The sequence below is a fragment of the Thalassophryne amazonica genome, chromosome 4 (assembly GCF_902500255.1).
Source record: "Thalassophryne amazonica chromosome 4, fThaAma1.1, whole genome shotgun sequence".
Taxonomy (NCBI): Eukaryota; Metazoa; Chordata; class Actinopteri; order Batrachoidiformes; family Batrachoididae; genus Thalassophryne; species Thalassophryne amazonica.
Genome location: NC_047106.1, coordinates 50,199,031 through 50,320,926, shown reverse-complemented (window position 1 = coordinate 50,320,926; position 121,896 = coordinate 50,199,031). Strand labels below are relative to the sequence as shown.

General features: G+C 41.2%; 2 protein-coding genes across 5 annotated transcripts; one reads left to right on the top strand and one right to left on the bottom strand.

The window, feature by feature from the left end:
* The first annotated feature begins 5,263 nt into the window (after nt 1–5,263).
* rinl (Ras and Rab interactor-like) lies at nt 5,264–44,662 on the top strand. Of its 2 annotated transcripts, XM_034167857.1 has the most exons (11): nt 5,264–5,602; nt 5,806–5,971; nt 15,828–15,939; nt 16,864–16,936; nt 20,042–20,130; nt 22,063–22,145; nt 22,251–22,482; nt 25,178–25,885; nt 40,795–41,112; nt 41,190–41,321; nt 43,960–44,662. In XM_034167857.1, the coding sequence occupies exons 1-11, from the start codon at nt 5,589–5,591 to the stop codon at nt 44,394–44,396; spliced, it is 2,364 nt and encodes a 787-aa protein (XP_034023748.1). In that variant the 5' UTR covers nt 5,264–5,588; the 3' UTR covers nt 44,397–44,662. The 2 variants fall into 2 exon arrangements, with proteins under 2 accessions (XP_034023748.1, XP_034023747.1); XM_034167856.1 differs by lacking the exon at nt 5,264–5,602 and having other exon boundaries at nt 5,729–5,971.
* Nucleotides 44,663–54,393: 9,731 nt separating this feature from the next.
* meis3 (myeloid ecotropic viral integration site 3) lies at nt 54,394–81,957 on the bottom strand. 3 transcript variants are annotated; one of them, XR_004560005.1, is made up of 13 exons: nt 81,493–81,957; nt 81,153–81,248; nt 72,470–72,609; nt 71,928–72,102; nt 71,779–71,829; nt 71,640–71,690; nt 70,291–70,657; nt 67,642–67,787; nt 62,478–62,554; nt 61,581–61,639; nt 61,428–61,511; nt 58,415–58,674; nt 54,394–54,413 (listed from the first exon to the last, which is right to left on the bottom strand). XR_004560005.1 is itself a non-coding variant. In XM_034167855.1 (13 exons), the coding sequence occupies exons 2-13, from the start codon at nt 81,162–81,164 to the stop codon at nt 58,475–58,477; spliced, it is 1,254 nt and encodes a 417-aa protein (XP_034023746.1). In that variant the 5' UTR covers nt 81,165–81,248; nt 81,493–81,954; the 3' UTR covers nt 58,106–58,474. The 3 variants fall into 3 exon arrangements, 2 of the variants coding, with proteins under 2 accessions (XP_034023746.1, XP_034023745.1); XM_034167855.1 differs by lacking the exon at nt 54,394–54,413 and having other exon boundaries at nt 58,106–58,674; nt 70,291–70,399; nt 70,508–70,657; nt 81,493–81,954; XM_034167854.1 differs by lacking the exon at nt 54,394–54,413 and having other exon boundaries at nt 58,106–58,674.
* Nucleotides 81,958–121,896: the final 39,939 nt, after the last annotated feature.

Genomic DNA, 121,896 nt, shown 5'->3' with positions numbered 1-121,896 from the left:
AGTGACAAGAATGGACAAGATTAGGAATTAACATATCAGAGGGACAGCTCAGGTGGGACGGTTTGGAGACAAAGTCAGAGAGGCGCGATTGAGATGGTTTGGACATGTGCAGAGGAGGGACCCAGGGTATATAGGGAGAAGGATGCTGAAGATGGAGCCACCAGGGAGGAGGAGAAGAGGGAGACCAAACAGATGTAACTCCTCTCCCTGTGATATGAGTCATGTTTTTTCTTTGCCCCATACTTCAGTCATATTGCACTCCACGTTCTTGGCGTCAGGCTGGAACCTTGTCCACTGATCACTGTTTTTGGAGTTCCTGGGAGACCAAAGAGGAGGTTCATGGATGTGCTGAGAGAGGACATGCAGGTGGTTGGTGTGACAGAGGAAGATACAGAGGACAGGATGAGATGGAAACGATTGATCTGCTGTGGCGACCCCTAACGGGAACAGCCGAAAGACAAAGAAGAAGAAGAAGTGTTCAGAAAAGTAGTAGTGCTATGTGACTAAAAAGATTAATCCAGGTTTTGAGTATATTTCTTATTGTTACATGGGAAACAAGGTACCAGTAGATTCAGTAGAGCAGTGGTCTCCAAAACTATTCCAGAAAGGGCCGAGAGGGTGCAGGTTTTCTTTGCAGCCACTGACTTCAGCAGGTGATTTCACTGATTAACATCACTTGGAGCAGGTGGGATGAGTTCATCAGTGAAATCACCTGCTGGAGTCAGTGGCTGCAAAGAAAACCTGCACCCTCTCGGCCCTTTCTGGAATAGTTTTGGAGACCACTGCTCTACTGAATCTACTGGTACCTTGTTTCCCATGTAACAATAAGAAATATACTCAAAACCTGGTTTTCTTTGCAGCCACTGACTCCAGCAGGTGATTTCACTGATGAACTCATCCCACCTGCTCCAAGTGATGTTAATCAGTGAAATCACCTGCTGAAGTCAGTGGCTGCAAAGAAAACCTGCACCCTCTCGGCCCTTTCTGGAATAGTTTGGAGACCACTGCAGTAGACATGCCCGTATATAGAGGGGGTTCAGGGGGTTCAACCGAACACCCCCACTCCCCCGAGAATTCTGCTGATTTTTTTTCTGATCTGGATATAAACGTTATGTATTTTCTTTTCATTGATAATAAGCAACAAGCACTAACTGTTACACAGCTATTATCACACACCCTCAAGTTTCAATTTCCTCTGCCAGAGTAATCCCTTAAGTGATGAAAGAGGAAACTGCTAGATAAACTTTTCCCATGGGGGTTGAGAATTTTTGCTCCCTGGTCCCTATCCTCCTCTGATATCAAACAGATTAGTAGGCTTGTAAATACCCATGTAGACACACAATTACACTTGTCTGGTTTGTAAAAACATGTTTGTATGTATAAGCTGAGAAATCGAAGGGAGCTTCTCCTTCCTGTTGCAAATACTGTAAAGGTGCAAATATTCGCGTGGGATTTATTATGCGAATTTCGCGAGTTAAACAAGGTCGCCAAATTAAATACCGCTATTTTAATACATAACGTACATATACGTACATACTCATAATGTAAACACGAATATTAATACCGCTAAATACGAGGTCTGTTAGAAAACTATCCGACCTTTTTATTTTTTGCAAAAACTATATGGATTTGAATCATGTGCGCTTGCATCAGCCAAACTTGAACCTTCGTGCGCATGCGTGAGTTTTTTCACGCCTTTCGGTTGCGTCATTCGCAACCGACAGGCAGGTATAAAGTTTGCATTAATGTTATCTTGGTTCTTCCTGGGTGGTTCTTATAGCAACTGATCCAATCCCAAGCAAGGACTATTTGTATATAAAACTGTATTTCCTAAAATGATACATTTTGGGTTTCAAATGAAATTTATGTAGCTTTTTACCCCTCGAAATCCTCAAAAAGCTTCTGCTTCGGGGGGGCTTCGCCCCCCTGAGCTCCCCACGAGGGCATTGCCCCTCGACCCCACCGGGGGCCCTACAGCCCACTGGACCCCCAACTCAAGGATTTGAACCCCCCCTTTCACATTCCTATATACGGTCCTGGTAGAGTCTCACAAATCCAACAAGACCAAGCATTCATGATATGCACACTCTTAAGGCTATGAAATTGGGCTATTAGTAAAAAAAAAAAAGTAGAAAAGGGGGTGTTCACAATAATAGTAGTGTGGCATTCAGTCAGTGAGTTTGTCAATTTTGTGGAACAAACAGGTGTGAATCAGGTGTCCCCTATTTAAGGATGAAGCCAGCACCTGTTGAACATGCTTTTCTCTTTGAAAGCCTGAGGAACATGGGACGTTCAAGACATTGTTCAGAAGAGCAGCGTAGTTTGATTAAAAAGTTGATTAGAGAGGGGAAAACTTATACGCCGGTGCAAAAAATTATAGGCTGTTCATCTACAACAGTGGTCTCCAAACTATTCCAGATAGGGCAGAGAGGGTGCAGGTTTTCTTTGCAGCCACTGACTCCAGCAGGTGATTTCACTGATGAACTCATCCCACCTGCTCCAAGTGATGTTAATCAGTGAAATCACCTGCTGAAGTCAGTGGCTGCAAAGAAAACCTGCACCCTCTCTGCCCTTTCTGGAATAGTTTGGAGACCACTGATCTACAATGATCTCCAATGCTTTAAAATGGACAAAAAAAAACCAGAGATGTGTGGAAGAAAACAGAAAACAACCATCAAAATGGATAGAAGAGAGAAAAAATTAGATTGGACAGATTAGACTGTTTGAAAAATCCATTTATTACCTTACCTATTAAATTATGGAATAAGACAGTACAATGCAATAATTTAAATGATGTGGTGGGAATATTGAAATGGTGTGGATATGATAAAGATTTTGTACCCAGTAGGTTAGATGCACAATTTAAAGAATGGACCTCACAAGGGTTAACTGCTTAGTGTACCTTATTAAATCAAGGGAAAGTGAACAATTTCCACACATTGAAAACGATCTATGGTTTAAACATTAGTGATTTTTTTAGGTTTCTCCAAATTTGAAACTACATTGGAAAAATATTAAAGAATACTAAAGAAAAACTCCAAAATAATCTTTTAATCAAAGTGTTTGTTGATGCCTACACTTCACATAATGATCATAAGACAATTTCAAGGCTCTACAAAGGACTATGTCAATCAAAAGGACTTGAGTGTCATGTGAAACAAAAATGGGAAAAAGAGGGGAATTTATGTATCTCTGATGAGGAATGGACAGAGGGGAATTTATGTATCTCTGATGAGGAATGGACAACAATCTGTGAGGTACAATGGAAAACTACCAACTCAACAATCTGGAGAGAGTTTTGTTGGAAAAACTTGATTAGGTTCTTCAAGACACCGGCACAAGGAAAACACGTCACCAAATCAGCAACCTGTTGGAGGCAATGCGGAGAACAAGAAGCAAATTACTGCCACATCTTCTGGATATGCCCTCTGACTGTTCCATTTTGGACTGATGTTCATAAAATCTTTGAAAAAGTGTTTCACATGGACATAACGTTTCAATTTACATCATTGTACCTAGGTTCCTTGCTAGATGACAATATATCATATAAAAGTAAATACTTATTCCAAATTTTAAGTGCGGCTGCTAGGAAAGCAATTACTAGAAAGTGGTTAAACCCACAAATACCATCAATAAATGAATGGTTTGATATCATATACAACATTTTTAAACTAGAGAGAATAACATTCAATATTAGATTACAACGAGATAAGTTTGAAGAGCGATGGAAGCGGTGGATTGAGTTTATTACAACCACTAGACCAGATTTTATTTAACTTCTCAGAGTTTGTATTTCATTTTTTGTATTTATGGCAAATTTGTGTTTACATCACCGGCACACCCTCTAGGTTACATGTTACTTGGAAAATGTTTATCTTTCTGCAAAAATTGAAAATAAAGAATTAAAAAAAACAAAAACAAAATAGAAGAGTAACCAGAATGGCAAAGGCTCACCCACTGATCAGCTCCAGGATGATCAAAGACAGTCTGGAGTTACCTGTAAGTGCTGTGACAGTTAGAAGACGCCTGTGTGAAGCTAATATATTTGTAAGAATCCCCCGCAAAGTCCCTCTGTTAAATAAAAGACGTGCAGAAGAGGTTACAATTTTCAAAAGAACACATCAACTGGCCTAACTGGGTCCAAGGGCCGCAGACAGTTTGTGAGACGACCCCAAACTCTGAATTCAAGCCACAGTCCACAATGAAGACAGTGAAGCATGGTGGTGCAAGCATCATGATATGGGCATGTTTCTCCTACTGTGGTGTTGGGCCTATATATCGCATACCAGGTATCATGGATCAGTTTGGATATGTCAAAATACTTGAAGAGGTCATGTTGCCTTATGCTGAAGAGGATATGCCCTTGAAATGGGTGTTTCAACAAGATAATGACCCCAAGCACACTAGTAAATGAGCAAAATCTTGGTACCAAACCAACAAAATTAATGCCTTGCAAATGTGAAGAAATCATGTAAAACTGTGGTTATACAACTAAATACTAGTTTAGTGATTCACAGGATTGCTAAAAAAGCAGTTTGAACATAATAGTTTTGAGTTTGTAGCATCAACACCCCCTTTTCTACTTTTTTTAGTAATAGCCCAATTTCATAGCCTTAACAGTGTGCATATCATGAATGCTTGGTCTTGTTGGATTTGTGAGAATCTACTGAATCTACTACCTTGTTTCCCATGTAACAATAAGAAATATACTCAAAACCTGGATTAATCTTTTTGGTCACATAGCACTACTATTATTCTGAACACTACTATATATATATATATATATATATATATATATATATATATATATATATATATATATATATATATATATATATATATATATATATTACATTACCCTCGTCCTGCACCATCACTGCTGATGGTTACCGTGTGATCACACTGCATGCCTGCTTGAAGCATTGACCTATCACACCTTCAGCTGCGGTTCCTGTGAAAGGAAGGACTGATGAGTCTATAGAACAACAGTGAAATCATGAAATCTTGCTTTTGTGTCATTTGTATTTGAAATTTTGGCTCATACACCTTTAACTCTTCTACTCAAAGCCAGAAAATTGCAGTTTTACATACTCATGTTTTTTCTTACATGGCTGCAAGATAAAAATCTGCCTTCATAGTTCAGATTCGCTCAGAAATTGTAGCAAAGTCTTTTTCCTGTCTCCTGCCTGTTGTCAGCTCATGAGAAGGTGCAGCGCTGCAGAGAAACAGGCACTTGTTGCTCTTTCGTGACGGCTGTGTGGGCTACTTTACATTGTTCTTTGTGCTCACGCAGACATCACACAGCCACGTTAACCACACGCAGACATGTGATTTGGGAGATTCACAGAAAGACGCAGTGAAGAAAAATCAGCTGAGGAGTTTCACATAAGAGTGCATCAGAGCCATTATGTGCAGGAGGTTCAACCGGTTAACCTGGTGAGGATGTATTTGTGACTTTCCTGCTTTAGTGTTTGAGCTCTTAAGCAACACTTTGTGCTGTGTGAGGAGGAAGAGTTTGTTGAGAGAGAGTGAGGATTGCAACATGTGGAGAAGTTGTAAGGAAAAAAAGGAGGGTGACAGAAACTGAAATGAACAAGCAGATGTAAGTATCCAACATGTTCATGCTGTTTTATCATTCTAGTCAAATCAGATTTTATTCTATGTGTGTTTTTTGTTTATTGTTTAAGTTAAAACTGCAGACTTCTGTTTTAAAATTTTAACATGTCAGCATGTCATTTGTTGATCCATGTTTTTGTGTGAATTAAAATGGTTATAAAGTATGGGTTTATACACGCTTGTGCCCAGGATGCTTCACAGTCCGGTTAATGGCACCACAGCCATCCCGTGGAGGAGCAGTAAGAGGAGGCTGTCGCTCCTGGATCAGCTGAGGGGTTGTCAGGAGGTCTGGTGCCCCAAGGCTCCCTGGGATACAGAGGAGGCCCACACAGCCATCTGTGGAACACCTCCAGGGGTGAGTTCTCTGTCCTATGTGCAAAAAGACAAGCTGTTCTTCCAGCTTTAAACTTACAGTTAAATATTGTCATTGATTTTCCTTAAAATACATAGATCACTGCACAGATCTCAAGATAAACATGCTTTTTCTCTAAAATGGAAAATATTTCAGTACTGTGTAGAGTTTGAATCTTAAAATCATTTCTGTTGCGCATATGAGTCTCGTAACTCTCCGCTTTAAGAGGGCTACAGCTGGTTAAGATTTATTTTGTTGCATGCACAATAGAGTTGATGCTTTGACTTGTGGTTCAAAATCAAACTCTCTCTGTAAAATGTTGGGCCTCTGCTTTTAAATCAACATACCATTCACGAGAAGAGTATATTACCACAAATATCACACCAAAAATACCCAATAAGGCTGCACACTCTGTGGATATACTACATATGTCAGAGGTTTCCAATCAGGACACTACGACTGGTAACACCAAAGATGAACTTCTGTAATTGGAGAGTGATGTCCTGCTATCAAAGGCACAAAAAAGGAAGTTTATAGTCCTTGTCCGTGTAAACTGTAGACTTAAGGGAGCGACTAAAGGCAGTGAATTGGGTGGTTGGATGACAAGAACTATTAATGCTGTTTCACCCAACAGTCAGACCTCACCACTGAAATGAGGACGTAATGTTGGACATGAAAATAGATTTTAAAAACATCTCGCCCCAACAAGCTTTACTGTCTGCCACAGGAGAATGTCATGGGTAATTCTCAACCACCGAGGTTAAATAAATATTGCATGCCTCTGCAGAGAGATGTTAGTATTAATTTGCAGTTCGATGTGGCTCGCCCAGAGCTGCCCATGTGGAACCTTTCTCCATGCGTCACACATCAAACTGCAACTCATCTACCCCGGGTACCTGTGGGTACACAAAGGTTCATGTGTCCCTTAATCTGACCTGACTTACCTGTGGGGCACACTTGGAGTGAGCTTTGTGATGCTTGCAGATTCCCTCACTGTGTACCTAATAAAGAAATATCTTACTCTATCTTAAATTAATACTATCATTAAGAAATAATTTTGCAAATTGTATGGCTGAACAGCATAAAGTCAACATAATTATGTGTAATTTGTCAGATTTTCAAACTAAGACTGCTTCAGAGTGACAAAATATTCAGTTGATTACTGAAAATGTAGGTTTGGAAAACAGAGTAATTGCACATGACTCCTCCTACACGTCTGAACCATTTGTATATTTTTTTTCCATACATACAGTAAAATGGAAAATTCTTAGAAATTTATTGTACAAACATTTGCAAATGAATCTGTTAGTACGAGGGGTTCTCATCAGACCCAGACTGTTCATTCATTTTCTGATCCTGCTTATTCCAATTATGGGTGATGGAGATTTATTAGATTTTAAAATTTTGAATACTGCTGCTAGACACACGCATCAAGTTGTGCCAGCAGAAGTGATCCTTTGCTGCGAGAATCTGCGTTGGAGTTACTAGAGAAAACCTGACCTCAGTGAGTGAAAGGTCAGAGGGTGCAGTATTATAATTTACTCCCCACTTTCAGACATCACAGTCGACTCTGTTCTACTGTGCCTCTGCTTATTGCATCTATCCATATTATAACTACACCCACATATTGTGCATTTCTCGTTTGTATGAGGGCAACGTGGTGTAATGTTTAGCCGTTTAGGGTTCAGTTTCATACTCAGGCACTTTTGACACCGTGTAGTAATTTAGAATCAAACTTACTGACCTTTCAGAAAATTGTTAAAAATGAGCTACAGTTACCCCGTGTGCAGATAGTAACTAACATTGAATACATACATGCAGATATTTGCTAGATTTCTGAATTGTGAAGCTCTTTTCCCATTTTTTAAAAATTGTATTTATTTTTTTTAAAATATGTATATACCTGGTAGTCAGGGGGATATTTATCATTTTTTCATCAAAAAACAAAACACCTGCACATCATTTACAAAGTGCAAATATAAAGTGCGATCAAAATACATAAATGTGCCAAAACTCGAACCTTCACAAATACCCAACACCAAAATATCAACCATAGGCCCTCCAAAATAATAATAAAAAAAACATGCTCCCATGACAAACATTTCAATCAGGCCCAATACTTTTCAAAGATCTAAGATTAAAAAGTACATGGTTTAAAAAAAAACCCATCAGTCCTCCCTCTAAGACTTAAGTTCATTTAAAAAAGTAAAAAATAAAAATCTTTTTTTTTTTTTTTTTAAAGAAATAGATGGGGAATGTAGAGCTTTCCAGGATAATAATAATCTGTGATGTGCCAGCAATGAGGTAAAGACAATTACATTAATCTATAGGTTAGTAAGGGACACAGTGGGGACTACAGGAACTCCAAAAACAGTGATCAGTGGACAAGGTTCCAGCCTGACGCCAAGAACGTGGAGTGCAATATGACTGAAGTATGGGGCAAAGAAAAAACATGACTCATATCACAGGGAGAGGAGTTACATCTATCACAGATCAGAAACATTGGGATAAATTTTGTATAATTTGGACTTTGATAAGTGCAGCCTGTCGTCTTCTTCTTCTTCTTTTGGCTGCTCCTGTTAGGGGTCGCCACAGCAGATCAATCATTTCCATCTCACTCTGTCCTCTGTATCTTCCTCTGTCACACCAACCACCTGTATGTCCTCCCTCAGCACATCCATAAACTTCCTCTTTGGTCTCCCTCTTCTCCTCCTCCCTGGTGGCTCCATCTTCAGCATCCTTCTCCCTATATACCCTGGGTCCCTCCTCTGCACATGTCCAAACCATCTCAATCGCGCCTCTCTGACTTTGTCTCCAAACCGTCCCACCTGAGCTGTCCCTCTGATATGTTCATTCCTAATCTTGTCCATTCTCATCACTCCCAAAGAGAATCGCAACATCTTGAGCTCTGCCACCTCCAGCTCTGCCTCCTGTCTTTTTGTTAGTGCCACCGTCTCTAAGCCATACAACATAGCTGGTCTCACTACTGTCTTATAAACTTTCCCCTTCAATCTTGCTCATATCACCGTTATCATTACCTTTCTCCACCCACTCCACCCTGCCTACACTCTCTTCTTCACCTCTTTACCACACTCTCCATTACTTTGGACCAGGGGTGGCCAAGTTCGGTCCTCGAGAGCCACATTCCTGACACTCTTAGTTGTCTCCCTGCTCCAACACACCTGAATCCAATGAAAGACTCGTTAGTAGACTTTTAATGAGCCTTTCATTGGATTCAGGTGTGTTGGAGCAGGGAGACAACTAAGAGTGTCAGAAATGTGGCTCTCGAGGACCGAACTTGGCCACCCCTGCTTTGGACAGTTGACCCCAAGTATTTAAACTCATCTACTTTCACCACTTCTACTCCTTGTAACCATGCTATTCCACTGGGCTCCCTCTCATTCACACACATGTACTCAGTCTTGCTCCTACTGACTTTCATTCCCCTTCTCTCCAGAGCATATCTCCACCTCTTCAGGCTACACTCAACCTGCTCTCTACTCTCACTACAGATTACAGTTAGGGCTGCCACAAATGATTATTTTGATAATCGACTCGGCACCAATTATTTTTGCAATTTGTCGATTAATTAGATCGTATGTAAATTGCAGCTTAATGCTCCAGCATGCAGCTGCTCTTATATAACAGTCATTAGCTTCAAGCGTGAAGTGTTTAAGGTATGTGCTAACTAAAAATAAGGACAATTAAGATGACGGGAAGGCAAGTTCTGCCTTGCGGATTTTGCATTGCAAGTTTTTCTGTTTTAATTTGGTTAAAGTGCTCCCAAACTTTTGAGCTTCATTGTCAGCAAGCCAGGATATTGTTTGGGCTTAACTTTTCCAGTGACATCACGGCTAACCCGGACAGTGTATATACATAGGTACCTCTGTTCCAAAAACATCGATGAGGCGTTGGGAGAAAAAAAGCAGAAGGGCACGGACCCTCAATAGCTTCAAGTAAATCCACAATCCGCACATTCTGGCATCTGCTCTGTCCCTCCAGGTTTTCCATCTTGGATTTTAACTACTTGTTGTCTTTTTGGAGTGCAGAGTATTCTGCCTTCAGCTGATCCAAATGTTGATCAAACTCAGTGTGCATGGATTTGAGAGAAATATTAATACAGTAGTGTTCAGAATAATAGTAGTGCTATGTGCTATTCAGTCAGTGAGTTCATCAATTTTGTGGAACAAACAGGTGTGAATCAGGTGTCCCCTGTGTAAGGATGAAGCCAGCACCTGTTGAACATGCTTTTCTCTTTGAAAGCCTGAGGAAAATGGGACGTTCAAGACATTGTTCAGAAGAACAGCGTAGTTTGACAAAAAAAACAGAGACGCGTGGAAGAAAATGGAAAACAACCATCAAAATGGATAGAAGAATAACCAGAATGGCAAAGGCTCACCCACTGATCAGCTCCAGGATGATCAAAGGCAGTCTGGAGTTACCTGTAAGTGCTGTGACAGTTAGAAGACGCCTGTGTGAAGCTAATATATTTGTAAGAATCCCCCGCGAAGTCCCTCTGTTAAATAAAAGACGTGCAGAAGAGGTTACAATTTGCCAAAGAACACATCAACTGGCCTAAAGAGAAATGGAGGAATATTTTGTGGACTGATGAGAGTAAAATTGTTCTTTTTGGGTCCAAGGGCCGCAGTTTGTGAGACGACCCCCAAACTCTGAATTCAAGCCACAGTTCACAGTGAAGACAGTGAAGCATGGTGGTGCAAGCATCATGATATGGGCATGTTTCTCCTACTATGGTGTTGGGCCTATATATCGCATACCAGGTATCAAGGATCAGTTTGGATATGACAAAATACTTGAAGAGGTCATGTTGCCTTATGCTGAAGAGGACATGCCCTTGAAATGGATGTTTCAACAAGACAATGACCCCAAGCACACTAGTAAACAAGCAAAATCTTGGTTCCAAACCAACAAAATGAATGCCTCGCAGATGTGAAGAAATCATGAAAAACTGTGGTTATACAACTAAATACTAGTTTAGTGATTCACAGGATTGCTAAAAAAAGCAGTTTGAACATAATAGTTTTGAGTTTGTAGCGTCAACAGCAGATGCTACTACACACCTTAAGAGTGTGCATATCATGAATGCTTGGCCTTGTTGGATTTGTGAGAATCTACTGAATATACTGGTACCTTGTTTCCAATGTAACAATAAGAAATATACTCAAAACCTGGATTAATCTTTTTAGTCACATAGCACCACTATTATTCTGAACACTACTGTACGTAAACCGTGGTCACGCACTGCCGATTGGACACTGACCAGCTTAAATGACAAACTTTCAAAAGAAAGTCTGCAGACAGCACAGCTCTGTGGTTTTCCAGCAGAAGGCTAATCTCTGCCATAGTTACAGGTGCTGCACGCGGTGAAGTTTCTCTGTTTTGTTTGGACTTACTGTTTGACTCGGACATTCTGCAGGTGGTCAGAAAGCGGTAAATACAAAACATAAAACTTGGATTCCAAACAAAAAGTGCAAGGTTTGCAAGGTAAAAAAACATGAACAGCAGAGCAAGCGGAATAGACATCTACTCACTAAATGCCATACCGGATGCCATGCATTATTGCAATTATTATTTCACTGATTAACATCACTTTAAACTGATGGGATGAGTTCATCAGTGAATTCACCTGAAAGAGCTGGTGGTTACAAAGAAAACCTGCACCCTCTTGGCCCTTTCTGGAAGCAGTTTGACACCTATGCTCTAAGCACTTAATTAGTTTTCTACTCCATCAGGTGTCTTCTCCAGGTTTTGGTTTGAGCCTCAGTGACATTTTAAGCTCTTGTATTTCTGCAAACGTGGTCCTGTGTGGAAATACTGCAGACAGTTTTTTCAGCAACCAAAACTGTTAGCCGGACTGTTAACTGACATACAAAAAAAGTAGTTCCTTTTTTAATAGCAGCGTGATAACAGCGACTACTTGCCCAAGAATGCAGAAGTAGTGCAGAGTAAAAGCTTGTGCACATCTGGGAAATAACATTACAGAAACAACGTGTCTGCTGCAAAGAGAGGGTGAGTTGGAAAGAAAAATATACTGTTCTTTACAGAGAATGTAATATGGATTGTATTTTTTTATTTCAGATACTTAACAAGTGTTACTTTTTGCATGAATGGTTTCCAGTAAGTCTTTATTTGACTGTGAAAAAGACCATAAATGACTCGTTACCGTCATGAATCAGTGGAGAATTATTTATCAGTTTATTCATGTTTAAGGTTTGGTGCGTTCAGTGTACTCCTGTGTATTTCTTGTTTTGTGAGTCTGAAAGCCACTTCCTGCTGGGGCTTGAGTGCACCTCTTATTTCAGTTTCGGTGATATAAGCTGTATTCGCTGTTAGTTCGTAGTATTTCTGATATGTTCTTTCTTTTATAAAAGGTTTTTATTTCTCAACCATCTTGTTAAATTTAGTGTTTGCAAAAAAAAAAAAAAAAAGCACAGCGGTGAGACGTGCTATCTCTGAGAACACTGCATTATTGTAGTCTAAGCAAAGATTTCAGTAACAATGCACACTGGTTATATTTTTATTCATTTTCATGTATTATTCACTCTTTTAAAGGGCTCTTCTTGTGTAAAATATTCATTATCTGCCTGTTACAGTAAAAGTCCCACAGTTAGGCAAATTTGCATGGAGAAAATCTCCTGCTAAAAGTAAAATTTGTGCCTGTAACGGCGGTTAGGCCCATAAATGCACTTAACAAAATATAAGTGAAAACTTTTTGTTTTGGTTTCCATTTTCCATGGATTGAAGTGACAGTTTTAAGATTTGTTTTTTATGCACATAAGTCTTATTTCTCTCAAATTTTGTTGACAATTTAAAAAAAAAAAATTTGTCTTGGTGAGCACTTCATCTTTACCATGATAATCCATCAACCTGGCTGGTGTGACATATAAAGCTGATGACACAGTATGATTAACACCCGCATGCATGAAAAATGGAGTGAAAATGAAAGTGGTTGATTTTTATTTTGGTTGAGTAGAGTTGTTGAGCTAATTTTTCTCTCTCTCTTTTTTGCCTCTGTACACCACCACAGTCACATTTAAAATAAACAAAATGTGCTTGTGTAGACTTTCACCTTTACTTCAAGTTGTTTAACGGCAATATCGTATGAAACATTTAGGAATTAGGGCTCTTTGTATACACAGTACCTCCATTTTCAGAGCCCTTAAGTCATTTGACAAATGCAATATAAGGATTATTGATTTTAATGCAAGAAAACAAATCAAATCTAAGCTTAAGTGTTCCATGTGCTTTATGGTAAACTATAGCTGAAATGTGATTAAAAATCATTTTTTTTAAATGAGACATTTCCTTAAATCATATGTAAATGAAAATAATCTTTACACCGCCGAGTAGCACAGCACGAGTCTGCCACATTAGAGTGGCATTCCCCACATGGAATGACCCTATCACTAACTCCTGTTCCAAATAACTACCTCAATAACGGAGAAATAACAACATAAATATGAGCTGAAATTCACTTCCAAAAAGGTGGTGTGAAAATTAAGACATGAAGTTGTACAGCCTGTCACGGTATTTGGTAAGATTCAGACATAGGGAGCATTGTTTTTGGGCTGCATTTAGATTTGGTAAGACTCGCATATTTTCAGCATTTTCAGAATGACGTGCAGTCCCATCCTGCAGACATTTTTTCTCAGTTTTATAGCTTTCATTTTCACAGTGAGAGGGTTGTTCCTCTCTGCTCTGATATTCTTAGATGTTGATTGCTGACCTGTCATTCTGTTCTTATTGCATCATCTTTGATCACTGGTCTTCCTCAGAGGGAGTTTTTCCTTACCACTGTTGCTCTGGAGGTTGGTAAGGTTAGACCTTACCTGTGTGAAGCGCCTTGAGGCAACTCTCTTGTGATTTGGCGCTATATAAAGGAAAATAAATTGAAATAAAGGAAAATAAATTGTGACATTGGCCATGGTCACTTTGATTGGATAGCTAGCTATTTACGCAACAGGTATCAGTGTGTCCATTTTGGGGAGACAAATTCAGAATTTTTGAGGATTTTTTGCATGGTAGAGTTTTAACTTGCACATGTAGTTGTAGCAACGAACTGTGTTAACTGACAATGGTTTTCTGAAGTGTTCCTGAGCCCACGCGGTAAGATCCTTTATGCAATGATATCGGTTTTTAATGCAGTGCCGCGTGAGGGATCGAAGGTCACGGGCATTCAGTGTTGGTTTTCAGCCTTGCCGCTTACGTGTAGAAAGTTCTCCAGATTCTCTGAATCTGCTGATTATATTATGGACTTTAGATGATGGAATCCCTAAATTCCTTGCAATTGAACATTGAGAAACATTGTTTTTAAACTGTTGGACTATTTTTTCACGCAGTTGTTCACAAAGTGGTGATCCTCACCCCATCTTTGCTTGTGAACGGCTGAGCCTTTTGGGGATGCTTCTTTTATACCCAATCATGACACTCACAGTTAGTGTCCTCAGTTCCCAAATGCTTGGGGTTGTATATGTATATATAGCAACTGGTGAAAGGGGTGGGCGTTTATAAGCTTTTGCTTCAGCCTACATCCTGTAGGACGCACAAAACTGGGAAATTGAGTTTTTGTTTTCTTTTTTGTTTTATGAGAGATTCTTTTGTTGTGTGTGTGCGCGTGTGTGTGTGTGCGTGTGTGTGTGTGTGCGTGTGCATGCCAAATAAAAATTCATTCATTCATTCATTCACTTCAGGCCCTGTTACACCTCGACGATTTAGCCTGCATATGCCAAAAGTATTAAAAACACTGGCTGGCGTACATCTAAATTAAGATCCTGGTCATTGACCCGGAGCTCTGACTTTTGATACTTTTTCCTCATATTTGATCTCTGAGCTTTGATCCTGATTGCTAATTTTTGATCTTTAAACCACACCAAAAAGACTATGCTTTCTGTGTTATCTGTCTGTGTTTTGCTTTTGTCCTGTAATTGGGATCAAACGAATCCAGATCAAAGGCAAATCCACCCCTAGATAACACAGGAGGTGATGGTCTAGTGGTTGAGCATTGGGCTTGAGACCAGAGGATCCTTGGTTCAAATCCCAGCATGACTGGAAAAATCACTAAGGGCCCTTGAGCAAGGTCCTTAATCCCCTAGTTGCTCCAGGTGTGTAGTGGGCACCTTGCATGGCAGCAGCCAGACATCAGGGTGAATGTGAGGCACTTTGAGCGTCTGATGCAGATGGAAAAGCGCTATATAAATGCAGTTCATTTACCATTTTAATTTACCATTTGATTTGGGTTTGTGCCAAATTGTAAGCAAATCTTCTTTTGTTGACATTTTACCATCAAATTTCATGAACTTCCTTCCTTTTGAGATATTTTGCTGATGTACAGTCATGAAAGTATAACCTTCCTGGTGCAGGTAAGTAAAATGTGCTGTAAGGATATTTCCCAGCAGCTGTTTGTGCATTGCCTTCAAAGTATGGAAATAATGAAGAAAAGTTGCTCCTGAACACACAGGAGCACAAACTGACCTCACAATAAATAGTTGAAAATCAAAGAATTATTTAAGGATGAATCTCGGAACTGAGTAAAGAACTGCATTATCTGCCTGAGAGAACATTTCTGCAGCAGTTAAAATATGCTGTGTGGGTGGGTGATGTCATCTTAATTGATTTTGAAGATCAAATGAATCCAGACCAGGTCTACACACCAAATATGTCTCATTAAAATCCACATTTATTTCTTACAGTAAGCATGGTTTCTCAATGAGGCTACAAAGAAACAGAGTTGAGGAACATTGTCATGCTGCCCACCTGTGGGAACATTTATGACGAAACACTTTCCTACTGAGCAAGCTTTCTGTAACACAAGTATTGAAATGAGTTATTTTCTCTTCAGAGCTTCCTGGTTCTGAGGGACTTGAAGACGTCTCTACCCAGGCTTCTGTGCGTGTCCGCAGGAGGAGACAGTGGAGCAGTCTTGGATTACAATATCAAATGTACAGACACAGGTATGAACCGGCCTCATGTGTTTCAGTGAAGTTCCTCATATCTTACTCTTAACTATTATATGATGTTTCACTCTTTGTGTCACAAACTGACTACCCTGATAAATGATTGATATAACACAATAAAGCACAGTTGTTCTCAGTCAGACACATAGACTACAGCTAGAAGTCCAAACATGTCACTTATAGACGGTTCTTCTAGCACGTCCGGATGCATATGCACAGTTGGTTCACTATGACCTCTATTATGTGGCACATTCTAGCTAATGTCTGGCATTGACAAGTCCGTGCTGAAACTGTAGCCATGGTAATACCTGTGATCTGGTATTGGTTGCTAATGGCCAAATCTACAGCAACCAAAATTACAATCAGAGCAACCTTTAAAATGTCACTGTACTTGGTCCACCAACGTTCGATCTCTTCACCAAAGCTGGTCACATCTTAAGCCTCCAGATATGTGTGTTTCCAGGGGAGGTTGAGAACTTTTTGAAGTAATGTCTTAGCTGACCTGGAGTCCTCACAGGTCTGGACTTAGAGACACTTTGCAACACTCCTGTTCACACGTTGTATCAACACAAACAGCAAATTGTGGTTTCTTAAAGTAATTATTCTCTTTCATATCACTTCAGCACAACATCCATGTATTCTACACTTCATATGTGCATATTGTGTGCTAAAAATCTCAACACACCCTCCTGACTGAGGCAGTGTTCCCAGGATTCACAACCACATCATTATAATAAAATAATGACATTATCACCCTTAATTAAGGCTTGTGTGAAAGAGCAACCCATGAGGCAGTCAAACTGGTTTAGAAATTCCTATTTCGGTCTTCCTGGTTCAAGCTGTGTTTTGTTTCCAGGAACGTCTCATTAAGTAGAATATGTCAGAATAAAACTAAATCTGCCCACTCTTTCTCTCTCTCAGTGTTCCAGTTAGCTGAATCTCGTCTTTCTTTCTCTGACTTGACTCAGCTGGTGCTCTTCTACTCACTGAGTAGGTAAGATCCTGCTGAATAAATAATGACTTTCATTTGTACCCATTATCCTCCAAAACTGTAACCGTAATTAGATGCAGTACATATGTGTTAGAGCCCAGAGGTGAGGCTGCAAAAAATGCGAACAAATTCACTGTAAAGCCTCTGTCCCACCGAATAATAAGCCATGCATAATGAGCCACGCACGGGTGTGTCAGCAATTATTTGAAGAATGATCCACGTTTTAAGCCGTCACGTATCCACTACTAAGGCGCCTCTATGTGCCTCTCTGTATCTCGCATGTGCCTCTAGTGAACCACAACCAACCTGTCATTTGAACCCTGTCCAGCCTCGAGTGGCTCGTGTTGCCATATATGATCCACATCAAGCCACATATGATCCATGTCGCGCCATGATAACGCAACATTGGTGCACGTTTAGGCATGGGTTTGGTCCCTCCCACACTTGGTCCCTTTAAAGTGTAGGTTTTCAATTCACAGCATCCTTTGAAGACTTCACATTTTTTTAAACGCAGTCTAAAAATAGACGCTGCACTAAGTGAGTGCACGCTGTTGCTGCAACTATGGATCACTTCTAAAAAAAAAACAACAAAAAAACAAAAGACACCACAATGAGGTGGCTGCTTTAATTATATACACCCGCTGCCGCAACTGTGGATCACTTCCAAAAAAAAAATGATTTCTTTATTTCTTCCACAGCTTACAGTCACCGTGATACAACTTTTAACTTTGCGTTATGTCTGCAAAATCGGTCTTTTTCGCACTCTCGTTCTGTGTTCCTGGACAGCACTGTGGTCCTTCTCACAGCTTCACTGGCGTTATTTCTTCCACGGCTTTAAACACGCAGCCACTTTGACACTGTGATCCAACTTTTAACTTTGTATTCATCCATTATTGACTCCAAAATGACTCTTTTGTGAGCTGACATTCTGCCTAAATGCTTTTTTTGTGCACGAGTCATTGTGTCACACAGTAGAGCTCAATCTGATCCATTAACAAGATATTTAATCTATCATAGACATACTTTTACAGCTAGGAATGAACATGCAACTGTTTTACCAAGCTATAAAAACATTAAAATTTGTTACCTTTAAGTTGTTCCAAAATACGTTCCTCATGGAGCAGGAAAGAGGGGAAAAAAGCATTCAGATGAAATGGGTAATCTGTGATTCCAGGAGCGGTTAGAGGTGTTTTCAAAATCCAAGGTTTGACAGAAAATGATTAATCTGCTACAAAATAATTATTTTACAGTAGTGTTCAGAATAATAGTGGTGCTATGTGACTAAAAAGATTAATCCAGGTTTTGAGTATATTTCTTATTGTTACATGGGAAACAAGGTATCAGTAGACTCAGTAGATTCTCACAAATCCAACAAGACCAAGCATTCATGATATGCACACTCTTAAGGCTATGAAATTGGGCTATTAGTAAAAAAAAAAAAAAAGTAGAAAAGGGGGTGTTCACAATAATAGTAGTGTGGCATTCAGTCAGTGAGTTTGTCAGTTTTGTGGAACAAACAGGTGTGAATCAGGTGTCCCCTATGTAAGGATGAAGCCAGCACCTGTTGAACATGATTTTCTCTTTGAAACCCTGAGGAAATTAGGACGTTCAAGACATTGTTCAGAAGACCAGCGTAGTTTGATTAAAAAGTTGATTGGAGAGGGGAAAACTTATACGCAGGTGCAAAAAATTATAGGCTGTTCATCTACAATGATCTCCAATGCTTTAAAATGGACAAAAAAACAAACAAACAGACATGTGGAAGAAAACGGAAAACAACCAAAAAAATTGATAGAAGAATAGCCAGAATGGCAAAGGCTCACCCATTGATCAGCTCCAGGATGATCAAAGACAGTCTGGAGTTACCTGTAAGTGCTGTGACAGTTAGAAGACGCCTGTGTGAAGCTAATTTATTTGCAAGAATCCCCCACAAATTCCCTCTGTTAAATAAAAGACGTGCAGAAGAGGTTACAATTTGCCAAAGAACACATCAACTGGCCTTAAGAGAAATGGAGGAATATTTTGTGGACTGATGAGAGTAAAATTGTTCGTTTTGGGTCCAAGGGCCGCAGACAGTTTGTGAGACGACCCCCAAACTCTGAATTCAAGCCACAGTTCACAGTGAAGACAGTGAAGCATGGTGGTGCAAGCATCATGATATGGGCATGTTTCTCCTACTATGGTGTTGGGCCTATATATCGCATAGCAGGTATCATGGATCAGTTTGGATATGTCAAAATACTTGAAGAGGTCATGTTGCCTTATGCTGAAGAGGACATGCCCTTGAAATGGGTGTTTCAACAAGACAGTGACCCCAAGCACACTAGTAAACGAGCAAAATCTTGGCTCCAAACTAACAAAATTAATGCCTCGCAGATGTGAAGAAATCATGAAAAACTGTGGTTATACAACTAAATACTAGTTTAGTGATTCACAGGATTGCTAAAGAAGCAGTTTGAACATAATAGTTTTGAGTTTGTAGCGTCAGCAGCAGATGCTACTATTATTGTGAACACCCCCTTTTCTACTTTTTTTTTTACTAATAGCCCAATTTCATAGCCTTAAGAGTGTGCATATCATGAATGCTTGGTCTTGTTGGATTTGTGAGAATCTACTGAATCTACTGGTACCTTGTTTCCCATGTAACAATAAGAAATATACTCAAATCCTGGATTAATCTTTTTTAGTCACATAGCACTACTATTATTCGGAACACTACTGTATATATAGCATCCAGCGCACAGAGCAGGTGGAATTGTGTGTGCAAGAGGGCAGCTGCTCCAAAAATAGCCTGTCATGTCCTGCATAGCTGCCAGGCATTCGGATAATAGGCTTTTAGCAGCCTTGTACGCACCACAAACATGCCTCTATAATCCTCATTAGTCATCGTAGTAACTTGTACACAAGCTGCCACACGTTGGTGGAGCTAAATTTTGGACATCTTGAAATTAGCGCCATGGTCAGAGATGAGCCTCGTTAACTGAAGATAATGCTTCTAAGAGCCTCTCAGAGCCATCATTCTCGCACGATAGTTAAATAAGTCCTCTCATAGCAAAAAAAGAAATGTGTCGATGTGTGTTTAACCCAGAACCTGTTCCTCTTTGTCAGGGATGTGTTGGCCATCTGTCTGTCTTTTCCTCAGTGGGTCTACAGTATAACAGAGCAGAACAAAGAGCGCTTGTCTCAGCTTGAACCCAGTAAGTCCTTGTGTCTTCGCAGTAAGTCCTTGTGTCTTCCTGTCTTACATCCTGTTCCAGAAGCTGTCTTTAAATTATAAAAAAAAAAATTGTATTCCATGGATGTTTAAAGGGGAAATGTACGTATTTATGATAGTATAGTCAACAGTTGTCTTAACTTGAGGATGTACATCTTGCCAGGTCCAGCGGTCCTCTGTTGATGTTTTACTTTGATCTCTTTTTCATTCCATCTAGCTCTTCTCTAACATTTGTTGAACCTCATTGCTGACATTTGAGTCTGTTAGGTCTTCTTTGATACCAGTCTCCAACCCTTATCACCCATCTTTGGTCGTGGCCTTGGTCCTAATTGTTGAATTTGGATATTCATCTCTGAGCTTGGATCTGGATTGTTTTGATCCTGTAATCAGGATGAACGGAATCAGATTTAAGTGTCAAGGATCAAAAGCTAAATTCTCTTCTTGATAAGGATCAAAGAGCTGGGCTTTTACAGATAGAATATGAACCTAAGATGAAGACTAAAAGAGTAAGGTAGGAGTAGGATCAAAAGATTTGTAATCAAAGATGAGCAGAGCCAAAATAATCAGGAACAAAGACCTAATATGAAAGGTGAAAGCCATTTCCTGATTCTGCACCACAGTTTATTGAAGTCTTTTTCCACCTAAGTCCAACCTTTCTATCAAATTTCCTTGAAATCTATTTATGTGCTTTTAAGACATCCTCTTAACAACCAACCACCCAAACAGCAAACTGCGGCAAAGACACACCTTGACAGAGGAATATTAGGCATTGTGGCCAAATATGATGGAGTGACTTTGAGGTGATGCATCCTGTGAGGAAAAAAATCTCGAAGATACAACCTGATTATGTGTGTGTGTTGTTTTAAATGTGAATGAGCCCTTGCTTTTATACCCTCTCTCGCATTCCATTATCTCCCTCATACACACGCTGTGTGGGTGTGTCCAGCAGACTGCATGCTAGCTGTGTGCAGCTCTCACATTTGGGCGAGTTTGGAGCCATGATTTCCTGAGCAGTACCTCCTGTATGTCCCATTTACAGGTTGGCATGCTGCTTGGTAGAGATCAGCATGTCGTGACATGTCTGTTGAACTTGTGACATTTTTTATCGTGCACCAGTTGGCCATCTCTTGCTTGGCTGTAGGCGGCTCATTGCAAATCGGCATCTGGTTTTTGTGCTGAGCACAGGACAAAAAAATAATCACTCCAAGATTTCAAGAGTTGAGGACACAGTGCACAGGAAATTTAACCAGAGTGACACTGAGTCGTGCTGGGCCTGCCACAGGCCAACTTGAGCCAAACACAGGTGTGGCAGACATAGCTGGGGGTCCAGTGAGCTCTGGGGGCAAAGCGTTTTCCCGATGTTAATCGAGTGGTGTGCCTGCTTGGCAGGGGGACTAGTTGCTGCAGATTTGAACCGCTTGGAGTTTTGAGCATTACCCAGAAAAACTATGGAGTGGTCGCCATCATTTGCATTCTGAGAAATCAACATTTCTCAACATTACACCCAGTGAGTCAAAACTTCACACATTCTTGAGAACGGAACATTCGCAACACATTCACAGAACGGAAAAGATGGAGTACCCCGCTCAGCTTTTACTGCATCAGGCTCAAAACTTCTCAGTCACCTCACGTATGCACCAAGTTGTAACTCATTCCGTTATTTTGCAAAACGATGTCAAACTCTGCCAAGTGAGAGCTGTTTAAAGCAGAAAACCACCTGTTAGGCCTGGGTTTGGGCAGTGTATGCACAATCATAGAATTTTGTGACTTTGAGGTTTTTCAAGAACAAATCCAAAATGACCCCTTTAAATGCTGTTGGTCAGGGAACAAATGACTCCTAAAAACATTGTTTGAACAAATATCGTTCTCATCAGTCAGAACTTTTTTTTTTTTTTGTGGCACCTCTCTCCTGCAGAAACATGGTTGTGCATGATGGCTGACGTGCCTATGGATGAAATGACCAGCAGAGAGCTGAAAACTGTCATGTGCTCAATACAGGTACACTGCTGCATGTCTGCACGTCTGCATTTTTGCACATATATTTTCACATCCAGGTTGTATTGCACGGAGTCACACATTGTAATTCTGTGTTTGTTTCACTAGCTGACTTCCACTAGTGGCGCCCTGTGTGTCATCAATCCGCTCTACCTACGGGAACATGGTGATGATTGGCTGGCAGGCCGGTCAGCCGGCCTTCAGTGTGCCACACAGCTTTCCGGTTTCAGAAGAGAGAGACGCCTCAGCAGCACAAGATGTTGGGCAGGGGCGGGGTTACAACCAAAACGAGCCATTTCATTGGACCAGGAAACTGATACAGCCAAATCAGACAGCACAGGTGAAGATTACATTTATGGGTGTTTGGAGAAATTTATTGGTAGTTTCTGTTCAAAATCACACACATCCTTTGGAAGAGTTTTAAAAAACATTCCGGACCGCTGTTAAAAATAATGACAAAAATTTAAAATGCTAAAAAAAAAAAAAAAAAAAAAAAAAGTACATTCTTCTTCAGACTTTTCTCCCTTTTTTCTGAAAATCCTATGTGAGTTTTCTTTCTTTCTTCATTTTAAGAATCACTGTTTTAATTTCTTTTTCTGGCTGCTGAAGTTCTTACTTGAGGTCACCATAGCAGATCCAGTATGGATTGGTATGTGGATTTAACACAATTTTTTTGCAGCTGACATAACTCCAGCTGTAGAATGGGGCACAGGTGCCCTTGAGCTGGGATCCTTCTGTTTGGGAAGCAAGCACGCTAACCAATTGTGCCACCGTGGTATTTTCTTGTGGTGGATATGTCCCCATGGTGCATTACCACCACCAGTTCAAAGTGAAAAGTATTAACTTTGATCATCAACCACAGGAAGGATATGATTGGAGAATTCTTCAATACAATCAAATTGACATTTACCTTGAATTACTTCTAAAATACATGGTATCGTCTGCTAATAGAAAAAAAACAGGTATTATACATTGCACACACAGATTATATATTTTAGAAGGAACTTCAGGAAGATTGAAATGATAATTTTATTAAAGTATACTGTTTTTTGTTATGTTTTGATGTTAAATGATAAAAAGTTTTGGTAGTGAAGTCTGGAAATATTATTTATGGTTTAAACTCTTCAATGCATCTCAACGTGAAATTGGGCCGTACCAAATACCAGTCTGCAAGCATGAGTAAGTTTAGGCAACCAGCTTGAATCAAGCTGTTCTTGTCATGTGTTCCACACAATGGTGTGTGTGTTTGTCATGTGATCTCTGCTAAATTGTATTTATAGTTCCTTCACTGTGATTTGCTGCAAAATTCTAAAAAAAATCTAATTTGTGAGCTCATTATGTAAAGTCTGTCCAATATCGTTTGGCTGAGATGAGGCATTCACAAACACATCGGCAGTGGTGGGCACAGCTAACCAAAAAGTTAGCTTCAATAACTGTTAATCCACTAACTGAAAAGTTAACTTTTATAAAGCTAAACCAATAAACCCCTATAAAATTTAGCAGAAGTTACAGCTAAACTGATAACTTTTAGTATTGACTCTAGTACACTGGTAGCTACTGACACAACAACGAGCCAGTGCTTCTGTCTCAGATCAGCCTTCTCTCAGCAAAAGAGACCTGGTGATCAGAGCAAAAGGAAGGGTAGCAATAAAAAAAAACCCCAAAACATTTATTTTCACAGCCTTACAGACTTGCAGACATATCACAGGAGTCATGCACAGCAAGACAGTTTTGACTTATGGTTAAATTTTTAAACAAGTTATTGAAATTAACATCACCTCTGTCATTTTACAAAGTGAAAATATCAGCTATATGTTTTAGTTTTAAAGTGATGCACTAATTTTGAAGGTTTTAGCATTTTACAGACACACATGCCGAAAAGCATTATGGGAAAATTCATACTGCCACTGTGGTATTCACACTGTCATGAACACTGCCATCTACTGGATGGCAGTGTTCATTGCCACACATTCGCTAAAAGTGCTGAATCACTTAACAAACAAAATTTTCAGTTTTCAAATTGCCTTTTTTTAGAAATAAAAAATGACATATTTACAAACACAGATTTATTTGTAAAAACCAACACACGTTACAGTAACTTGTGTGTTGTTTGTTTTTTGTTTTTTTTTTTACATATGATGACCAGCCACTGATGACAGGAAACTTATTTTACATGATACGTCTTAAAGTCTGTATTGTGTGAAAATAAATGATCTTTTATTTTTTTCCTCCCCCTCTTCCTTTCTCTCTGGTAGTCAGCTCTCCTCTGCTGCCAGAGGATTGAGCTCTGCCTCTCATGGCTGTCTGTCCGCCACAAAAACACATAACAGGGACGCACTAAAATGTATGATTTCAGGCTTTACAAGTGTGTTCAACTGTTAAGCTTTATTCACTATGTCTGCAAAAATATGTTAGCGGTCTAAAAGTAGTCAGAACTAAATTTAGAGGAAGTTAATTGGTCCACCAATGGTTTTCAAAGTTAGCCGAAAAGCTAATCAGCTAACATAAATGTTAGCTTCGCTAATTAGCGGTTAGCGGAACTGTGCCCACCACTGCATATCGGTGTCACCATTTATTTCAGCGTGGGAGTTTTACAGAGACAAGATACAAGTGGTCACTATGCTGCCAGCTAGGTGGGACCAAAATAGACAAGAAAATTGTTTCATGCAAATGCTGAGCAATGTGACACGGAGATTGCCAATCCGACTGAAGGCACTGTGATAGCAGCTCATTTGTTGGTTCTTGATTACATTTAGAGTTATTTATAATAACGCTCATGTTTAAACTTTAAAACATCAAGCCTCAATTACATTACATTGTCATAAGCATTTGATAACAAAACTGCCATTTTTGTATCAACATATATATTGATATCAGTCTCCTAAAAATCCCTGCTTCTGCCTAGTTCCATCGTTTGTTCCTTATGTTCTGCACTGAAGACATCTGTACCGCTGTCTGGTTTTAGAGTTGTTAAAGTGAATTAAGATAAATTAATAGAAGATTTGACATTTATATTCTATATTTGCTTTGTGCAGGTCTAACCAGAGCTCAGTCAGCTGATTCGCCTCATTGTGCCCCACCTCCAACAATATCAGCTTCCCTGGGTGAGTTGTCCCACAGAAGGTCCAGCCAGGATTCTGCCTCCAGCATGCAGAAAACTGTCAGCCAGGAGAGCTTTGCTTCATCCACTTCCTCCATCCTTGGAGGTTCCTCCACTCTAGTGTCTGAGGTGCAGCACCACAGCAGCCCCGTGCCTCATTCTCCACACAGAGTCTCCTGGATTGAAGATGGGTTCTGGCTGCCCCCACCCAGGTTATCTTCTTTACTCCAACCCCCATCAGCGGAGCTTGATTCACTGTCGATTAGCAGCATTGAAGAAGAACAAGAGTCCCAAGTGCCAAGCACTGTCCCTCACCAAATATCATCTCAGCGATTGGCTGATAAGGTCATGTACCGCCTGTCAGCAGTGGGCCAGGCAATTGGTGGGCTGGTCAGTCAGAAGAAAAGACTGCTCAATCGCGTGATGGAGCTGAGCGAGCGGCGAGGCGGGACATTTGCGGAAGCCGTGAAAGGATTTGTGGAGATGACACTGAAGGGAGGAAGTGATCCTGATAGAGTCACGGGGTCAGAGTTCTTGCAGGAAGTGAGGTCATCCCTCACGTTACTGAGGGACGTACTTTTGGACTACCATGAGATCCAGTCGATGTTGGACAGTATGACTGATCTAGATGACTTGGAGATAGGTGAGTGAGCTGCATTTTATTACAGTTTGACAATATTTATTGACAAAATAATTTTGGTTGAATCTTACTGTGGCCATGAGGCACACTTACCTGAGCATGATCCAGCACGCCAGTGCTTCAGTGCTAGGCCACAGGAGAGCAGGCCATCCGAGACAGCACAATACCCTCTCACAGTGCCATGTCCTTCTGACTTCTTAGTTAAAATGTATTTGATATTCCACATTTTCTAGGGTATACATTGTGGTATGTTTTTTGCTTGTTTGTTTTTTACTAGATTGGTGCTGTGACTTACAGGTGCATCTCATATAATTAGAATATCGTATTTTCTATACCTGCTTGCCCCAATTACGGGTCAAGCTTTTTTTTTTTTTTTTTTTTTTTTTTTTTTTGCTCACATTATTTCAGAAAGTCAGATTATTAGATATTCTAGACTCACTACAAATAAACAAAATGTTTCATTTTTTAAATTTTGATAATTATGGCCTACAGCTCAAAAAAAAAAAAAAAAACATATCTCGTAATGTTAAAAAATTTAATTTCAATACACTATTTATGCAGTACACATATCATGCAGCTCTATAAACCAGTGGCAGCTGGTGAAAAACAGTCTTGGTGGGGCTGCTGTGCCAATAGATTCCCTTGCCTTGTCCAGTACAGGCATTCAAGTGAACAGTCGGAAAATTACTACAATTCCACAATAATCATTTCATGTCCTTCTCAAAATCAGCAGTTTTACAGATAAAGTTTACAGCTATATTAGGCCCCATTTCTACTTTGGAAAGGAACAGTATCAAATACAACACTCAAGTTCTTGAGCAAAGAACATTTCACCATTTGACACCAATTACACACATAGTACACCAAACTGTACTGCACTGCCATTATCATCAGACAAACAGATCCTGGGGTTCACAATGACACCGACCTTAACAAAATAGAAAATATCACCAAATTTACACTCTTTCAAAATATGGAAAAATTCTTCAATTGACAAAAGAACATTATGTACATACTACAATGTTCACACCACAGAGAGAGAGAGAGAGAAAGTTTGTGTGTGTGTGTGTGTGTGTGTGTGTGTGTGTGTGTGTGTGTGTGTGTGTGTGTGTGTGTGTGTGTGTGTGTGTGTGTGTGTGTGTGTGTGTGAGAGAGAGAGAGAGAGAGAGAGCGAGAGAAAATTAAGGTAATATTTTGCATGAACATTACTGAATGGAATGGAGGCAAACTAAAGAAGCTTGAAAAACTTAAATCACTTGACTAACTAATAACACCAAAACCTTTAAATTAAACTGGTTAAAATGAATTAACAGTGTAGAGGACAAAGCAAATTAAGTTTACAAAACCACTTAATTAAATGCGTTGCTAAACTTGGGTTTGTCTTACTATAAGTGTGAACTCAGTGGCTGAGTTAGAATTTCTTTAAAAAACATGCAAATTGCTATTTTAGGGTTTTGTTTTGTTTTTAAACTGAGCAAATAATTTGTTTTAGACTGTGGAATACTCCAAAGAATATTTCACTTCTGTGAACTGATCCTCATAACGTGTAAAGTGAAATCAAAATGCCAGCATGGCTGCAGCTTTAAACACTGTTACAAACAGCCCCGACCTCCCCTATTACCATTATAACTGGTCTGCTGTCCCAAAAAAAGATCACAGCTGTGACCCCAAACAAACAAAAAAAACATCACTTATTCGTTTTATCTTAAATTTTCATCCTCGTTTCCACACCAGGAGCAACATTCGGGAATAAATCCGAGCAGCTCGTCAGCTCACCTGAGCTGAAGAGGATCCAGAGGAGTCAGTCCGCAGCTGGCAGAGGTGGATGCGCTCCTTTCCACCCCGCAGTAAAGAGCGCAGATCAGCAGCCTCCGTGACGTGTGCGCGCTGACAGTGTGAATGAAGCCTGACACGGTTTATAACGAGTCAGAAAAACGTCTCTCCTCCAACCGGGATGTGCAACTGGCATTAAACCACGAGAAAGATCTGATGTGCGCACCTCCATGCGCCTCCAAAAGGATCCCCGCCAAACTTTGGTGTCATTGATTTGATTAGTTTGTCCCGTTTTAAACCTCCGAAGAGTTCTTCAACTTACTCCAGCAAAACACACGGAGACAAAATAAAATAAATAAATATAACCCAAACGTCGTCGTCACCATCATCTCTTCCTGACTGACAGCAGCAGCTGCAGCGTCACGTGTATCACTGACTGTAATCTAACGTTCCTGCATTTTTGTAGCAAGGGCTAAAATTCCGGCGCCCCAAAGCCATTAATGTTGGCAATGTTGATTTGCCAAATATTTATTAATTTTCCATAGCAACTACATACAATTGGTTATTTCGCTGCACTTCAAGGGCGCTTTGAATGATCGCCCAAGACGAGGAATGATACGTTCTCTGCTTCTGTCAGTGGAAATGCACTGTTGAATGAGAGTCAGTTGGAGGAAGTGTTGTTTTAATCATTAATATTACATGTAGGCACATACTATTAAGTAAAACTGACATTGATAATACTTTTTAAATATATATATATATATATTATGACTTTTCCCCTCCACATCTAGGAGGGCAGCGCCCTAGCGCCCCCTATGGGCCAGCCGCCACTGCTATAAACACTTTATTTTCCTATTTTCACATTTAACTGAACATATATAACATGCCAACAACAGCAACAACAACCTAAAAAATACAAATGTAAATATCCCAGAAAGGAAAGCACCTCCTTCAGCCACTGTAGAAACGATGGGAGTTTCTTTGCCTTCCAGTTAAGAAGAATCAGTCTACGAGCAAGTAATGAAGCAAATGCCAAAGCATTCGCCTGTAAATTTGTGACCTCACAATTCGGGGAGCTATGCCAAAAATGGCTGTGTGGAAATCTGGAACTATGGTCTTTTTGCACATATGAGAGAATACCTCAAAAATACTGACCCAGTAACTGTTTAGAGAGGGACAAGCCCAAAACATATGTCCCACTGAAGCTGGGCTGTTACCGCATCTCGGGCAGGCAGAGTTTGTAGTGAGAAAAATTCTGGCAAGATTGTCCTTTGAGTAGTGGAGACGATGAAGTACCTTAAATTGAATTAATCCGTGGCGTACACACAATGAAGAGGTGAACTTGAGAAAGGCTGTCCCTCCACGCCTCCTCTGAGAGCACCACCCTCAAATTACTCTCCCATGCAGTATTAGTTTTCTCCCAGGATACCTTATCAAAGTGTATATTGTCGAAACCTGTTTTTTTTCTCAAAGGGCTCGAGCTCCAAGATCCTGTCTAATTGGCTTTTAGGTGGCCAGTTAAGAAAACGAGTAGAACACTTTCTTTGTGAAACTACGTACTTGGAGATATCTAAAGAAATGAGTGTTGCATAAATTGTGGTCTTTCCTGAGTGTCTCAAATGAGGAGAATGTGTCATTTGTAAACAGGTCACTGAGAAATGTCAATCCCTTACCATGCCAATGTTGAAATGCATTGTCCAATACAGACGGGGGAAGAAGGGATTATTTGCTGCTGTAAAAAACCAACTGGCCCGTTTTAATCCGAAATGTCTCCTGAACTGGAGCCAAATTTTTAGTAACTCTTTAACCACTGGATTTCTTATTTCTATCTTATGAATATATGGCAGTGGGGAGGTGAGTATAGGTAGTGGGTTACTTAGTAATTCCATTTCTGCCCATTCTATGCCCTGTTTATTTTTGTATGTAAATACCCAATGTAAAAAATTTACAGTGTTTGCAGACCAATAATAGCAATAATAGAAAATAAAGCTTGGCAGTCCGAGACCACCTGACTCTTTAGGCACCTCTAAATATATTTTCTTCATTCTGGGGTTTGAATTCTTCCAAATAAATTTAATTTAATTTAATTAGCTTATAGTGCACCAAATCACAGCAAAAGCCGTCTCAAGGCGCCTTACATAAAACAAGTCAACATAAAATTGAATAAATAATTAAAAATGAATAAAAAATTCAAATACATAAATAAAAACAGAAGTAAAAGAATAAAACAAATAAAAATAAAAACTATCCATAAGAAAGAGAATAAAAATAGGTTTTGAGTCTTGACTTAAAAATGTCCACAGACTCAGACTGCCTCAGTCGCAGGAAGACTGTTCCACAGGGTGGTGCACGATACGAAAAGGCTCTTTGACCTGCTGACTTCTTCTTCACCCTGGGAACACAGAGAAGTCCCGCATCCTGCGACCGCAAAGCCCGGGCCGGCACGTAGAGTTCCACCAGATCAGCCAGATAAGATGGCGCCAGTCCATGAACAACCTTATAAGTCAATAACAAAACCTTAAAATCTGTTCTCACAGAGACAGGGAGCCAGTGCAAAGATGCCAAAATGGGTGTGATATGTTCAGACCTTCTGCTACATGTCAGAAGTCTGGCGGCAGCGTTCTGAACCAGCTGAAGATCCCTAATGCTGGACTGTGGTAACCCTGAAAATAGAACATTACAAAAATCTAGTCTAGAAGAAGCAAAAGCATGAATCAGGGTCTCAGCATCAACCATGGACAGGATGGGGCGGATCCTCGCTATATTTCTCAGATGGAAAAAAGCAGTCCTAGTAACATCCCTGATGTGGAGGTCAAAAGACAACGTGGGATCAAAAATTACCCCAAGGTTCCTCATTTTGTCCATATGATGTATGACACAGGAACCCAGGCTGAGCGCCAGCTGGTCAAACTGATACCGATGTCTCGCTGGACCAAGAACCATCATTTCAGTCTTATAAAAGTTTAAAAGTAGGAAGTTACTAGACATCCACCTTCTCACTGATAGAAGACAGTCCTCCAGGGATTTTATGGGAATGAGATTTCCTGCAGTTATCGGCATGTACAACTTAGTATCATCAGCATAACAATGAAAGGCAATCCCAAAACTCCACAGTATACGCCCAAGGGGTGCCACATACAGGGAGAAACAGATCCCTGTGGAACCCCAAATCTTATGTCAGAAAGGTCAGAGGTAGTGCCATTATACAAGACACATTGAGAAGGACTGGACAGATATGACGTCAACCAGGCAAGGGCATTTCCAGTAATCCCCAAAAAATTCTCCAACCTATTGAGCAAAATATGATGATCCACAGTATCAAACGCAGCACTGAGATCTAACAACACCAAAACCGTAGTGGTGTCTGAGTCCATTGCTCGCAGAAGATCATTCGCAACTTTAGTGAGCGCTGTCTCTGTGGAGTGATATTTCCTAAAAGCAGACTGCAGCGGCTCTAAAAGATCATTCTCAGTAAGGTGGTCTATGAGCTGCCGTGAAACCACCTTTTCTAAAATTTTGGAACAGAATGATAGATTTGATATCGGCCTGTAATTTTTCAATACACTAGGGTCAAGATTAGATTTCTTAAGTAATGGTTTAATCACTGCTGATTGAAAACATTTCGGAACAGATCCAGAGGTTAATGACAGATTAATAATTTCCAGCACAGTCGGCCCAAGAGTGGGCCACAGGTCCTTAAACAATTTTGTTGGTATGGGATCAAATAAACAGATGGTGCTTTTTGTAGATGCCACAAGTTTCGTCAGCACGCCCAATGAAATACTATTAAATTTTGTCAATCTAGGTAACACCTCAATGGTAGCGCCCACCTCCATTGCAGGTTTTAATGGTTAGGCCAAGGTGTGCTGAGATATGCTCAGCCTAATATCTTTTATTTATTATTTTCTTCTCGAAATAATCCAAGAAATCCTGTGCTGAAAAGGGAGAACGACTAACAGGTGGCTGCCCGTGAATAAGAAATGCGACCGTGTCAAACAAAAACTTTGAGTTATGTTTGTTTTTACTGATCAAATCAGAGTAATAGGTCCGCTTCATGGCCAGTAGTGCATGCTTATAATCTAAAATAGCATGCCGCCACACAAGGCAGAACACCTCTGGGTGATTCTTAGACTACGGGCACTTATTATGTCCTTTGATCATATTGTATGAAAAACAGAAAAAAGGGGACATTTCACACTTTTATAGTTATCTTTACAATGAAAGTGTGTTAAGAAATTTGTTCTAGTAGTCTATGATGACTTTTTCACCTTTTTTCAGCATCATTATATGCAAATATTGCCATTTGTGCTTGTCCCACACCCAGACTTTTGATCTTCAATGATAAAAATGAATGGTAAAGAAATGTTTTTTCTAATGTTTTAAAATATCTCTGAATAAAATATCAGTAAAATAATCAAAACATAATTGGGGTATTCAGTGTCATACAACTGTTGTGATTTTTTTTAAACAAAATGTAGTTGTCCCACACTATTGCCGTAATTTCCACCACAACACTGTAATGTCCCTAAACAGTTTGTATGAAAGATTGTTTGGGTAGTTTCTATGGAGATAAACAGTGACATCAGAGCACATGTATATAGCGCCAAATCACAACAAACAGTTGCCCCAAGGCGCTTTATATTGTAAGGCAATGGTGTGGTGGAAATTACATTTACAAGGCCAATAGTGCCTGTAGTTAAAGAATCACCCCTCTAATTTGGAATAACGCCATTTCCGTTCCAAACCTCTAGCCTTCTGCCTGAGGTCACGCAAATAATCATTGAACCAAGGTGACTGTGCCTTAGGAGGGCGTGACCTTAAAAGAGGAGGCGCAGTCTTATCAAGTGTAGTTTTAAGCGTTAAATTTAGACTATCCGCGAGGCTGTCCACTGATTTAGCATTCTAAAGATTCAAAGCTAAAATATCAGGTAGTCTGGCCTCAAGTTCAGTCATAGTTGAGGGTTTAATACGACGCTGCAGTTGTAGACAAGGTTGTTGTTCCACTAAACGTGGCAGCGTAAATGTAAACCTGATAAGTGAATGGTCAGAGACTATAGATGCGAGAGGCAACATGTCAATATTTGTGACAGCAAACCCACGTGCAAGAACCAGATCCAGGGTATTTCCACTAATGTGTGTTGGGTCCTGAATGCATTGCTGGAATCCTAAAGCATCCACAATTTGCATAAATGATTTGCTAAGGGGATCAGAGGGCTTATTTATATGAATGTTAAAGTCACCAATAATCAAAATATTATCTGCACTAGTTGACAAACTAGAGATGAACGCACCAAATTCATCTAAGAAGTCAGAATATGGGCCAGGGGGCCTATAAACAGTGACAAAATAACATAGCTGAGCTCCAGTTTTATGACCCTGACAGTACTTAGCGTCATGGGCATAACGGAGAGTCAGATGCTCAAACGAATTATATTTGTGACCCCCAACAGCTAATAAAGAAAACCTAGATTTGTAAATAAAAGCCACACCCCTGCCTTGCTTCACACCACGAGACACGTGACTAAATGTGTATGCTGGTGGGCAGGCCTCATTCAAAGGAAGGAGAGTTGTGTAAATAAATGACGCCATTAACCTATCTAGCTGCTGAAATTTTATTTTTAGTATAAATACTGGAATCATCTGAAAGAGATAGAGAAATTGGGGTAGCACTGTCATCTTCACAATGTTGATTCGGCCCACTAAAGAAATTGGCAGTGCTGACCACTTCTTAAAATCTTGAGTCGTCCTGTCTAGTAATGTCTTAAAATTATTATTGTACAGACCTCCTATCGAGCAAGTAATTTTGATCCCTCTGAGTCTGGTTCGGTACACATGACAATCGGGGAGAAGACTCCTGATTTGAAAGTTGCCTAGAAGATGCTCATTGACACCCTCTACAAGGAGAGTAAGCCACAGGAGGTCACTGATAAAACTGATGGCTGTTTACAGAGTGTGATATTAAAGCATATTTGGTTTATTTTCCTACTGTCTTACAACATACAATACACATACAATTGAATACATCACATTTTTATGAGGACAAGATATAAAAAATATTTAAAACTCCACAAAATAAAATTATCTCAATGTTAAATTAAAAGTTTAAAGAGAGTTTAAAATATCACACAAATATTCATGTAATTGACAGCAGTAGACCTTAAAAATACTGCAAACATACCAGTGAATGGGTAGGATTAAACAGGTCCACAGCACCTCTGCAAACTATCAAAGAGTACGTTGTGTGGGCCGCCAGAAGAGGAGGTACTGCTGGCCCACCACCAGAGGGCGCCCTGCCTGTAGTGCGGGCTTCAGGCATGAGAGGGCGCTGCCGTCACGGACACAGCCGGGGGTGACAGCTGTCACTCATTATCACATGACAGCTGTCATCCATCTACACTTCATCATTCCACTCCATAAAAACCGGACGTCATCTCCACCTCGTTGCCGAGATATCATCTACCTGTGAAGGTAATATTCTCAGCCTTAACTGTGTCTTAGTTTGGACTCTTTTTGCAGCCGCTTTCCTGTGGTGTTCCCTATCTGAGAGTTTGGCGTTTGGTGTGATCAGCGACGGCTTCGCTTCACACCCCAACCAGATAAGTGGTTAGACAGGAGCTGCACGAGTGTGTGTTAGAGGTGGAATTCCCACCATTGTTGTTACTGGGTGTGCACACCCACATATGACTGTTTTTGCTCCTCGCCAGCAGTACCAGATCCGACACTCGGAGACGGTGGCCACCTGGGGACTCGGAACTTGGCGGCTCCAGTATTCTCCAGGTTCGGTGGCGGAGGAAATCGTGTGGTTCCGGTTCTTCTCAGGACAGACATCTTCTATCCTCGAGCCTGCCCACACGTCACCTTTGTGGATTGACTGTTTGCTCAAATTCTGTAATCCTCTGTGTTTTTGTTGTGCTCTTTCACAACAGTAAAGTGTTCATATTCGACTCTTTCATTGTCCGATCATTTGCGCCCCCTGTTGTGGGTCCGTGTCACTACACTTTCCCAAAAGTACAAAGCACTTAAAGAAGAAATTATTAATTGAAACTTAAAATTAACTCTGTCTGCAGCTCCAACAGCAACAAAATTATACCAAAGTACAGCAGTTTGATGCATCATATTCAGAGCTGAATTTTGAAAGGGAGAACAATCAAACATCTGTGTCCCAAAAATACCAAAAGATTCTGCCGACCCAGTAGCTAGAGGTAACTGATTCCACATGGATGATATTATTTGAAAATATGATGGATTTATGTGATTCCGTTTTCCCCTGACACCCCCCACCACCACCTCTTTTCAGAGCACAACTGTTTTTTAGTGACATGATTAGTCCGCCATCCTCCACCAATCCCTTTTCAGTGAGAAAGTGCTTATATATGGAGGGGGGCTCACATATAACAAAAATATACAAAATGTGAGACAAATAACACAAAACAAAGTAAGAGACAGACAAGAGACAATAGAGGGTGATATATGGATAGTAAGACAGTGCAGATAAAACAAGACTGACAGGACAGTTTAACAAATATTACCAGGCAAAGTAATGTTACAATAGTGTGGGGTGAACTGTGATTAAGTGCTTACGTTTGGGGATGCTGAGGTTTACCAAACATGCTCTGTGTCTATGTGCATGTGTATGAAGTTGTGGGAACTAGAGATGCGCCATATATGCCGTAGACGGTATACGAGTAAATTATATACATTTGGCCTACAGGCCCACTGACAAATCACGATAACGCTTGTTGATGACGTCATGGGCCGATCCGATCCAGTATCTGTACTGGCTTCCGATACCAATGTTATTCAATGGAGTTTTCCAATCTAGGAAAACTCTTTGAAACGTCTGTGAACCACAGGTGCTGTTTTGCTGCTCTGTTTGCTGCAGAGGGCGGGGGGGGGGTTCTGAACTGAGGTGTGTCTCTCACTGAGACGAGGAGTGTTGTAATGTGAGACACCTCCGTTCGAGCAGTCTCTTCCACAGTTACCAGCCAACTAATAGGTAAGCATTGAGGAGTTCTGTCACTGACATATCCACTGAACACCGCAAAGCCAAGACAGCAACGTACAGTGTTTGCAAAGCCATTGTTTATTTCAGTGGACGCTCCGGGCAGAGGCAGACGTTCTGACACAACCTGAATCAAACATGTGACAAAGCTCCACATTAAATCATGCAAGGATTGTTAACCAGGAGCAGAAAGACAAAATCAGACAGGGAATGATGATTTACCCAGACTGACTTCAAACATAAGTAAATTAAGTACTTTTAATTATTTATTTTGTGGTTTCTTCTTGTGTTTTGGAAATGGCTCCGACCTGACAACGGTTCATGTATTGGGAGCGGGTGTGCCATCTGGTGTTCAAGAGATGAAACTTAAGCCACTGATCCAACAATAAATACATGTATTTAATTCTTTCACGAAAACATCAAATCTAGGTTTGAATCTTAGATGTACCTTCTGGCAAATTGTAGCTGTAGTTTTGAGATCTACACAATAAATGTTCTCAAAATTACACTATATCTGTTTTTTTCTGTTTTTTATTTATTTTTATCAATTTAGCTTTGCTAAGGGGGCAGCACGGTGGATTACTGGTTAGCACTGTTGCCTCACAGCTAGAAGGTCATGGGTTCGATTCCTGGCTGTGGCCTTTCTGTGTGGAGTTTGCATATTCTCCCCGTGTTTGCGTGGGTTCCCTCTGGGTGCCCCGTCTTCCTCCCACATCCAAAGATGCGCAGGTTAGGTGGATTGGAAACTTTAAATTGTTTGTAGGTGTGCGTGCGGGTGTGTCTATATGTGGCCCTGCGGCAGACTTGGGTCCTGTCCAGGGTGTACCTCGCCTTGTGCTCTATGACTGCTGGGATATGCTCCAACCCCCAGCGAACCATAATAGGAAACACTTCCATTATAATTTTTGCACTTAAGTTTATATTGCGATATATACTGTTACCATGAAGGAATTCATTTTATACTGTGGTATAAATTTTTGGTCATATCGCCCGGCTCTAGTGGAACCTGATGTGTTTGACATACACGAAGATAACTTTTGGTAGGATTTACAAATGAAAAAAATGGGCTCCAGTTTTCTTCAAAGGCTGACATATGGTTCTTTTTGTGAGAATTTTTTTCCCCATTAAAATGTATTCTGAAATTAGGTTCGTCCAGTGAGTGATGTGACAAGAATTCCTTGATTTCCAGTTCTGGAAATCAAGGAATTGAAATTAGATGGGATGTGAACTTTGGAAATATTGCCAAAGAGACTGGTATTCTGCAGCTCAGGATGGTAGAGTGTATCAGTGATTGTATTCATAGAGAGTGAACTGTTGACAAAGCTGAATTGTTGGCAAAGCTGGAGATAAGTGTAAATAATTTAGAGATTAGGTTTTTGAGTTGTTGATTTTAATAAGTTCTTGAATTAGCAGAGGTGGTTGTAATGTGTTGTTTAGACTATTTTTTCTTTGATTCTGGATTTCAGTTGTTGATATTGAAGAAATGTCTCTCCCAACCCAATATTTCTGTTGAAGTTTGTTCGATGACATGAATTGATTGCTCTCAAATAAGTGGTGGAGGTGTGTGATTCTGTTTTGTAATGTGAAAGTTGGATTGTGCCAGAGTGGGGGGAATTAGTGATGATTTAGTGATTTGATTTGTTTTCCACCAGGCTGTCGGAGTGGTGGAGATCGTATTAAGTTTACTGTGGGAGAAATATGCAATTGAAATGAAGCTGGGGTCAGTGCATTAAGAGCCACCACACACAGACATGTCCAGGAAATGGGCTACAAGTGTTGTGTTAGTGTCAAGCAATTCCTGAACCAGAGACTATGACAGAAGCATCTTACCTGGGCTAAGAAAAGAAAAAACTGGACTATTGCTCTGTGGTCCAAAGTCCTGTTTTCAGGTGAAAATAATTTTGCATTTCATTTGAAAATCAAAGTACCAGAGTCTGGAGGAAGAGTGGAGAGGCACAGAATCAAAGTTGTTTGGTGTCCAATGTGAAGTTTCCACAGTCATTGATCATTTAAGGTTATCTGCTGGTGTTACCCCACTGTGTTTTATCAAGTCCAAAGTTATCACATCAGTCTACCAGGAGAGGGCAATTCATACTTCCATCTGTTGACAAGCTCTATGAAGATGCTGATTTCCTTTTCCAGCAGGACTTGGCTTCTGCCCAAAGTACCAAAACTACTAGGAACTGCTTTGCTGACCATGGTATTACTGTACTTGATTGGTCCCATAGACAGTACCCCATGGATTTTCTTAGAAAGTGCTTCTGTAACAATTTAGCTAAGGAGTTGCAGGCGCCCACCGCATCAGCCTACCCTGAAATCCAACAGACTGACCTTAAAACATGCCATTCGCAGCTGTGGGCTCAAAACATCTGGTAAAAAGTTGGTATTGACAATCTTGCAGTGCACCTGCAGAAGCTAATATTGTCTTGCTGGTCTACTGACACTGCTTCACAAGAGTTTAAAGATGCTAAGATCACCACCTTATACAAACGGGTGATAGAGGAGACTGCAACAACTATCATGGTATTTTCCTATTAAGTGTCACAGGAAAGGTATTAGTTAAGATTATTCTCAATCGACTGCAACAGCTTACTGAAGAGATTTATACTGAATCTCAATGTGGATTTTGTCCAGGTAGATCTACCACAGATGAGATCTTCTGTGTCTGGCAACTGTTGGAAAAGTCTTGTGAACGACAGCAACCGCTTCATATTCCACTGTTAAAGGAGATTTTTTTAATGAAAGACGTGCGGACGGATTGCAGCGTCGGCTCGCAGCCGCTGTGACGCTCCGCCACAGGAAAAACACCTCTGTTGGAAGCCTTAAGGACAAGTTGGAACATGTCCAGCTGTTAAACAATTTCTCATATACTCACTCCACTGAAAGCCATCAAAAGCCGCCTGGATTTTACAAATGGTTATCAACACAGAGGTGTTTTGCCTGTGCCGCCACACCGCGCTGGCTGTCTTTCATTAAAATAATCTTTAACAGTGGAATATCCGGATAAAATGCTGAAACCGACTTCTTCTGAAACTTCTCTGTTCTCTCACGACGTCCTGGATCAATAGAGCCTGAAATGTGGAGGTTTTCAGCTTGAAACAGGCTGACGACGGCGCCTGGGACCGCTGCACGACATCTCGCTCCGTGGGAAGTCCTTAAAGTGACAGTATCACCTCAAAATCTCTCATCAGCTGTTAAAATTTTCACGGAAAACCAGCTTAATTTTTCGAACCGTGTCCACTTCGATGTGCCTCACAGGTTTAGAAAAAATTTTGATCAAACAAAGCGCCAGTCTCTCAGCAACTTCTCAGACAAAGGAATTCCGACGAGGGGCTGGACGACTCCTCCCACAAGGAGTGCGCACAGGCGAATGACGTCACCGACAGGCGTGGAAAAACTCACGCATGCGCACGAGGGTTCAAGCATGTCTGACGTAAAAACATATGAATGAAATCCATATAGTTTTTGAAAAAAATAAAAAGGACCTATACTTTGACAGCCCTCGTACACGAAATCTACCCCAAAAATAGCACTTTTTTCATCAGTTTTGTGTGACATTGATATTTAGCATTATCATTTAAAGTTGAATGTTAAAGAAATAACTTTGTATTTTGTCAGTTTGTTTGTTTATGCTTCATACTAACACAGTAATACATTTTTGTAAAGGTAGAAATGTCATTGCCTAGAAAAAAACATCATGTTTCTAAAGCAAGGTAAAACTGTCGCAAGCGTAACACTGAGAAGAAGTCCTTGATTTATTTGTGTCAAAACCTTAGCTATATCTGCTACTCTGCTTCAATAGGATAATTATATTATTTGTTCAATAATACCAGGAACTAATGGACAGAATGTCTTTGTTTCAGGCTTCTGCAGACTAAAAAAGATACCTCCAACTGTTGTCGCAAGCGTTACGCTCTACCACATTATAGTATATGTATGCACTGATAATTTCTAGCAATGACTGAACCGAGACCAATAGAAATATTGAAAATCTGATATACAAAAAAGACCACTTTTAAATTTTGATGGTTATGTCACACTTTGGCTTCATTATTTTTGAACTAGGCCCTAGGTTTTCAGAAGAGCGTACCAGAACATTCCTAAACATGTATGTTCTGGTACTCTGCTTACTTGAGATGATGGAAATGTCTTCTTTCTAGCTAAGTTCAACCAATAAACCAAGAATCCAAAGATTCATTGTCCATGTATTTCTCTATGCAGACAATGCTGCTTTGTGTGCATCCTCAGCCCTACAGCTACAAGAGCTTCTGGATGGATTTAGTCCAGCATGCCAGAGGTTTGGTCTAACATTAGTCTGAAGAGGACAGTTGTCCTATCTTTAACTGGTAATCTAACCCTCTCGATCAACAACACAACACCTAATAATGTTAACTCCTTCACATATCCTGGTTCAACTATAACATCTAATCTTTGTCTTGATAAAGAATTGTCTTCGAGACTTGGTAAGGCTACCACTGTGTTTGGGAAAACTTGATAAACATGTTTAGAAATAGGAACCTTACCATCAAGACCAAAGTAAGAGTATAGGAAGCTTGTGATTTGAGCATACTACTCTTCGTGCTGGACAGTTTATCACCATCTGCTGTTGCTGGACTGATTGTCTTATTTTATTTACTTAGTTCTATGTGTGCAAAGGTCTCAACACACAGAATATGCACTGAATTGCATTCCAGGTTCTGACGCTGGCCAGGCTTTCGCGCTCCTGACCTTATTCATTTAAGTACCTACTTCTGTTGACATTTTTTTTCTTTTAATTGCAACATTATGCTAATTGGAGGAGTTTAGTAAATCTGACCCCTAATCTCTTGTCATTCTTAAATAGGACTACATGACTATAGTTTTTAATTAGTTCTGAAGCAGAAGCTTGGAGCACTTTACAAGGATGCCTCACATTCACCCATTCACTCTCTCTCGCTCTCACACACACAATGTCAGTGTGCTGCCAAGCCAAGAGGACCTTTGGTATTAAGGATCGTGCCCTAGATATCTTAGTGATTTTCTAATCAGTCCAGCATTTAAACCGAGGGTCCTCTAGTCTGGAGCTCACCACTTTAAACTCCAGATCAGCACCTCCCCACAACATGTTTTTGTAATCTGTCTTTTTGCCCTCCTCTAGACTCCCTGGTGGAGCTTTCCATCCACAAAATGGCTCTGAAGCCTGTCTCTGCCCACCTCTACTCCTGCATTGACTCCTCCCGGACCCATGACGGCACCATGAAGCGTCTCCAGGGAAACCTGCGTGTGCTGGAAGGTAACGGGCTGGAGGAGCTCGGGGGTTCAGCGGGAGTTGGCATTCCTGATTCTGCCAGTTTGGAGCGCATACAGCAGAGGTGGAGCGCTATGCACGAGGCCTACTCTCCGAACAAGAAGGTCCAGATCCTACTCAAAGTCTGCAAGAGCGTTTACAACAGCATGAGCGCCAACGCTGGCCCAGGTAGACAAGAAGCTACTTTTGTGATTTCTGTCGCTCAGTGTATGTCATCTGTGTTGTCACAGCCTATGTTTTTGCAGGTGTGGTGTTTGGAGCCGATGACTTCCTGCCCTGTCTGACGTGGGTGCTGCTCCGTAGTGATGTAGTTACCATACAGGTGGACACAGACTACATGATGGAGCTGCTGGATCCCACCCAGCTACAGGGAGAGGGTATGAAAATGTGCATGTAAACACATACAAATTACCACTCAAACAGAAAACTAGTCAACAAATATTCTGGTGATTGTTTAAATGTTTATTTTGAGAGAAAGAGTACAGATTTGGATTTTTTTTTTTTTTCTTCATCTCAGCTTTGTTGCTTTTCTGTTTGACTGAGTGACTTTTTAATGAAATGACTTTAAGGTGTTTTATACCAACAGTGATTATTTAAATTAGTTTAAAGCAGGTGTTCTTGTTTTGTTTTTTGTTTTTTTTTCACCTGGCTTCACAAATGGTTCTAAACCAATCTCGCAAAATTTAGCTGGTTTTTAATCAAACTGCCTTTAAGTGATACTATGATACTTTAAATGGATTTTTAAAACGATATTACCTGATTCTTAAACATCTCTAACACAATCTTCTTTAAACTGAGAAAAATGTGAAAAAGCCTCATGGTGACTGGTTTGTTAAAAACTATCTTTGAATTGTGGACTTTATTGGTCAAAACATTGGTTAAGAGAAATTTAGAGATTTTTTTTTCCATTATTTTAAACAGTTAATCAAAAATAATCAGGAAAACAGTTCTTATTTGCAGCCTTAATTTAGTTATGATGGTTAGAATTTAAAAGTTAAAAGTTGATGTCCTCAAAAAGGTGTTTGAAGGCTGCAGTCGGTTACAAAATCATAAATCTAAACATCTGTGAAACTATAGGAGATACGAGGTCTATTAGAAAAGAAACCAACCTTTTTATTTTTTCAAAAACTATATGGATTTGAATCACGTGTGATTGCGTCAGACAAGCTTGAACCCTCGTGCGCATGCGTGAGTTTTTTCACGCCTGTCGGTTGCGTCATTCGCCTGTGGGCAGGCTTTCAGTGAGCACTGGTCCACCCCGCTCATCGGAATTCTTTTGTCTGACTTTTTCCTGAGAGACTGGTGCTTTGCTTGATCAAAATTTTTTCTGAAACTGTGAGGCACATCCAAGTGGACACCATTCGACAAATTCATTGAGCCCTCCAGGAACAGGGTTGGGCACAGCTAGTTTAAAATATTAAAACCATTCGCACACTGAGTAAATATAAAGTCTTAATCTGACCTGTTAAGCCCCGGTCACACGGCACTAACAAAGGACACCGAAACCCAAATAAAACAAGAAATCTGGACTTACGCTGACTTTCGGAGACATCGTTTAACCATCGCCCAGCTTCGTTTCTGTAGCTGGTGTGTCGTCAGAGTTTTCAAACTGTTGAAAAATCCCGACGACAACCTCAATTTGTTTGTATTCCATTTTGCTTTCTGTCTTGATGGTTCCTCGCCGTTTGTGTAGTTCCCGTTCTGGCAGTGTTACGTTTGATTGTCGTCCAACTTCCCAAGTCCGACATCTTGCACGAACATTGACAATATCTGAACAGATCAATAACTAAAGATCCGACGAGCTGAACATGACTCGTGCATGTGTGGGACGAAAAGCAACGTTTTCATATAAAACAATAGCTGCAAGGCTCATTTGTTCACTTTTTCTCGACGATTTGTGACTTTGTGACTTTTTTCCTTCATTCAGCTGTGTGACCGTGCCCTTACATCGTTTCAGTCGGATTCATCATCACAGTCTGATGATAAGACGTTCTTGTTTTGAAAGAGGATGTCTTCCTTATCGGGAAAATACTGAAGAAACACAGTATTTTAAAAAGTCAGTGTTTGTCTGCTCCAGGTGCGTTTCTCAGCCTGAACAAAAGAACTCCAGCGCTTTGTCCCATCAACAAGAAAAATAAGTTATTTTAAAAGTTGAAATATATTCCCCGCAAGCGTTCAGCTATGTCGCATATCTTCAGTGTTCTGCTTGGAACAAAAATAAATCCCATTTGATCCACAAAGACAAAAAAATAAAGAAAAGCATAATAATGACCTGAATAAATCCAGTGCTTTTAAAGAAGTTCCTCGATGTTTGTCTGCTCTGGGTGCAAGTCTCGGCGTAAAACACGGAACGGCAGCACTTTGTCCTGCCAACAGCCAAAATAAACAACAAGCAGAAGTGAACGTCATCAGGTCTTCTGTCAAGTCATCACGAACCAATAGATTGGTTCATGATGGGGTCACGAAAATGGGGCTGCTTTTCATGATGGGAGCACAAAATGTGTGGTGGCAGGGTTATGGTTAGGATTAGGGGAGGGGGACACTTACATAACGTTATGTTATGGTTAGAGTTAGGAGAAGGGGGAGGATTATAAATAGCAAAAGTAAAAAAAAAAAACCTGTCATGAAAATGGGGCATTTTTTCATAATGGGGGGCACGAGATAGCGCTGTCCTTCCTCTGCCAGGCTTCTGCTGTACTTTGTGATTCTCTTTAAATTTCTTGATGATACTTCTCACTCCAGTTCTTGATACTTGGAAATGCTGTGATAACTTTGTATAAACCTCTCCTGCTTTTTGAGCATCAACAGCTCTTTTTCCTCAAGTCTAAACTTCTTTTTTGATGTTTTGTCAAATAGCTTTCTGATGTTTTTATACTGTGTGTACATTGGAAGATAACCCTCAGTTTTAACTTCATTTTATAAGCTTTGATCATTACAAAGTTAAAATTTTGTTTTAGTTCCATGACCTTATGTTAAAGTTACTGATCAGTTAATTTTCTATATTGTCCTGAACAGGTGGCTACTACCTTACCACTCTGTACGCCTCTCTCTACTACATCAGCAGCTTCAGGCCGCGTTTGGCTGCTCGTCAGCTCAGTGTAGAAGCCCAGCAGTCCATTAACCAATGGCATCGCAGACGCACCTTGTACTGCAACCAGTCTCGTCGCAGCAAGCACAGGAGGACCATTCGAAGGCAGTCGAGGAGCTCCAGGGACTGTGAGGAAGAACCAAGTGAGAAAGACAAGGATGTTGATGTCAGCGAGTCACAGAAGGAGGTGGAACTGAAAGCAGAGGTCGTGGAGCCTTTGAGCGTAGACATGGGGGATGAAGAAAGGGGCGGATCCCAGTCACAGGAGTCTAGTCCGACATCAGAAAGCCAACCTCTGAGGCATGGCGAACTAACGCAAAGCAAACAGGAAGATGTAAAATTGGAAGAGAAAGAAGGCGCCTGAAAACCTGAGCGGTCAAAGTGTTGCAGATGGTAACAAGAATTTAAAATTCTCCCTCATGTTGCCACGTGAACTGCCATCCACATCTGTCTTCAACGCATTCAGGAGACTAAAGAAAGCAGTCGGTGTTAGCTCATACTCTGTCGTCTCAGTGTGTGAGAGAAGTTTGTTTATAACCTGTGTCCTTGTTGCCTTTCAGCTAAAACGTTTTGTAAAATAATTGATCACATTGATCAACTGGAAGTGTACTCTGTAAAGCTCATATCTCCTCCAAGGCCCCGCAGTCCTTTTAATTTAAATCAAGCCCCAAACCAAATCCCATTCCTTAATCCACTCTAGTGGACCAACTCTGTCCAAAAATGCATTTTTGTTCTCCAGATCTGGATCAAAGTGTACCTATGATTAAACAATAAATGAATCTTGAATGGTCAGTTTTGAACCCTTGTTTGCATACCTTTTTTTCTGATTATTGATCCTTGATCCTGTTCTTTGATCCTGATGACTTATCTTTGCTCCTGATTGATCATTGTGATCAGTCATTGTCATAGTAAATGGACTGCATTTATATAACGCGTTTCCATCTATATCACAAGCTCAAAGCGCTTTACAGTAATGCCTTGCATTCACACAGGCACAGATGTCAGGGTATTGCCATGAAAGAACCTTGCCCAAGGGCCCTTAGTGATTTTCTGATTACAACGGGAGATTTGAACTGAGAATCCTCTGGTATCATGCCCACTGCTTAACCACTAGACCATTACCTCGCCAGTAGTGTTCTTAGGCTTTGATCCTAATCACTGACCTTAGAGCCTGATTGACTGATCCCAATGAAATTTGATTTTGATTGCTACCCTTTGAATCTGAACAATGATCTTTGATTCCTATTGCTGAAATTTCATCCTGGTGGCTGGCTTTTGATCTTGATCATTAATCATGGTCATGTTCCTAACCTTTGGTCATGATCACTGAACTTGGATCTTGATGGATTGATCCTTAAGACCTATGATCCTGATCGCTGATCTTTGATCATGATCACTCATCCTTGATCCTGACCTTTGATACTGTTCGCTTTTCTTTGATCGTGTTCCAGATGGTAATATTGAGATCTGAATTACTGATTGCTTTGACCCTGATTACAGGGTCTGCATTCAGTCTGCATTCAAAGGTCAACACAAATGATTAAAGCCAGGATTCATCCCCTGATTTTTATCTGCACCAACCCTAACCCTAACCCAACATGTTCTTTCTTAAGCCATGCACTGCCCCTCTTCCCAGTTTCAGTAAATTGGGTCCATTAATTTTGCATAATTCTGATAACAAACAGACATTTCTGATGACATCAGCTTCATATCGGCTGTAAATTTTCATATCATTAGCGTGCACTGTGCATAAGTCATTATAAACTAGCTCAGATGTCACTGTTTAGTTTTAGCAAACACATTTGGATAAATATGCTGGATAATTCATACAGTCACATAAAAAAAATCTAAATATATTCATCTGAAATAAATAATTATCAGTATGAGACAGTGCCATAAATTCCACTGTTGTCGTGCTGCTTGCAGCACTGAGCAGCTGTTTTCTGTTACATAAATTATTTTTTGTCCAGCAAAGTGCATGTCGTAACGTCTAGCAGCTAAAGAGATTTTTCTCATCATTTGGAGAATAAAGGAGAACTTTTTGTGGGAATTCAACATATCAGAAACACAACTCTAAATGTTTGGTCTGTTTGTAGGTTTGTAAGCAGAAAAACTGTCTGAAAACAAATCTGATTTAATAACTATCAGAGTGCTTTATTTCTACAAACAGATGGCAGGAAAAAGAAAGAAATAGAATGAGTGAGTCCAGTCCTATTTTCTTTTCTTTTTTTTAACCTCAAGTGTTCCCTATGAACCAGTAGAGGGCAGTGTCGCACCACATGTTCCAGGTGCATCTTTTACAGTTAACATAGTGCACAGGCCAGACTGAATAAATAAATATCTGAAATACAAATAATGTAAAAATGCATATAACTCCTGCATTTTTCATATTGGGAAACACACTCGCATCTAACAAACATAAAACAACGAAGGTGTTTACACAGGATGAGGATATGTTAATAGTTTTGAGGGCCCGCTTATATAAATTTACACGCAAACACCTTCATGTACACACATATGGAACTGTGTTGTTGCTGCATTTTAAATGGCAGAGTCAATCAAATTTTGCCTAATGAGACATCTGGCATTCTGCCAGCATGTGGGTGTTTGGGCCTACACACACAAACACACACACACCAGAGAGCAGTGGTCAAACCTGTACAGTCCACACACGTCTCACATATGTGAAGTGTACATTATGCATACATGAGTGTGTAACACTCTCCATGGATATAAATGAGAGATGTGGCAGAGCTGAGGGAGGGTGACAGAGGTGTGAGGGGGCACAGATGGCTGTGGCCTGAGGCTGTACCGCAGCTGAACATGCAGAGTGTGTGTGTGTTTTTAATCATTTTAGGGTTTGATTGATTGAGAGTTACCTTAAAATTTAGCAGAGATACAGTTTGCCTGAGCCTCAAATGAACTTTGTCTACTGTACATGTGTGTGTGTGTGTGTGTGTGTGTTTGTATATACAGCCTCCAGAATGCTAAAATGTATTTATATCCACCAGCCACAAAATATATGTGCAACACGGATCTCTCCTCCTTCCCTGACCGTTATTTTGCTCACATTTTAATTTGTTTCACTGGCTACCTCTTATAAGTCCACATCTACAATTGCAAAATATACAAAACAAAACACTATGGTAAATGATAATTCGCTCAAATTGGATCGAAAATGTCAAAATGCAGCTAATCCTCTTTTGCATTTGTAGATTTTTATGATTAGTTTTGAAAATCCTATTTAGTTATTAAATGATTAAACAGTTACATTATTACCCAGTTGGAGTTCAAACCATTAACCCACACGTGCCGAAACATACCAACATGGCCTGACACACACCTTTCTGCTTTGATCATATTTCTAAATCATACTCACAAAAATGAATATTAATATAATAATTCCTGATGGATTCTTTTTTGCTTGTTTGTTTGTTTTGACACATGCACCGCCACTCTCCCGAGAGCCACTGGTTTTTGAGTAATCATGCAAAAACTGAGGGCTGCACTCTGAAGCAAGATTAACATAACCAGGCTTTCTTTGTGTGAGCTGGCTCGACAAACTCTAAAGATAAAATTAGAGATTATTTGACTCTTTTTCTTCAAATAGGTACCAGTCACATATCACATATTTATTTATGAATGTATTTTTTTTTATTTATTGTTTGTTTATTAATTGATCAAAATGACCTTCCTGGGGTCTATTTTTAGAAATACGCAACACTTTTCTTTCTTGAAATTCAAGATACTTGATATTTTGTGCAAAGTTGGGCTTATTTTAATAGAGAATATCATTCTGCACATATTGATATGAAAAATGATTCCAAATATATTGTATAAGTGCTTAATTCATTCATTTTAGTCACTTCCAGTGATGCCGGTAACGCGTTACTCTAATCTGACCACTTTTTTTTAGTAACGAGTAATCTAACGCGTTAATCTTTCCAAATCAGTAATCAGATTAAAGTTACTTCTCCAAGTCACTGTGCGTTACTATTATTTTTCATTGTGGGTCGATAGCAGCATTAAACTTGGTCTGTGGGCAGGAGGTCGGGGTTCGACTGAACTGTCCACTTTCAGTGAGCTGTGAGCTTTTCATCCACGGTTTTTTGCAGCTGCTCGACTCGTCCTCACCTCTTAAAGCGCGGTGATCAGCACACCTGCACTGAGCTTTACAAAGATATTTTTTATACTTTTTTCCTCCTTTATTTAGAATTCTGAGCTGAGCCGCTCCGTATCTGGTCGTTAAAAACAGCTGATCCTCCGCGACGCGTCAACAACTAACACTATTTTCCACTCAAATGCACCTAAACTCTCTTTCTGAGGACCACACGATGTGAAAACGCAATAAAACTTTCTTACCTGTAAATCTGGTCCTGTTTTCTGCATAAATAAATGTTATCCATTCTTTGTGCTCAAACGCCAAAGCAGGGGCGAATCCAGATGGAATGGGGGCGTGGGGCAAGGATGTGCCCCCCACAACACCCCTAGATTAAAGGTCCAGTTTTGAAGCCGTTTTTTACTACAACTACTAATATTGCTTAAAATAATAATAATTTCGACAAGTAAAATGTTTAGAGAGAATTTAAATGTTAGAAACATGTTAGAATTTAATAGTTACATTTATAAACAATGTAGGTTCGAAATTGCAAGTTTTACTGTTACAGTGCTGTCAACAGTTAAATATGAGGTCAAGAAAGAGGTCTTTATTTTACTTTTTATAAAACAAGTATTTATTTTCATTGAAGTCAAGAAAGGGTGACTATAAAGTGAGTTTTGGCAAAACAGGTATCATTGTCATGTTGAGGTGGCAGAGGGTTGTCGGCAGCTGGGGAAAGTAACTAGTAATCTAACTTAGTTACTTTTACAATTGAGCAATCAGTAAAGTAACTAAGTTACTTTTTCAAGGAGTAATCAGTAATCAGTAATTGGATTACTTTTTCAAAGTAACTGTGGCAACACTGCTTACTTCATACAAATATATTGTATGAAGTGACTGAAAATCACTGTATGATGCACTAATAACCTTATCAATGGTTCGCTTCACTTTTTCCACATTTTGTTGACGTAAACACTGCATGTGTCAGAAAATTAAACTATTCAAGAGTTAATTTATTAACACTATGAAAATGGAAGAAAACAACGAAAACTCAGAAATAGTGTTAATTTGTACACTGTGCAAGTTGAATTGTATTTTTCTTTGTGCTGAATATAAGCTCACTGGTAGAGATAACAGTTCAAAGTTTCTATCAATTATGTGAAAACATTTGACAGAAATTGACAAATTTACATAAACTGACATTTGATAAACTGACATTTGATTTTTGAGTGGGGTCATTTATGACCCCAAGCATATATTTTTGTGCACCATTTTTCTAATTTCATTATCACGATATACTTTATTATCCCAAAAAAGGGAAATTCTTCTTGGACTCATATACTGCATACAATGCACGATAAAAACAATAAAACCACACCCAATATAAACACCCCGCATAAATATGAATATAAATGTGACACAACAAACAACAGTATAACAACCACCCCCCATGCACACACCCTATAGCCTTACGCAATCTTATTTAGACGTTTGATAGATGTAAGCACACATGACTTTTTAAAACGGTTCAACTTACTTTGAGGAACTCTATATCGCCTACCAGACAGCAAAAGTTCATATTCTTTATAAAGGATATGTGACAAGTCAGCCATTTTAGTAAAAAAAAAAGAAAAAAAAAGTTGCCTACCATGAATCTGTCAATCTATCTGTCCTGGATTTGTTCCTAGAATTTTGCAAGGATCGGCCGATCTGTGCGGCAATAATCCAAACTTGCGCAGGGTCATTTATGACACCCCGGGGAGATCTGAGATTTTCATTATAGCTTCAGATGGTATTGTAATTTGCCAACTGTAATCATTATATTTTACTATTTAGCAGGGAAGCACGGCCAACAGACCGAGAATAGCAAGATCTACAGCTGCACAAGCATTGAGACTGATTCTTGATGCACAGAGTGAGGATGAAAATAGCTCATGATTGTCACAAAGTATGACTGATGGGTTCATTGAGATTTGTGTTAAATTATTGGCGTATTTGCTCGTCACCGCTTCTTCTATAGTTGATGCTATAATTATCCTACCATATTTGTCACAAAAATAGCTTGGTGGCTTGAGGGTTAAAAACATGATTGACGAAATGTGTCTGATTCCACTGTGGCCTTTCAGCGCCTGTCACCGTCCCACAGCTCGCTGCTGTCGCTCGACCACAATTAAACTTTCTTTCTCTTTGTAACTCTGTTCACTTTCATTCTCTCTGCCTTGCATTCTTCTGTTCCTTTCCCCCCTCCCTTTTTCATCCCTCTCTCTCTGTGTGAACTGACAGGTGTGTAATTGAATGATTAATGACTGCCACAGTAACCCCCCCCCCCCCCCCTTCCACACACACAGGCACACACACATACGGAAATACAATTGTATATTTATGCATGCACACATGTTCCCATTGCACACGTGTATTCATTTTGCTCCAGTAGCCCAAATGGACAAATTCAAACCAGCAGGAGTCAAACTGATGGAGACGTGATGTGAGTATGAAGACCGCAGCCAACCTGCTGTCATTTTGCAAAACTGTATTAGTTTTTATTACTTTTACATTGATTCTTCACCAGGAAAAAAAGTATTCAGCTCACTTTCTGCAAATGTAGCTGACCTCAGATTGAAGTTGTTCAGGCTCAGTTTGATGCTGCACTCTCCTCCGCTGAGTTTCCTCTTAAATCAGGATGTTCTGTCTTTTTCTTCAGCATTTATCTACATGAACACATTTGTTCAGCGTTAATCGTGCCGATGCAGACTCGGCCCCTCTGACTCCGATTAGGTCAGCTGGATCTGTGAGTCAGTATTGCTGAGTTGCTGCCAGCTGCACTCGGATGCAGGAGTAACGTCTAAGCAGGGATGTGAACATATACTGTACTGTAAGCTTGTTCTCATCAAATAGTTAAAATATATATTATTTCTACATCACAATTCAAAAAACAAATACATCAAAAATTCTGAACAAACAAGATTAAATTTATTCATTAAAGCAATTAAAAAGTCAAAATTTTGTGTTTACTGGTGAATAAGGTGTTTCGTCATTATTATTATTATGGAGAGTGGCAAAAGATAACAAATATCAAATTAAATGGTGCTATTGCAATATTTAGGAGGTTACCCCAGTAGAAATAACTTGGAGATCTGTATTGGGAAATTAAAAAAAAAAGTTTGCATTACATTTAATTGCTTTGTAAATTTTTCAACAATATGTTTTTACATAAATAATTTAAATATCCTTACCTCCCCGGTAAGGTCTATTCCAGAGTACTGGAGAGGAGAATTCGACCGATGGTCGAACCTCGGATTCAGGAGGAGCAGTGTGGTTTTCGTCCTGGTCGCAGCACACTGGACCAGCTCTACACGCTCCATCGGGTGCTCGAGGGTTCATGGGAGTTCACCCAACCAGTCCACATGTGTTTTGTGGATCTGGAGAAGGCTTTTGACCGTGTCCCTTGGGGCAAAGCTCTCGATTTACCAATCGATCTACGTTCCACTCCTCACCTATGGTCATGAGATTTGGTTCATGACCGAAAGAACGAGATCGCGGGTACAAGTGGCCGAGATGAGTTTCCTCCGCAGGGTGGCTGGGCGCTCCCTTAGAGATAGGGTGAGGAGCTCGGTCACTCGGGAGGAGCTCGGAGTCGAGCCACTGCTCCTCCACGTTGAAAGGAGTCAGTTGAGGTGGCTCGGGCATCTTTTCCGGATGCCACCTGGACGCCTCGCTGGAGAGGTGTTCCGGGCACGTCCCATTGGGAGGAGGCCCCGGGGAAGACCCAGGACACGCTGGAAGGATTACATCTCTTGGCTGGCTTGGGAACGCCTTGGGGTTCCCCCGGAGGAGCTGGGGGAGGTGTGTGTGGATCGGGAGGTCTGGGCGGCTTTGCGTGAGCTGCTGCCCCCGCGACCCGACTCCGGATAAAGCGGAAGAAAATGGATGGATGGATGGATGGATGGATGGATTTAAATATCAAAAATGGGTCAATGTGAGTTTGTCTATAACAAAGTGGGACAAATTCTGAGTGTGAATTTGAAAACAACATACGCAAGTAAACAAGAGCACTGCTCTAAAAAATAAAGCTTCAATACTTTTTAAATTACGTTGGTTATGTTATGTAATTTCTCAGCACAGTAGCTTTTTCCACGCTGGCACTCGTCCGTGCTTCCTTCCTTCCTTCCTTCTTTCCACCCATTGTCTGTCCATCTATCTGCCTGTTTGTCCTTGAACATTGAATTGTTTTTTGGGGGAAACATTATTAATTTTAGAAATTGTGGTTTATACATTTTATCATATGTAAAATAGCCTACTGTGCATATATACTGTATGAAAATTGAGCTTAAAAAAACTAAAGAAATTGAGTAATTAACATGAATGATGGATTTTGAATTTGTCACAACAGGTATATTGAAACTGAAAATAAATTGCATGCTTTGACTTTTGTCAAACAAAAGTGAGCACATAAACAGTACTGTGAGGAGGCAGAAGACTGATGTGGACCAGGAGAATGTTTGAGGCACAAAACAGAAATGAAAAGTGAAGTGTGCAGAGGTCACGACCTGGGTGTCAGGGAGAACAGCCATTTCCTGTTGACCTCTATCTGAACTCTGCCCCCTGACTCCCCCTCCTGCTTCAGGCCAAAAAGGGCAGAGTGAGGGGCATGTGCATGTTTGGGGTGCAACGGGTGGATGCTGAATGTCAAAAGGTGGAGTTATGAATGGATTTTGATGGCTGAAGAAGAGGGAGGAGAGGTGAAATCATGGAAGCTGTTTAAGTTGGGTGTTCTTGCCAACATTTTAGCCAGTGATCAACCACGGATGATATATATAAATTTCCTGGCTCACTTATATTTAAACAAGACACTGTTGCTTGTGTCAGAATTGTGAAATATTTTGCAGATAAAACTGCATAGAAAGGTATCCAGAGAGCTCAATCCTCTGCCAAGGCTACTCAATCCTATTGAAATTTTTACATAGATTATTGTGTTGTCATTTCGGCTGCTCCTGTCTTGGAACGGGGTTGCCGCAGCGGATACAGCCAGATCCGCATTGGTAACTGGCACAAGTATACCCTTCCTAACGCAACTCCAGTTTCACCTGGAGAAACGCACCCCCAGCCACTGGTGTTCTGAAGAGGTCTCCCATCCAAGTACTGACCAGATGCTGCACTGCTTAGCTTCTGAGATCTGACAGGATCAGGTTGACACAGAGCAAACTGGCTGCTTTTGCATAGATTATTATAAAATTTAATTTGTTAGCATCAATATTATTAACATTGACCTTGTACAAATTTGTATTTTACTCTTATAATATCCGATCTGCACAAAAATTTTCCTTGAAGAATTTTTGTTATGTGATGTATATGAGAGTCAATTTTAATCAAAATCAGAATATTAGTTTTTGAGTTAGATTGAAATGTTGAAAAATGTTACCATTTTGCTATGTAACTTATTATTATTATTTAATCTAGATTGTTATAAACAGAATTCTTCCTCTTGATAATGTAAAAATTGATATGGATCAATCTCTTCATCGGATCAATCATTCCTATCAAGGAATGAAAAAGGTTTGAATTTTTTTTTAATAAGGCTCAGTTTGTGAAGATCAGATAAAAATATTTTGATCAGTGTGGTTACACTGGATTGGCAATACTCCCTACATTTTATGAAAGTTTTTGCAACATCGTGACTTTACTGGGACCCTCCTCAGCTGTGCTAATAAATGCTTACAGCTAATAAATGGGCCATGAATGCTGACAAAGAAGAAATTATTTGAAAAAGTCCCCATATGGTCAACAATCTAGTGCTACCCAGCGATCACATATTATCAGAACATGATACACCAGCAAACAAGTTCAACAGATTCATAGAGTCTCTGGAGTGACTGGGATACGCAAGTTTGCGAGCTAGCATGGTCGCTACGCAGATTATAAAGTAAATTAACAGTTATGTGAAAGAAATGTTTTTTGTTATTATTATCCAGACTTGCCTGTATAATAAATAGAAAGGACTTCAAATTATAATGATCATCAATTAAGAATCGGTTGAAGCAACACTAACACCACTACCATTTTGGATGTTGTTAATTTAGCGATTTCTGAGGAGCAGGATGGCTTGTGTTTGGTTGTTGATGCAAGTTTGCATGGCAGTGAAGCTGAACTTGAGACCAATAATTTGCAGAAATCTCTCAAGTAGATCAACATCGCACGCACACACACACACACACACACACACACACACACACACACACACACACACACACACACACACACACACACACACACACACACACACACCTTCAGCTGCTTACTCCATTTAAGGGTCGCGGGGGGCTGGAGCCTATCCCAGCAGTCATAGAGTGCGAGACTGGGTACAACCTGGACAGGACACCAGTCTGTCACAGGGCCACATACAGACAGACAAACACATTCACACCCTAATATCTATGTGTGGTGCAAATTTGGTGAGAATCCATTAAGTAGTTTTGATATAATCCTTCAAAACCTATTTAACCTCCTAGGGCCTGGCATCCACATATGTGGACATGACATTTTTGGTTGTCTAGTCCATAAACTAAGTTTTGTTTCATGAGAACCTCCAGGTCTTAGGAGGATAATGCTGCATTTACACATAACGACAGCAAGTCACGAATGCCACGAAGTATACATTCTTGGCCGCTGATCACAAATGTGATGATTCAGGGCAGAGGCATCAGGTGTCCTCAGGAACTGCTGCAACCTGTTACCATGCATTACGATTAATGGCACATGTTGCTGAAGAATTATCAGGAACCATTATGCACCATCAAGAATAATGTTCACGATGTTGCGTGCTATGACGCGTAAAAGCGCATTGTTACGTTCTGTCACATTGTGAATGAGGCGAATTGTCTCCACACACACCCATATTCATCTACTGTCAGTTGCTGAACAATTCAGATCGCTCCAGTTTGCGCCTCAAAATCCACAGCAGCAGAACTTTGTGACTGCATGCTTAGATGGGCTCTGTGCCATGGAGTGGTGCAGAGAGGAGGAGGAGACTGAGAGAGCCAGATGTATGGCTTCACGCAGCTCTCGTCTCGCTCATTTTTCCCAAACATCAGGCACAGCAGCAGCAGGTGGAACACCTGCAGGAGCGCGCTGATGAGTATTGGAATGAGACTTTTAGCCGACTTGGCGTCACTGTCCTTCAGCATACTGCAGCAATGAAACTGAATGCAGTGCAGCAGGGTTTAATCGTGCGCACGTCAGAGTAGAACGCTGTCATGCTCTAAGGATCACCACTAATAAAGACGGATCAACACGCTCAGTTTCGACCTCCACGAAATGAGGCGAAATGAGGGTGGTGCGTGACATTTGTGGAAGATTTTTTGACAGCCAAAAACATGCTCCATGAAAATCACGAATATCACGCACCAACATGCACTATTAAGAAACCTATTCAGATGCATTAAGTCACGATAAGAATGTCAGGAATGTGCCAAGAATGACGCAAATATGACATTCGTAATGCATCTTGCCTATGTGTAAACGCACCATAAAGTGAACTCTTGATCCAGAATCCGGATCCGGATCACCTCCAAAATTTAATGGAGTTTTCCATGGCCTAATAGCTATCTGTGGTGAAAATATCGGCAAAATCTGTGCAGTATTTTTGACGTAATCCTCCTAACAGTCAGACAGACAAATAAATAAATAAATAAACACCAATGATTTTATTGCATCCTTGGCGGACGTAATAACATCATATTTTGGAGGCCATTTGGACACCATCTTAAGTATCAGGCATGTGGACAATTTTTATTTTTGGTAACAACATGATTGTGTTTCAGCGTCATCTAAGAAACCCCCAAAAAGTTGGTTTGAGTGTGAAAAGGGGGGTGCTTTAGCATCTCTATAAAAATACAAGCTAACAACCAAGTAGACAGACACTTGTGATACTCTGGAAAAAGACAAACACTGACCAGCTTTACAAAAGAAAAGTTTTAATAGTTGAATCATAACTATATTCCCAATCACTGTTCAGAAATGTTTTTGCAGAGTGGAGAGGGAGCTGAATTTTAAGAAGTCCTTTGGCTGCAGCTCCCCTCACAACCCCATAACAGACAAAAATGTAATAGAAATGCTTACAGAATGTGGTATTTCTGTGTAGAAATGGCTTTCAGTGTCGTGTGTGTTTATATTTTAATGGTAACAGACACCTGTTGGCATCTTAAGGACGTCAGTGGTACAAAGAGCGAGGCAGACTGGAAGTCATTCATAGTGTTTAGCGTCATGCTAAGGAAGAGCGGCATCTTTTAAACTAGCTCACGTGAGGCTGCGTCAGTCTGAAGTGGCACACATAAATATAAAAATAGATTAACAAACAAAAACTCAAATCAGTTTTAAATAAAGTCTGCATGTGTGTATCTTTGACAGTCACATGATCAGGAAGACAGGAAACAGTGAAGAAGGCGTGTTCACAGGATCGCCCCCCCCCCATCCAAACATATCCGACGTGTGCCATGATGGCGTCTGGGTGCAAACCTCCAGTTTTCTCTGTGATCCGCCATTTTCCGGCGATTCAGCAGGCATGATGGGAAATGTATTTTAAAGCATGTGTCTCACCCACAGGACACGGTGGAGGATTTGAAGAAGAGGAAGCACTTCTACTCTGAAAGAGGTATGGCTTAAACCTGTGTGTGTGTGTGTGTCCATCTGCAGTGCCTTGAAAAGGTTGTGCCCCTTCCTGATTTCTATTTTTTGCATATTTGTCAAAACACAGTTGTCACAATAAGGAGTTCCTAATAATTAAAGGCTTGAGTGAACATAATGTACAGTTGGTAAAACCTTATATACTACTATAAGCAACAGGTTCATCAATGTGTCCCACAGTAGCTTGCACTCAAGGTTCTTGAAATGGAGCAATATCTCCATCTGGTGGACATTTACCATAAATGCAGGTACCATAGAATTTAGAGCTCGGTGAAATTCTACTGTGCCTATATATATGGAACCATACCAGTCACTTTAATGTTTCAGTCAACATAGTGACCCGTCACACACGCGTTATGCTCCTGGTATTTATTAATTAAAACACAAAACTGGAAAGTAAAAAAAAAGCACTTCTTCCTAGGTGCCGATTATAACCAGTTAGTTGATACTGTGTTTTCTCTAATAACATACAATGTGACTGTACAGGTTATTTTCAAAAGCACTTTTATTTTCATTACAAAGTGCAAGGAGTTCCATAATGTGCATTGACAGTACAACTGTAAAAATTCAACAGAAAGCTTTTACATAAGGTTGGGCCACTCAACAAGGAAGTAATTAAATTACACTGTTTATTTATTCATTTGGATTTAACTGTATATTCCATGATTGTTGTCTTAAACAATCTTAAACTGTCTTAAACTTCCCAAGAAGATAATAATGCAGCTGTGTGAACCACTTCTGTCAAATTTTTTACTGAACGCATCACTGCTGCTTCACGGATGAAGCACTTTATGGCAGCTCACCAGCACTTTCCACTCCAAACAAAAGTTTAAATATATGACTCGGAACAATCAGTCACATTGTACATTAGAATAGCTTAACCCTCTCGAGACCATTTCAAGTATGAGCAAAAATGATTTTAACATCATTGAATGAAGCTGGAAGCACACGTCACAGTGCTTTAACATCTTTTTGTGTACTAGAAAATATTTGTTTGTAAAGTAACATATATTTCAATCAAACATCAAAATGACGGCTGTGGTCCTTTAACTGGTAGCGCCACCTTCAGGAGAAAGTCAGCCCACACACCATCATCATAGAGGCCCTGGGAGCCAACAAGGTGTTTTTCCATAAATGAAAGTCAAATCTGGTTTAGTCATTGTTACATTTTTCCTTTTTCAGACTGCTATATTTCTGTCTCCTCGCTGTCTTTTGGCCTAGCGGACGGCTTGATGCGATGTTTTAAAGTTTCACACCGCTGAAAAACCTTCTCTTAAAGTGATGATTAGTTCTGTGTCATGTTTATGCAGACGGCCTTTGTCTCATGTTAAATTTTATATAAACAACTCGTGCACTTAAGGATGAGATGTAAGACATGAGACATAAGCAAAAATAATCTGGTAAGGGGCAGAAACCTTTTTCACAGCACATTCTATGTGTGTTACAGTGAGTAGAACAGCTACATTGAGGTCAGCGTCTTCTGGGCGGGAATGTAAACCTTTGGAGTAATGTGTCTTTTCTTTTAAATAGTGGACTGTATGTGTCACTGCACATACAAAGCTATGCATACGGTTTCTCTCTCTCACTCACTCTCTCTCACTCACACACACACAGTAATATAGCCTCTCACACATTCTCACCCCATCTCCCCCTGCAGCTAGTGGCTAGTGTGCATGTATGTCCAGTCCCTGTGCCAGGAGCGGCTCAGCAGGGTGTGTGTGCGGTGATGGGTGGAGCAGCATGGCGGGGTGGGGGTGCGGGCCTGGGTAAGGGTGGATGGAAGGGCCTGGGTGGGGAGGGTAGCCTGGTTGGGACAATAGAGTGCCAGGATAATCCCCTTGTAGAGATGACATCCCCTGTAGACCTGATAAAAAAAGAGCAGGAGACAGAGACAGCTGTTGTTTATTGTACAGTAAAACTTGCCTAATCCATCATCGCATAAACTGGATATTCACACTCACCGGACAAAAGCAAAAGTTCCAATGCTTTTGTATGGTTTTCCATGTAATAAACACCCTATATATATACCGGATTTTGCATAACAGATTTTTGCTCACATCCGATTGCAATGCATTTTCATTAAAAACCCCTCACATGTGCTGGACAGAGCAGTCTGGACGTGCCCAGTAACAGAGGTATGAAGTGAAGTTTAACACTGACACTCGCCCATTTTAGGAAAGTGGGAACCGTATTGATTATAAGCCCGGCTGTTTATTTTTTTCAAACCATGCTCAGACTCTGCACCTAATCGTGGCAGGATGTAATTCAAGGCTGCTGATTATTAACAAAATGCTGCTTGCTGCCTGCACTGTAATATGGTGTTACGTTTCACACATATCCCTGGATGTGACAAACCAAAGACAGCCGCTTTAGATCAGAGCCCTCTGCCTGGCTGTGAACCCTTGCTGGAGCCTGATGTGCACCTGCTAAATAACGGACTCCGCAAGGGCTGTGATTTGTCACTTTTATGTTTTCACTCCTTCCTCTCCCTGCATATTTTAAAAGATTTTCAGTGCACCCGCCAATTACATTTCCATCATGGATCAAATACATTTGGCAGAAAAGTCTGCAAATATGACCAATTCTGCAACAAGGAGTCAAAAAAAGATGCTCAAATGACCAGGAATTCATGGAGGAAAATTGTACATACCGTATCGCTGGTTTGGAGGTTGATGATTGTATAAATAAGTGGAGCTTGATGAGGGACAAATTAAATCCAGAAACAGCCACTGTTCCTGCTGCAAACTGCATAAAGACGCAACGGAGAGCTTTAAAGGGTAACGCGCACGTTGATGTCATTGCATGGCCACAGACTTACGGAGTTGCAGAAACATAAATCAGGCTTTAGGATTTTAAGGTACTGCTCTGCAGCAGACGTAGAAAAAGTGGATTTTGTCTGTTTTATACATATAACAGAGTTTGTCCATTTTATAAACATAACGGATTTCGATTATAATGGACAAAATTCGCTGGTCCACTTGAATCTATTATATGCAAGTTTTACTGTACATGAAAACAGATATGAATGTTTTTAGAATGTAATTCCACCATCAATGATATGAAAACATGCAGTATATAGTCCTAACTGGACAAAATATATCTTAAAATCAGATTGTTAATAGTGGTGGTGGGTATTCATTCATGAATTCGTTCATTCGGTTCAGTCACCCGGATGTTGGGGGGGTGCCGGAGCATATGTGTATATCCTATGATATAAAATTCCTCTTCTTTTGGAGTCAAGATAGCTGACCATCCCTCTCCATCTCATCCTGTCCTAGAAGGAGAGAGCATATCTCACCCATATTGACCTCTCTTCATTGGCTTCCTGTTAATTCTAGAATAGAATTTAAAATTCTTCTTCTTACTTATAAGGTTTTGAATAATCAGGTCCCATCTTATCTTAGGGACCTCGTAGTACCATATCACCCCAATAGAGCGCTTCGCTCTCAGACTGCAGGCTTACTTGTAGTTCCTAGGGTTTGTAAGAGTAGAATGGGAGGCAGAGCCTTCAGCTTTCAGGCTCCTCTCCTGTGGAACCAGCTCCCAATTCAGATCAGGGAGACAGACACCCTCTCTACTTTTAAGATTAGGCTTAAAACTTTCCTTTTTGCTAAAGCTTATAGTTAGGGCTGGATCAGGTGACCCTGAACCATCCCTTAGTTATGCTGCTATAGACGTAGACTGCTGGGGGGTTCCCATGATGCACTGTTTCTTTCTCTTTTTGCTCTGTATGCACCACTCTGCATTTAATCATTAGTGATCGATCTCTGCTCCCCTCCACAGCATGTCTTTTTCCTGGTTCTCTCCCTCAGCCCCAACCAGTCCCAGCAGAAGACTGCCCCTCCCTGAGCCTGGTTCTGCTGGAGGTTTCTTCCTGTTAAAAGGGAGTTTTTCCTTCCCACTGTAGCCAAGTGCTTGCTCACAGGGGGTCGTTTTGACCGTTGGGGTTTTACATAATTATTGTATGGCCTTGCCTTACAATATAAAGCGCCTTGGGGCAACTGTTTGTTGTGATTTGGCGCTATATAAAAAAATTGATTGATTGATCTTTGTCTGTTAGACCAATGGCCTGACTGTACTCCCTCAACACAAAAAAATAATGAGGACAGATTATTAACACGAAACATGTAGCACTGGTGCGTGCTGCTCAACATGATGTTGCTGGAGGCACCATATTATATTCAAAACATTCTTTTGTATCTTTTTCTTTTCATGTGATCCCACCCTTGATATTTGAATAACCGTCCTAATGACATCACAGACATAATGCTGGTGAGACTCTATTCTGATTTTAAGCTCAACCTGCTTTATGATGTCATAAAGACAAAAGTTTACCCTCCATGCTGGATGGAGGTTTGTGCTCTCACAGTGCATGTTCTGTTTCGTTCATGTTGAGCCTATAAAAAGATGAATGAATGAAAGTTGCATATCACGTGCTCAAAGTGATATGTTAGATGTGATATGTGAGATGTGTTGTTTTGTTCAATCAACTGTTCAAAACCAAAAATGTATAAACAAGTTATCAACTCTATAAATGAATTTATATCCATTGACTAATTAATTGATTAACCAATCACTTAAGCAGCCATATACTGTGTGACACATGGTGGTATTTACCTGCTGTCCGAAGGCCGAGATGGCCCTGTCCGTCAAGCCCGTATCCTCCAAGAGCCGCCCCCTCTGGACTGTAGGGACCCTGACCTGAAACACATCACAAATTTACAACACACACAGGCTCATCCAGATGCCAAGGGGAGCACTGACACCAACCTGAGCGATTTGACTGGTCAATCATAGGCTGAACTATTCTCCTCCGGGCGTTGATGAACCTGCAGAGAGGAGAGCAATGTGAAAAGAGTGTGAACAGAAAGAGAGAGAGAGTGATGGAAAAGGCCAACCATTAATGGAGAAAAAGGCTGACCAGGAGACTATTAACCTTTTCCCTTTTACAACCACTTAACCCTTTCAGAGGGCACAGTAAATTAACATTAGCACAGACCAGATATTGATTGCTCTGTAATAATTGATTGATCTGCATCGATTGGGTCACTCTGTATATGTAATTGTGCATGCTGCAGCAATGGTACACACCAAAACCAGAAAATGATCAGATTAGAAAATATAGTGTTGTGCATGTAATTCCCAACATTTACGCATGTTTGACTAAAGTACAGAAAGTTAATTGATGTGAAAGAAACTAATCAGCAACATTAAACATTCTGTGTGCTGCTACGTGATACAGGTACTTTAATCAAATGATTATCAGATATGGATTTGCTATTCTGTTCTATTAATTTGAAAGAAGAGAATTCTGCAGCTCCAGGCAAAACATGCCAAATAAGACATTACTTCTATTAAAACCTACTTTCTTATAAAATGGAATACAATCTCTTAAAAATCTGATATTTTATTTAATTAAAAATTTATTCTCAAGTTTTAGGTGTCAGTGCATTGATAATCAAAACCATACAACTTAAGAGCCATAAAGTGAGATTAATATCGACTCTTGTAAGTTCTGCACCAGAGAGCCACAGCAGTATGTTATTGACACGGTGACAGCCGTGCTGTTAATGTGAAAGCAGATTCTATACATTCATACATGACAGTTTAAGTGATTATTGATGACCGATGGGCTAGATTTAGTGTATTGATTGGGTGCGCACTCACCAGTTGTTGACCTGTAGGATGGTCAGTCCCGTGTCCTGAGACAGCTGCTTCTTCTGCTCTTCTGACGGGTAGGGGTGCTGCGAGGACACAGGCACACTTAAAAAACTTCAGATATACCACTCTGTAACATGACATGCCCCTTGCACCCAAAGAGTGTGGCATTCAGGGATGCATGTACAGTAGCACTCGCCACTATCCGCCACAAACGTGTCACATAAGGCCTCATATGCCAGTCACCTTCTGCACACAGTCATCAGCAACCAGAGGAGCCTCTTCAGCCGCAGACTGCTCCTTCCCAAGTGTAGGACCAACAGACTGAAAAACTCCTTTGTCTGAGGAGTTGTAACAGGAACAGTATTTATATTTATGTTTGCAAATTGTTTTTTTTTTTCACTTTTTGATGCTCTGTGTGCTTCTTATCCTGTGTGCTGCGTTACAATGCTGTTGGAACCTCAATACGGCAGTGCAGTCTCATTTGAACCCTGCGTGATATCATGGGATTTGACCACTTATGAGCACCTGTGCTCTGTTGTACAATATATACACAGCATAACTTCACACGGGAAAATGGTGTACGGTTTTGTTTTCAGCTGCAATCACTAAAGTAGTTGTGAAAAGTGTTTTTTTTTTTTTTTTTGGTTCCCAGTGGAGAAGGGAAGACGAGGCGAATGGGAAACGTTGTGTCGGTAAGCCTACACAGCTAACCAGTGTAGCTGTGTTCTCTCATCTGCAAAACCGCCTCGATACGTTTGAGCACCGGGTCATAAAGAAACCGCAACACATGTCTACTTTCCCAAAGCATCTTCACTTTTCTTTGTATTTTCACTTCATTTATGTGTAATTTGCCCACAAACGCAGAGAAAATGCTGTGTTTTTTACCCCCAGAAGTAGAGAAATGATGTCATATGAGTCATATTTTACCTCTTGAGCACTTGCCCTCAAACAAGACTGCGGTGCCCAATTTCCCTGAGGGATTTTTTCTATGGGATTAATAAAGTTCTATCTAATCTAATCTAATAGTCACCTGCACTCGCCAAGGTGAGGCAAGTGGTTTGGTCATGTCCAAAACGCTTTGCCACCAAATGCCAAAAATGTGCCATCTGCATTAACACACGACGCACACGCCACTAATATGGACAAAGCATGGCATATACCACCACTAACGTGCCACGCACACCCCACTTGTCACAACGGGTCACCGTGCTGTCCAGAGCTATAAGAGTGTTTGTGCTGCGTGCAATGCATGTGTTGTGATTTGTGTATGTTTGTGGCAGATATCAGTGGCACTGGGTGCCACGCACACGTGTCCTGTGTGACAGGAGCTTCTGTTTTTAACAAGCACTAAGTGCTTGTCTGATTGAACTGCAGTCAACAGCATATGGCCTCCTGTCTGAATTCACAGTTCTTCACTCCCTCAGCGCCTCTTGCTGGAATAAAGCCACCATGATGCATTACACTACACTCAGATAGTAATGACTGGCAGCAAAACCTGCACACGTTACCATGTTTGCAGTTTGGATAGTCTGCTCCTTGCAGAAAAAGAAGTGAGCCCAAGAACAGAGCAAGAGTTTGTAGTCCAACAAGACAGTGACCTGGCAGATGATACATCCAGGTACTTGGGGTTCAGTGTTGCCACAGTTACTTTGAAAAAGTAACTTAGTTACTTTACTGATTACTCAATTGTAAAAGTAACTTAGTTACTTTACTGATTACTCAATTGTAAAAGTAACTAAGTTAGATTACTAGTTACTTTTTTAGTTACTTTTCCCAGCTGCCGACAACAACCCTCTGCCACCTCAACATGACAATGATACCTGTTTTGCCAAAACTCACTTTATAGTCACCCTTTCTTGACTTCAATGAAAATAAATACTTGTTTTATAAAAAGTAAAATAAAGACCTCTTTCTTGACCTCATATTTAACTGTTGACAGCACTGTAACAGTAAAACTTGCAATTTCGAGCCTACATTGTTTATAAAGGTAACTATTAAATTCTAACATTTTTCTAACATTTAAATTCTCTCTAAACATTTTACTTGTCGAAATTATTATTATTTTAAGCAATATTAGTTGTAGTAAAAAATGGCTTCAAAATTGCACCTTTAATCTAGGGGTGTTGTGGGGGAGGGGGCACATCCTTGCCCCACGCCCCCATTCCATCTGGATTCGCCCCTGCTTTGGCGTTTGAGCACAAAGAATGGATAACATTTATTTATGCAGAAAACAGGACCAGATTTACAGGTAAGAAAGTTTTATTGCGTTTTCACATCATGTGGTCCTCAGAAAGAGAGTTTAGGTGCATTTGAGTGGAAAATAGTGTTAGTTGTTGACGCGTCGCGGAGGATCAGCTGTTTTTAACGACCACATACAGAGCGGCTCAACTCAGAATTCTAAATAAAGGAGGAAAAAAAGTATAAAAATGTCTTTGTAAAGCTCAGTGCAGGTGTGCTGATCACCGTGCTTTAAGAGGTGAGGACGAGTCGAGCAGCTGCAAAAAACCGCGGATTAAAAGTTCACAGCTCGCTTAAAGTGGGCAGTTCAGTCGAACCCCGACCTCCTGCCCACAGACCAAGTTTAATGCTGTTATCGACCCACAATGAAAAATAATAGTAACGCACAGTGACATGGAGAAGTAACTTTAATCTGATTACTGATTTGGAAAGATTAACGCGTTAGATTACTCGTTACTAAAAAAAGTGGTCAGATTAGAGTAACGCGTACCGGCGTCACTGTTGGGGTTACACAGACGAGTCAGTCAACTTGTCAACTTTACTGCTCTGCAATGACATTTTAAGCTTGACGACAACTCGCCATCTGCCCCACTGAGCCAGCAGCAGTGGTGCCGGGTTGGACTCGCGCCCAGTCTGTGTGACTTCCTCCAACACAGGAGTCAGATGCAACCTCATGTGAGAGGGCAAGGGGAGGAACTGGATGTTGATGACAAACCCCAGCTTATCATCTTGCACTTCCTGTTACTCCACACATGCACACAGTGACGCCTTCTGGTGTTTGACTCAGTGTGGCAGATGGCAACCAACAACACTAACAATGTGGATGCAAACTAACATCAAAAAGTAACAAGGGCATAGTCTGCACTACCTCACAGCGCCCTAGGCAAATGTTGACACACATCACTTATTATTGATAAGTGATGCTTTTCTGCAAAAGGTTTTCACAAAGTACAGTTCAGTGATTTTGATCTTTGACATTTTGACTCCAAAAACAACAGGCTTTTTTGGGTCACCGTACCTAACACACATACCACGGTTGGTGGCTATCAGGCAGTTAGGAAAGATGTTATTTCACTCTCAGTATTTTTATAAAGTACACTCCCATGACCTTGATGTTTTGATCCCAAAGATAACAGGCTTCTTGGGGTCACCACGCCTAACACACAGGCTGGGTTTGGACTGAGGGGTGCATCTGGACTTGTTTGAAGAGTTGCTGATCAAGGTGACCCCTCTCATTAAGATAAAGGACACACTTACAGGAGCACCCGGAGGGAACCCACGCAAACCCCCCACAGAATGGACCAGGTGGGTAGTGAACCCACAGCCTTCTTGCTGTGAGGCAACAGTGCAAAACTATGAAATTTACAATATTTTCAGTAAAAGTATTTACATATTGTTTTCTTTTTTCTTTTTTACATAATTATTCTGACTTCCATTTCACAGGTCTGAGACAGTTAAGTCTGGGGTCCCCTGATGGAGCTCTTGCCTCTGCAACCCGATCCCCAATAGGCGGTTGAAGATGAGTGATGAGGGACATAATTATTCTGGCAACCAGAATAATTATGTCCTGTAAAAACAATTTATATATCTATATCTATATATATTAAAAAATAGGTCAAGTTCAGTTCCCTCTGAACTCATGGAAGAGGATCACTCAAGATTATGTTATATCCCAAATTCCTTGGTTCTGTGATGATTTAGTGGTGTGTAATCTCATGACAAAAAGCCTGTTTACACACATACAAATGGAACCCATTTCTATAGTTCTTGCAACACAGAGGTGCAAACTAATAAATCCTTGTGATACACCATTATGATACAACACAACACACATCGCATCACAAAAATTAACAGAGAGACAACCAGGGCCCGATTAACCATAGGGGCATGGTGGGCAGTTGCCCACGGGCCTCCACAAATAGGGAGCCTCCACAAAAAAATTATTACTATGACAAACCGTCGAATCGGTGTCGTCGACTGTGTCGATGACATTACCAATTCGCAATATTACATCTTACAAGTTACACCAAATGTAACAGTTTCACCGTAATAGCTTCAAAACAGTAATAGCTTCTGGACTTATTCATCGAGTATAATCTCAACCGGAAGTCAGTATTCCCCAATGTTCTATTACTACACCAACTGGTAAACAATTTTGTCCAAATGTAAATTTTTCTAAACGTAAAGCTAGAAGAGTTTTGATTTAGGTTTTGTAAGTGATATGTGTGTTTGTATATAATAAAATGTTTTTAAGCAAAATCTCATTTTCAAGTTCTGTTACTAATGTGTTATGTTAGGTCGCGCGTACTGTAGGGGCCTCCACACCTCACTTTGCCCCTGGGCCTCCACAACTGTAAATCGGGCACTGGAGACGACCCCAGCTGACCAGAATACAGGAGCCTTTACACACCATCTGTGTGATCGCTACATCGAGAAGTGTGCGACTGGCTCATCTGGAGTGACACAACATTTTTCATGCCTCATTTAGAAGCTAATTAACAATTTAACCACCTCACCAACAATTCCTCGCTCCATTTCTATCACTTCTAAAATTATTCATTAGAGAGCATATTCACATAATCACTTAATCCTCTGATTTTTCATTTAATTTAATTGACCTCCATTATCATTTCAGGTCCTCTCGCTCACTCTAAACCTCTTTCTGAAATTACTCTGTCATCAAGTGCTACACACACACACACACACACACACACACACACACACACACACACACACACACACACACACACACACACACACACACACACACACACACACACACACACACACACACACTCTCTCTTCCTTTGCGTGGCTACAGCTCTGCAGGATTGTTTTAGGTATTGTGCAGATTCACTGTTGAGTGTATTTATGAACACTCAACAGTGAATTGAACATAGAACAGCTGTAATTAAAGTGTAGCATCGCTCACCGTCAGGTGCTGGAAGAGCCACGCTCGCATGATGTTGGTGGCCACTTTGGGGAAGATCCCTCTCTTCTTGTTGTTCCTTCTGTCTCTGTCTGTCTCGTCCTCCTCACCTGTACTGGGGGAGGCCACTCCTCCATCCAGACCATCACCTGGAGCAATGGCATGCAAAGTTAGCACCATGCCTGTGTGTGTGTGTGTGTGTGTCTATAATGGTTTTAGAATACTTAAAAGCTTTACATTCTTGTATTGTTAGGTCGCATGTGACATGTAAAAATCTCTTTATTTACTGCTAATTATTAACTCTTCATCTAATAATGATGGGCTCCTTGACATGTTGCGAACGCGTTGTTGTTTCTTATTTAAAGAGATCATATTATACACGTGTTCAGCAAGCTGATATGAGCTGTGAGGTGACTTCAAAACACATACAATATATATGTTCTTACCCAGTGAGCAGAAGATGTAATTTCAATGTTGATTTTTGGTTGGAAACTGTGTGATATCCATCTTTTCACCCACTTTTCACAGCTTTTCACAGGAGGTTGTGTTCCTCCCTTTGCACAGTCCCTGCCGGTACTAGACACCAGAGTACCACCAACGTATGGACCAGACTCACACCATATGTGTCAAAGCTGCGTCTGACACATGGTGCGACTGATTGGTCCACTGCCAGCAAACTTTTAGCAAAGGCGTCCAGTGGCACGTGTATGCGTAGTGTATGTGTGGGGTGCACAGACACGCAGGGCTGGAGTGATCACTCAGCTGTGTGTGTGTATGTGTGTGTGTGTGTGTGTGTGTGTTCATAACAGCTGCATGCATAATAATGTCACAGCCTGACAATACAGTTCCACGTCACACCTCCTACAGAGTTTAGATTGTGATCAAGTAATAATATGTATATTACAGCGGTGAGATCTGTTCAGCTCCGTGCCTGACGTGCGCTATGATGCATTACTGCGCATGAGACCACGGAGAGGCGCAGCGGCACGACAGCACAAATTCATTCTAATTCATTCCGTGATGCCTGCACAAAATTAAAAGTGAAGCGGGGGGATATGGTTAGGGTTGGGGGTTGGAGTAGGGTTAGTAATAGTGAGTTAAAAAAACCCGATCAGGCTTGAGAACAGAGGATCTTTCAGGTTCAAACCCCTGTCTGACTGGAAAATGACTAAAAGCTTTGGGGCAATGTCATTAATCCCCAAGTTACTCCTGGTGTGTTGTGAAGTTTTGCATGGCAGCACCCTGACATCAGTATGGGTGAATGTGAGGCATCATTGTAAAGCACTTTGTGCTTCTGATAAGGATGGAAAAAAGTGCTATATAAATGTAGACCATTTATTGTATAACATTGTTTTTATAATTGATGAGTTATATCTCTGCATTTTGATACCAGGATCTTGGACTGAATGAAAATTAAGACAGAATAATAATGAACAACAGTATGTCCATTTTTCATATATACTGTATCACAATCACTCCATGTAAAAATACAGTTCAGCTCTCCTAATGTTGAACATCTGCCCGGCCAAAGTTTCAAATCAATTTTTCTTAAAACAATACAAAGTGGACATAGCCCCACCTGATTCTCTCAAACGAAATGTTAATTACAACTATAGCAGCACTCAGCAAAGTGCATACATCCATCAATGTCTAAAACAGCCACTTTTGTCCATTTAGAAATAGGTTCCCTGACTCCGTCCTTTCTGCTGGTACAGTTTAACATTTTCTAAAGACCTAACATTATCATCATATTGTACTGTATGAATCTGGTCATTATTAAACCGTCTTATCTCACAAAATGTTTTATCCTTCATCTGGATCTGACCTCAGATGGCCAGATCTAACCGTTTCAGCAAGTTTGTGAAACTAGGCTCCAATGACAATACGACTTATTTCCCAATTTTAGAAGAACATTTTTAAATGTATCACTGGGCTCGATTCCCACTCACGGAACCTGTCTGTCCTTGACAGAACATTTAATCTACACTCAGCTGTAAAATGGGTGCTGATCTTAGCTGGGAAAGTAACCTACATCAGACTGGCGTCCCATCGAGGGGGAGCTGCAGACCCTCAAACACTTCACACCACGGATTCCGAAGATAATCACTGGCACTAACTGAAGGCCTGTATAGGACTTATGTCTTCTTCTGCCTTATAATTACCAACCTTTTTAGCAAATTCCACAATATTTGGTTCTGTCAATAGAGTCAAACTTGCATATAATTTGTACATTGACATTAATCGATCCCGCCCCTTTTTGAAGCTCTGACACTAATTTGAAATGTTCTAGCTTAAGCTGTACCTTCCCACCACATTTTAAATAAGAACTGATTTATTAGTCATCGAGTAGTCCTACAAACATCCAACAAGCATGTCGGTGAAGAGTAATAGTTACATTGGATTCAAATCTGTCATCATCGTTATGATCAATTGTGCAACAAAACAGAGAATCACATCCATCCTACAATAAATGAGGTTCACATGATTAACTGAATGAAATGTGTCAAAGATAAATACAGTCTATGTGTGAATGTTGCACGTGTCTGCACGTGATGTGCATGTCTGTGTCCTTTTGTGCGTCTGCACTGTGCAGTGCCACCTTTTGTCTCTCACATAAAAACACATTCATTGAGTTGTTGTGTGTTTGTGTACCCGTGTCACTGCAGTTGTCTGCTGTGCTGTGTGAAGCCAGGCCGCAGGTCCCCGGTGTTCCCAGAGGAGTCGCTGCACATTCATCAGGCTCCCGTAACCACGACGCATTCTGCAGGTAGAGAGGACGCAAAATATGGAGAGGATGTGGATGAACACAGACCTGGAGTGAGGATCCGGAAGGTTGGTGATCATTGCCTCGTTGGTCTCCACATCTCACCTGCTCTGACAGACTGGTGCAGGATCCAGTGAAATCTTCTATGTCAGACTTGGAGCCGCCTTCCCGCTCATCCAAGACGAGGTCCGTGGGCATTTTGCCCTTCAGACAGGTGATGTAGCGATGGCAGAAGTTATCACACAGGTCATGCACCTAAATGGAAATACTAATACTCATCAGAGAGCGCAGTCTGGGCATCGTTTTCTATTCAATATTTTAATAAATGATACATATGCGGCAAACTCTAAATATCTTTTACAGTTCAACAAACTTTTCCTTCACTGGTTACAATGTTTAAAACACTTGGAAACAGTTCAGGTGGCTCATATAGTGAATTCATTTCAGAATCATTTGTTTGTTTGTTCCCTGCTCCTCCCAGGTCCGCTGATATCCACCAAACCTCATACAGGTGAACCCCGTTAACTCACGTATGCGTTATCTCACATTCTGGCTTAACTCGTTGTTGATTTGTAGAACCCGAAAATTTAGACTACTGTATAAAAGTGAACATTTTTGTCAAATTTGACCGTTTTGGGGAGTATAAATTCCAGCCCAATCTGAGCTGAATCAGAGCATCCTTTCATTGTCATAGTGTCCACATCATCTCCACCAAGATCTACGAAGATTTCCAAGCAAGCAAGCAAGTTCTAGTTGTTAAAGCAAGTAAGTTTTCAAGTGCACAAGTAGCCATCATGTGCAGTCGCGTGAAGGATCTAAAGAGGAAGTTCACATCCAGATCTGTAAATAAAAAACTTGAAATCCTCCGCACTGACCAAGCCCTCATAGCTGAAGAAGAAGAAGATCCCGAACCCACTCCAGATGAAGAAATCATCACCATCCAGGAAGGAATCACGCTTCAAGTGGTTGAAACTATTGTAATATGGCAAGGTAAGCTGATTTTAACTTTTTTTTGGCCAACTTCAATAACTTACATTTTCAGCTAAGTCATAGGTCAGTTTTGTGGACCTCAACTTGCACAAGTTAACAGGGTTTACTTGAATATGAATGATATTCAACCCAGAAAAGTTTGTTTTAGCAAAACTCAAAGTCTTTGAGGTCAAAGGTCAATAGTATACTCCCCCCAACCAAGAACTTTACCAACTTTGGTACAATAAAACAGCACCATCCCACCAACCTTTTCCAACTCCAGTAAATGAAAGCGAAGAACTTGGATAGCCTGGATCATCTGTGGAGATAAAGTTTCAGATTCATTTTTAATCCATCGTCCACATTATATATGCGGGTTGTGTCTCTTGTCAGTCTGTGCATCATACCAAGTTGTCCAGCTCAGGATTGGATGAGAATATGGGCTTCTCCGAACGAATCTGCAACAGAAAAAAAAAATACAAACATCCTAAAACAATCTGAAAAGAGGCGGTGAACAATACCTGCTCTGTGATTGATTCTTTCAGCTGTCACTCGCCTGTTTAGCAAATGCGGCGATGTCGTCATTGAAGGACTCGGAGGAGCATACATCACTGTGGCTGGTCATGCCAGGGAGGTGGGAGGTGGCTGACAAAGAGACGGAGTCTCGGGGGGAGCAGGTGGCGAGCTCGCACTTCTCAAACACTAAGGCCAGCAGTGGGAACAGTGGGTGACTGCGCAGGCCCACACACACACACACATACACACACATGCCCGCATGGTTAACATACATAACATACTATACACAAACAAAGGATGTTGACTATATGTTGACGTCGTGTACACATGATGATACATTGACAGAACGTGACAACAAACCGCAGAATACACATTTTCATACACATCATACAAACACACATGATATGTTGACGTCGTGTACACATGATGATACATTGACAGAACGTGACAACAAACCGCAGAATACACATTTTCATACACATCATACAAACACACATGATCTGCTGAACGTGCACAAGTATGTTAAAACAGACGAGCCACATAAATCATTTGTTCCCGGCTCTCAGTCCCGCACATGCTCACCCGTAGATCTGGTCTTTGTGGTGTTTGAGGGAGTCGGGGATGGAGGTGCCGTACTGTGAGGGAGGAAGTGGTCTTACATCGTCCCCGTACCCCACCACCGACATGCCCTCTGACCTTGAGTAGTGCACCAGCTCTTCATACTGAAACGCAGTTAGACAGAAAACACAAGTCACGTTCAACATCTGTCCGTTAAATCTTATATGTGATGTTTTTGTTATATTATTCGGCAAGGGCACAATTTAGAACTAGAAATTGGGGGGGGGGCAAAGTGCGAGGCCCGCAGGGTGGAAGCCCATAGGTCGGGGGTCTGGGGGCTGCTTTAGGCCCCCAGAAGCCAACGGTTTCTAGATAAGCTCAGATGCATTCTGAGCATCTAGAACAGTAATTTTAATGTTTTGAGAAGACCATAAAGTGGACACCATTTGACTTATGCAATTTGAAACTGTGGATATAAGTACTTTATTCTGAGAATAGCCAGCATTAATTTTATTAAAATCCGGGTGTAAATAAGGTATCACCACATGTGTAGAACTCAAAAAGAATGATAGGTTGAGTTTTCATTAAAAAAACAACTGCAATGTGGTAAAATGTATTCATAAATATGAAAGAACAGGCTGTTAATAATTATTAACTATCGCATACTGTATTTTTTTTCCTCAAGATTTGTTTTTGCATAAGTTTGAAAAAACAACAGATCATAAGTTTTTGATAAATTACTTATCATGAATTTAATTTTCGAAGTGGCACTAATGACAACACTCATACTGAACATAATTTCACTTCCATACACTGATTTTGGAGATCAAGTAATAATTGCAGATGGGCTTTCTGAGGTCCCAGAGAGCTTTTCTGATTTCCTTTTCTAACTTTCAGAATTTAGTAAATTAGTATATGGTCCATTGATACTTATGTGTAGAAACTAATCCCTAGAGGCAACTATTTTTGGTTTCAAATCTGGGCAAATACAGTCCCAGAAAATTCCGAATGTGACAAACAAGAAACGTGTTGTAAACAAGTCAATGCTGCTAAAAATACAAACTTGCAGAAACAAAGATACTATTCTGACATAGTTTGCACATAAGACTGGCATAGCATGTTTCAAGTACACACATAAATGTCAGAAGGTGGGGGAGACATACCATATTCTGTCCCCCCTGGTTGAAGTTTTGACTTGTTTGTTTGTTTTGGGATGGTTTTAAAATGGGTCTCAGGACCTGTATAGGGCTTTGTACTTTTATATTTTATTGAGGTCCATGCATTATTTCATGACAGACTTTAAAAGAGAGGAAAAAAAGGTTTATCTTGCTATGTTGCCAATAAATAAATAAATAAAAATCTGTCCATTGATTGGAGTCTCTTCAAATCTTAATGACTTCTTTCTTCATTTTAAAAAAAGTGGAACTTGGAGCAGCTTTAAGAAAAATTATTGTAATTTGTTATACATAAATATGAATTTTTCTTCAAAATATATTTATAAATTGGTTGAAACCTTCAATTCTAAATATACTTTGACAAAACTAATAAACTGAGATGTAAGTACATAAGGTAGTTTTTTTTAAGTTGGTCCAAGGTTGACTTTTTGCAGGGTTGGCCTGCACCCCACACCTTTACCAACAATAATTAAAATCCACCTATAAGGTTTTAAATAATTCTGGTGACAAACGATGATTGAAAACACAACAAATTCCTATAAAAAAAAATCAACAACAATTTTTTTAGCTCAAGAGTGATTTACTGAGTCACTACACAAAGAAAAAAGAGAATTGTGTGACAAAAAAAAAAACAGCTTCACTTGGTAACACACAAATGAATTTATTTAAGCCAAATTAAATTAACATAATATTTATGTAATGTGTAACTTTAATTTGGACAAATTTAATTCATTTTGAGTGTTACCAGTTGAATTAATTTCTTTAAGTTTTCTCTTTTTTCAGTGCAATACTAATGATTATGAGATTAACAGATCAGTAAGTTGTTATTTCACTATTTAATATTTGTGTTTTGCAATTTTTAATCAAACAAAAAGAAGTGATCACTTTGGGAATCTATAATTTACTTTTATTAGTTTTACACTTTGATATTTTATAGACTAAATGATTATGCTGCATGAAGCCAGTACTCAAAAACAAGACAACGAAAAACAAAAGCAAAAACAGATGAAGCACAAATGTCTACAAATAGGACAAACACACTGTGATGCATTAACATGAATAAAAGTAAATATCTCACCAGGCTGGAACTGCGTACAATCTTGTTTATTTAAGATTTTGGTTTTAGCAGTGTAATTGAACAATCATCAATCACCAGTATAATTAATGCCTAATGACTATGATGGTTGCAGTAATGTGTGCTGCATGCTCAAGTTAAAGCAGTGCAGGTTTATATGCAATCCATGTGTGAGTGCAGGTTACCATGACAAAACATTATTTAATTGTATGTTTTGTTTTGTTGTTTGCTACCTTCATCAGGATCACTAAACTTCAAAAAAAAAAAAAAAAAAAAAAAAAAAAAAATATTTTAGATAGCGTACACATATACCGGCTCAAGCAGCCTGAAACTGACCAGCTCCACCAAGAAGGTAATATTTTCACTGGCGTTTGTCTGTTTGTACGACTGCGTTTTAGGGTCACATTGAATTTTTTTTTTTCACTTCAAGGATAAAGTCGGAATTTTAAGATTTTGAGAATAAAGTCGTAATTTTACGAGAAAAAAGTCATAATTTTACGAAAATAAAGTCATAATATTACAAGAATAAATTTGTAATTTTACGAGAATAAAGTCATATTACAAGAATAAGGTCATAATATAATATTTAGACTTTTTTCTTGTAATATTATGACATTTTTCTCGTAAAATTACGACTTTATTCTTGTAATATTCTGACTTTTTTCTCATAATATTACAACTTTATTCCCATAATATTACAACTTTTTCTCTCGTAATATTACAACTTTATTCTCAAAGTCCCAAAAAAAAAAAAAAAAAAAATTAAATGTGGCCCTAAAACTCCATTGTATGTTTGTTTGTCTGTTAGCAGGATAACTCAAAAAGTAATAAACTGATTTCAATGAAATTTGTTGAGCACATTCTTTCTGTTATACTGGGAGCTGACTTGCAGCCGTGCTCACTAATTGCCATTTTAGGTCCCCAGATCAGTTCCCTTCTTTAACTTCTTTACAAAAAGAAATTATTAGCTTTTCATGTCTACTGGCCAGACGACATATTCTTCTGCTGTGGAAGTCCCCCAACCCTCCCTTTATTTCACAGTGGCTTCCGGATATTGTGTTTTTCCTCAAAAAAAAAAAAAAAAAAAAAAAAAAAAAAAATCAAATACACAATGAGGGGAAATACTGACAAGTTTTAGCATAAATGGCAACCTTTGCTTTTGCTTTGATTTGCAGGTCTTACCTGACTGAGGGCTGGGTCAAGTAGATTTGATTATGTGCATTTTTACTTTGTATACTCATTAAGCCTGGGCAGTTGTGTGTGTGTGTGTGTGTGTTTCCTTTGGGGGGGGGGGGGGGGGGGGGGGGGGGGGGGGGGGGGGGGGGGGGGGGGGGGGGGGGGGGGGGGGGGGGGGGGGGGGGGGGGGGGGGGGGGGAGGGGGGGGGGGGGGGGGGGGGGGGGGGGGGGGGGGGGGGGGGGGGGGGGGGGGTTTGTGGGTTTTTAATTTTGTTGTTCTATATATATATATATATATATATATATATATATATACAGTCATAATTGTACCATTCATTGTGGTTTTCTATCAAATTGTTTAGAAAAAAGAAAGAAATTTGGTGAGCAAATAGATAATGTTGCGGGAAATATGTGATGCAGTTTTGGAGGTAATCTGGAATCTATTCTAGACCTAAGATCCAAAAGAATATTTGGCACATAGCATTATTTAACTCAAAACGTTTTGAGAAGATAATGAAATTTGGTGAGCAGATGGATAATGTCCTAGAAAATTAGGGATTTTATTTTCAATTTCATCAGGAACATTCCAGGATCCAGAAGACATGTTAAGCAATATGTGGCCTTGGCAGAGCTATGCGCTCTCTGAATGCCTTTTAAGATTTTGTTTTTAATTTTCTGCCTAGAATCCATTTCTTTGTCAGGGCTTTTCATCCAAACTGTTCACACAGAAGATATGAATCAGATCTATATGCAAATGAGACAAATCTGATTTGCTGTTCACACTTCTGACAAAGAACTATTAATTAATTTCTTTAGGTTTTCTCATTTTTCAGTGCAATATTATATTATATGAACGCAGGCTCAAAAACAAAACGTTCCTCTGATGATTGAAAGCATTTTATGTCTGTAATATCATCTCCTCTTTCCTAAAGTAACAGGGTGACAGCCTCACTGGGACCTGCACACGCACACAGACACACGGCAGCAGCACCTCCACGTTTCCTAAATGCACGTGTGATTCCTTTATTTCCCCCCATGTCACAGCGGCGACTTGTGCCACTCAGATCAGCAGAAGTGCTTCTGTTTGTCTGCACCTGCTACGTGCACTGACCTAGACCCCCCTTTTTTAATTCACTGTTGTTTAAGACAATCCATAAAAGCTGTGACCTGTAAGGTCTCTCTGGAGTATTGAGTTACTGCAGAAGTGTCGGGACATTACGCCTTATTACACCATGTCAGGTCTAAGAGCACACACACTGGTGCTGCATCCACCAGAACAAGGAATCACCTTGTGTCCTGAATGGCAACTGCCCAGGAAGAAAACCAGTCCTTCCCAACCTTTTGAAAGTCACCATGTATCTGCTGCAGCCAGGTGAAAGGAGGGCACCCCCTTGGCCTTCTCCAGCTGCCAGGACCTGTGTGCAGGTTGACACTCGGAGAAACACATGACATGGCCAAAACATCATAACTGTGACCTTGGTGTTTTCAGAGGTTTCCTGGTGACTACTGGAATAACTTTGAGTCACATGAATGGTTATTGCACCCTCCCCAATCAAAAATATGGAGGGCCTATATAGGAAAACCAAATATGTTGACTCTGAGTCTAGACCAAGATCTTCAAGGGTCAAGCATGAGTCAAAACCAAGACTTTGGGATTCTGGAGTGGTTGAGACCAAGTCAAGACCATGTCTCCGGGGGAGGCAAAACTGGGTCAACACTGGGCTAGACCTACAAAAACAACTTTTTAGACTTAACATCAGCCCTGTCAATGTTCAAAAGTGAAATATTTCTAGGTAAGACAGACTCAACAGCTCAGTTGGGGGCAGCCTGAACATTGTAAGAGGTCTAAAGTAAAAAAAATCAAAAACATTAGTGTGTTAATTATTGTTAATATGATAACAATTATTATCCATCCATCCATTTTCTATACCTGCTTATTCCATTCAAGGGTCACAGGGTGGAGCCTATCCAAGCAGTCATAGGGCATGAGGCAGGGCAATTATTATTAGAATTTTAAATGAATATGTATCCTTATTCTAGTGCAAGACCGAATCAAGCTCAAATAGAACTGCTTTCAATTCCAAGATGAGACAGAGTAACTAAAAAGTTGGTGTTGATACCAAGACCGGTGTCGCTGACCAAACGGTCCTCCTAAAAATCGGTCCCCCCTGATGGTTCACGGATTAACACCTCGTTTCTGCTTCAAACTGCACTCCAGTCATCATCTATCTCAGCGACAGATATCCGAAACTTTTGTACAACAATTATTTCCACCTAAATTCACCATTGTTTCATCATAAAAGGCTGTGGAAGCAATCAGAGTACCGCGGCTAAAAAAGCTGCAAGCTGATGCATTCACTGGGCATCTGACCTTTCAAAGCCTCATAGAATTTCACCTCGTTTCTGCTTAAAATGGCCTCGTTTCTGCTTAAAACTGACTTTAGAATGATTTAAGAAGTTTTACCTTTATCATCTGATGCTTAATAATCCCATTAATCCATTTGATTGCTTTGGGTGAAGAGACTGTCTCAGATGTGCTGCTGTGATCTGAAATGACACATGCGCAGACGCAAAAAGCGGACCGATTTTTAGGGGCGGACTGTTCGGTCTGCGACACCGGACTTGAGAAATACAGCACTACTTCACATAACTTTTTTTTTAGTGCATCCTGTTTGTCAGTTACATTTACAGAGATTGACCAGTTTTGTTAATTCAGGTACTGTATGTCATCAGAAAAGATTTACTACAATGAATATATAATACATGCAAACAACTATTATGACAGATCAGGGGTATCACTTTGTGAGCTCGATCACATATTTTAGTATTTTTAACTCTAACTACCTCACAGGTAAGAGTTTTGTTCATAAATATATAAATTAAAATTACAGTGCAAGAATGTCAAAGCACTGACATATAAGCACTCGTTGATCTTTTTGTGGTAATAGTAAATCAAACATTCCTCAATATGTGCATGCAGCGTTGTGAAAATGCCTCTGCGTGACCTCTAGCAGTCTCCGGACCCCACTTTGGGAACCACAGTCTTAAATGGTTTATCAAATAGTTGTATGTTAGAGACCCATATGGCCACTGGGCTCACAGAAAGCACCTGCTCTGAGGCCCTGCTCCGGGACACCTTCTGCTTTTATGGAGCCTGCAGCTATTAACACAATCACCGATATCGAATTGCACGTCTCTCTTTACGCACGGCCCTATCGGGTTTCTGCACGTCCATCGGATCAAAGCCACAGCTCAAGATGACAAATTCCAGGGATTTTCCATAATATTTTTTTTTTAAGTCATGGAGCTGCTGGAGAGGCTTCAGATGGGAGAACAAGAATTTCACTACAGCTTTTAATTCTGTTTCAAATGAAGAGTAAAAGTGTGTGAGTTGCTGCAAAACAAAAACATGCATGAATCATCATCTGTGTGACATCTTTAAGTTCTATAATACAGAGAACCTGTGATTTTGTTCATAAGAGAAAACATAACTGTGACTCATTTCTTACATTTTTAAGTGAAACGGCAAGAAGTCACTTATTAAAAAACAAAAAAATCGATTTAGCGGTGATCAAAGTTTTCTTTATAAATAAATGGGCCATGTGGAAAATATAACAGAACATGTCAAATTCACAGTGCGACATTTCTCAAAGTGAAAAATAACATTTCATGATTAGTTTAACTCCAGAAGTCGCTTAAATGTAGTAATACGTATACCTTCATTTTACTTTCAAAGTTTTCCTTCACTAAAGTTAACGAAACTTAAATTGTGAAAAAAATGAAATAAAGAAATCAAAGTATGTGTTCATACTGAAAGAAAAAAAAAACACTTTAAAACACAGCACATTTCTATTTGTGCATTTAATAAAGTAAATATAATAAACTGACTACAAATAGTTTGAAGTTATTTAAAGCATCTTAAAAGCAAAGCTCCTGGATTTAGACACAAAAACAAATAAATGTATAATACTGTACCTGTTGCAGATTTCTGTGTTTGTCAAGTTTAGCATTGCAAATAACAAACTTTATAAATATTTTAAAAACCTTTCACCATGAAACGCATATATATATATCAACCATTAATGTTTTTGATTTACCTGAATTTTTCTCCAATAAAGGATTAACTTTAGTTTTTAAGATTTAACATTTTAATAATATGGAACACATCGTGTGAAACATTTGATGAGCTTTTAGACACAAATGGCTGCAATTATATTATATTATATTATATTATATTATAATGGCAAATTTACCCAAAAGCTTTGACTCCCTGGTTTAAGAATAACAAATAATATTGCATTATTCACTGAAAAAATGTATTAGATTTACATGATTTAAATATGTTCCCAGATAACATGTTATTTGGACATATTCGTGTGCAACCGATGTTCACATTTAAGTCATGTTTCCTTTGTTCCGCTGTATTACCACAATGGTTTAGCAGCTTAATCTTTTAATGTATTTGCATGATCAATTTGGTATTGCAAATTAACACAGTTTATTCACCTAAATGCAAATGTGCTCCACAAACAAAGGAGGCTGTCTCCAGTGTTGATAACTGACAGCTGATTAGAAGTTTAAGACACTGAACGGAATTTTTCCACTTTACTGACTGAAATGTCACCATTAAACAGTCACAATTCATAAAATTGTTTTATGTCTGAAAGAACTATAGGTCAGCCTAAGTAAGATGGCAGTATTTTTTCAGGATTTTTCCTTGTGGAAGTGCATTGTTTTTTTTTTTTTTTTTTTCCTTTTTCTTTTTTAAATCAGCACTGTTTTCCTCTGTGATCTGAGTCCTCCTGCTGCCCCTCAGCCTGTTTCTCCTCCACCACCTCCTCCATGCTTCTGAACCACTGTAGTAAAAAAACTGACCTACTTACAGAGTTGAAGAGCTGCATCTCCCCTCTTCTTCATATCACCCACTATCCCCTTTCTCTCACCCTCCGGTAGCCACAACACCTGACATCACACAGCAACAAATCCACAGGCTGACTGACACCTTTGATCAGATTAGTCACGTGCAAAATATTTGAAAAGTTCTATTCGTTTCTTTGTAGCACGGTCAAAGGATTCCTCTGTGCCCTTTTTTTTATTTTTTTGGAGAGGCATATGTGTCCACTCTGCTCCACAAACCATCATGTCCACAGTCCACCCGCGCGTGTCCGCGTCCACTGGGCCTTTACAGACGATCTCATGCACCTCTTCGCTTGTTTTGCGGTTCTTCTTTTGAAACCCCAGCCTACATCCATACTAAGCCACAAAAACAAACTGCACTTACCCTCTTCTCCATGCGGGTCGACAGCGGGTCCCACACCGGAGGTGATGCTGCGCAGTCCGGCTCCTCCAGCGAGTTCCCTCCGCCTCCTCCGGGCTCCTGCAAATAAACGTGTTTATATTGATTATCGATTAAGTTTCAAACATGTTGGCTATTACGCACGGTCAGCCTGTGGGAGAGGGGGAAAAAAAAAGAACAAAACCAGGCTAAAGTGACCATCGCTTTTATTAACATGATGTGCGCGCGCAGATTTGATGACTATCATCCAAAAGCGCTTTGCGCATAAAATCTGGAATAAAGCGCGCAGGTTATGATGGTAATAAAATCAGATTTACTGTCCCACCGAAACGTAAATGTTGGCTGTAAATAGTCGTGTCCGGTAGTCCAGAGATGCGGGAGAAGCGAGCAGCGGCTCCTGCAGCGCCTCCGCCTGGTGCGCCTCCCGCTCCGCCTCGACGCTCGGTGCCAGTGGATCGAAAGCGTCCCTCCTTCTGGGCTCCTTGTGCTCCCTGTCCGCGGAGCATAAAGGCGACAGGCTGGAAAATGTCACAGCTGGGAATGAGCGATGGTGTTTTCAGTCTCGAGAGGAGAAGAAGAGGAGGAGGAGGGAGGAGGAGGAGTGATGGTGGCGGTGTGCGGGGAGGTCAAAACGCGACGGGGTCTCTTGGCCCTCCTCCTTCTCATCCTCCTCCCCTCTTCCTTCTTATCGCACACAAACGCCAAAGACCCCCTCGATCGTTTTGTCTCCTCCGTGCTCCTGCTCTTATCACTCCTCCATCATGCGCTCCTTTCTTCCTCCTGCAGATGCGCCTCTTCCAGGAGGAAAACCATCAAAATTTAACAAATTTAGGTGCGCGATTTCAATATAGGGAAGCGAAATAATACCGAAAATATTCATTTTTACATGGACAATTCAAATATTTGTCTGATGGATTATTAATTATTAGGATGTTTACCAAAAATCTTGGATTTTTCATTTAAAAACCCCACGTAAAAGACATGTAGTTTGGACTGTTATTAAATTATTACATATTTTGGAGTTAAATTCAATATTACTTGATATTTTCCAAGTTCTGAAAAGTCGGAGCCCCTTCAAATAAGAATAAAAAAAAATCACAGTGTACAAATGTGTTTTTACCAGCATTTGCATTTAAATATGGTTGAGTCCAGTGGCGGCTCCATTTTTTTTTCTTTATGGGGGCATAATTATTTAGCAGCCTGTATACTGTGAGTTTATTTTTTATTTCCAACATGGCATTCATTACCAGTGTTTGCAGACAAAGACGCAATTGGCTAGACATACTACCAGTCAGAAGAAAGAGACATGATTTAGAAAAGCTGGTGTAGACCTGTAAGCTTGTTAGCATCTACTTAATCAGTTTAGAAATCCTGACAAGCTGCTACAAACATTAATAACATGTCGTTATGCTGCTTTGTTTGTATTGGCATTGTTAAAACGTAATGCAACTACTTGGTACTTAGTTTCCGAAAATACAACTAGACTAGACTTAGCTTGCTGCAATAAACATATACTTTTTAGCAGCTTTCTTTTAGCATCTCCCAATGTTACTCAAAATCGCCACAACAGATCCGGTATACATCTGCATGTTGTTTTGGCACAGATTTTTGCCAAAAGACCTTCCTGGTGTACAAGGAGGATGGACACAGGTGGCCTTGAGCTTGGGACCTTCTCGTTTTGGATGCAAGCGTGCTAACTGCCTGTGTCACTTCCATGTTCAACACAACCCAGTGAGCCAAGACTAATTTCAGCATTGGTTTTTGGTTGAACTGGGTGATATCCATCTGAACATCTTTTCAGCCACTTTTAAACCAGCAAAAATGTGGCTACATTATCAACATGTCACAAAACGCAAATTTCTTTCATTAAATGGGTGATTCATTCAGTTGAAGCTTTAAACAGGTGATAAGGATTATCGTGGTGAAATTTCTCCAAATTAATTTTTCACTGGTTGGTCAAATCAGGCTTACAAAAAAGCCTTTTCAATGCATTTAATGTTTCACATAAAATACCATAAATAAAGAGCTGTGTCAGCTGTCAAAAAGAAGCCTCCACAACACTATCATGTGATCAGATTTAGGAATTATTTTCAAAATTGAATTTATGTTTACTGTTATAATGCACATGCACACTTGGATTTTTTTCTGGAGTTCATGCTTTGGTCAGTGGTTGCACACAGCTGCTGTAGGATCGTAGCAAAGCGGGTCCAGCTCACGCCAGAGTACCATCGCGTAAAACTCCGGTGTGGAACAGAGGACGATTTTCGTTTGTGAACATTGCACTACATGCACATTGTCACCTTCTTAATACTCTAACACTGCTGCTGCTGCCGACCCTGTGCCTTGTATATATATTCTATGGCCACAGGGGTGTGCATATTTTACATTGCAAAAGTTTATATTGCAAAAGTTGATACAATAGGTTAGGTTAAAAAAAATTGTCCCAGTTAACTACACCGAGACCTGGAGAAACTGCATTTCATTCTGCTTGTAAGGGTTGAGTGAAAATAAAAGTGAGTCTGAGTGTGAGTCTGAGTTTCTTGCCCACAACAAGACAAGAGTCCCTGTTAGTGACTTTAATCAGCACAAACGTGACTCACGATTGACATCTTTAAATGGCTTTGAGGGGGTTTATTGAAAAAATTGTGGATCTGCCGCTTCTGAAAAGCAACGAGTCACAGCACTGCTTCGTTTCTTCAACCTTCAAGCAGAGTAGCTGCAGAAGCAGCGGGTCTGCAATCAACGTATAGAAATGATCATTTTCCCGATAAACACCCTCAAAAACAACATCCGCTCCGGTGTAATGTGAACTGAAGGACCGATAAGGGAATCGTTAAGCAAAAAGGCTATTGATGTCAGTGGATCGAATAATTTCTTAATGATTCTTAAAAGGAACCGGTTTTTGATACCCAACCTTGCTCATTGTACAGGTTTAAAAATACCACTATTCAAAATCACGGTCAAAATGGTCTAAACCTAAATGTTGAATAAGAAACTCCCTTTTGAACCATTTTTTAACGTCTTTTCAACAGTAGGCGTAGATGTTTTTGAACATCTTTTCACTGTAAATATGCTCACTGGGATACACAGACCTTTGGTATGACAATGTTTGCTGGCCAAGTCTTACCACTTGTATGCAAAGTCAACTTACATACAGTGGTGATCCCCAAAAAGTTTTCTTTTTGTTTTAACCCATGGAGGACAACATGTCTTGCCACTTGCAGACAAGACTCATCTGAGATACATTGATTTAGGATGTTCAGTTCAATTTTGGGGGCAGCATGGTGGCTTAGTGGTTAGCACTGTTGCCTCACAGCAAGAAGGTCATGGGATCAATTCCCAACTGTGGCGTTTCTGTGTGGAGTTTGCATGTTCTCCTCGTGTTTGCGTGGGTTCTCTCCGGGTGCTCCGGCTTCCTCCCACATCCAAAGACATGCAGGTTAGGTGGACTGGAAACTTTAAATTGTCTGTAGGTGTGAATGTGTTTGGCTATATGTGGCCCTGCGACTGACTGCCTCTTGGTCAGTTGCTCAATCCCCCACCGCCCTTAATTTTTTTTTAATGTTTTGGGGTTGTAATATAAAAGACTCCAATAAATAGAACTGTCATACATGTCATGACATTACTGGTCATTATTTTCTGAAAGGACATGTTTGAAGCACTTGTACATTTTCTGGGTGACACTGACTTCTGGTGCACCATTAAAATCAACAAACTGAAATTCAAAAGATAATCAATTCATCATAGAAAACAATGAAAGTATCAGTTTTTTTTTTAATTTTATTTCTTTCTCAGCAATGCACTGTAACAATGCTGAGAAGATGAACACAGAACATACAGTAACAAATGATCCAAAATGGGTTCAGGAATTTTGGTTTTAGCCCATGTTGGAGATAAATTTGAGACCCCCCCCCAACACTCAAATGCGCACACACACACACACACACACACACACATATGATAGATAACCTATTCTAATAATGTCTCAAGCATCAATAATGTGATTTTAATGACATAGCAAAATGAACAAAAGAATAACAACTGGGAAATTGTAAAATAATGTGGGCGGTAATCGTTTATTGAACTGAAGTATCAAAATGGTCAGCATGTTCCATTACATTGTTCATATCATATCCGTGGCCCCCCCACCTGGGACCATCCACCAACCCCCTTTTTAATAAAAATTGCTTAAATGGCCAACCTTAAAGAAATTAATTTCATGGCTGCAACAAAAGAAACGTGGTTCTGGTTACACATGCACAGATCAAAATACACATTTGCAAATACTTTTGCTACAATAATGGCCCAATAATGTGCACTGGTTCCGTAAATGTACTGGGTGACCCACAGTAACTTTTGTTTGTAGTATGAGAGGTAGAACAGATCTGGCCATCTGGCACTAAATGGGTGAGTTATTTGCAATGAAATCAAACATTTTATTGAAATATAAGGAGGGGTGCATGTTCCAATGAACATAATAGTCTCCTGCATCCACCCCACACCTTTTTTTAGGCAGAATGTTGCATTGAATGCTTTGGGAAATCTGATGCACAGATATCAGAATCAGAATTTAATTTGTTGCCAAGTAAGTTCTCACATACAAGGAATTTGATCTGGTGTCATTGGTGCATAAACAACAATAAAAGAAAATACTTCTGTTAATAGGTACATAAACAACAATAAAAAGAAAAGGAAAAAAATACTTATGTAAGCAGTAAAGGATTCAAATGGGCAAAGCTAAGTTTAATATCAGATAGATATGATGGAATGGGGCTGTGCAGGCATGCAGATGAACAGTACAAAGATGATCAGTCTGTACTTTGTGGGAGTGGGGGTGGGACAGAAAGAAGCTATTTTTGTCTTGAGGTTTTAGTCGTGATGGACCTCAGCTGTCTGCCAGAGGGGAGGGTGACAAAAAGTTTGTGTCCTGGGTGAGGCCGCTATCTTTCTTGCTCGCCTCAGGGCCCTGGAGGTGTACAGGTCCTGTGTAGTGACCGCCTTGTATGGCAGCACCCTGACATCAGGGTGAATGTGAGGCATTATTGTAAAGCGCTTTGAGCATCTGATGCAGATGGAAAAGCTCTATATAAATGCAGTCCATTTACCATTTACATCTCTCAACCATCTCCCTCACTCTCTTTTTCTTGTGCAGATAAACTCATACAAAATCCTTTCCACAGGGATGTGTAGCAGTATGACAATCAGAAAGTAATGAATTACTTCTCTGTTATAGTGTGTTCCTTTGGTGGAAATGGTTTACGTATCTTTCTTAGCAACAACCACACCTGCTCCTAATCCATCTTCACTCCAGAATCCACTAAACATCCAGCAGGTGTCAGACACATATGGGTTGGTTTTTGAAGTAGATTTTTGAATTGATCTGGTGCATTAAAGTTCACCAGATTTGAATTAATTTGTCATCACTATTCACCCTTTATTTGCCCTTTTAATTTGTTGAGATACAAGATAAAAGCATTGATTATTTTTTATCTATCTATCTATCTATCTATCTATCTATCTATCTATCTATCTATCTATCTATCTATCTATCTATCTATCCCACTCACTGCAACAACGTTGCTTTACAACCCCCCCCCCCCCCCCAAAAAAAAACCAAACAAACAAACAAAAAAAACAACATTCTGGCTACACCCTTGATAAACATGTCTGGTATTCTTGTGATGACAAGAAAATTACAATCTGATTAAAGCTTTAAAGGGATTTTATTGTTTTTGTTGAGGGGTAATGTCACTTAGCCTTTTGACACCACCCAAATGTCACCTTTGACCCTGGTTTTTGTTTATTGTCACTTCTGAGAAGAAGTGTGAAAATGACATCATGAGAAAGTTTAATTTTAACTCCAGAGAGAAAGAGGGAAAAGAAAACTTTCACATGATGGTGGAAAAACTAAACTCTTGCTCTTGTGTTGTAAATTGCACCCTAGTCAGATAATAATTATTCAAAATGCCAGTCCTCCACCCCATCCCGCTGTGACAGCTCAACAGGCAGCCGCACTTCAATCAGCAGCAGCTTGGCGGGTAACAGCGGGCCGGTGCAGGCGTCTCTGTGGGCGGCAGGGAGTTTTACTGTGAGGGCCCGCACCATCCATCCAGCCGGGCCTCTTTTAACTTTGCAGGGAGCTGCTGTCCTACAGGGGTGATGATCACAGAGCTCAACCCTCTGCTACACGGGCACTAATACGGCCATGACAAAGTGTCAATGGGCTGGAAATGGCTTGTTTTCACTTTGGTTGAATGAAATGAAGTAACATTTAAAGGGGTCATCTTTTCAGCACGGCAATATAGGCTCACTTATCAAAAGTTGTACTCAAAACTGCTCCTTAGGTGCTAAGACGATTCATCATAAAAACAAACAAACAACAACAAAAAAATAATTTCCAGCTCCATAAAGAATAACATGCTTCTGTTGCTTTAAATGGAAAGGAGCTGCTCACAGACACCCCCCCCCCCCCCCACCAATCATTTCATCAACCTCCAACAGAACACGTGAATGTGCTGCAGAGAGTGGACGTGCCCCACAAAGCAAACAGCTGTTCATATATGGATATCCGTGACATGCGTCACAGATGTCTGAAACAAGTTGTTTCTGGCCAAAATGTTGCTTATAGCAGAAAAGTGTCTATATTCAAAGGATTATGAGATTTTGAGGAGGTTAAAATTCCAACCCCCAAAAATTTAGGAAGATAAAACTGAGTTTGTTCCATACAACACGTTTACATGTTCGTCACATTATTCATTTATTTTTACAGAGACATTATTTTTAAAAAAAACTGTAGAGTACCCCATCCTCAGTCTCTCCTAACATGGGTGTTACACTCATTTACATCACAAACACTAAATGGATATGTCATTTTTGTCACGTCACTGTCACTTTTCCCACAACATGCATTTTAATGGCAACATATGTTAGTAAGCCTGTGCAGAAAGGAAAAAACAACGGAATGGTCTGAAGACGCAAGATCAAAATATCATTTGGTAGTTAACATTTAATATTTAATTTAATGTGCATCATCTTCATGCAACAGTTGATTATCTAAAAATTAAAAAGACCAAGCAAATAATAATAATAATAATACAAGAAAAGCAGCGCACAGTGGCGCGAAGCTCGCTCATGGTACAGGGAATCCTAAACAGGAAGTGCCAAATTTTGAATCCACAGTAAAACAGGAAATGTTCAAATGTCAAACACTTCTTGGATTGACAGACGAGATCCCATGGAATTTTGCGGGAACTCAGTGGCAAGCTCACACTCAAACAGGAAGTGCTGAATTCTCAGTCACAGAGAAACAGGAAATGTCCAATGTTGAACACTTCTTGGCATGGGTGGAGCTACAGCGGAGACCAGGGTTGCACTGGAGTCCCCTGAAATCTGATTGGACACAGATGATTGACATGTCACGGCACCACACGTGGTTGAAAGAGCTGCATTTTGAAATCTATCTATTTATCTATTTGTTATTATCTATCGTCCACCTGGTCGTTACTGTAAATTTCTCTGTGAATTTTCAGACCTTTTGTCTGACTTAGTGCTTAGCTCAGATAAGATAATTATAGTGGGCGATTTTAACATCCACACAGATGCTGAGAATGACAGCCTCAACACTGCATTTAATCTATTATTAGACTCTACTGGCTTTGCTCAAAAAGTAAATGAGTCCACCCACCACTTTAATCCTATCTTAGATCTTGTTCTGACTTATGGTATGGAAATAGAAGACTTAACAGTATTCCCTGAAAACTCCCTTCTGTCTGATCATTTCTTAATAACATTTACATTTACTCTGATGGACTACCCAGCAGTGGGGGAATAAGTTTCATTACACTAGAAGTCTTTCAGAAAGCGCTGTAACTAGGTTTAAGGATATGATTCCTTCTTTATGTTCTCTAATGCCATATACCAACACAGTGCAGAGTAGCTACCTAAACTCTGTAAGGGAGATAGAGTATCTCGTCAATAGTTTTACATCCTCATTGAAGACAACTTTGGATGCTGTAGCTCCTCTGAAAAAGAGAGCTTTAAATCAGAAGTGTCTGACTCCGTGGTATAAGTCACAAACTCGTAGCTTAAAGCAGATAACCCGTAAGTTGGAGAGGAAATGGCGTCTCACTAATTTAGAAGATCTTCACTTAGCCTGGAAAAAGAGTCTGTTGCTCTATAAAAAAGCCCTCCGTAAAGCTAGGACATCTTCTACTCATCACTAATTGAAGAAAATAAGAACCACCCAGGTTTCTTTTCAGCACTGTAGCCAGGCTGACAAAGAGTCAGAGCTCTATTGAGCTGAGTATTCCATTAACTTTAACTAGTAATGACTTCATGACTTTCTTTGCTAACAAAATTTTAACTATTAGAGAAAAAATTACTCATAAACCATCCCAAAGACGTATCGTTTCTTTGGCTGCTTTCAGGTGATGCCGATATTTGGTAGACTCTTTCTCTCTCGATTGTTCTGTCTGAGTTATTTTCATTAGTTACTTCATCCAAACCATCAACATGTTTATTAGACCCCATTCCTACCAGGGGCTCAAGGAAAGCCCTACCATTATTTAATTGCTTCGATCTTAAATATGATCAATCTATCTTTGTTAGTTGGCTATTGTACCACAGGCTTTAAGGTGGCAGTAAATTAAACCATTACTTAACAAAGCCATCACTTGACCCAGCTATCTTAGCTAATTATAGGCCAATCTCCAACCTTCCTTTCTCTCTCAAAAATTCTTGAAAGGGTAGTTGTAAAACAGCTAACTGATCATCTGCAGAGGAATGGTCTATTTGACGAGGTTCAGTCAGGTTTAGACTTCATCATAGTACAGAAACAGCATTAGTGAAGGTTACAAATGATCTTCTTATGCCTCGGACAGTGGACTCATCTCTGTGCTTGTTCTGTTAGACCTCAGTGCTGCTTTTGATACTGTTGACCATAAAATTTTATTACAGAGATTAGAGCATGCCATAGGTATTAAAGGCACTGCGCTGCGGTGGTTTGAATCATATTTGTCTAATAGATTACAATTTGTTCATGTAAATGGGGAATCTTCTTCACAGACTAAAGTTAATTATGGAGTTCCACAAGGTTCTGTGCTAGGACCAATTTCATTTCACTTTATACATGCTTCCCTTAGGCAGTATTATTAGACGGTATTGCTTAAATTTTCATTGTTACGCAGATGATACCCAGCTTTATCTATCCATGAAGCCAGAGGACACACACCAATTAGCTAAACTGCAGGATTGTCTTACAGACATAAAGACATGGATGACCTCTAATTTCCTGCTTTTAAACTCAGATAAAACTGAAGTTATTGTACTTGGCCCCACAAATCTTAGAAACATGGTGTCTAACCAGATCCTTACTGTGGATGGCATTACCCTGACCTCTAGTAATACTTGAGAAATCTTGGAGTCATTTTTGATCAGGATATGTCATTCAAAGCGCATATTAAACAAATATGTAGCGAGCTTTTTTGCATTTACGCAATATCTCTAAAATCAGAAAGGTCTTGTCTCAGAGTGATGCTGAAAAACTAATTCATGCATTTATTTCCTCTAGGCCTGGACTATTGTAATTCATTATTATCAGGTTGTCCTAAAGTTCCCTAAAAAGCCTTCAGTTAATTCAAAATGCTGCAGCTAGAGTACTGACGGGGACTAGAAGGAGAGAGCATATCTCACCCATATTGGCCTCTCTTCATTGGCTTCCTGTTATTCTAGAATAGAATTTAAAATTCTTCTTCTTACTTATAAGTTTTTGAATAATCATTTCCCATCTTATCTTAGGGGCCCTCGTAGTACCATATCACCCCAATAGAGCGCTTCGCTCTCAGACTGCAGGCTTACTTGTAGTTCCTAGGGTTTGTAAGAGTAGAATGGGAGGCAGAGCCTTCAGCTTTCAGGCTCCTCTCCTGTGGAACCAGCTCCCAATTCAGATCAGGGAGACAGATACCCTCTCTACTTTTAAGATTAGGCTTAAAACTTTCCTTTTTGCTAAAGCTTATAGTTAGGGCTGGATCGGGTGACCCTGAACCATCCCTTAGTTATGCTGCTATAGACTTAGACTGCTGGGGGGTTCCCATGATGCACTGTTTCTTTCTCTTTTTGCTCTGTATGCACCACTCTGCATTTAATCATTAGTGATCGATCTCTGCTCCCCTCCACAGCATGTCTTTTTCCTGTTTCTCTCCCTCAGCCCCAACCAGTTCCCAGCAGAAGGACTGCCCCTCCCTGAGCCTGGTTCCGCTGGAGGTTTCTTCCTGTTAAAAGGGAGTTTTTCCTTCCCACTGTAGCCAAGTGCTTGCTCACAGGGGGTCGTTTTGACCGTTGGGGTTTTACATAATTATTGTATGGCCTTGCCTTACAATATAAAGCACCTTGGGGCAACTGTTTGTTGTGATTTGGCGCTATATAAAAAAATTGATTGATTGATTGATTGATTGATTGAAATTAGTGAGCCACATTGACTTCTAGGTTCCTCCTGTCCAGTAGTTGGTGCTGTGTACCACAAAAAGTTCTAATCCACCTTAGCAGAAGAAGAAAAATGTTTGCCTCAGATTTGAACTGAACATGTCATTTGAACTATGGACTTCTAATCACACCAAACTTATATTGGTGAGTAAAACGACATTTTTATGTCAGAAATGAGGTCCAGGTTGTTAAAAGCAGCATTTCTCCTTTAATTCGGGTTGCCTTATATACACGTTTAAGCTAACAGACAGCAGCTGGTTCATGCTCTGTTGGCTTATTAGTGCAGCAGATAACTGAAACAATCCTTCAAATGGTGATACAAGCATCAAATTCAGCACAAATACACCTTAGACACCACACTTTAAAAAAAAAATTGATTGGCCACATGAATTTTCAATACATGGCCAGGTAGGGGTCAAGTGAAGAATTACACAGGGGTCAAAATAAAAAAAAAAAATGCTCCAATCAAATTGAAAACTGCATCATGTTACTTGTCTGATTATAAAGATTTCAAAAAGGTATAGTTTGGGCTATCTTACTGAATATTATGGAGTAGTTTGGTGTAAAAAAACGGCAAGAATGCTGACAAAGGTCAATTTCAGTTTGTACAGGGGTCAAAAGGTAAAGAGTTGCTCTAATTTTGGCAAAAAGTGATGCTAATTATTGATGGTTGAGTTAATAGGATTAATAAATGGAATAGTTTTGAGAGGGCTGAATGCTGTCTCCAAGTAAAGGTCAAACAAAACAAGGTCAATGTCCATTGGATTCTGTGAAATGTGACATATGTAACACTGTAACATGAACTAAGCATGACACATGATGCAAACTGTTACATTTAAAACTCGATTAACTCAACTAATAATTTGCATCTTTTGTTTGTTTTTTTTTTGTTTTTTTTACCAAAATTGGAGCAACTTTAACTTTTGAGCCCTGTACAAACTGAAACTGACCTTTGTCACCATTCTGGCTTGCTTTTACCTCATAACTCCATAACACCCAGTCACAGATTGTCCAAACTATACCTTTTAGAAATCTTATGATCAGGCAAATAATGTGGTGTAGTTTTCTATATGATTGGGGCATTTTTAAATTTTGACCCCTCTGGGTTGTTTTGTTAATTCTTCAATAGTAAGTCCCTTCGGCTGCTCCCTTGTTTGCACTCGGGGTCACCACAGCAAATCCAAGGTGGATCTGCATGTTGAATTGGCACAAGTTTTACGCCGGATGCCCTTCCTGACGCAACTCCACATTACATGGAGGCAATGTGGCAGGGGTGGATTTGAACCCGGAACCTTCTGAACTGAAACCAAGCGCATTAACCACTTGGCCACCATAGCAAAGGCTATTTGCCCAACTGTTGGGCAGATAAATAGAATGTCTTACCTTATTCACCCAACCATGATCGTGTATTTGACATGTTTTGTGCATCTAAACTAGGTTTTTTACAAACACTTTTTAAGGCTCTATTGCGTTGTATGTTGACCACATTTAAACAGCCCTGTTTTAATTACTGCGAAAGAAACACAGCAATGGATGAAAGCAGACAAACTTCACAAGCGTTTTGAACAGAAGCCTGTTAACGACGATGAAACATTTTTTATGAACAAACTGCTGCTTGTTGCTTGTAGATGGCGTTAGTTTGACACAGTTTCCCTGGGTGTGATAAGCCAAACAGAACTGCATTAGATCACAGCCCCTCCACAGGCTGTGAACCCTCCCGCAACCGGCGAGAAAATATCTGCCCTTTTTCTCCCCACGTTGAAACCGGAAGTGAACTTACAAGTGCGTTCATTGGTTGTTGTGGTTGGGCATATATGCTCGCGTATTTACTTTATTGAACCAAAGGTTGGACGTATAGCCACTCTATGCTTCAATTGACCCCTACCTGGCTGCCTACTTGAAAATTCAAGTGGGCCAATCAGTTTTTTCAAAAGAGTTCATGTCTATAGATTATTTGTATTGAATTTGATGGCTTGTATCTCCATTTGCAGGATTCCACTCTAAATATTCTCTTAATCTGCTGCACTATATATGAAATGTAAGATGCTGCTCCTCAGTGTTTCTCAATTGCCCTCAAAACTATTGGAACACTTGGTATTTCACACTATTTTAATTTGTTTATTCCATTTCAAATCCATTTTTTTTCTAAAAATTATCTTCCTTAACTCAACTGAAAGCAATTCTCTACAACTTGATATAAAATAATTAAAATCTAAATCCAGCTTCCTGATGAAGTGGTGTAGAGGAGGATTTTCTTAAAAAAGAAGACCTGAAAGTTCAGCTACAATTTGACAGAAAAGTACATTGAGATGAAAGCCTAGATTTGATGTTTGGTGAAAGAAACTTTTGTATTTCTTCATGATTGATGTAAATAAAGTCTAAGAAATATTCCAGTGACTTGGCCGTGTTTCATGTTTCCATCCCCTGACTTGTCTGAAGAAAACTGGCAATAAAACTGATTATTATTTACAGGTTTTATCAGGTTTTAGAGATTTGCTTTCAGTTTGCATTTGAGGAAGATAATTTTAGAATTTTTTATTCTTTATTTTTTGTATTTCTTGTATTTAAAATGGCATAAACAAATTAAAATGTGTGAAATTCCAAGTGTTCCAATAGTTTTGGAGGGAACAGTATCCTAACATTATGATGAGTGCAGAATGAGTGTGGTATTATTACGGTTTTCTTTAAGAATGTTTAATTTTCACTGTTACTGCACTTTGTGTGAAATCATAGTCATATTGTATATCATATTGATATGATAACATTGAGATACGACCATATTGTACAACCCTACTGTCAACTAGATGAAAACTTTGAATATTAATTTACATCTATATTAAACAAATGCTTAAAGTGGCAGGGGGTTAAGAGGTCTGTAATTGGGTGTGGTTGGGGGGGGGGGGGGGGGGGGGGGTCAGCTGAAATGGAAAAAAGGAAAAATGCTTAAAAAGGTGAGGGGTATGGGGGAGCAGAGCCCCTCCAGAAGCTGAAAGGCAAAATAAGGAAAATTCTTAAAAAGTTGGCAAGTCTGGGGGCGGAGCTGACAAGGTTTTAGTCATGCTCATAATCCCAAGAACCATTTTACTGATAAAAGTCTGATGGACCTAAAGGACACAGTGTAGATGGTGAGGAGTTTTTCCAGGCATGTGTGAGGCAAATAAATAAAGATTGCCCGCGGAGGGGCTGTGATCTAAAGCGGTTCTGTTTGACTCATCACACCCAGGGAACTGTGTTCAAACTAACACCATCTTAACAGGCAACAAGCAGCATTTTGTTCATAAAAACTGTTTCGTCGTCATTAACAGGCTTCCATTCAAAATGCTTATGAAGTTTGTCTACTTTCATCCATTGCTGTGTTTTGTTTTTTTTTTTTTTTGTTTTTTTTTTTTTGCAGGTAATTAAAGATGGCGCCGTTAAGCAATTTACTCAAAATAAAAGTCTGAAGGACTTAAATGACATGGTGAGATGCTGACGAGCTTCACTCATTCATGCCCGCGACATATGTATATTAATAATAATAATAATAATTCTGCGATTTTTTTTTGTTAAATCAATGCAAGTCAAATTTCGTTTGGGCTGTTCCCTTGTTTTCACTTGGAGTCGCCACAGCAAATTGAGGTGGATATGCATTTTGATATTCACAAGTTTTATGCCAGATGCCCTTCCTGATGCAACTGCACGTTACATGGAGAAATGGGCAGGAACTTGAATTGAAAACTTCCACACTGATGTCAAGTGTGCCATCATCCCTGTCTGCAAGTCAACCTCAGTGATTCTTACATTTACTTTGACTTCTGTCTCATTGCAGACAGTATGAATTCAAGATATTTCATGTTTTGTGTGTCCTTGGCAATGTTACCATATGCTTCTGTGATGGCAGCATTAATGCAGAAAAGTACACTGAGATTTTAGATTTTGTGCTGCCTTTAACACATCTTTTCCAGGGACATCCATTCATTTCTCAAGAAGACAATGCACAACCACATTCTAAAAACATTCCAAGGTCATGGCTGTAGAAGAAGAGGATACGATACTGGACTGGCCTCGCCTGCAATCCTGACTTGTCCCTGATAGAGAATGGCTGAAAAATTTTTGAAACAAAACATGCAACAACATGACCTTTTACTGTTGCACACCTTTAGGACATGATTGTTGTGTGGGCTGCCAGAAGAGGAGGTACTGCTGGCCCACCACCAGAAGGCGCCCTGCCTGAAGTGCGGGCTTCAGGCACGAGAGGGCGCTGCCGCCTCAGGAACAAGCCGTGGTGACAGCTGTCACCCATCATCCGTGACAACTGTCACTAATCAACACATCTGGCATAAAGCAGGAAGACACCTCCACCAAACTGCCGAGATATCATCTTCATCTGGAGGTAATATCCTCAGCCTGTGTGGTAAATTACTAATCTATCTATTGTGAGTGTTTGCAGGAGTAACCGGTCCTTAGTTTGTGGAGGCTGAGTGAGTGCAGACGGCACTCTTTTCCTCTGAAGGATCACTGTTTAACACGTATTGAGTGAGAGGTGGAGGTGGCATTCCCACCATTGTTACTGGGTGTTCACACACCCACCCTTTGACTGTCTTTTGCTTTCTGCCAGCAGTACCAGATCCGACACTCCGGGAAAGTGGCCACCTGGGGACTCCGGAACTTGGCGGCTCCAGTATTCCTCGGGTTCAGGTGGCGGTGGAAATCGTGGTGGTTCCGGTTCGTTTCCAGACAGGCGTCTCCTATCGTCGAGCCTGCCCACACGACACCTTTATTAATTGACTGTTGCACATTCTGATTCTGCTGCGTTTGGTTGTGACATTCACAACAGTAAAGTGTTATAATTTGACTCCTTCCATTGTCCGTTCATTTACGCCCCCTGTTGTGGGTCCGTGTCACTACACTTTCACAACAGGATATCTCGGCCAGCGTCATGGACTCCGAGGGGGCGTCACCAGGCTGTTGAACAACCAATGGGAGAGCAGGGAGTGCAGGCATCTGCAGGAGGCGTGATTGGTGAGCTACAGCATATTCTCACCGCCTTTACGGCTCGAATGGATCAAATAGCCGAGCAAAACATCCTCCTGAACCGCAGGGTGAGGCTCTCTCCGCGCAAGTGGCGGCGAGCGCTCAGGGCGCTGCTGCAGCTCCTCCTCCTAGTCGATGCTGGTGCTAGATATTAATGTTCCAGTGGTGGTCCAACAACCCCTCCCACCATCCCCTGAAGCATACATAAGCCCTCCTGAGCCGTACGGAGGTTGTGTGGAGACGTGCGCAAACTTTCTTATGCAGTGTTCGCTCGTCTTCGCACAACGTCCCGTCATGTACGCGTCAGACGCAAGCAAAATAGCTATGTGATCACTTTGCTTCGGGGGAGAGGCACGCGCTTGGGCTACGGCGCTTTGGGAGCAAAATTCATGGCTCCTTCACACATACACTGGGTTTGTAGAGGGAGTTCAGAACTGTGTTTGATCACCCTAACAGGGGAGAGACCGCTTCAACCGTGCTGCTGTCGATGAGACAGGGACGCCGGAGCGCAGCCGCTTATGCAGTCGACTTCCGCATCGCGGCTGCGAGGTCCGGCTGGAATAACGCTGCGCTCCGCGCCGCCTTTGTAAACGGACTGTCGTCAGTCCTAAAGGAGCACCTAGTGGCCAAGGATGAACCGCGGGACTTAGATGGGCTTATTGATCTCGTTATACGGTTAGACCATCGGTTGGAGGAACGCCGTCGGGAACGAGATGAAGGACGTGGCCGGGCGCGCGCCGTCCCTCTTCCTTCCAGGTCCGAGAAAGGTCCGCCCTTCCCACGCTGCCCTGGCATCTACGTCCCGTGGGGGCGACAGCTCCCCCTGCTTGACTGAAGCTATGGACACGAGCAGGGCCACATTTAGACACCTAATAGACAGAGGAGGTTTCCACGCGGGCGTGTTTTGTTTGTGGCTCAATGGCAGCATCAATTGAGCGATTGCCCCGAACGGTAAACACCAACGCCCGCCCCTAGAGACTGGGCTTAGGGTGGGCCAAAAACGTCACGTGGGACACACACATATTGCCGCACGACTCCCAGTTACAATCCTTAGTGGGGATTTAACCCTTCAGGCCCACAGCACTGGTAGACACAGGGTCAGAAGGGAATCTGTTAGACAGCAGAATGGGCCAGGGAGGTAGGGCTCCCTCTGGTGGCGCTACCTACACATTGCAGGTGCGAGCACTAGATGGCACCCTACTTCCCTTTACTCACACACAAGACACCACCAGTAACTCTGGTAGTGTCAGGGAATCATAGGGAGGAGATTGAGTTTTTTGTGACTCCTTCTACCTCCCGTGTGATTCTGGGGTTCCCTGGATGTTGAAACACAATCCCCGGATTGATTGGCCGGCCGGGGTGGTGGTACAGTGGAGAGAACCTGCCATCGGAGGTGTTTGGGATCCTCGGTTCCTCCCGGTTCCCAGGCGAAGGAGCAGGTCCAAGTACCCCCCCAATCTGTCGGCGGTGCCGGTTGAGTACCACGATCTTGCTGACGTTTTTATCAAGGATCGGGCACTCACTCTTCCCCCGCACCGTCCATATGATTGTGCCATCGATTTGTTGCCAGGCGTGGAGTTCCCGTCCAGCAGGCTGTTCAACCTCTCCCGACCTGAGCGCGAATCGATGGAGACCTACATCCGGGACTCCTTAGCTGCCGGGCTGATCGTACTCCACCTCTCCGATGGGAGCGGGTTTGTTTTTTGTGGGAAAAAAAAGATGGCGGTCTTCGTCCATGCATTGATTATCGGGGGCTGAACTTTGTTGGATTCAGTGTTCACCCCCCTGCATGGAGCCAAAATCTTCACAAAGTTGGATCTTAGGAACGCATACCACCTAGTTCGGATCCGGAAGGGAGACGAATGGAAGACGGCATTTAACACCCCGTTAGGTCATTTTGAGTACCTGGTCATGCCTGTTCGGCCTCACTAACGCCCCCGCGACGTTCCAAGCTTTGGTTAATGACGTCTTGCGGGACTTCCTGCACCGATTCGTCTTCGTATATCTGGATGATATACTATCATCTTTTCTCGGACCCTGAGACCATGTACGGCATGTACGTCAGTTCCTGCAAGCGGTTTGTTGGAGAACGGTTGTTTGTGAAGGCGAGAAGTGTGAGTTTCACCGCACTTCTTTGTCCTTCCTGGGGTTTATCATCTCCTCCAACTCCGTCGCCCCGGATCCGGCCAGGTGCGCATGCGGTGAGGAGACTGGCCCCAACCGACAAGCCGTAGGAAGCTGCAACAGTTCCTCGGGCTTCGCAAATTTCTACAGGAGGTTCATTAAGGGTATAGTCAGGTTGTTAGTCCCCTGCGCCTGACCTCACCAAAAGTTCCCTTCACCTGGTCAGATCGGTGCGAAGCCGCGTTTAGGGAGTTGAAAGCCGGTTCTCGACTGCACCGGTCTTGGTGCAGCCCGATCCTGGTCGCCAGTTCGTGGTTGAAGTGGACGCCTCTGACTCAGGGATAGGAGCCGTGCTGTCCCAGAGCGGAGAAACCGATAAGGTTCTTCACCCGTGTGCCTATTTTTTCCCGCAGGTTGACCCAGCAGAGCAGAACTATGCGTGGGCAATCGAGAGCTCCTTGCGGTGAAAAGAGGCCCTTGAGGAGTGGAGGACACCTGCTGGATGGGAGCGTCAGGAACCTGGAGTATATCAGGACCGCCAAGAGCATGCCTGAACCCCAGGCAAGCCCGCTGGTCACTGTTTTTCGGCCGTTTGACTTCCGGATCACCTACCGCCCGGGAACCAAAAACCCAAAGATCGGATGCCCTGTCCCGGGTGCATGAACAGGAAGTCAAGACCGAGCTGTCGGATCCACCGGAACCCATTCTCCCGGAATCCACTTATCGTGGCTGCTCTGACCTGGGACGTGGAGAAGACCGTCCGGGAGGCCCTGGCACGGAGCCCGGATCCCGGAACAGGAACCGAAGAACAGGACTATACGTCCCACCAGAGGCCAGGGCTGCCGTCCTGGACTTCTGTCACGGGTCCAAACTCTCCTGCCACCCAGGGTGTGCGTAGGACCGTGGCAGTAGTCCGGCAGCGCTTCTGGTGGGCGTCCCTGGAGGACTGATGTCCGGGGCTTACATCCAGGCCTGCACCACCTGCGCCAGGGGCAAGGCTGACCACCAGAAGGCACAGGGACTTCTACAGCCACTTCCTGTGCCTCACCGCCCCTGGTCCCACATCGGTCTGGATTTTGTCACAGGCCTCCCGCCGTCCCGGGGACACACCACCATACTCACGATAGTGGACCGTTTCTCCAAGGCGGCCCACTTCGTGGCCCTCCCGAAGCTCCCGTCGGCCCAGGAGACGGCGGATTCTCCTCGTCCACCATGTTGTCCGGCTGCATGGGATACCAACAGACATCGTTTCGGATCGCAGTCCCCAGTTCTCCTCGCAGGTGTGGAGAAGTTTCTGCCGGAACTGGGGGGCCACTGTACGCCTCTCGTCTGGGTATCACCCGCAGTCTAACGGACAGGTCAAAACGGGCCAACCAGGAGTTGGAGCAGGCCCTCAGGTGCACGACCTCCGCACACCCGACGGCTTGGATTGAACAATCTGGCCTGGATCGAGTACGCTCATAACATCCAGGTGTCCTCTGCCACCGGCCTCTCCCCATTTCGAGGTGTGTCTGGGGTACCAGCCCCCCTTTGTTTCCTTTGGTGGAGGGAGAGGTCGGTGTGCCCTCGGTCCAGGCCCACCTGCGGAGATGCCGTCGGCTGTGGCGCCCGCCCGTTCGGCCTTGTTGAGGGCTCCGACGAGGGCTAAAGCCCATGCAGACCGTCGACGGTCCCCGGCCCCTACTTACCAGCCCAGGCTAGGAGGTGTGGCTTTTCCACCAAGGACATCCTCTCCAGGTCGAGTCCCCCCAAATTGAAGGACCGCTTCAGTGGACCCTCTCCCCATCCTCAAGGTCCTCAGTGCCTACCGCAGTGAGGCTCCAACTCCCGGCCTCACTGCGGATCCATCCGGTCTTTCATGTCCTCCAGGGTAAACTGATCACACCTCACCCCTCTGTGCACCCGGTCCAGCGCCGCCTCCTGCCCGTATTATCGACGGGGGAGCCGGCTTGGACAGTTCGCCGGCTTTTGGACGTCCGTCGAATGGGCCGGGGTTTCCAGTATTTGGTGGACTGGGAGGGGTACGGACCCGATGAACGCTCCTGGGTGAAGAGGAGCTTCATCCTGGACCCGGCCCTCCTGGCCGATTTCTATCGTCGCCACCCGGATAAGCCTGGTCGGGGCGCCAGGAGGCGCCCGTTGAGGGGGGGGGTCCTGTTGTGTGGGCTTGCCAGAAGAGGAGGGTACTGCTGGCCCACCACCAGAAGGCGCCTGCCTGAAGTGCGGGCTTCAGGCACGAGGAGGCGCTGCCGCCTCAGGAACAAGCCGTGGTGACAGCTGTCACCCATCATCCGTGACAGCTGTCACTAATCAACACAATCTGGTATAAAGCAGAGACACCTCCACCAAACTGCCGAGATATCATCTCATCTGGAGGTAATATCCTCAGCCTGGTGGTAAATTACTAATCTATCTATTGTGAGTGTTTGCAGGAGTACCGGTCCTTAGTTTGTGGAGGCTGAGTGAGTGCAGACGGCACTCTTTTCCTCTGAAGGATCACTGCTTAACACGTATTGAGTGAGAGGTGGAGGTGGCATTCCCACCATTGTTACTGGGTGTTCACACACCCCCCTTTGACTGTCTTTTGCTTTCTGCCAGCAGTACCAGATCCGACACTCCGGGAAAGTGGCCACCTGGGGACTCCGGAACTTGGCGGCTCCAGTATTCCTCGGGTTCAGGTGGCGGTGGAAATCGTGTGGTTCCGGTTCGTTTCCAGACGGGCGTCTCCTATCGTCGAGCCTGCCCACACGACACCTTTATTAATTGACTGTTGCACATTCTGATTCTGCTGTGTTTGGTTGTGACATTCACACCAGTAAAGTGTTATAATTTGACTCCTTCCATTGTCCGTTCATTTACGCCCCCTGTTGTGGGTCCGTGTCACTACACTTTCACAACAATGATTGCAGAAAGAATGCGACAACATAACACCTGAAACACTTCAGCACTTGTATCCTCAATGTCAAAATGTCTTAAATGTTCCGAGAAGGAATGGCAACATTGCAAAGTGGTAAATGCTTTGGCATCCCAATTTTTTGGGAATGTGTTGCAGGCTTTAAATGCAGGAATGGATGTACATTAACAAACGGAATGAAGTATGAAATAGGAGTTGAGGTAAATGTAAGAATCACTGTGGAAGGTGAGGTATTTGCATTTTCCATCCCAACTTTTTCTGATATGAGGTTGTCGTAGATTTTTCCTGTCAAAGACCAAATCTAACATCTTTTCTCAACATTTTCTTAAGCACCACTAATGATATAAACGTTGTTCACTCCTAGCTATCAGAACGCCAGTAGCTGCAGTATTTTGGATGAAGGTGTGCATGAATTCCTCATGTTGTGGAGGGACTGTGAGGTGAACATCAGTGAGGGAGGGTCACTGCCGAACCATTTTGCATGTCACTGCTGCTGCAGTATTTGTCACTCGCTGTCAAAGCACAAGTTGTTCCTCTGCACCCGCTAAGTCCAGCTGAGTGCACGTGTGCTTGTGGTTGTGGGCAGATACAAGACAATGTGCGTGCATGTGTCTGTGTGCACCTTTTACTTGCTGGATTGCATATATCCTGTATGTGAGACCCGACTTACCTGTACCGGGCACAGTCAGTATTCAAACTTCTGTCCAGAATACATACAGAAAATGACTGATTTATGTTTTTACAACTTTGCAACAGCCATTATTGGCAATCAATCACATGCAAACATTTGAATCTTTAGAAACTGTTGCTGCCCTCAGTTTAGTCACTTTGCCACATTTTGTTCTCCAAGAAGGAGAAAACTGAGATGTGAAGGGTGAAAGAGAAGGGGGCTCGTAGGCCACCCGGCCTTGTTGACTGTGGTGACTCTGCCATTAAAAAAATATGGCTGCTGTGACCTCTGGAAACTACATCCGAGCACCCAAAACATCAGAGAGCTCCACCACCTGAAAGAGAGAGTTAGAAGAAAGCTGGAAGACAAATGGAGAGGAATGGACAAGAGGAAGAAAGATAGAGGGGTAAATGTATGGGGTGTCGTGGGTGGGGGGTGCAGAGTGCATTTTATGAGTCTGTGCCTCTCCAGTTTCTGGGTCGTCTGGCCACATAGGACATAAATTTTCACCCCCAGTCCTCCCTCCCTCCCTCTCTTCATCTTTCCAACATTTTTTTGGCACGCTCGCTAAGCAAATCCACCCTTATCGACCTGCACTTGCAGCGTGTTTGCAAACTTTTTCTGCAGTTTCTCTCATCCTCCAACCCAACAACAACCCTCTGTTTTCCTGCTGTTTGGATGCGACCCTCAACTTCCTCATTCTCTACACCCCTCCTCAGATCACCACCATCTTTCCATCTCTTGTTGTTTATAGTAAGCAGCACCACCTTTCTCTCGTCGGTTATTTTCTCCTCCTCCTGCTTCTCCATCCTAACCCCCCCATCCCACCATTTCCCCAACCTCCAGCTCCCCCCCACAGATGGAGATTAACTGGAGAGTGCAGCACCATCCGTCCTCGTGACTGTTTGTTGTTAAGGAGATGGATGGAGGCTCCCTCTGCCAGCCCCACGCAGCCACAATTACACCATCCGCCATGATGGATGGAAGGGAGGGAAAGAGGGAGAGAGCGAGGAGATGGCGAGAGGGAGATACGGAGCAGGCATCTATCACGCCCCTTAATCTACCTGTCACTACATGAGAGAAGGGGAGTGGGCAGGAAGGAGGGTTGGGGGGGGAGTATGCAGGAGAGTTAGTTTTACCCTGCTGCTGGTCAAAGGTTTATTTCTTTTCTTTACACTGAATTTGTTCCTTCTTCTTTTTTTGTGAGAGTGAAGCGTGCAGACTCCCCACGGCGTCTGAACATTAAATGTCCTGCTAACCCCAATTGAATGCCTGGTGCTCATTGGATTCTGTTGCACACACACACTGTGCATGTGTAGCTATCAGCAGGTAAATAAGATGCTGTCGCACTGAAGTGCACGTTTTGCATAGGGACTCATTTTGCATAAACTCCATCGCAGCAATATGCGCACCTACAGATATCCTTCAACGCAAGAACATGCAAACAGCTAAAAAACAGAATACAAATCTCCATTTGTATTTGCCCTCTGCAGCGTCTCGTGCACATCCTCACACCTGTTGAAGGATCAGCGACCTATGAGCTTGTAAATCTGCAAAAATTACCTGTAATTCCTCTCAATTTCCCCACTTTATAGAAACATTATGAAAAGCAACCTGAGGTTTCCTACCCTCTACGCCTCCTTTATCTCCTCCTCCTCCTCCTCCTCCACCTCCTCATATCCAGGGGTTAGTGAGAGATGGGATAGAGGGATTAATGCTCTTCCGCCAGCCAACCCTGGGAATGATAGATGGACAAATGCAGGAAAGAGAGAGAGGTAGAGATTAAAGGAGAGAAGTCTGAGGGTTCATAAACCAAAGTGGGAGACCTGGCCGGCATCACACTCTAATAAGATCTGAAATCCATGATGAGGGAGGGAGAGAGAGGGAGAGAGAGAGAGACAGAGAGGGAAGGTGGAGTGAGGAGGAAAGAGATGCGAGCGGGGTAATAGCATTAGATGTAATCTAATCATGGCAATAAAATGTGAATGAGTGTGAGTATGGTGATTATGCAGAAGAGTGATGGCCATGTTGATGAAGCTCGGAGGCGTGACAAGAACAGGCGTCATTATTGGACAACAGATCAACAACATTAGGCCTCACAGGGCAGCCGTGCGCTTTCCACGCAAACACAGTGTCGTGTGCCGTGCAACAAAACACAGCTTTCATTCAGCATTCGGTGTTTCTACTAAAGTCAAAGTAATTTCCAACAGAGTGGAAGCCTGAAGGTGCAAAATCCCAACTAAAAAACGATTCAGGAGCAAAATGTGTTAGACGTCATGAATATCGATTATGACACGTGCATGCATGCATGCGTGCGTGTGTGTTTGTCAGTGTGATGTTAGGACTCAACTGTAAGTGCAGAAAGTGCAGTTGTGCAGCCGTGACCTGCCTTGGATCTGATAGAGTGCTCCTTCACCTCCCTCCTCTCCTCTTCGACCCCGCCGCCACCCTTGTGAGCATTTTTCATGGCCCAGCTGTCGGAGGGCCGTGATTGGTTGGCTCAGCAGACAGATAGCCGATAGGCTCTGATTAATAGTTGAGGCCCAAGAACTTCCTCATTGATCAACGGGACAGGCAGGAGGTGGAGGAGGGAGGAGGAAGAGAGAAAAAGCATGCCCTGTCGCTCTGCAACTTCTGGCTGATAACCCTCACTGTGGAGTGTGAGTTTGTGTGGTGGGTGTGGGTGTCTGTGTGTAAATGTTCATGTGTGTGTGAGTGGGTATGTGATCACTTACAAAAGGAAATATGAGGTTACATTTTACATGGAAATCATCAAAAAAAGAAAGTTCTGGAGGATCACGTACATTGGATTCCATCTGTCTCAGTCTTACTGTCTTCAAAGGTGCAAGCATCAGCAGCTTTTCTTTGCATACCAAAATATGTAGAAAACACGAGCAACGGTGGCTGTAGTGCTTACGCGTAGCCAAGGGTGGGCCTGGATGGGCCTGGGCCCGCCCACTTGTCAGCCAGGCCCGCCCCATCCAATGAGAAGGCTGAGTCAACACTCGACAGTCACCTGTTGTTGCCTCATTGTATTCCTATGATATGGTATTGCATTAGCACTGAGTGACAATTAATAAATTTTGTCAAAAAAATCTGGTTCATCTTCTGTGATTTTTATTAATTCATTTTCAGAGTACAGTGGTCCCTCGTTATAATGCGGTTCACCTTTCGCGTCCTCGCAGTTTCACAGATTTTTTTTTAGCAATTTTGCATGCTTTTTTTTTTTAATGGTGCATTGTGTTCTGCATCCTTATCAGGCGGGCCGTTCGCGGCACCGGTAGGCATCACCGCGATTGCTCTCACTGCCCTGATGCACTTTCTGCGGATTCAGTAAACGGCGCAGCGGGCCAATCACACCGCCGCCCTCCTGTCTGCTGTGCGGAATTGCGCCAAACCTGGCAACAGGTCCAGAGACTACGCTCGCTGTTTTGATCCGGATGTTGACCGCAGCTGCAGAGCTCCGTGACCACCGAGACAGGACTTGGATTCTTTGCGGGTCCCGCATCCATACTTCCGGAGGCAGTGAGCGAAGGGAGAGTTCTGCGTGTGTCTGTTTATAATCTTCTCGCCCAGAAGAAAAAAGAGAGTGTTTACACAGGAGAGAAAAGTGAGAAAATGACAATGCCTGTTTGAGAAAAGTGTGTAGTGAGGGTTTTTACAGCCTTAAAACATCTATAATAATTGTAAAAACTAACGCTGACTACTTCGCGGATTTTGTTTATCGCGGGTTATTTTTGAACGTAACTCCCGCGATAAACGAGGGACCACATTTTTCCTCAAATAAATAGTCTTCTGCGGGCCTCCATCACAATGCCAATACAAAGCCACAAAAACAAACTGCACTTACCCTCTTCTCCATGCGGGTCGACAGCGGGTCCCACACCGGAGGTGATGCTGCGCAGTCCGGCTCCTCCAGCGAGTTCCCTCCGCCTCCTCCGGGCTCCTGCAAATAAACGTGTTTATATTGATTATCGATTAAGTTTCAAACATGTTGGCTATTACGCACGGTCAGCCTGTGGGAGAGGGGGAAAAAAAAAGAACAAAACCAGGCTAAAGTGACCATCGCTTTTATTAACATGATGTGCGCGCGCAGATTTGATGACTATCATCCAAAAGCGCTTTGCGCATAAAATCTGGAATAAAGCGCGCAGGTTATGATGGTAATAAAATCAGATTTACTGTCCCACCGAAACGTAAATGTTGGCTGTAAATAGTCGTGTCCGGTAGTCCAGAGATGCGGGAGAAGCGAGCAGCGGCTCCTGCAGCGCCTCCGCCTGGTGCGCCTCCCGCTCCGCCTCGACGCTCGGTGCCAGTGGATCGAAAGCGTCCCTCCTTCTGGGCTCCTTGTGCTCCCTGTCCGCGGAGCATAAAGGCGACAGGCTGGAAAATGTCACAGCTGGGAATGAGCGATGGTGTTTTCAGTCTCGAGAGGAGAAGAAGAGGAGGAGGAGGGAGGAGGAGGAGTGATGGTGGCGGTGTGCGGGGAGGTCAAAACGCGACGGGGTCTCTTGGCCCTCCTCCTTCTCATCCTCCTCCCCTCTTCCTTCTTATCGCACACAAACGCCAAAGACCCCCTCGATCGTTTTGTCTCCTCCGTGCTCCTGCTCTTATCACTCCTCCATCATGCGCTCCTTTCTTCCTCCTGCAGATGCGCCTCTTCCAGGAGGAAAACCATCAAAATTTAACAAATTTAGGTGCGCGATTTCAATATAGGGAAGCGAAATAATACCGAAAATATTCATTTTTACATGGACAATTCAAATATTTGTCTGATGGATTATTAATTATTAGGATGTTTACCAAAAATCTTGGATTTTTCATTTAAAAACCCCACGTAAAAGACATGTAGTTTGGACTGTTATTAAATTATTACATATTTTGGAGTTAAATTCAATATTACTTGATATTTTCCAAGTTCTGAAAAGTCGGAGCCCCTTCAAATAAGAATAAAAAAAAATCACAGTGTACAAATGTGTTTTTACCAGCATTTGCATTTAAATATGGTTGAGTCCAGTGGCGGCTCCATTTTTTTTTCTTTATGGGGGCATAATTATTTAGCAGCCTGTATACTGTGAGTTTATTTTTTATTTCCAACATGGCATTCATTACCAGTGTTTGCAGACAAAGACGCAATTGGCTAGACATACTACCAGTCAGAAGAAAGAGACATGATTTAGAAAAGCTGGTGTAGACCTGTAAGCTTGTTAGCATCTACTTAATCAGTTTAGAAATCCTGACAAGCTGCTACAAACATTAATAACATGTCGTTATGCTGCTTTGTTTGTATTGGCATTGTTAAAACGTAATGCAACTACTTGGTACTTAGTTTCCGAAAATACAACTAGACTAGACTTAGCTTGCTGCAATAAACATATACTTTTTAGCAGCTTTCTTTTAGCATCTCCCAATGTTACTCAAAATCGCCACAACAGATCCGGTATACATCTGCATGTTGTTTTGGCACAGATTTTTGCCAAAAGACCTTCCTGGTGTACAAGGAGGATGGACACAGGTGGCCTTGAGCTTGGGACCTTCTCGTTTTGGATGCAAGCGTGCTAACTGCCTGTGTCACTTCCATGTTCAACACAACCCAGTGAGCCAAGACTAATTTCAGCATTGGTTTTTGGTTGAACTGGGTGATATCCATCTGAACATCTTTTCAGCCACTTTTAAACCAGCAAAAATGTGGCTACATTATCAACATGTCACAAAACGCAAATTTCTTTCATTAAATGGGTGATTCATTCAGTTGAAGCTTTAAACAGGTGATAAGGATTATCGTGGTGAAATTTCTCCAAATTAATTTTTCACTGGTTGGTCAAATCAGGCTTACAAAAAAGCCTTTTCAATGCATTTAATGTTTCACATAAAATACCATAAATAAAGAGCTGTGTCAGCTGTCAAAAAGAAGCCTCCAACACTATCATGTGATCAGATTTAGGAATTATTTTCAAAATTGAATTTATGTTTACTGTTATAATGCACATGCACACTTGGATTTTTTTCTGGAGTTCATGCTTTGGTCAGTGTTGCACACAGCTGCTGTAGGATCGTAGCAAAGCGGGTCCAGCTCACGCCAGAGTACCATCGCGTAAAACTCCGGTGTGGAACAGAGGACGATTTTCGTTTGTGAACATTGCACTACATGCACATTGTCACCTTCTAATACTCTAACACTGCTGCTGCTGCCGACCCTGTGCCTTGTATATATTCTATGGCCACAGGGGTGTGCATATTTTACATTGCAAAAGTTTATATTGCAAAAGTTGATACAATAGGTTAGGTTAAAAAAAATTGTCCCAGTTAACTACACCGAGACCTGGAGAAACTGCATTTCATTCTGCTTGTAAGGGTTGAGTGAAAATAAAAGTGAGTCTGAGTGTGAGTCTGAGTTTCTTGCCCACAACAAGACAAGAGTCCCTGTTAGTGACTTTAATCAGCACAAACGTGACTCACGATTGACATCTTTAAATGGCTTTGAGGGGGTTTATTGAAAAAATTGTGGATCTGCCGCTTCTGAAAAGCAACGAGTCACAGCACTGCTTCGTTTCTTCAACCTTCAAGCAGAGTAGCTGCAGAAGCAGCGGGTCTGCAATCAACGTATAGAAATGATCATTTTCCCGATAAACACCCTCAAAAACAACATCCGCTCCGGTGTAATGTGAACTGAAGGACCGATAAGGGAATCGTTAAGCAAAAAGGCTATTGATGTCAGTGGATCGAATAATTTCTTAATGATTCTTAAAAGGAACCGGTTTTTGATACCCAACCTTGCTCATTGTACAGGTTTAAAAATACCACTATTCAAAATCACGGTCAAAATGGTCTAAACCTAAATGTTGAATAAGAAACTCCCTTTTGAACCATTTTTTAACGTCTTTTCAACAGTAGGCGTAGATGTTTTTGAACATCTTTTCACTGTAAATATGCTCACTGGGATACACAGACCTTTGGTATGACAATGTTTGCTGGCCAAGTCTTACCACTTGTATGCAAAGTCAACTTACATACAGTGGTGATCCCCAAAAAGTTTTCTTTTTGTTTTAACCCATGGAGGACAACATGTCTTGCCACTTGCAGACAAGACTCATCTGAGATACATTGATTTAGGATGTTCAGTTCAATTTTGGGGCAGCATGGTGGCTTAGTGGTTAGCACTGTTGCCTCACAGCAAGAAGGTCATGGGATCAATTCCCAACTGTGGCGTTTCTGTGTGGAGTTTGCATGTTCTCCTCGTGTTTGCGTGGGTTCTCTCCGGGTGCTCCGGCTTCCTCCCACATCCAAAGACATGCAGGTTAGGTGGACTGGAAACTTTAAATTGTCTGTAGGTGTGAATGTGTTTGGCTATATGTGGCCCTGCGACTGACTGCCTCTTGGTCAGTTGCTCAATCCCCCACCGCCCTTAATTTTTTTTTAATGTTTTGGGGTTGTAATATAAAAGACTCCAATAAATAGAACTGTCATACATGTCATGACATTACTGGTCATTATTTTCTGAAAGGACATGTTTGAAGCACTTGTACATTTTCTGGGTGACACTGACTTCTGGTGCACCATTAAAATCAACAAACTGAAATTCAAAAGATAATCAATTCATCATAGAAAACAATGAAAGTATCAGTTTTTTTTTTAATTTTATTTCTTTCTCAGCAATGCACTGTAACAATGCTGAGAAGATGAACACAGAACATACAGTAACAAATGATCCAAAATGGGTTCAGGAATTTTGGTTTTAGCCCATGTTGGAGATAAATTTGAGACCCCCCCCCAACACTCAAATGCGCACACACACACACACACACACACACACATATGATAGATAACCTATTCTAATAATGTCTCAAGCATCAATAATGTGATTTTAATGACATAGCAAAATGAACAAAAGAATAACAACTGGGAAATTGTAAAATAATGTGGGCGGTAATCGTTTATTGAACTGAAGTATCAAAATGGTCAGCATGTTCCATTACATTGTTCATATCATATCCGTGGCCCCCCCACCTGGGACCATCCACCAACCCCCTTTTTTAATAAAAATTGCTTAAATGGCCAACCTTAAAGAAATTAATTTCATGGCTGCAACAAAAAGAAACGTGGTTCTGGTTACACATGCACAGATCAAAATACACATTTGCAAATACTTTTGCTACAATAATGGCCCAATAATGTGCACTGGTTCCGTAAATGTACTGGGTGACCCACAGTAACTTTTGTTTGTAGTATGAGAGGTAGAACAGATCTGGCCATCTGGCACTAAATGGGTGAGTTATTTGCAATGAAATCAAACATTTTATTGAAATATAAGGAGGGGTGCATGTTCCAATGAACATAATAGTCTCCTGCATCCACCCCACACCTTTTTTTAGGCAGAATGTTGCATTGAATGCTTTGGGAAATCTGATGCACAGATATCAGAATCAGAATTTAATTTGTTGCCAAGTAAGTTCTCACATACAAGGAATTTGATCTGGTGTCATTGGTGCATAAACAACAATAAAAGAAAATACTTCTGTTAATAGGTACATAAACAACAATAAAAAGAAAAGGAAAAAAATACTTATGTAAGCAGTAAAGGATTCAAATGGGCAAAGCTAAGTTTAATATCAGATAGATATGATGGAATGGGGCTGTGCAGGCATGCAGATGAACAGTACAAAGATGATCAGTCTGTACTTTGTGGGAGTGGGGGTGGGACAGAAAGAAGCTATTTTTGTCTTGAGGTTTTAGTCGTGATGGACCTCAGCTGTCTGCCAGAGGGGAGGGTGACAAAAAGTTTGTGTCCTGGGTGAGGCCGCTATCTTTCTTGCTCGCCTCAGGGCCCTGGAGGTGTACAGGTCCTGTGTAGTGACCGCCTTGTATGGCAGCACCCTGACATCAGGGTGAATGTGAGGCATTATTGTAAAGCGCTTTGAGCATCTGATGCAGATGGAAAAGCTCTATATAAATGCAGTCCATTTACCATTTACATCTCTCAACCATCTCCCTCACTCTCTTTTTCTTGTGCAGATAAACTCATACAAAATCCTTTCCACAGGGATGTGTAGCAGTATGACAATCAGAAAGTAATGAATTACTTCTCTGTTATAGTGTGTTCCTTTGGTGGAAATGGTTTACGTATCTTTCTTAGCAACAACCACACCTGCTCCTAATCCATCTTCACTCCAGAATCCACTAAACATCCAGCAGGTGTCAGACACATATGGGTTGGTTTTTGAAGTAGATTTTTGAATTGATCTGGTGCATTAAAGTTCACCAGATTTGAATTAATTTGTCATCACTATTCACCCTTTATTTGCCCTTTTAATTTGTTGAGATACAAGATAAAAGCATTGATTATTTTTTATCTATCTATCTATCTATCTATCTATCTATCTATCTATCTATCTATCTATCTATCTATCTATCTATCTATCCACTCACTGCAACAACGTTGCTTTACAACCCCCCCCCCCCCCCCCCAAAAAAACCAAACAAACAAACAAAAAAAACAACATTCTGGCTACACCCTTGATAAACATGTCTGGTATTCTTGTGATGACAAGAAAATTACAATCTGATTAAAGCTTTAAAGGGTTTTATTGTTTTTGTTGAGGGGTAATGTCACTTAGCCTTTTGACACCACCCAAATGTCACCTTTGACCCTGGTTTTTGTTTATTGTCACTTCTGAGAAGAAGTGTGAAAATGACATCATGAGAAAGTTTAATTTTAACTCCAGAGAGAAAGAGGGAAAAGAAAACTTTCACATGATGGTGGAAAAACTAAACTCTTGCTCTTGTGTTGTAAATTGCACCCTAGTCAGATAATAATTATTCAAATGCCAGTCCTCCACCCCATCCCGCTGTGACAGCTCAACAGGCAGCCGCACTTCAATCAGCAGCAGCTTGGCGGGTAACAGCGGGCCGGTGCAGGCGTCTCTGTGGGCGGCAGGGAGTTTTACTGTGAGGGCCCGCACCATCCATCCAGCCGGGCCTCTTTTAACTTTGCAGGGAGCTGCTGTCCTACAGGGGTGATGATCACAGAGCTCAACCCTCTGCTACACGGGCACTAATACGGCCATGACAAAGTGTCAATGGGCTGGAAATGGCTTGTTTTCACTTTGGTTGAATGAAATGAAGTAACATTTAAAGGGGTCATCTTTTCAGCACGGCAATATAGGCTCACTTATCAAAAGTTGTACTCAAAACTGCTCCTTAGGTGCTAAGACGATTCATCATAAAAACAAACAAACAACAACAAAAAAATAATTTCCAGCTCCATAAAGAAACATGCTTCTGTTGCTTTAAATGGAAAGGAGCTGCTCACAGACACCCCCCCCCCCCCCCACCAATCATTTCATCAACCTCCAACAGAACACGTGAATGTGCTGCAGAGAGTGGACGTGCCCCACAAAGCAAACAGCTGTTCATATATGGATATCCGTGACATGCGTCACAGATGTCTGAAACAAGTTGTTTCTGGCCAAAATGTTGCTTATAGCAGAAAAGTGTCTATATTCAAAGGATTATGAGATTTTGAGGAGGTTAAAATTCCAACCCCCAAAAATTTAGGAAGATAAAACTGAGTTTGTTCCATACAACACGTTTACATGTTCGTCACATTATTCATTTATTTTTACAGAGACATTATTTTTAAAAAAAACTGTAGAGTACCCATCCTCAGTCTCTCCTAACATGGGTGTTACACTCATTTACATCACAAACACTAAATGGATATGTCATTTTTGTCACGTCACTGTCACTTTTCCCACAACATGCATTTTAATGGCAACATATGTTAGTAAGCCTGTGCAGAAAGGAAAAAACAACGGAATGGTCTGAAGACGCAAGATCAAAATATCATTTGGTAGTTAACATTTATATTTAATTTAATGTGCATCATCTTCATGTAACAGTTGATTATCTAAAAATTAAAAAGACCAAGCAAATAATAATAATAATAATACAAGAAAAGCAGCGCACAGTGGCGCGAAGCTCGCTCATGGTACAGGGAATCCTAAACAGGAAGTGCCAAATTTTGAATCCACAGTAAAACAGGAAATGTTCAAATGTCAAACACTTCTTGGATTGACAGACGAGATCCCATGGAATTTTGCGGGAACTCAGTGGCAAGCTCACACTCAAACAGGAAGTGCTGAATTCTCAGTCACAGAGAAACAGGAAATGTCCAATGTTGAACACTTCTTGGCATGGGTGGAGCTACAGCGGAGACCAGGGTTGCACTGGAGTCCCCTGAAATCTGATTGGACACAGATGATTGACATGTCACGGCACCACACGTGGTTGAAAGAGCTGCATTTTGAAATCTATCTATTTATCTATTTGTTATTATCTATCGTCCACCTGGTCGTTACTGTAATTTCTCTGTGAATTTTCAGACCTTTTGTCTGACTTAGTGCTTAGCTCAGATAAGATAATTATAGTGGGCGATTTTAACATCCACACAGATGCTGAGAATGACAGCCTCAACACTGCATTTAATCTATTATTAGACTCTACTGGCTTTGCTCAAAAAGTAAATGAGTCCACCCACCACTTTAATCATATCTTAGATCTTGTTCTGACTTATGGTATGGAAATAGAAGACTTAACAGTATTCCCTGAAAACTCCCTTCTGTCTGATCATTTCTTAATAACATTTACATTTACTCTGATGGACTACCCAGCAGTGGGGAATAAGTTTCATTACACTAGAAGTCTTTCAGAAAGCGCTGTAACTAGGTTTAAGGATATGATTCCTTCTTTATGTCTCTAATGCCATATACCAACACAGTGCAGAGTAGCTACCTAAACTCTGTAAGTGAGATAGAGTATCTCGTCAATAGTTTTACATCCTCATTGAAGACAACTTTGGATGCTGTAGCTCCTCTGAAAAGAGAGCTTTAAATCAGAAGTGCCTGACTCCGTGGTATACGTCACAAAACTCGTAGCTTAAAGCAGATAACCCGTAAGTTGGAGAGGAAATGGCGTCTCACTAATTTAGAAGATCTTCACTTAGCCTGGAAAAAGAGTCTGTTGCTCTATAAAAAAGCCCTCCGTAAAGCTAGGACATCTTTCTACTCATCACTAATTGAAGAAAATAAGAACAAACCCCAGGTTTCTTTTCAGCACTGTAGCCAGGCTGACAAAGAGTCAGAGCTCTATTGAGCTGAGTATTCCCTTAACTTTAACTAGTAATGACTTTCATGACTTTCTTGCTAACAAAATTTTAACTATAGAGAAAAATTACTCTAACCATCCCAAAGACGTATCGTTATCTTGGCTGCTTTCAGTGATGCCGATATTTGGTTAGACTCTTTCTCTCCAATTGTTCTGTCTGAGTTATTTTCATTAGTTACTTCATCCAAACCATCAACATGTTATTAGACCCCATTCCTACCAGCTGCTCAAGGAAGCCCTACCATTATTTAATGCTTCGATCTTAAATATGATCAATCTATCTTTGTTAGTTTGGCTATGTACCACAGGCTTTTAAGGTGGCAGTAATTAAAACATTACTTAAAAAGCCATCACTGACCCAGCTATCTTAGCTAATTATAGGCCAATCTCAACCTTCCTTTTCTCTCAAAAATTCTGAAAGGGTCGTTGTATAAACAGCTAACTGATCATCTGCAGAGGAATGGTCTATTTGAAGAGTTTCAGTCAGGTTTAGAATCATCATAGTACAGAAACAGCATTAGTGAAGGTTACAAATGATCTTCTATGGCCTCGGACAGTGGACTCATCTCTGTGCTTGTTCTGTTAGACCTCAGTGCTTGCTTTTGATACTGTTGACCATAAAATTTTATTACAGAGATTAGAGCATGCCATAGGTATTAAAGGCACTGCGCTGCGGTGGTTTTGAATCATATTTGTCTAATAGATTACAATTTGTTCATGTAAATGGGGAATCTTCTTCACAGACTAAAGTTAATTATGGAGTTCCCACAAGGTTCTGTGCTAGGACCAATTTCATTCACTTTATACATGCTTCCCTTAGGCAGTATTATTAGACGGTATTGCTTAAATTTTCATTGTTACGCAGATGATACCCAGCTTTATCTATCCATGAAGCCAGAGGACACACACCAATTAGCTAAACTGCAGGATTGTCTTACAGACATAAAGACATGGATGACCTCTAATTTCCTGCTTTTAAACTCAGATAAAACTGAAGTTATTGTACTTGGGCCCCACAAATCTTAGAAACATGGTGTCTAACCAGAATCCTTACTGTGGATGGCATTACCCTGACCTCTAGTAATACTGTGAGAAATCTTGGAGTCATTTTTGATCAGGATATGTCATTCAAAGCGCTATATTAAACAAAATGTAGGACTGCTTTTTTGCATTTACGCAAATATCTCTAAAATCAGAAAGGTCTTGTCTCAGAGTGATGCTGAAAAACTAATTCATGCATTTATTTCCTCTAGGCTGGACTATTGTAATTCATTATTACTCAGGTTGTCCTAAAAGTTCCCTAAAAAGCCTTCAGTTAATTCAAATGCTGCAGCTAGAGTACTGACGGGGACTAGAAGGAGAGAGCATATTCACCCATATTGGCCTCTCTTCATTGGCTTCTGTTAATTCTAGAATAGAATTTCAACATTCTCTTCTTACTTATAAGGTTTTGAATAATCAGGTCCCATCTTATCTTAGGGACCTCGTAGTACCATATCACCCCAATAGAGCGCTTCGCTCTCAGACTGCAGGCTTACTTGTAAGTTCCTAGGGTTTGTAAGAGTAGAATGGGAGGCAGAGCCTTCAGCTTTCAGGCTCCTCTCCTGTGGAACCAGCTCCCAATTCAGATCAGGGAGACAGATACCCTCTCTACTTTTAAGATTAGGCTTAAAACTTTCCTTTTTGCTAAAGCTTATAGTTAGGGCTGGATCGGGTGACCCTGAACCATCCCTTAGTTATGCTGCTATAGACGTAGACTGCTGGGGGGTTCCCATGATGCACTGTTTCTTTCTCTTTTTGCTCTGTATGCACCACTCTGCATTTAATCATTAGTGATCGATCTCTGCTCCCCTCCACAGCATGTCTTTTTCCTGGTTCTCTCCTCAGCCCCAACCAGTCCCAGCAGAAGACTGCCCCTCCCTGAGCCTGGTTCGCTGGAGGTTTCTTCCTGTTAAAAGGGAGTTTTTCCTTCCCACTGTAGCCAAGTGCTTGCTCACAGGGGGTCGTTTTGACCGTTGGGGTTTTACATAATTATTGTATGGCCTTGCCTTACAATATAAAGCACCTTGGGCAACTGTTTGTTGTGATTTGGCGCTATATAAAAAAATTGATTGATTGATTGATTGATTGATTGAAATTAGTGAGCCACATTGACTTCTAGGTTCCTCCTGTCCAGTAGTTGGTGCTGTGTACCACAAAAGTCTAATCCACCTTAGCAGAAGAAGAAAAATGTTTTGCCTCAGATTTGAACTGAACATGTCATTTGAACTATGGCTTCTAATCACACCAAACTTATATTGGTGAGTAAACGACCATATTTTATGTCAGAAATGAGGTCCAGGTGTTAAAAGCAGCATTTCTCTTAATTCGGGTTTGCCTTATATACACGTTTAAGCTAACAGACAGCAGCTGGTTCATGCTCTGTTGGCTTATTAGTGCAGCAGATAACTGAAACAATCTTCAAATGGTGATACAAGCATCAAATTCAGCACAAATACACCTTAGACACCACACTTTAAAAAAAAAATGATTGGCCACATGAATTTTCAATACATGGCCAGGTAGGGGTCAAGTGAAGAATTACACAGGGGTCAAAATAAAAAAAAAAAATGCTCCAATCAAATTGAAAACTGCATCATGTTACTTGTCTGATTATAAAGATTTCAAAAAGGTATAGTTTGGGCTATCTTTACTGAATATTATGGAGTTTTGGTGTAAAAACGGCAAGAATGCTGACAAAGGTCAATTTCAGTTTGTACAGGGGTCAAAAGGTAAAGAGTTGCTCTAATTTTGGCAAAAAGTGATGCTAATTATTGATGGTTGAGTTAATAGGATTAATAAATGGAATAGTTTTGAGAGGGCTGAATGCTGGTCTCCAAAGTAAAGGTCAAACAAAACAAGGTCAATGTCCATTGGATTCTGTGAAATGTGACATATGTAACACTGTAACATGAACTAAGCATGACACATGATGCAAACTGTTACATTTTAAAACTCGATTAACTCAACTAATAATTTGCATCTTTTGTTTGTTTTTTTTTTGTTTTTTTACCAAAATTGGAGCAACTTTAACTTTTGAGCCCTGTACAAACTGAAACTGACCTTTGTCACCATTCTTGCTGCTTTTACCTCATAACTCCATAACACCCAGTCACAGATTGTCCAAACTATACCTTTTAGAAATCTTTATGATCAGGCAAATAATGTGGTGTAGTTTTCTATATGATTGGGGCATTTTTAAATTTTGACCCCTGTGTAATTCTTCAATAGTAAGTCCCTTCGGCTGCTCCCTTGTTTGCACTCGGGGTCACCACAGCAAATCCAAGGTGGATCTGCATGTTGAATTGGCACAAGTTTTACGCCGGATGCCCTTCCTGACGCAACTCCACATTACATGGAGCAATGTGGCAGGGGTGGGATTTGAACCCGGAACCTTCTGAACTGAAACCAAGCGCATTAACCACTTGGCCACCATAGCAAAGGCTATTTGCCCAACTGTTGGGCAGATAAATAGAATGTCTTACCTTATTCACCCAACCATGATCGTGTATTTGACATGTTTTGTGCATCTAAACTAGGTTTTTTACAACACTTTTTAAGGCTCTATTGCGGTGTATGTTTGACACATTTAACAGCCCTGTTTTTAATTACTGCGAAAGAAACACAGCAATGGATGAAAGCAGACAAACTTCACAAGCGTTTTGAACAGAAGCCTGTTAACGACGATGAAACATTTTTTATGAACAAACTGCTGCTTGTTGCTTGTAAGATGGCGTTAGTTTGACACAGTTCCCTGGGTGTGATAAGCCAAACAGAACTGCATTAGATCACAGCCCCTCCACAGGCTGTGAACCCTCCCGCAACCGGCGAGAAAATATCTGCCCTTTTTCTCCCCACGTTGAAACCGGAAGTGAACTTACAAGTGCGTTCATTGGTTGGTTGTGGTTGGGCATATATGCTCGCGTATTTACTTTATTGAACCAAAGGTTGGACGTATAGCCACTCTATGCTTCAATTGACCCCTACCTGGCTGCCTATTGAAAATTCAAGTGGCCAATCAGTTTTTTCAAAAGAGTTCATGTCTATAGATTATTTGTATTGAATTTGATGCTTGTATCTCCATTTGCAGGATTCCACTCTAAATATTCTCTTATCTGCTGCACTATATATGAAATGTAAGATGCTGCTCCTCAGTGTTTCTCAATTGCCCTCAAAACTATTGGAACACTTGGTATTTCACACATTTTAATTTGTTTATTCCATTTCAAATCCATTTTTTTTCTAAAATTATCTTCCTTAACTCAAACTGAAAGCAATTCTCTACAACTTGATATAAAATAATTAAAAATCTAAAATCCAGCTTCCTGATGAAGTGGTGTAGAGGAGGATTTTCTTAAAAAGAAGACCTGAAAGTTCAGCTACAATTTGACAGAAAGTACATTTGAGATGAAAGCCTAGATTTGATGTTTTGGTGAAAGAAACTTTTGTATTTCTTCATGATTGATGTAAATAAAGTCTAAGAAATATTCAGTGACTTGGCCGTGTTCATGTTTCCATCCCCTGACTTGTCTGAAGAAAACTGGCAATAAAACTGATTATTATTTACAGGTTTTATCAGGTTTTAGAGATTTGCTTTCAGTTTGCATTTGAGGAAGATAATTTTAGAATTTTTTATTCTTTATTTTTTGTATTTCTTGTATTTAAAATGGCATAAACAAATTAAAATGTGTGAAATTCCAAGTGTTCCAATAGTTTTGGAGGGAACAGTATCCTAACATTATGATGAGTGCAGAATGAGTGTGGTATTATTACGGTTTTCTTTAAGAATGTTTAATTTTCACTGTTACTGCACTTTGTGTGAAATCATAGTCATATTGTATATCATATTGATATGATAACATTGAGATACGACCATATTGTACAACCCTACTGTCAACTAGATGAAAACTTTGAATATTAATTTACATCTATATTAAAACAAATGCTTAAAGTGGCAGGGGGTTAAGAGGTCTGTAATTGGGTGGTGGTTGGGGGGGGGGGGGGGGGGGTCAGCTGAAATGGAAAAAAAGAAAAATGCTTAAAAAGGTGAGGGGTATGGGGGAGCAGAGCCCCTCCAGAAGCTGAAAGGCAAAATAAGGAAAATTCTTAAAAAGTTGGCAAGTCTGGGGGGCGGAGCTGAAAGGTTTTAGTCATGCTCATAATCCCAAGAACCATTTTACTGATAAAAGTCTGATGGACCTAAAGGACACAGTTAGATGGTGAGGAGTTTTTTCCAGGCATGTGTGAGGCAAATAAATAAAGATGCCCGCGGAGGGGCTGTGATCTAAAGCGGTTCTGTTTGACTCATCACACCCAGGGAACTGTGTCAAACTAACACCATCTTACAGGCAACAAGCAGCATTTTGTTCATAAAAACTGTTTCGTCGTCATTAACAGGCTTCCATTCAAAATGCTTATGAAGTTTGTCTACTTTCATCCATTGCTGTGTTTTGTTTTTTTTTTTTTTTGTTTTTTTTTTTTGCAGTAATTAAAGATGGCGCCGTTAAGCATTTACTCAAAATAAAGTCTGAAGGACTTAAATGACATGGTGAGATGCTGACGAGCTTCACTCATTCATGCCCGCGACATATGTATATTAATAATAATAATAATAATTCTGCGATTTTTTTTTTGTTAAATCAATGCAAGTCAAATTTCGTTTGGCTGTTCCCTTGTTTTTCACTTGGAGTCGCCACAGCAAATTTGAGGTGGATATGCATTTTGATATTCACAAGTTTTATGCCAGATGCCCTTCCTGATGCAACTGCACGTTACATGGAGAAATGGGCAGGAACTTGAATTGAAAACCTTCCACACTGATGTCAAGTGTGCCATCATCCCTGTCTGCAAGTCAACCTCAGTGATTCTTACATTTACTTTGACTTCTGTCTCATTGCAGACAGTATGAATTCAAGATATTTCATGTTTTGTGTGTCCTTGGCAATGTTACCATATGCTTCTGTGATGGCAGCATTAATGCAGAAAAGTACACTGAGATTTTAGATTTTGTGCTGCCTTTAACACATCTTTTCCAGGGACATCCATTCATTTCTCAAGAAGACAATGCACAACCACATTCTAAAAACATTCCAAGGTCATGGCTGTAGAAGAAGAGGATACGGATACTGGACTGGCCTGCCTGCAATCCTGACTTGTCCCTGATAGAGAATGGCTGAAAAATTTTGAAACAAAACATGCAACAACATGACCTTTTACTGTTGCACACCTTTAGGACATGATTGTTGTGTGGGCTGCCAGAAGAGGAGGTACTGCTGGCCCACCACCAGAAGGCGCCCTGCCTGAAGTGCGGGCTTCAGGCACGAGAGGGCGCTGCCGCCTCAGGAACAAGCCGTGGTGACAGCTGTCACCCATCATCCGTGACAACTGTCACTAATCAACACATCTGGCATAAAAGCAGGAAGACACCTCCACCAAACTGCCGAGATATCATCTTCATCTGGAGGTAATATCCTCAGCCTGTGTGGTAAATTACTAATCTATCTATTGTGAGTGTTTGCAGGAGTACCGGTCCTTAGTTTGTGGAGGCTGAGTGAGTGCAGACGGCACTCTTTTCCTCTGAAGGATCACTGTTTAACACGTATTGAGTGAGAGGTGGAGGTGGCATTCCCACCATTGTTACTGGGTGTTCACACACCCACCCTTTGACTGTCTTTTGCTTTCTGCCAGCAGTACCAGATCCGACACTCCGGGAAAGTGGCCACCTGGGGACTCCGGAACTTGGCGGCTCCAGTATTCCTCGGGTTCAGGTGGCGGTGGAAATCGTGTGGTTCCGGTTCGTTTCCAGACAGGCGTCTCCTATCGTCGAGCCTGCCCACACGACACCTTTATTAATTGACTGTTGCACATTCTGATTCTGCTGCGTTTGGTTGTGACATTCACACCAGTAAAGTGTTATAATTTGACTCCTTCCATTGTCCGTTCATTTACGCCCCCTGTTGTGGGTCCGTGTCACTACACTTTCACAACAGGATATCTCGGCCAGCGTCATGGACTCCGAGGGGCGTCACCAGGCTGTTGAACAACCAATGGGAGAGCAGGGAGTGCAGGCATCTGCAGGAGGCGTGATTGGTGAGCTACAGCATATTCTCACCGCCTTTACGGCTCGAATGGATCAAATAGCCGAGCAAAACATCCTCCTGAACCGCAGGGTGGAGGCTCTCTCCGCGCAAGTGGCGGCGAGCGCTCAGGGCGCTGCTGCAGCTCCTCCTCCTGTCGATGCTGTGCTAGATATTAATGTTCCAGTGGTGGTCCAACAACCCCTCCCACCATCCCCTGAAGCATACATAAGCCCTCCTGAGCCGTACGGA

Bases quoted from the DNA above. Each gene is read 5' to 3' on its own strand.
- meis3 (XM_034167854.1), bottom strand. The intron at 71,691-71,778 runs GTATGATGCACA...TTATCTCCACAG, and splicing joins ATCCTGAGCTGGACAACTTG to ATGATCCAGGCTATCCAAGT. The intron at 70,658-71,639 runs GTTGGTGGGATG...ATTTCCATTTAG, and splicing joins ATTTACTGGAGTTGGAAAAG to GTGCATGACCTGTGTGATAA.
- rinl (XM_034167856.1), top strand. From the start codon at position 5,780: ATGGGTTTATACACGCTTGTGCCCAGGATGCTTCACAGTCCGGTTAAT. The intron at 22,146-22,250 runs GTACACTGCTGC...TTGTTTCACTAG, and splicing joins CTGTCATGTGCTCAATACAG to CTGACTTCCACTAGTGGCGC. The intron at 22,483-25,177 runs GTGAAGATTACA...TGCTTTGTGCAG, and splicing joins AGCCAAATCAGACAGCACAG to GTCTAACCAGAGCTCAGTCA.